General features: G+C 43.3%; 7 protein-coding genes and 1 long non-coding RNA gene across 12 annotated transcripts; 6 read left to right on the top strand and 2 right to left on the bottom strand.

Annotated features, from left to right (window-relative positions):
• Positions 1-4,862: 4,862 nt before the first annotated feature.
• LOC120022826 (keratin, type I cytoskeletal 13-like) lies at positions 4,863-6,460 on the top strand. The gene is made up of 4 exons (XM_038966841.1): positions 4,863-4,871; positions 5,720-5,881; positions 6,025-6,182; positions 6,289-6,460. The coding sequence occupies exons 1-4, from the start codon at positions 4,863-4,865 to the stop codon at positions 6,458-6,460; spliced, it is 501 nt and encodes a 166-aa protein (XP_038822769.1).
• A 2,274-nt stretch (positions 6,461-8,734) lies between these two features.
• Positions 8,735-17,083, top strand: LOC120022820 (keratin, type I cytoskeletal 13-like). The gene is made up of 4 exons (XM_038966827.1): positions 8,735-8,743; positions 9,545-9,700; positions 9,837-9,962; positions 17,051-17,083. Exons 1-4 carry the CDS (start codon positions 8,735-8,737, stop codon positions 17,081-17,083), a joined length of 324 nt encoding a protein of 107 aa, XP_038822755.1.
• Positions 17,084-26,302: 9,219 nt separating this feature from the next.
• LOC120027518 (keratin, type I cytoskeletal 13-like) lies at positions 26,303-29,652 on the top strand. Of its 5 annotated transcripts, none has more exons than XM_038972492.1 (7): positions 26,303-26,899; positions 27,320-27,402; positions 27,721-27,877; positions 28,115-28,276; positions 28,416-28,541; positions 28,866-29,086; positions 29,377-29,652. In XM_038972492.1, the coding sequence occupies exons 1-7, from the start codon at positions 26,303-26,305 to the stop codon at positions 29,471-29,473; spliced, it is 1,443 nt and encodes a 480-aa protein (XP_038828420.1). In that variant the 3' UTR covers positions 29,474-29,652. The 5 variants fall into 5 exon arrangements, with proteins under 5 accessions (XP_038828420.1, XP_038828412.1, XP_038828439.1 ...); XM_038972484.1 differs by having other exon boundaries at positions 29,269-29,652; XM_038972511.1 differs by having other exon boundaries at positions 26,402-26,899; positions 29,332-29,652.
• A 28,886-nt stretch (positions 29,653-58,538) lies between these two features.
• LOC120027508 (keratin, type I cytoskeletal 13-like) lies at positions 58,539-61,729 on the top strand. The gene is made up of 7 exons (XM_038972473.1): positions 58,539-59,135; positions 59,556-59,638; positions 59,957-60,113; positions 60,351-60,512; positions 60,652-60,777; positions 61,103-61,323; positions 61,513-61,729. The coding sequence occupies exons 1-7, from the start codon at positions 58,539-58,541 to the stop codon at positions 61,727-61,729; spliced, it is 1,563 nt and encodes a 520-aa protein (XP_038828401.1).
• Positions 61,730-62,459: 730 nt separating this feature from the next.
• Positions 62,460-76,476, bottom strand: LOC120022811 (keratin, type I cytoskeletal 13-like). Its single transcript, XM_038966815.1, has 7 exons — positions 76,211-76,476; positions 66,771-66,836; positions 65,955-66,111; positions 64,852-65,016; positions 63,574-63,805; positions 63,245-63,302; positions 62,460-62,514 (listed from the first exon to the last, which is right to left on the bottom strand). Exons 1-7 carry the CDS (start codon positions 76,474-76,476, stop codon positions 62,460-62,462), a joined length of 999 nt encoding a protein of 332 aa, XP_038822743.1.
• A 1,754-nt stretch (positions 76,477-78,230) lies between these two features.
• LOC120066206 lies at positions 78,231-91,020 on the top strand. Its single transcript, XR_005478748.1, has 3 exons — positions 78,231-78,287; positions 89,270-90,244; positions 90,704-91,020. It is a non-coding gene; the product is annotated as an uncharacterized LOC120066206 (long non-coding RNA).
• Positions 91,021-91,920: 900 nt separating this feature from the next.
• Positions 91,921-95,870, top strand: LOC120066191 (keratin, type I cytoskeletal 13-like). The gene is made up of 8 exons (XM_039017386.1): positions 91,921-92,530; positions 93,013-93,095; positions 93,256-93,412; positions 93,587-93,748; positions 93,940-94,065; positions 95,035-95,255; positions 95,425-95,438; positions 95,538-95,870. The coding sequence occupies exons 1-8, from the start codon at positions 92,042-92,044 to the stop codon at positions 95,585-95,587; spliced, it is 1,302 nt and encodes a 433-aa protein (XP_038873314.1). The 5' UTR covers positions 91,921-92,041; the 3' UTR covers positions 95,588-95,870.
• A 26,168-nt stretch (positions 95,871-122,038) lies between these two features.
• On the bottom strand, positions 122,039-127,147 carry LOC120066198 (keratin, type I cytoskeletal 13-like). The gene is made up of 8 exons (XM_039017399.1): positions 126,700-127,147; positions 125,742-125,824; positions 125,240-125,396; positions 124,325-124,489; positions 123,925-124,050; positions 123,103-123,323; positions 122,642-122,688; positions 122,039-122,436 (listed from the first exon to the last, which is right to left on the bottom strand). The coding sequence occupies exons 1-8, from the start codon at positions 127,108-127,110 to the stop codon at positions 122,330-122,332; spliced, it is 1,317 nt and encodes a 438-aa protein (XP_038873327.1). The 5' UTR covers positions 127,111-127,147; the 3' UTR covers positions 122,039-122,329.
• Between the last annotated feature and the right edge of the window lie 2,808 nt (positions 127,148-129,955).

Raw genomic sequence — 129,955 nt, 5'->3', positions numbered from 1 at the left:
CTAACAAAATGTGTGTGTGTGTGTGTGTGTGTGTGTGTGTGTGTGTGTGTGTGTGTGTGTGTGTGTGTGTGTGTGTGTGTGTGTGTGTGTGTGTGTGTGTGTGTGTGTGTATGTATGTGTGGACGTGTTTAACTATACTTGTGGGGACCAGAAATCACCACAAGAATAGTAAACAAACAACATTTTGACCAACTGGAGACATTTTGTTGATCCCCACAAGGACAAAGGCTATTTCCAGGGGGGTTGGGGTTAAGGTTAGAATTAGTGTCAGGGTTAGATGTAGGTTTAGGAGCTAGGGTTAGTTTTAGGGTTAGGGTTAGGAGCAATTTTGAATTGGACTGAATTGTATGTCCCCACACGGTTAGCTGTGCAAGACTGTGTGTGTGTGTGTGTGTGTGTGTGTGTGTGTGTGTGTGTGTGTGTGTGTGTGTGTGTGTGTGTGTGTGTGTGTGTGTGTGTGTGTGTGTGTGTGTGTGTGTGTGTGTGTGTGTGTGTGTGTGTGTGTGTTGGAGTATCAATGTGAGTGTGTAGAGTCCTGTGAGTGTGCATAAAGTAAGTGCAAAAATAAAGAAATCCATAAAAAGGGTCAGTACAGATAGACCATGTAGTGATTTGGTTAGCTATTTAGTAATATCTCGTCCACAGATTTTCGTGGACAGATGAAACGGCGAGAATCTGTCAAGGCTCACGTAGAATAATGTCATTACGAGCGGCAGTAGTTCCTGGTTTTCCGTTTTCGTCATTGATTATTTGGATGAATCAGAATTGGGGCGAAGGCGGTGCGTAAACTGGTAGAGTGATTTTTAAGCCTGTGTGCGGATGATAAGCGGTTTCCACTTGATTCCACAGCCACAAAGTCATGATAAATACTGGTGAAATTTGTTAAAGGGAGGACTTTAGCCGAGAGTTTCCATGTGGCGAAGGAGGAAACTTCGCTTCCTTCCTTTGCACAAAGGTAATCATAATTGTTAACGGCATTCCCTCCAAAAGTAAAACAGGAAATGGCAAACTTTACGAGAAGCTTCTGGGTAACTGAGATGAGCTATTTAGCCGGCTGGGAACAGAAGCTGTCCAGGAGCTGTTGGTGTCACGTACTGGTACCACTTGCCGTGAGAACAGTTTATGGCTTGGGTGGCTGGAGTCTTTTCCGGGCCTTCCTTTCACACCGCCTGATATAGAAGTCATGGATGGTAGGGAGCTTGGCCCCAGGGATGTACTGGGCTGTCCACCCCACCCTCTGTGGCACCATGAAATCGAGGGTGGTGCAGTTGCCATACCAAGCAGAGATGCAGCCAGTCATGACGCTCTTAAGGGTGCAGCTGTATAACTTTTTGAGGACTTGAGGGCCAATGCCAAATCTTTTCAACCTCATGAGGAGGAAGATGCGCTGTCACGCCTTCTTCACGACTGTGTGTGTGGGCTATTTTAAGTTCTTAGTGATTTGGACACCGAGGAACTTGAAGCTCTCGACCCACTCCACTACATCCCCGTCGATGTGGATGGGGGAGTGCTCATCCCCCCTCTTTAATGTTGTCCACGATCAGCTCCTTGGTCTTACTGATGTTGAGGGAGAGGTTGCTGTCCTGGCACCACACTGTTAGATCACTGACCTCCTCCCTGTAAGCGGACCTCCTCTCCAAACTTGATGGTGTCGGAGTCGTGCGTGGCCAGGCAGTCGTGGGTGAACAGGGAGATCAAGAAGGGACTAAGCACACACCCTTTTGTGGCCGCCATGTTGATGGTCAGTGTGGCGGAGGTTATGTTGCCTACCCTCACCACCTTTTCAGGATCTAGTTGCAGAGGGAGGTGTCAATGAACAGCATTCTCACATAGGTATTCCTCTTCTCTTGTTGGGTGAGAGCAGTGTGGAGTGCAATTGAGTATGCGTCGATCTGTTGGGGCAGGATGCAAATTGGAGTTGGTCTAGGGTGTCTGGAATGATGGAGTTGATGTGTGCCATAACCAGCCTTTCAAAACAGTTCATGATTACAGATGTGAGTCCTACAGGGCGGTAGTCATTGTGGCAGGTAGTCTTAGAGTTCTTGGGAACAGGAATGATGGGGGCAGCTTGAGACGTGGGGATTAGAGACTGAGACAAGGAGAGGTTGTAAATGGCTGTTCTGCGCAAGCACTGAGAATGTGCCCTGGAATACTGAGTGTTTACCTGATTAGCGAGATCACCCAGGGCTCTGAATCGGCGGGTGCGCTCATGCACGGCTCGGTGTTGTTTTTGTTGAAGCGTGCATTAAATGCATTGAGTTCTTCTAGTAGAGAGACATCATTGGGAAGATCATGGCTGGGCCTTCCTTTGTAATCCGTAATGGACTATAGCCCCTGCCACATGCAGCGGGTGTCGAAGTCTGTGTAATAGGACTCCAGCTTGTTCCTATATTGTCCTTATGCTTGTTTGATGGCTGTCTGGAGATCGTAGCAGGACTTCTTGTACTTGTTTGTGTCCTCAGCCATAGCCCTGGGGTTGGCTGCGATATCCCTGTGTGCGCTAAGCCTGTCCTTTAGCTTAGCGCCAAACTCTGTGTTAAATCAGGGCTTTTGATTGGGGAAGTAGCGTCGCTGATGTATTTCCTAATAAAGCCGTTGGCGGAGGTGGTTAGCTTGTCGATGATATTGGCTGAGTAACGTAAAATATTCCAGTCAGTGCTAGCAAAGCAGTCTTGTAGCTTAGTCTCCGATTCGGGGGACCATTTCTCTATGGAGCGGGTATTTCCTGTTTGACCTTGTAGATAGGAAGTAGGAGTATAGAGTCATGATCTGATTTGCCGAAGTGGGGACGAGGAAGGGCCTTGTATGCTTGCTTGTGGATAGAGTAACAGTGGTCTAGGACTTTATCGCCCCTACTGGAGAAGGAGACGTGTTGATGGAAAGAACCAACCCAGATACAGGTTTCTGTGATTATATTAATTATCAATACCAATCATTAAAAACAACATACAGAGTAGAGAGACATCATTGGGAAGATCATGGCTGGGCCTTCCTTTGTAATCCGTAATGGACTATAGCCCCTGCCACATGCAGCGGGTGTCGAAGTCTGTGTAATAGGACTCCAGCTTGTTCCTATATTGTCCTTATGCTTGTTTGATGGCTGTCTGGAGATCGTAGCAGGACTTCTTGTACTTGTTTGTGTCCTCAGCCATAGCCCTGGGGTTGGCTGCGATATCCCTGTGTGCGCTAAGCCTGTCCTTTAGCTTAGCGCCAAACTCTGTGTTAAATCAGGGCTTTTGATTGGGGAAGTAGCGTCGCTGATGTATTTCCTAATAAAGCCGTTGACGGAGGTGGTTAGCTTGTCGATGATATTGGCTGAGTAACGTAAAATATTCCAGTCAGTGCTAGCAAAGCAGTCTTGTAGCTTAGTCTCCGATTCGGGGGACCATTTCTCTATGGAGCGGGTATTTCCTGTTTGACCTTGTAGATAGGAAGTAGGAGTATAGAGTCATGATCTGATTTGCCGAAGTGGGGACGAGGAAGGGCCTTGTATGCTTGCTTGTGGATAGAGTAACAGTGGTCTAGGACTTTATCGCCCCTACTGGAGAAGGAGACGTGTTGATGGAAAGAACCAACCCAGATACAGGTTTCTGTGATTATATTAATTATCAATACCAATCATTAAAAACAACATACAGACAGAACATTTTATTTTTGAGGTTGCAAAGGCTAATGGTGAAGACAAGGAAGTGTATAAAAGAAAAGGGTTATCATGGACCACATGAACCTCTTCCCCTCCCACCTCCCACAATCCTCGATCCCACGCCAGCACCAAGATGCCCGTTTCTGAGAGTTTGTAAAAGTCTGCAGAGTGCAGGTATAGTCATGAGAGTACATTTCACACTGCCATGTCATAGCACATGTTATTCTATATAGTTGAGAGATACACATATGCATGACACAAACCAGGAGAGTTTAGGAGATGTTATAGAGATAGAAATGTTTGACTAATGCGAACTTAAACTTTTGTGACCAGAGGCAAAAACACTCTTCGCATAATTTTACTCCTCTGGGTTTGAGAGTAATGTGGGTACGAAAGAAAGTGGGGAAGGGAGGGATAAGAGTGGGATATGGCTGTGCAATTTACTCTAGACTACATTTTATCATAATTATTATCATGAAATAGCATACCCAACAATAGATGTCATGCTAAACGAAGTAGAATTGCAGGAACTTAGCTTTAAAACAGAAATGCCAGGGCCACATTTCTGGTTCTAGTCTGCCCTTGCTTGCACCATGTACTTTTAATGCAAACTGCAATTCAGCTCATTTGGTTGTGCTATTAGATGAAGCACAGTGACAACACATTGAGTTGTACAAATACACAACATTTCTGTCATTGTTTTGCCATTTGAACCTTGTGCTAAACGTTTGAAAGTGCAGATATAACACATTTAGGTGACAACTAAACAAAAAATCAGACAATGTTTTTCCATTGTTTTGGATTGTTTAAAGCATAGTGATAACACATTGGGAATTCAACAAACTTTTGTCTGTCTTTTTGAATGGGTGAATATAGGTTATAATCTCATTGATCAACATCTCAACCAAATATCACCCAATTGTCCATGTTCAAATTGTAACGTCTGCTTCCAACTCACACTCTCATTTACGTAGATCCCCTGAACGCAGCTCACTTCCCAGGCCACTTTCCAGCTCACACTCTCAAACACATAGATCCCCTGCACTTTCCCCACATACAGAACATGGGACTCAAATGGCAACATCTGGAGCATGCTCTGGTTATATGGAAATATGCAAACAAGCAATAGCTTGTTCTTGCACGCTGCAGATGCCAAATTCCTTGCCAAGGTGTTAAGGGAAAAGAACAGTACGTTCTATCATTAATCACATGGGGTACGATGCCTAGAGTAAGATCTCATCCCATGGTGCTATAAAGTTGGAAATGGAAGGTAAACTACTTTTGTTGGACCTGCAGACAACTACAGTGGATGGAAAATGCATAAAGTTGAGTGAAACTTAATATAATGATACCTGAGTCTATGCATAAAATCACACACACTATGAAGCAACAATGGACTGTTAGGTTTAAGGAAAAGGACAGGCGGTGATGACTGATTGCATCACCGCCTGGTATGGCAACTGCTCAGCATCTGACCATAAGGCGCTACAGAGGGTAGTGCGTACAGCCCAGTACATCACTGGGGCCAAGCTTCCTGACATACAGGACCTACAGTATATACCAGGCGGTGTCAGAGGAAGGCCCCAAAAATTGTCAAAGACTCCAGAAACCGAAGTCATAGACTGTTCTCTCGGCAAGCAACACCGGAGCGCAAAGTCTTGGACCAAAAGGCTCCTTAACAGCTTCTACCCCCAAGCCATGAGACTGCTGAACAATTAATCAAATGGCAACCCGGACTATTTACATTGACCCCCAACCCCCACTGCCTCTTGCACCTTTGTTTTTATACTGCTGCTACTTGCTGTTTATTATCTATACATAGTCACTTTACAAATTACCTCGACTAACCTGTGGTGGTGGTGGTGGTTAAAGTTTCGGCATGGGAAGGGGTGGCAGCGGCGGTGGCGGTTATGGTTTCGTTATGGGAGGGGGTGGTGGTGGCTTTCAAGCACATGTGTGTTAAGCAATGCTGTTCAAATTCATAATGAAGACAGAGGGCAGGTCAAGTTGTTACCATCAGGCAGTGGTCAGTTACGTCTTAATCCTTTAAACTCACCACTATGTGTTTCTCCACAGGAGCTGCTGGCCATGAGGATGCAGATGACTGGACAGATCAATTTGGAGGTGGACGCAGCACCACAGGAGGACCTGACCAGAGTCATGGCTGAGATTCATGAGCAGTACGAGTCCTTAAGTGCCAAGAACCAGCGTGACCTGGAGTCCTGGTTCCAGACCAAGGTAGAACCTCTAGAAGCCCTAAACTATGTTCATTTTGTAGATGTTCTTTTACTTCTAGTTGGTAACATTGTCACATTCTATCATGAGCTGAAATGTTGGTTTGTTCCTGTGATGATTGACCACTTATTGTGTTTTACAGACAGACGTTGAACAAGGAGGTGGCGTCCAGCACAGAGGTTCTCCAGACCTCCAAGTCAGAGATTTCGGAGATCTGTCACACACTGCAGGGCCTGGAGATTGAACTGCAGTCACAGCTCAGCATGGTGAGCCGTAATTATTTACACGGACCACCATTTAGGGGGCATTACTTACACAACTTTCTACAACTTTCATGGATGCTAACTATGCTAATCATTGGTTTCCCATCCTCACAGCCTCTTTCTCAGCTGCTCGAAATCCGTCCACAGCTCCGGCCTCAGCTCCGGTCTCAGCTCCTCCAGCTCTGGCCTCAGCTCCTCTAGCTCCGGCCTCAGCTCCTCTAGCTCCGGCCTCAGCTCCGGCCCCAGCTCCTCCACCACACGCATGGTGGTGATCGTCACAGAGGAAATGGTGGATGGCAAGGTGCAAGCAATGGGTTAACAACATTGAATTAAATATCGGTTGAGTAACGTAAAATAACCCAGTCAGCGCCAGCAAAGCAGTCTTGTAGCTTAGTCTCCGATTCGGGGTACCATTTCTCTATGGAGTGTGTCACAAGTACTTCCTGTTTGACTTTGTAGACAGGAAGTAGGAGTATAGAGTCATGATCTGATTTGCCGACGTGGGGACGAGGAAGGGCCTTGTATGCTTGCTTGTGGATAGAGTAACAGTGGTCTAGGACTTTATCGCCCCTACTGGAGAAGGAGACGTGTTGATGGAAAGAACCAACCCAGATACAGGTTTCTGTGATTATATTAATTATCAACACCAATCATTAAAAACAACATACAGACAGAACATTTTATTTTTGAGGTTGCAAAGGCTAATGGTGAAGACAAGGAAGTGTATAAAAGAATAGGGTTATTATGGACCACATGAACCTCTTCCCCTCCCACCTCCCACAATCCTCTATCCCACGCCAGCACCAAGATGCCCGTTTCTGAGAGTTTGTAAAAGTCTGCAGAGTGCAGGTATAGTCATGAGAGTACATTTCACACTGCCATGTCATAGCACATGTTATTCTATATAGTTGAGAGATACACATATGCATGACACAAACCAGGAGAGTTTAGGAGATGTTATAGAGATAGAAATGTTTGACTAATGCGAACTTAAACTTTTGTGACCAGAGGCAAAAACACTCTTCGCATAATTTTACTCCTCTGGGTTTGAGAGTAATGTGGGTACGAAAGAAAGTGGGGAAGGGAGGGATAAGAGTGGGATATGGCTGTGCAATTTACTCTAGACTACATTTTATCATAATTATTATCATGAAATAGCATACCCAACAATAGATGTCATGCTAAACGAAGTAGAATTGCAGGAACTTAGCTTTAAAACAGAAATGCCAGGGCCACATTTCTGGTTCTAGTCTGCCCTTGCTTGCACCATGTACTTTTAATGCAAACTGCAATTCAGCTCATTTGGTTGTGCTATTAGATGAAGCACAGTGACAACACATTGAGTTGTACAAATACACAACATTTCTGTCATTGTTTTGCCATTTGAACCTTGTGCTAAACGTTTGAAAGTGCAGATATAACACATTTAGGTGACAACTAAACAAAAAATCAGACAATGTTTTTCCATTGTTTTGGATTGTTTAAAGCATAGTGATAACACATTGGGAATTCAACAAACTTTTGTCTGTCTTTTTGAATGGGTGAATATAGGTTATAATCTCATTGATCAACATCTCAACCAAATATCACCCAATTGTCCATGTTCAAATTGTAACGTCTGCTTCCAACTCACACTCTCATTTACGTAGATCCCCTGAACGCAGCTCACTTCCCAGGCCACTTTCCAGCTCACACTCTCAAACACATAGATCCCCTGGACGCATCTCACTCTCCAGATCCCAATCACCCTAATTCTGATAACCTATTCACACACCTGTATGTCATTATCACACACTATTTAGTTCAGTTCTTTGCACCCAATCATTGTGAAGTATTGTTTGTTTTTGACACACTTTTATTTGGAGCACTGGTTTTCGCGTGATTTAATCCTCCTATGTATGATAGTTTTGCCTGCCTCACTAACGACGCCTTTTCCCTGTACTTTAGCCTATCAGATTTCCTGTTATCTACCTATTTCCTGATCTCTCGGACTACATTACTAGCCTTTTCCCTGCCTGTACTTTTTGGACCCACTGTGTATGACCTGCTGCCTGCCCCTGGACCCAGCTACCTGCCTCCTCCTATGGTCCTTTACATTAAACACCTGCTGTGCCCTGCGCTTGAAACCAGCTCTCTGTCTCCCTCGTGTTCCTTACAGAAATGACATGGTGAGCCCAGTGAGATGTCACTGCAATTTACGTGTTAATAATATGTCAGCTATGGTGACAATTTACCTACATAGGTTAAATGTAACTTTTTTGTTACATATTCTAGTTAGACCGTGTTGACTTAAAGGCAATAGCTGTATATAGTGCAACATCTCCACCAATGTCACAATAATCCATTCTAATGCAAATCATTAATAACATGAGAACATAACTTCTGCAATGCTCATTGGCTTTAACGAAATGCAAATCAACTTTCCCACATACAGAACATGGGACTCAAATGGCAACATCTGGAGCATGCTCTGGTTATATGGAAATATGCAAACAAGCAATAGCTTGTTCTTGCACGCTGCAGATGCCAAATTCCTTGCCAAGGTGTTAAGGGAAAAGAACAGTACGTTCTATCATTAATCACATGGGGTACGATGCCTGGAGTAAGATCTCATCCCATGGTGCTATAAAGTTGGAAAAGGAAGGAAAACTACTTTTGTTGGACCTGCAGACAACTACAGTGGATGGAAAATGCATAAAGTTGAGTGAAACTTAATATAATTGTACCTGAGTCTATGCATAAAATCACAAACACTATGAAGCAACAATGGACTGTTAAGTTTAAGGAAAAGGACAGGCGGTGATGACTGGTTGCATCACCACCTGGTATGGCAACTGCTCAGCATCTGACCGTAAGACGCTACAGAGGGTAGTGCGTACAGCCCAGTACATCACTGGGGCCAAGCTTCCTGACATCCAGGACCTACAGTATATACCAGGCGGTGTCCGAGGAAGGCCCCAAAAATGGTCAAAGTCTCCAGAAACAGAAGTCAGAGACTGTTCTCTCGGCAAGCGACACCGGAGCGCCAATTCTTGGACCAAAAGGCTCCTTAACAGCTATCCCCAAGCCATGAGACTGCTGAACAATAAATCAAATGGCAACCCGGACTATTTACATTGACCACCCAACCCCCACTGCTTCCTGCACCTTTGTTTTTATACTGCTGCTACTTGCTGTTTATTATCTGTGCATAGTCACTTTACAAATTACCTCGACTAACCTGTGGTGGTGGTGGTTATGGTTTCGGCAGTGGAAGAGGTGGTGGTGGCTTTCAAGTACATGTGTATTAAGCAATGGTGTTCAAATTCATAATGAAGACAGAGGGCAGGTCAAGTTGTTACCATCAGGCAGTGGTCAGTCACGTCTTAATCCTTTAAACTCACCACTATGTGTTTCTCCACAGGAGCTGCTGGCCATGAGGATGCAGATGACTGGACAGATCAATTTGGACGCAGCACCACAGGAGGACCTGACCAGAGTCTTGGCTGAGATCCGTGAGCAGTACGAGTCCTTAAGTGCCAAGAACCAGCGTGACCTGGAGTCCTGGTTCCAGACCAAGGTAGAACCTCTAGAACCCCTAAACTATGTTCATGGTGTAGATGTTCCTTTACTTCTAGTTGGTAACGTTTTCACATTCTATCATGAGCTGAAATGTTGGTTTGTTTCTGTGATTGACCACTTTTTTTGATTTACAGACAGAGACGTTGAACCAGGAGGTGGCGTCCAGCACAGAGGTTCTCCAGACCTCAAAGTCAGAGATTTCGGAGATCCGTCACACACTGCAGGGCCTGGAAATTGAACTGCAGTCACAGCTCAGCATGGTGAGCTGTAATTACAAACATCTGACCAAGGACCACAGTTTAGGGCATATTACGTACACAACTTTCTGCAACTTTTATAAAAACTCAACATTTGACTTTTTCATCATTCTCTACCATCCCCAGCTCCTCCACCTCCACCACACGCATGGTGGTGATCGTCACAGAGGAAATGGTGGGTGGCAAGGTGCAAGCAACGGGTTAACAACATTGAAATATAATTCGTAGAATGGGTATAGGAAATGAGAGGCCAGCACATAGAATATTGCTGTTCCCCAGTGCTTTATTCATGCAACCTAAAATACGTTTCAATTTATACAAAGGGAACATTCACCTGAAAAGACTATCTTCATTATCTGTGTTATTTGTTAAAACTTCTTACGGCTGAGATCCCGTTAACGGGATCGACTTGACAACAGCCAGTGAGTGCAGGGCGCCAAATTCAAACAACAGAAATCTCATGATTAAAATTCCTCAAACAAAGAAGTATTTTACACCATTTTAAAGAAACTTGTTAATCCCACCACAGTGTCCGATTTCAAAAAGTCTTTACGACGAAAGCACACCATCTGATTATGTTAGGTCAGTACCTAGTCACAGAAAAACACAGCCATTTTTCCAGCCAAAGAGAGGAGTTACAAAAAGCAGAAATAGAGATAAAATTAATCACTAACCTTTGATGATCTTCATCAGATGACACTCATAGGACTTCATGTTACACAATACATGTATGTTTTGTTCGATAAAGTTCATATTTATATCCAAAAATCTTAGTTTACATTGGCGCATTATGTTCAGTAATGTTTTGCCTCCAAAACATCTGGTGATTTTGCAGAGAGCCACATCAATTTACAGAAATACTCATAATAAACATTGATAAAAGATACAAGTGTTATACATGGAACTTTAAATAAACTTCTCCTTAATGCAACCGCTGTGTCAGATTTCAAAAAAGCTTTACCGAAAAAGCACACCATGCAATCTGAGTACAGCTCGCAGACAACAAAACAAGCCATACAGATACCCGCCATGTTGTGGAGTCAACAGAAGTCAGAAATAGCATTATAAATATTCACTTACCTTTGATGATCTTCATCAGAATGCACTCCCAGGAATCCCAGTTCCACAATAAATGTTTGTTTTGTTCGATAAAGTCCATAATTTGTCCAAATACCTCCTTTTTGTTCGCGTGTTTAGTTCAAAAATCCAAATTCATGATGCGCAGGCCAGACGAAAAGTCAATAAATTCCATTACAGTTCGTAGAAACATGTCAAACGATGTATAGAATCAATCTTTAGGATGTTTTTAACATAAATCTTCAAAAATATTTCAACCGGAGAATTTCTTTGTCTTTAGAAACAAAAAGGAACGCAGCAACCTCTCACGGGGGCGCGCCTGAGTGAGCTCATGGCACTCTACCAGACACCTGGTTGAAACAGCTCTCATTCCCTCATCCTTCACAGTGGAAGCCTGAAACAAGGTTCTAAAGAATGTTGACATCTAGTGGAAGCCTTAGGAAGTGCAATATGACCCCATAGACACTGTATATTGGATAGGAAAACCTACAAACCTCAGATTTCCCACTTCCTGGTTGGATTTTTTCTCAGGTTTTTGCCTACAATATGAGTTCTGTTATACTCACAGACATCATTCAAACAGTTTTAGAAACTTCAGAGTGTTTTCTATCCAAACAGAACTCATTCTGTAGCACTTTTCCTGTCAGGGAGTGAGATTTCAGAAATCGAGGTCCCTGTTCTGAGGCCAGTTTATAAGTCCCCATGTAAGCCATCGGGCTACATGCACTGCATACGTCTTCCTCTAGATGTCAGTAAGCGGGGAGAATTTGAATGGAGTGGATTGCGCAATCTGGGACCTTATATAAGACCGTGGAGCGGAAGTACCATCCTTTTCAACGGTGCGCTTGGCGCAAGAAGACATCACAATGGCGTCCTGCAAACGCTTTCGTTTTAGTAGTTCTATATCTCCGGTCATGTTTTTATTCGTTATAGGTGTTAAAGACATCATAAGGTAGTTAATTTAAACCGACTTATAGCAGTTTATAGCAGTTTATTGCGATTTTCCTGGATTTCTTTGTGACGCGCTGTCACTAGTTGGACTCCTCTCCAGTGGGTGGCTAACGTTAGCGGCTAATTCGACAGGACAAGAGGACATCTTTCAGCCAAAAGACGATTGTTCTGAAGAAAGGACACCTTGCCCAAGATTCTGATGGAAGCTCAGCTAATAGTAAGCAGTCTTTATGCTGATAATTCATTGTTCTGTTGAAAAAAGTCAAATGCATAAGACGCCATTACTTGCAGTGTAGCCTTGCTTTATCGCACCCTGTATTGCGCAGTAACGTTAATTTTAAAAATGTAATTCAGCGATTGCATTAAGAACTAATTTGTCTTTCAATTGCTGTCCAACCTGTATTTTTTTAGTCAAGTTTATGAATAGTTTTCGATAAGAATAGGTGCCTTTCCAAGATGGCGGCGGACAGATTGCTTGACGTTATGGACACTATTCTCATTGTATAAGCACGATTTGTGCCGCTAAATATGCACATTTTCGAACAAACTCTATATGCATTGTGTAATATGATGTTATAGGACTGTCATCTGAAGAATTCTGAGAAGGTTAGTGAAAAAATTAATATATTTTGGTGGTTTATACGTTATTGCTATGTTTGGCTTGAATCAATGCTGTTGTGATGTTTGCTATTGTGCTAAGCTAATATAACGCTATATTGTGTTTTCGCTGTAAAACACTTAGAAAATCTGAAATATTGTCTGGATTCACAAGATCTGTGTCTTTCATTTGCTGTACGCTGTGTATTTTTCAGAAATGTTTTATGATGAGTATTTAGTTATTCCACATTGGTCTCTATAATTGCTCTGGCTGCTTCGGTGCTATTTTTGACGGTAGCTGTGATGGTAGCTGCAATGTAAAACTGATTTATACCTCAAATATGCAAATTTTTCGAACAAAACATAGATTTATTGTGTAACATGTTATAAGACTGTCATCTGATGAAGTTGTTTGTTGGTTAGTTTGGTTGGTTCTTGGTTAGTTAGGTTGGCTTTGTGCATGCTACCTGTGCTGTGAAAAATGTCTGTCCTTCTTTGTATTTGGTGGTGAGCTAACATAAATATACGTGCTGTTTTCGCTGTAAAACATTTTAAAAATCGGACATGTTGACTGGATTCACAAGATGTGTATCTTTCATTTGCTGTATTGGACTTGTTAATGTGTGAAAGTTAAATATTTCTAAAAAATATTTTTTGAATTTCGCTCTCTGCCTTTTCAGTGGAATGTGGGAGGAGTTCCGCTAGCGGAACGCCTGGGCTAGACAGGTTAACAAGTCCAATACAGCAAATGAAAGATACACATCTTGTTCTGGAGGTGTTAACCTGTCTCGCCCAGGTGTTCCGCTAGCGGAACTCCTCCCACATTCCACTGAAAAGGCAGAGCGCGAAATTCAAAAAAAATTTTTTTTTAATATTTAACTTTCACACATTAAACAGAACATCATATAACATTATTACACCACTACATATCGACAATACAAAATGTACGATACAAAATGTAATATACCACCATACAAAATTATTACAATGTATGCGTGTGTGTCTCTTTACAATCCCCGCTATTCCATAAGACGCATTTTTACTTGTTTTTTTTAAATCTGATTTTACTGCTTGCATCAGTTACCTGATGTGGAATAGAGTTCCATGTAGTCATGGCTCTATGTAGTACTGTCCGCCTCCCATAGTCTGTTCTGGATTGGGGATTGTGAAGAGACCTCTGGTGACATGTCTTGGGAGATGTCCGAACTGTGTGCTAGTAGTTTAAACAGACGGCTCGGTACATTCAGCTTGTCAACACTTCATACAAAAACAAGTAATGATGACGTCAACCCGTTTGCTGACTCGCCTCTCTAACCGCTTGGCTACCTGCCACCCTTAGGCACATCCTGCAATCTAAACTGAGAGGTGGGTGTACACCAGTGGTTTATTTAACTCTTAATTCTACCAGGTGAATTGACTGAGAAGAGAACACATTCTTATTTATAGCAACCACCTACAAAAAGTTGCAGTGGAGAGGTGTGGGAATGAAAGATAGTCATCCCGGTAGGAGGGCCAGATTTGGGAATTTAGCTAGGACATAATCATGGCCCACTAGATTGTGCGGTCTGTCATCTTTTTGGAGGGGAGAGGACAGGCAGAGGTCACTTTACATAGTTCATGCTTCATATATTTTCTCCTGGGGGGGTTCTGCATGTTCATTCCTGTCAAACATGTACATTCTTTGCTTGTGTCTGATCATCAGAGTAGCAGCAGCGTATATGATGATTGTTTGTGTGAGTGTGTGTGCATGTGTGTAGAGTCAGCATGAATGTGTGTGTGTGTTCTGTGTGTGTGATAAAATTAAGTGTGTGTGTGTGTGTGTGGGTGTGTGCGTGTGTGTTTGTTGGAGTATTGATGTGAGTGTGTTTGAGTGTGTAGAGTCCGTGCAGAAATTAAAAAAGAATACATACAAAGGGTAATGCAGATTGTCTGTGTAGTGATTGTTAGCTTTTTAGTAAAATCTCATGGACAGATTTTCGTGGACAGATGAAACGGCAAGAATCTGTCAAGGCTCACGTAGAATAATGTGATTACGAGTGGCAGTGGTTCCTGGTTTTCCGTTTTCATCATTGATTATTTGGATGAATCAGAATTGGGGCGAAGGCGGTGTGTAAACTGGTGCAGTGATTTTCAAGCCTGTGTGCAGATGATAAATGGCTTCCACTAGATTCCACAGCCACAAAGTCAAACTTGGCTATATAATTTTTTTCTTCTTTTTAGCCATGATAAACACTTGTGAAATTAGCGATAGGGAGGGCTTTGGCCGAGAGTTTCCATTTGCAAGGGAGGAGACTTCGCTTCCTTCCTTGGCACGGAGGTAATTATAATCTCTCCAAAAGTAAAACAGGAATTGGAAACTTTCACGAGAAACCTCTGGGTAACTGAGATGAGCTATTTAGCAGTTTTATGGCTGGGGATAGAAGCTGTTCAGGAGCCTGTTGGTGTCACGTACTGGTAAGGCTTGCCGCACGGAAGCAGAGAGAACAGTTTATGGCTTGGGTGGCTGGAGTCTTCAACAATTTTCCGGGCCTTCCTTTCACACCGCCTGATATAGAAGTCATGGATGGTAGGGAGCTCGGCTCCAGGGATGTACTGGGCTGTCCGCCCCACCCTCTGTAGCACCATGCGATCGAGGGTGGTGCAGTTGCCATACCAAGCAGTGATGCAGCCAGTCATGATGCTCTCAATGGTGCAGCTATATAACTTTTTGAGGATTTGAGGGCCCATGCCAAATCTTTTCAACCTCCTGAGGAGGAAGACGCGCTTTCATGCCTTCTTCACGGCCGTGGGCCATTTTAAGTCCTTATTGATTTATACACAAAGCAACTTGAAGCTTTTGACCCACTTCACTACATCCCCGTCGATGTGGATGAGGGATTGCTCACCCCCCTGTTTCATGTAGTCCATGATCAGCTCCTTGGTCTTACTGATGTTGAGGGAGAGGTTGTTGTCCTGGCACCACACTGTCAGATCATTAACCTCCACCCTGTAGGCGGTGTTATACTCACCGGTGATCAGGCCTACCACCATTGTGTCGTCAGCAAACTTGATGAGGGTGCCGGAGTCGTGCGTGGCCACACAGTCATGGATGAACAGGGAGGACAAGAGGGGACTAAGCACACCCCCCAGTTGGGCCCCCGTGTTGAGGATCAGTGTGGCTGAGGCTATGTTGCCTACCCTCACCACCTTGGGTCGGCCTATCAGGAAATCCAGGATCCAGTTGCAGAAGGAGGTGTTCAGTCACAGGTTCCTCGTGGGCTTGGAGGGGACTATGGTGTTGAACGCTGAGCTGTAGTCAATGAACAGCATTCTCACATAGGTATTACTCTTATCTAGGTGGGTGAAATCAATGTGGAGTGCAATTGAGATTGCGTCGTCTATGAATCTGTTAGGGCAGAATGCAAATTGGAGTGGGTCTAGGTTCTAGGGTGTCTGGAATAATAGAGTTGATGTGTGCCATAACCAGCCTTTCAAAACACTTCATGATTACAGATGTGAGTCCTACAGGGCGGTGGTCATTGTGGCAGATAGTCTTAGAGTTCGTGGGAACAGGAATGATGGTGGTCAGCTTGAGACATGTTGGGATTAAAGACTGAGACAAGGAGAGGTTGTAAACGGCTGTTCTGCACAAGCTCTGAGAACGTGCCCTGGAATGCTGTCCGGCATCACGGCCTTGTGAGTGTTTACCTGATTAGCGAGATCCGCCAGTCCTCCGGCTCTGCGGTGGCCCTCATTCACGGCTCTGTGCTGTTTTTGTCGAAGCGTGCATTAAATTAATTGAGTTCTTCTGGTAGAGAGGTATCATTGGGCAGATCATGGCTGGGCCTTCCTTTGTAATCCATAATGGACTATAGCCCCTGCCACATGCGGTGGGCGGCGGAGTCTATGTAATAGGATTCCAGCTTGTTCCTATACTGTCCTTTTGCTTGTTTGATGGCTCGGTGGAGATCGTAAAGGGACTTTGTGTCCTCAGCCGTAGCCTCGGTGTTGGCTGCGATAGCCCTTTGTGCGGTAAACCTGTCCTTTAGCTTAGCGCCAACCTCTGTGTTAAACCAGGGCTTTTGATTGGGGAAGCAGTGAACCTTCACTGTGGGGACAACGTCGCTGATGTATTTCCTAATGAAGCCATTGATGGAGGTGGTTAGCTTGTTGATGCTATCAGCGGAGTACCGGAACATATTTCAGTCAGTGCTAGCAAAGCAGTCCTGTAGCATAGCGTGTCACAGATACTTCCTGGTTGACCTTGTAGATAGGAAGCAGGAGTATAGAGTGATGATCTGATTTTCCAAAGGGGGGACGTGGAAGGTCCTTGTATGCTTGCTTGTGGATAGAGTAACAGTCGCCTAGGACTTTATCGCCCCTAGTGGAGAAGGAGACGTGTTGATGGAACGAACCAACCCAGATACAGGTTTCTGGGATTATACTAGTTATTAATTCTCTTCCCCTCCCACCTCCCACAATCCCAGATCCCCAGCCAGCACCCAGATGCCGGTTTCTGAGTGTTTGTAAAAGTCTGCAGAGTGCAGGTATAGTCATGAGAGTACATTGCACACTGCCATGTCATAGCACATGTTATTCGATATAGTTGAGAGATACACATATGCATGACACAAACCAGGAGAGTTTAGGAGATGTTTCAGATATAGAAATGTTTGACTAATGCAAACTTCAACTTTTGTGACCAGAGGTAAAAAAAACACTCCTCGCATAATTTTACACCTCCATGTTTGGGTAGGAAAGAACGTGGGGAATGGAGGGATAACAGTGTAGTATGGCTGTGCAACAGGAAAAGGAGTACCGAGCACTCCCCAATTCTCATCGACCGAGTTGTGGTGGAGCAGGTTGAGAGCTTCAAGATCCTTGGTGTCCACATCACCAACAAACTATCATGGTCCAAACACACTAAGACAATCGTGAAGAGGGAACCACAAAATCTTTTCCCCCTCAGATCCTCAAAAGGTTCAACAGCTGCACCATTGAGAGCATCCTGACTGGTTGTATCACTGCCTGGTATGACAACTGCTCGGTCTCCGACTGCACGGCACTACAGAGAGTAGTGCGTACGGCCCAGTACATCACTGGGGCCAAGCTTCCTGCCATCCAGGACCTCTATGCCAGGTGGTGTCAGAGGAAGGCCCTAAAAATTGTTAAGACTCCAGCCTCCCTAGTCACAGACTGTTCTCTCTGCTAAAGCACGGCAGAGGTGCTGTAGGTCCAGAGGTGCTCTAGGTCCATCTTAGCAGCTTCTACACCAAACCATAAGACTCCTGAACAGCTAATCAAAGGGCTACCCAGACCCCTCTTTTACGCTGCATCTACTCTCTGTTTATTATCTATGCATGGTCACTTTAACTCTACCTACTTGTACATATTGCTATTGTTATTTTACTGCTGCTGTTTAATTATGTGTTACTTTTATTTTTAGATTTGGCCTCCCGAGTGGCGCAGCTGTCTAAGACACTGCATGCAGTGTTGAGGCGTCACTGCAGCCTGGGGTTAGATCCCAGGCTGTGTCACAGCCGGCCGTGACCAGGAGACCCATGGGGCGACGCACAATTAGCCCAGTGTTGTCCGGGTTAGGGGAGGGTTTGGCCGGCCGGGATATCCTTGTCCCATCGTGCTCTAGCAACTCCTTGTGGTGGGCTGGGCGCCTGCAAGCTGATTTCGATTGTCAGTTGGATGGTGTTTCCTCCGACACATTGGTGTGGCTGTCTTCCCGGTTAAGCGAGCAGTGTGTCAAGAAGCAGTGCGGCTTGGCAGGGTTGTGTTTCGGAGGATGCATGGCTCTCGACCTTCGCCTCTCCGGAGTCCGTTTGGGAGTTGCAGCGATGAGACAAGATCGTAGCTACCAATTGGAGATCACGGGGGAAAAATTATTAAAAACTAGATAGATTCACTGTTGCTATCAAAGTCATTCCAAAGGGTAGATTTAACAGAGCAAATAAAACTTAACCATACTTTATTAATGTAATATGTATTCGGCGCACGTGACAAATACACTTTGATTTGATTTCATCAACGTTGCTATTTAGGCCTATAGCATTTGCGAAAAGTCATCAACAGCTATTATTTAAATTTAACTCAGAATAAAAATGTAATTGATAATACATATAGGCCTAGGGTTTCAAGCTTTTAATTCCAGTTTGTCGACAACTTAATAATGAATGTGTTGGATTCACATCTCCATCTCAACCAAAAGAATAAGACTAAGCCATTTGGAACAGCTCTCCTTCAAATGTTGATATTTGGTTGCACTGGCCAAATTTAATTCAGTATCACTTTTGCACTACAGTAAATAGCCTAATAACTTGTCGACAACAAGCATGTTGGATTTACTTCTCCATCTCAACCAAAATCTATAGGATTGAGACAGTGGCACAAATGAAACTAGCTAAGTGTGAAGACCCTCCCACTGGGCGGAGCCTGTAGAGTCGTCAGCAAAATTGGACACACCTGGGCTCGTGTGTGTCCTGGAGATAAATATACCTTTCCCCCCTACATTGAGGAGACTCTCTACACAGACACTGTTGGTTTTTGGTTGTGTCATTTTGTGGCTTGTTGGTTTTGGCACCTCTCAAACCCCTCAATATCACCATCTATGCACGCTACCACTCACTTACATTACTGACCTCACACACCATTGTTACATTTATAGTTTACTTTAGTTAATAAATATGTTTTTGTTATTCCTTGACCTCTGCCTTGGCTCCCTTTTTGTTATGGGTTGCGAGCCGGTTCGTGATAAGTGGGGGCTCTTCCGGGATCATAAGGTTGGTTCCTAGACATTTTGGCGTATAGGATTTTGTTGCATTATGATAGATTAACGCTAATTGGGATGCGATTTGGTCTGTATTCAGTGCCTTGTCTTATAAGTGTTCGGTATAGTTCCTTAGAGACGTGTCAGTGATTTTGGTTGTCCAGTGATGTCGTCAAACGGGAGAAGTATGCCAGTAGGCTTAATACTAGTGTCGCTAAGCTAACTGGTAAGTGTAGTTTGTTTGGGAGAATGTGGAGTTAGTGTTTTGATAAACTCTTTTGTTTGTTTTTTTGAGTTGAGATGTTTGGTAGGCCAAGTGTTGGTTGCCTTTTGTTTGTTTGGTAAACTTGTTGGTTGTGTGCTGCGTTGGAGTGCTGCGCTGGCCCCTGCCCAGGCTGGAAACTCCTGCTCTATTTGCTGTTGGGATATCGGTACGAGGTGAGTACAATCTGCTGTGTACCTCAGTGGGAGATTTGGGTAGGGTAGTGCTATTTGCTACCCGGAGCAATCTCCTTTCTTTTCCCCTTAGCGACGTGCTCCACTTTGGAATACGTTGGGGATGGTTATTTTGTTTGTTATTTTTGTGTGGTGTCCGTGGACGGAGCAGTTGTCCCGGGGGCACATCTGTGGCTTGGGGGGGAATTTTCCAGTGTGCTGGGGGGTTGTTCCATGCCAGAGGGCTACTGTGTGTAATTACCCACTGCGAATCCGCACGAAGACTAGGGTTGAGTTATTGTAGGATTTGGGGAAGCTCCTTATATATCTCATCTCCTGTGGTGCCCAGTGTGATTGGCGTTTCTCTTGTTGTCGGCTGGTGTGCTCAGAAGAGGGGAAGAGCGAGATCATTTTTAGTAGTTACTTTTGACTATGGGGTCTAACGTAGACAAGTCCATTTGTGTTCCATCAGAGGAACTGTTAGACGTATGTACTAAAGAACAGCTGTTGAAGATCGCTGAACTCTACCAAGTTGAAATTAGTGATAAACGTCAAAACAAATTGTTAGGTTGATATTGAAGGCCAATCTGATTGAGAGTGGTATAATTGTAGATACCATTGGGGCAGCCTCTGCCGAGGACTCGCCACCTCCCCAACCGTCTCCGCATGTCATTACAATGGCCGCTCCGTCTGTTAGCCCTAGTAGTCTTTCTTTTGAACAGCAGAAAGAACTGCTTCTGTTACAGCTCGATCATGATCGTGTTGAGCACGATAAGGAAATGGAATTTAAACAGGATTTTGAGCGTGCTAAAATCAAGCTACAACACTTCGAGGTGTATGTCGAGTGCAGTACGGTACCTATTGTGATCTACACCGACCATAACCCTATCACCTTTTTCGAGGTCTATGATGTGTCCTAACCAGAGGATAATGAGATGGTGTTTGTTTTTACAGGCAGTTCATCTCGATGTGCGGCACATCAGGGGGACTGATAACGTCGTTGCTGACGCGCTCTCTCGTGCGCCCTGTTCCTGAACGGGTCTGGTCCTATTGATCGGTGGACACACGTTTTCTCAAACGTGTTGTCCCCTAGTGTATGCATGTCGTCCACGTGACTGACCACTGTTTATTTTGTGTTGTCCTGTTTTCTTTTCCCTGCTGTCCTCGTTTTCTTCTTTCCTCTTAAAGGATGCTTCCTGTGCGCAAAGGTTGCTGAGGTCTGGGGAGGATGAGGTTGGCTGGGGCAGTGGGACAGTGTTATCCAGGGCAGTATTTTGTTGGTGTGGTGTTCCGGGGTACTTGGTGGCCCCAGGTTTTATGTGTCTGCTGAATTCTTTCTCTTTGCTCTTGTATTCCTTAATAGAATGTCGGTGAGTGGAGCCGGTGGAGTCGTCAGCGAAATGGGACACCCCTCGGCTTGGGTGTGGCCCAGGGATAAATGCTGCTTTCCCTGTACATCGAGGAAACTCTCTCCACACAGACACTGTTGGTTTTTGGTTGTGGCATTTTGTCTTGTTTGTGTTGGCACCTTTCAACACCCCTCATTATCACCATCTGTGCATGCAACCACTCACTTACACTACTGATAACACACACCATTGTTACTTGTTTATAGTTTACTTTAGTTAATAAATATATTTTTGATATTCCTTGATCTCTGCGTTGGCTCCCTTTTTGTTACTGGCTATGAGCTGGTTCATGACATAAGCAGTAGATACATCTCCTTCAAACCAAACACAATTCAATATTTTTGTAATACAATAGCCTAAAGTGAAGGCTCTTACAAACGTTTGTAACAGTGCAACCTTAAAATTAGTAAAACATCCATAGCAGTTGTTTTGGGGCTGCCAGAGGTGGAACTGCGTTTGAGCTGTCAAAACCAAAGTAGCTCTTGGCATTATACCTAAAGCGGATATTGACAATGGCTGCAGGGAGTCCCATTAATAGAAATCCCATGCAGCCTTATTTACAAGTTCGAACGCTGGAATATGTGCAGGGCCAGCTCCAGGCATAAGTGACGTAAGCCATCTTTTGGGGCCCCCTGAACCAATTATGAAGATTTGAATTTTTCTTTTCACCTCATGGCTAAATGTGTTGAACTGCATGAATGTTTAATAAAATTGCCAAATTTTCTCTTCGCATGGCAAAATGTGTAGAACTGCAGAAAATGTACTTTAACGTATATGTTTCTCTCCGCTGTCAAGAAGGGGCCACTAAGACTATTTTGCCCGCTTGATGGGGGTGGGGCCCCCAACCAAATCTTGCTTAGAGCCAACCCTGAATGTGAGATGTAATCTACACCTCGATTTGACAGCTCCAATGCAGTTCCACCTCCAACACTGCCAAAACATCTTCTGTGCGGATGTCTGTTATTGCCAGTTAACGCAAGATCTGATTGAATATAGGCCTCAAATTCAATAAACCGATGCATAACAACAATCTATGATATTCAGAGGCTGAGATTTCACAAGTCAGAAACCTTTTTTTGACTTTACTTTAATGGGAAATCTGTCGCCGTCAATTGAGCTATTCACTTACTGAAAACTGCACAAAAACCATAATGATTTTGGCTATTTTGATAGTCCCAGGTGTTCTGAATAAGAGATTATAATTGCTCCTTTTACAATATTACTGTAACGATCGTCGTAATCCTCCTCCTCGGATGAGGAGGAGAGGCGAGAAGGATCAGACCAATATGCGGAGTGGTTTGTGTCCATCATTATTTATTAAATCGAAACTGAACACGAAACAAAAGAACACAATGAAACAACCGACAAACAGTCCCGTGTGGCACGAATGCAGACACGAGATACAACCACCCACAAAACACACGTGAAACCCCGGCTACCTTAGTATGATTCTCAATCAGGGACAAACGATCTACAGCTGCCTCTGATTGAGAATCATACCAGGCCGAACACAAAACCCCAACATAGAAAAACACACATAGACAACCCACCCCAACTCACGCCCTGACCAACTAAATAAATAAAAGAAAAAGGAACAATAGGTCAGGAACGTGACAATTACAACACATTTGGTAGGAAGAATAACATCAAATATGGGTTGGACTAGATTTTTTTCATAATTATTATCATGAAATAGCCCAACAATATATGTCATGTTAAATCAAGTAGAATTGCAGGAACGTAGCTTTAAAACAGGAATGCCAGGGCAAAATTCTGGTCCTAGTCTGTCCCCGCTTGCACAATGTACTTTTAGTGCAATCTCAACTGCAATTCAGCTCATTTGGTTGTGCTATTAATTAGATGAAGCACAGTGATAACACATTCCGTTGTACAGATAAACAAAATATCTGTCATTGTTTTCTCATTTGAACTTTGTGCTAAATGGTTGAAAGTGCAGTTATAACACATTTAAGTGACAACTAAATTCCATTGGAATTTGGTCGTGGTTTTGGATGGTTGAAAGCATAGTGATAACACATTTGGAATTCAACAAACTTTTGGCTGTCTTTTTGAATGGGTGAATGTAGGTTAAATTCTCATTGATCAACATCTCAACCAAATATCCCCCAAATGTCCATGTTGAAATGACTTGGTGTGCCCAGTGGGATGTCACTGCAACTTACATGTTAATAATATGTCAGCTATGGTTTACTTACTTATGCTTTACCTACAAAGGTTACATTTTAACTTTTTTTTCTAGTTAGAACATGTTGACTTAAAGGCAATAGCTACAGTTGAATAGCTACAGTCATTAAAACTCTTTTTTCAACGTCTCCACAAATGTATTGTTAACAAACTATAGTTTTGGCAAGTCGGTTAGGACATATACTTTGTGCATGACACAAGTAATTTTTCCAACAATTGTTTACAGACAGATTGTTTCACTAATAAGTCACTGTATCACAATTCCAGTGGGTCAGAAGTTTACATACACTAAGTTGACTGTGCCTTTAAACAACTTAGACAATTCCAGAAAATTATGTCATGGCTTTAGAAGCTTCTGACAGGCTAATTGACATCATTTGAGTCAATTGGAGGTGTACCTGGGGATGTATTTCAAGGCCTACCTTCAAACCCAGTGCCTCTTTGCTTGACATCATGGGAAAATCAAAAGAAATCAGCCAAGACCTCAGAAAAACAATTGTAGACCTCCACAGGTCTGGTTCATCCTTGGGAGCAATTTCCTAACGCCTGAAGGTTCCACTTTCATCTGTACAAACAATAGTATGCAAGTATAAACACCATGGGACCATGCAGCCATCATACCGCTCAGGAAGGAGATGCGTTCTGTCTCCTAGAGATGAATGTACTTTGGTGCGAAAAGTGCAAATCAATCCCAGAACAACAGCAAAGGACCTTGTGAAGAAGCTGGAGGAAACAGGTACAAAAGTATCTATATCCACAGTAAAACGAGTCCTATCGACATAACCTGAAAGGCTGCTCAGCAAGGAAGAAGCCACTGCTCCAAAACCGCCATAAAAAAGCCAGACTACGGTTTGCAACTGCACATGGAGAAATGTCCTCTGGTCTGATGAAACAAAAATAGAACTGTTTGGCCATAATGACCATCGTTATGTTTGGAGGAAAAAGGGGGAGGCTTGCAAGCCGAAGAACACCATCCCAACCATGAAGCACGGGGGTGGCAGCATCATGTTGTGGGGGTGCTTTACTGCAGGAGGGATTGGTGCACTTCACAAAATAGATGGCATCATGAAGAGGAAAATTATGTGGATATATTGAAGCAACGCCTCAAGACATCAGTCAGGAAGTTAAAGCTTGGTCGCAAATGGGATCTTCCAAATGGACAATGACCCCAAGCATACTTCCAAAGTTGTGGCAAAATGGCTTAAGGACAACAAAGTCAAGGTATTGGAGTGGCCATCACAAAGCCCTGACCTCAATCCTACAGAAAATTTGTGGGCAGAACTGAAAAAGCGTGTGTGAGCAAGGAGGCCTACAAACCTGACTCAGTTACACCAGCTGGAAAATTACCCCAAGCATACTTCCAACGTTGTGGCAAAATGGCTTAATTAAGGACAACAAAGTCAAGGTATTCTGTCAGGAGGAATGGGCCAAAATTCACCCAACTTATTGTGGGAAGCTTGTGGAAGGCTACCCGAAACATTTGACCCAAGTTAAACATTTTAAAGGCAATGCTTCCAAATACTAATTGAGTGTATGTAAACTTCTGATCCACTGGGAATGTGATGAAAGAAATAAAAGCTGAAATAAATCATTCTCTCTACCATTATTCTGACATTTCACATTCTTAAAATAAAGTGGTGATCCTAACTGACTGATTAAATGTCAGGAGTTTTGAAAAACTGAGTTTAAATGTATTTGGCTAAGGTGTATGTAAATTTCCCGACTTCAACTGTACACTGTATATAGTGCAACATCTCCGCCAATGCCACTATAATCCATTCTACTGCAAATCATTAACATGAGGACATAAATGCTGCAATGCTCTTTGGCATTAACCAAATGCAAATCATCTTTTCCACATACTAAATGTCAGACTCAAATGGTAACCTCTGGAGCATGATAAAAATCTGCAAGAAATGCTCTGGTTACATGGAAATATGCAAACAAGCGACAGCTTGCTCTTGCACGCTGCAGACGCCAAGTTCCCTTCCAAGGTGTCAAGGGAAAAGAATGGTACTTTAATCCCATCTGAGGTTTCTTTTCCTGGGGTACGATGCCCGGAGTAATGACTCATCCCATGGGGGCTATATAGTGATACTTTTGTCGGTCCTGCAGACTCCTATTGTTGATGGAAAATGCATGAAGTTGAGTGAAACTTAATACAATGGTAAACTGAGTATGTGCATAAAAGGAACAATGGACTGTTGCGTTTAGGGAAAAGGACACGAGATTTTCTTGCAAGACATCAGTGTGTGAGACAAAGACAGGTCTGTTCGGGGAGAATGTTGTCTGGGTGTCAAGCGATAGATCATATTCTACCGTGAAGTTTCTTTGCAACTTGTTGTCTTAGTAACATAACAGCTACAGGTAAATAGCCATTCTGTGTGTCAATCTATATTACCAGGAAACACGGAGAAGCTCACCTGTCAAAGTTAAACTGTGTGTGTTGACTGATTGATTGACCAACCTGGGGCTAATAGAAGCAGGCTTGTCTATGCTTTCAACCAGACACTATTATGAGAGAGGAATTCCATATGTTTACAGGGTGTGAACTTTTATATGTTTGTGCAGGCAGACACCATATATAGAGCAAGAAGGGGGAGGGTGGAGTTGCACAGCAATAGTATATTTTCAATATCCACACATAAAGCACATATCTATCTATCCTCCTCCATCTCCTTCTGCATCCTAGTGTCTGCCCGCAGGGTGTCAAAGTGGGTGGAGGAGTCCTGCCCTGCCCGACATGAGGTAATGCTTACCTGTATTCCTACCTTCTGCCTCTCCCACCCATGTCCTACTCCCAACCTCCCTCCCTCATTCTGCCCTGTGCAGCATAAAAAGGGAACAGTGGCTGGGCAGTGCACCACATTATCTCTCCTCATCCCAGGCAGGCAGACTACCTCTCAGTAGCCATGTCCTTCTCCAGATCTAGCATGTCCTACAGCAGCAGCGGCGGTGGAGGCGGAGGTGGCACCATGTCCATGAGGTCTGGAGGTGGAGGTGGAATGGGTATGGGCTCCTCCCGCTTCTCCTCGATGGGTGGTGGTGGTGGTGGAGGAGGCCGCGTCACTGCCATGAGGGCCGGCAGTGTGTATGGAGGTGCAGGAGGCTCCGGGGTGCGCATCTCTAGCTCCTCGTTCGGTTCCGGCGGCGGAGGTGGTGGTGGTAGTGGTGGTGGCGGATATGGTTTCAGAATGGGAGGGGGCGGCGGCGGTGGCGGTTTTAGTTTTGGCATGGGAGGGGGCGGCGGCGGTGGCAGTTATGGTTTTGGCATGGGTGGGGGTGGGGGTGGCGGCGGTGGAGCTGACATTAATGTGTCGGTCAATGAGAAGGCCACAATGCAGAACCTGAACGACCGCCTGTCCACCTACTTGGAGAAGGTGCGCATGCTAGAGGCGGCCAACGCCGAGCTGGAGCTGAAGATCCGTCAGTTCCTGGAGAGCAAGACGTCCCCCAGCGCTCGTGACTACTCTGGCTTCCACGCTATTATCGCCGACCTTCAGGACAAGGTACGTGACGTGTCTCCTAGATGGCAAAAGCAGTCAATGATGAATGTTATGACAATGAATATTGGACAATGCAAAATGAATTGATTCAACCAAGATATTGCACCAAAGATAGATGCAACGACAGTATGCATATTTTTCCTTGCATCATTGAAAATAAAGCAGATCATTGAAGCTATTCCTTCCTCTCTCTTAAGAGCCCCTAGGCGATTGCGAAAGGTGCGATTTGTTTCTTTGTGCCATGCTTTACGATCAAAACGACAATAGGTTCCCTGTAATGCTTCTATGAGATATAATTTACAGTGCAGCTGAAACTCAGAACTCAGAGATTACAGTGTGGTATCACTGTTTGTGTGTACTGCATTTGTGGGAAATTTCATGCATACCCCATCCTGAAATGTTTTGCCATCCTCCACCTCTCAGATCCAGGCTGCCACCTGCTTGAACGGAAGCATCTATCTCAGCATCGACAACTCAAAGCTTGCTGCAGACGACTTCAGAAACAAGTAAGTACACCCAACACCATCCACAGATACAGTACACTGCTGGTGCATTACATTAACCACATGGAATAACCCCAAATCTGTAAAAACCCTCATACTGTTTTTTATTACATTTTGTGTTGAATCTACAAAAATAGAAACCAAATGACATTACCCTTCACCTCCACCATAACCACACCCTCCCAACAGACATATCAGAAGTGTTACTTTCTGATATTTTCCTAAAACTTAATGGAATACTAGAATCTATAACCCCCCTGCTATTCTCACAGAGGAACACATTCAGGCAGTTCTTTGACCTAAGCTCTCTCTATCTCTCAGGTATGAGAACGAGCTGGCCATGCGTCAGTCAGTGGAGGCTGACATCGCCGGGCTGAAGAGGATGCTGGACGAGATGACCATGGCCAGATCTGACCTGGAGATGCAGATCGAGGGGCTGAAGGAGGAGCTCATCTATCTCAAGAAGAACCATGAGGAGGTGGGTGTGGGCTGATGGAACATATCCATACAGTCCCTTAATGTATTACATCTATTGACCATGTCAACCTGCTATGGGTCTTCACTAGAACACCATTGCTGGCTTTCAAGCACATCTGTACTACGCAATGGTGTTCAAATCTATAATGAAGACAGAGGGCAGGTCAAGTTGTTACCATCAGGCAGAGGTTAGTCCCTTCTTAATCCTTTAAACTCACCCCTATGTGTTTCTCCACAGGAGCTGCTTGCCATGAGGACGCAGATGACTGGACAAATCAACGTGGAAGTGGACGCAGCACCACAGGAGGACCTGACCAGAGTAATGGCTGAGATTCGTGAGCAGTATGAGGCCGTTAGTGCCAAGAACCAGCGTGACCTGGAGTCCTGGTTCCAGACCAAGGTAGAACCTCTAGAACCCCTAAACTATGTTCATGGTGTAGATGTTCCTTTACTTCTAGTTGGTAACATTGTGACATTCTATCATGAGCTGAAATGTTGGTTTGTTTCTGTGACGATTGACCACATATTGTGTTTTACAGACAGAGACGTTGAACAAGGAGGTGGCGTCCAGCACAGAGGTTCTCCAGACCTCCAAGTCAGAGATCTCGGAGATCCGTCGCACACTGCAGGGCCTGGAAATTGAACTGCAGTCACAGCTCAGCATGGTGAGCTCTAATTACAAACATCTGACCAAGAACCACAGTTTAGGGCACATTACTTACACAACTTTCTGCAACTTTTATCAATAATCAACATTTGACTCTTTCATTATTCTCTACCATCCCTCAAGTATCACACTTTCACTTGGACTCTAACACTATCCCTCAAGTTGTTGTAGCCAGGCACCTCTACATTACTATAGCTAACCTCTACCTGCCTTCACATTCAATCACTAGAGCTAACTTTTCAGTATGACAGTAAACATTCCAAATTCCAAACCTACTCACACAGTTTTTTGACCCATCATCTCTGTCTCTCCCGGCCAATAGAAAGGCTCCCTGGAGAACACGCTGGCGGAGACGGAAGGCCGTTACTCCATGCAGCTGGGACGCCTCCAGAACCAAGTGACCAGTCTGGAAGAGCAGCTAATGTCTCTCCGCAGCGACATGGAACGCCAGGGCCAGGAGTACAAGATGCTGCTGGACATCAAGACACGCCTGGAGATGGAGATCGCTGAGTACAGGAGGCTGCTGGACGGAGAGGCTAGCGGGTAAGGCAAGAAGCGATTGGATGTCTCCCTCAACATTTGATTTTAAAAACAATGTTCATTTGAAGTTGACCTTACCATGAGCCATGGTTACTTTTGACATGAATCTACAGCTATGTGACCTTTAATAGATATTATGATCATAGATGTTAACTATGCTAACCATTGGTTTCCCTTCCTAACAGCCTTGTTCACAGCTCCTCGAAATCTGGACACAGCTCTTCCAGCTCCCACATCAGCTCCTCTAGCTCCGGCGTCAGCTCCGGCCTCAGCTCCTCCAGCTCCGGCCCCAGCTCATCTACCTCCACCACACGCAAGGTGGTGATCGTCACAGAGGAAATGGTGGACGGCAAGGTTGTCTCCTCAAGTGAAACCAAACACACCTCTTAAGGTCCCACACACACAGCGAGCCCTGCAGCAAGCAATGGGTTAACCACATAGAAATATAATTATAAACTAGAATGGTTATAGGAAATGTGAGGCCAGAACGTGGAATATTGCGGTTCCCCAGTGCTTTATTCATGCAACCTAAAATACAACGTTACAACTTATAAAAAGTATTTGTCAGATAAAAAATCCCTACCCTTGTTATCAGTGTTATTTGTTTAGGCCAGCTCTGGTTTACTCTAGTTTAAGATGTGCATAACGTCCTCCTATACTTTCTAGAATGGCTATAGCCCCTCAGACACCCATCATGGAACATTGACTTGAATGGGGATTTATTTTCTGGTAATTCTATTTCTATGGTTAACACCTCCAGAACAACATATTCTACTACATCTGGATGGGACACCAACAACAGACCCCATTGTGAATACAATAAAGATGCTCTGACTTGCTGACACCATCATTCTGTTTTCTGTGTCTTTCAACTTGATGTATCTGATCTGGCATGCTCCTATACGTCTGACTATCATATAGGTTGTCATCTTTTGCACATGAGGCCAATTCTATGGTCTTGAGAAAGCATATGTGTCAGTATGATCTTGAATATATTTATGACATTCACTCGTACTGAGTTTAATACTTGCCAATATTTTTAGAAATGCTGATAGTAGAAATTTGAATGCAAGTTGTCAGCAAAATTACATCATTCTATCTCTATTTATCAAACTCTCAGTTTTTCAAGCATTAGATTCAGAGTTATATACTGTATGAAGAGTGTTTGTGTAGTCAACTCTAGTGCTGGACACCATGTTTTGGTGGAAAGATGTCAAATTGAATTCAAGTCATATGAAATGAGAGCACAACATGTATCTGCTATGACATCCATACTCACAGATTCATATAGTCAGTCTATTATAAAGCATTAATATCTCTGAAACAAGTGAAACCACACAGTGGAGTTTATAGGGTTAGTGTTGACAAATATGACTGTGGGAGACTTGAGAAACTCATACAAGGCTTGAAAAGTAGAGTGCTCTACTCACAGTGGTGCACAGCCATAAATCAAGATGCAGACCACATGTAAGGGAAAGGGAAAGTGGGATACCTAGTCAGTTGCAGAACTGAATGCATTCAACTGAAATGTGTCTTCTGCCTTCATCCAATATAGTAATTCATGCATTCGGATTGATTGCTTTCATCTAAACGGATTGCTTTGCCCTGGCTCCTTCTATGTGTGAACATGTCACTGCGGACTGACAGACTGACTGCACATTTCTGATTTAGCATTGCTTATAAAAGCCATAATATCACTTGATTGTGTTCTAGAGAATATTGCTATAGAATGTCTTCTTCATTACATATTTGTTCAGGCAAAGGGGGTCTGTTTGTTTCTACATTGTATGTCTGGAAGAACCAGTTACGTAATGCCAATGGACAGGGGTTGAGTTACAGGTGAATCTGGTGAGTGACAGCGGACTCTATGTTGCACTGCTGTACTCTGCTCCGTGTGACAGCCACAAACAACCAGATAATAAGTTATGAATTATAAAAGGTTGAGGCTAAAATGAAGCGGTATACCTTAGTTTACACACAAACAAGCTATTGCATGCTCTATTTATATAAAGAAACAAACTAAAATCAAACTAAAACTGAACACTTTATGCCACTAGCTGAATGTCAGTGGAAAGTACATTCTAGTAGGGGGAATAATAATACAAGTATTCCTTTACTTTGCAAAATCTTGTTCATCTGCTTTCAGTTAGAGTTTATATTGTTTTTAAGATTAAGATGAAGAACCTTAATGGTCAATTGCACACAAGGTCCAAACCGAAATGACTTGCTCTTTTTACCCGACCCACACATACATACAGATTTTTTGGAGAGGTGTGGGGTGCTGCCACACTGGATGTCCGGGGAGCTTTTGTTGTGGGGGGTTAAGTGCCTTGCTCAAGGGCACAACAGCAGGCAATGACGTCTAAGATTTGATACCAGTAACCCTCCGGTTGCCAGCTCACTTCCCGACTGATTTTTCCCGTCAGATCCGAGATTCAATCTTGCAACCCGGTTGCTGGCTCCCCTCTCTAACTGCTAGCCTACCTGCCACCCTTTATGGGTGATTGCACAGTAGGCACAAGCTGCAATCCAAACTTAGAAGTGGGTGTACACCATTGCCTTATTTAACCCTTATTCTACCAGGTGAATTGACTGAGAAGATAACTCATTCTTATTTATAGCAACAACCTGGGAATAGCTGCAGGGGAGAGGTGAGGGGGTGAAAAAGTCGCTTAGAAAGCTTGGGATGATTAGATGGTCATCACGGTTGGAGGGCCAGATTTGGGAATTTAGCTAGGACATAATCATGGCCCACTAGATTGTGCGGTCTGTCATCTTTTTGGAGGGGAGAGGACAGGCAGAGGTCACTTTACATAGTTCATGCTTCATATATTTTCTCCTGGGGGGGTTCTGCATGTTCATTCCTGTCAAACATGTACATTCTTTGCTTGTGTCTGATCAACAGAGTAGCAGCAGCGTATATGATGATTGTTTGTGTGAGTGTGTGTGTGTGCATGTGTGTAGAGTCAGCATGAATGTGTGTGTGTGTTCTGTGTGTGTGAGAAAATTAAGTGTGTGTGTGTCAAATCAAATCAAATGTTATTTGTCACACACACTTGGTTAGCATATGTTCCTGCGAGTGTAGCGAAATGCTTGTTCTTCTAGTTCCGACAGTGCAGTAATATCTAACAAGTAATCTAACAAATTCTAACAAAATGTGTGTGTGTGTGTGTGTGTGTGTGTGTGTGTGTGTGTGTGTGTGTGTGTGTGTGTGTGTGTGTGTGTGTGTGTGTGTGTGTGTGTGTGTGTGTGTGTGTGTGTGTGTGTGTATGTATGTGTGGACGTGTTTAACTATACTTGTGGGGACCAGAAATCACCACAAGAATAGTAAACAAACAACATTTTGACCAACTGGAGACATTTTGTTGATCCCCACAAGGACAAAGGCTATTTCCAGGGGGGTTGGGGTTAAGGTTAGAATTAGTGTCAGGGTTAGATGTAGGTTTAGGAGCTAGGGTTAGTTTTAGGGTTAGGGTTAGGAGCAATTTTGAATTGGACTGAATTGTATGTCCCCACACGGTTAGCTGTGCAAGACTGTGTGTGTGTGTGTGTGTGTGTGTGTGTGTGTGTGTGTGTGTGTGTGTGTGTGTGTGTGTGTGTGTGTGTGTGTGTGTGTGTGTGTGTGTGTGTGTGTGTGTGTGTGTGTGTGTGTGTGTGTGTGTTGGAGTATCAATGTGAGTGTGTAGAGTCCTGTGAGTGTGCATAAAGTAAGTGCAAAAATAAAGAAATCCATAAAAAGGGTCAGTACAGATAGACCATGTAGTGATTTGGTTAGCTATTTAGTAATATCTCGTCCACAGATTTTCGTGGACAGATGAAACGGCGAGAATCTGTCAAGGCTCACGTAGAATAATGTCATTACGAGCGGCAGTAGTTCCTGGTTTTCCGTTTTCGTCATTGATTATTTGGATGAATCAGAATTGGGGCGAAGGCGGTGCGTAAACTGGTAGAGTGATTTTTAAGCCTGTGTGCGGATGATAAGCGGTTTCCACTTGATTCCACAGCCACAAAGTCATGATAAATACTGGTGAAATTTGTTAAAGGGAGGACTTTAGCCGAGAGTTTCCATGTGGCGAAGGAGGAAACTTCGCTTCCTTCCTTTGCACAAAGGTAATCATAATTGTTAACGGCATTCCCTCCAAAAGTAAAACAGGAAATGGCAAACTTTACGAGAAGCTTCTGGGTAACTGAGATGAGCTATTTAGCCGGCTGGGAACAGAAGCTGTCCAGGAGCTGTTGGTGTCACGTACTGGTACCACTTGCCGTGAGAACAGTTTATGGCTTGGGTGGCTGGAGTCTTTTCCGGGCCTTCCTTTCACACCGCCTGATATAGAAGTCATGGATGGTAGGGAGCTTGGCCCCAGGGATGTACTGGGCTGTCCACCCCACCCTCTGTGGCACCATGAAATCGAGGGTGGTGCAGTTGCCATACCAAGCAGAGATGCAGCCAGTCATGACGCTCTTAAGGGTGCAGCTGTATAACTTTTTGAGGACTTGAGGGCCAATGCCAAATCTTTTCAACCTCATGAGGAGGAAGATGCGCTGTCACGCCTTCTTCACGACTGTGTGTGTGGGCTATTTTAAGTTCTTAGTGATTTGGACACCGAGGAACTTGAAGCTCTCGACCCACTCCACTACATCCCCGTCGATGTGGATGGGGGAGTGCTCATCCCCCCTCTTTAATGTTGTCCACGATCAGCTCCTTGGTCTTACTGATGTTGAGGGAGAGGTTGCTGTCCTGGCACCACACTGTTAGATCACTGACCTCCTCCCTGTAAGCGGACCTCCTCTCCAAACTTGATGGTGTCGGAGTCGTGCGTGGCCAGGCAGTCGTGGGTGAACAGGGAGATCAAGAAGGGACTAAGCACACACCCTTTTGTGGCCGCCATGTTGATGGTCAGTGTGGCGGAGGTTATGTTGCCTACCCTCACCACCTTTTCAGGATCTAGTTGCAGAGGGAGGTGTCAATGAACAGCATTCTCACATAGGTATTCCTCTTCTCTTGTTGGGTGAGAGCAGTGTGGAGTGCAATTGAGTATGCGTCGATCTGTTGGGGCAGGATGCAAATTGGAGTTGGTCTAGGGTGTCTGGAATGATGGAGTTGATGTGTGCCATAACCAGCCTTTCAAAACAGTTCATGATTACAGATGTGAGTCCTACAGGGCGGTAGTCATTGTGGCAGGTAGTCTTAGAGTTCTTGGGAACAGGAATGATGGGGGCAGCTTGAGACGTGGGGATTAGAGACTGAGACAAGGAGAGGTTGTAAATGGCTGTTCTGCGCAAGCACTGAGAATGTGCCCTGGAATACTGAGTGTTTACCTGATTAGCGAGATCACCCAGGGCTCTGAATCGGCGGGTGCGCTCATGCACGGCTCGGTGTTGTTTTTGTTGAAGCGTGCATTAAATGCATTGAGTTCTTCTAGTAGAGAGACATCATTGGGAAGATCATGGCTGGGCCTTCCTTTGTAATCCGTAATGGACTATAGCCCCTGCCACATGCAGCGGGTGTCGAAGTCTGTGTAATAGGACTCCAGCTTGTTCCTATATTGTCCTTATGCTTGTTTGATGGCTGTCTGGAGATCGTAGCAGGACTTCTTGTACTTGTTTGTGTCCTCAGCCATAGCCCTGGGGTTGGCTGCGATATCCCTGTGTGCGCTAAGCCTGTCCTTTAGCTTAGCGCCAAACTCTGTGTTAAATCAGGGCTTTTGATTGGGGAAGTAGCGTCGCTGATGTATTTCCTAATAAAGCCGTTGGCGGAGGTGGTTAGCTTGTCGATGATATTGGCTGAGTAACGTAAAATATTCCAGTCAGTGCTAGCAAAGCAGTCTTGTAGCTTAGTCTCCGATTCGGGGGACCATTTCTCTATGGAGCGGGTATTTCCTGTTTGACCTTGTAGATAGGAAGTAGGAGTATAGAGTCATGATCTGATTTGCCGAAGTGGGGACGAGGAAGGGCCTTGTATGCTTGCTTGTGGATAGAGTAACAGTGGTCTAGGACTTTATCGCCCCTACTGGAGAAGGAGACGTGTTGATGGAAAGAACCAACCCAGATACAGGTTTCTGTGATTATATTAATTATCAATACCAATCATTAAAAACAACATACAGAGTAGAGAGACATCATTGGGAAGATCATGGCTGGGCCTTCCTTTGTAATCCGTAATGGACTATAGCCCCTGCCACATGCAGCGGGTGTCGAAGTCTGTGTAATAGGACTCCAGCTTGTTCCTATATTGTCCTTATGCTTGTTTGATGGCTGTCTGGAGATCGTAGCAGGACTTCTTGTACTTGTTTGTGTCCTCAGCCATAGCCCTGGGGTTGGCTGCGATATCCCTGTGTGCGCTAAGCCTGTCCTTTAGCTTAGCGCCAAACTCTGTGTTAAATCAGGGCTTTTGATTGGGGAAGTAGCGTCGCTGATGTATTTCCTAATAAAGCCGTTGACGGAGGTGGTTAGCTTGTCGATGATATTGGCTGAGTAACGTAAAATATTCCAGTCAGTGCTAGCAAAGCAGTCTTGTAGCTTAGTCTCCGATTCGGGGGACCATTTCTCTATGGAGCGGGTATTTCCTGTTTGACCTTGTAGATAGGAAGTAGGAGTATAGAGTCATGATCTGATTTGCCGAAGTGGGGACGAGGAAGGGCCTTGTATGCTTGCTTGTGGATAGAGTAACAGTGGTCTAGGACTTTATCGCCCCTACTGGAGAAGGAGACGTGTTGATGGAAAGAACCAACCCAGATACAGGTTTCTGTGATTATATTAATTATCAATACCAATCATTAAAAACAACATACAGACAGAACATTTTATTTTTGAGGTTGCAAAGGCTAATGGTGAAGACAAGGAAGTGTATAAAAGAAAAGGGTTATCATGGACCACATGAACCTCTTCCCCTCCCACCTCCCACAATCCTCGATCCCACGCCAGCACCAAGATGCCCGTTTCTGAGAGTTTGTAAAAGTCTGCAGAGTGCAGGTATAGTCATGAGAGTACATTTCACACTGCCATGTCATAGCACATGTTATTCTATATAGTTGAGAGATACACATATGCATGACACAAACCAGGAGAGTTTAGGAGATGTTATAGAGATAGAAATGTTTGACTAATGCGAACTTAAACTTTTGTGACCAGAGGCAAAAACACTCTTCGCATAATTTTACTCCTCTGGGTTTGAGAGTAATGTGGGTACGAAAGAAAGTGGGGAAGGGAGGGATAAGAGTGGGATATGGCTGTGCAATTTACTCTAGACTACATTTTATCATAATTATTATCATGAAATAGCATACCCAACAATAGATGTCATGCTAAACGAAGTAGAATTGCAGGAACTTAGCTTTAAAACAGAAATGCCAGGGCCACATTTCTGGTTCTAGTCTGCCCTTGCTTGCACCATGTACTTTTAATGCAAACTGCAATTCAGCTCATTTGGTTGTGCTATTAGATGAAGCACAGTGACAACACATTGAGTTGTACAAATACACAACATTTCTGTCATTGTTTTGCCATTTGAACCTTGTGCTAAACGTTTGAAAGTGCAGATATAACACATTTAGGTGACAACTAAACAAAAAATCAGACAATGTTTTTCCATTGTTTTGGATTGTTTAAAGCATAGTGATAACACATTGGGAATTCAACAAACTTTTGTCTGTCTTTTTGAATGGGTGAATATAGGTTATAATCTCATTGATCAACATCTCAACCAAATATCACCCAATTGTCCATGTTCAAATTGTAACGTCTGCTTCCAACTCACACTCTCATTTACGTAGATCCCCTGAACGCAGCTCACTTCCCAGGCCACTTTCCAGCTCACACTCTCAAACACATAGATCCCCTGCACTTTCCCCACATACAGAACATGGGACTCAAATGGCAACATCTGGAGCATGCTCTGGTTATATGGAAATATGCAAACAAGCAATAGCTTGTTCTTGCACGCTGCAGATGCCAAATTCCTTGCCAAGGTGTTAAGGGAAAAGAACAGTACGTTCTATCATTAATCACATGGGGTACGATGCCTAGAGTAAGATCTCATCCCATGGTGCTATAAAGTTGGAAATGGAAGGTAAACTACTTTTGTTGGACCTGCAGACAACTACAGTGGATGGAAAATGCATAAAGTTGAGTGAAACTTAATATAATGATACCTGAGTCTATGCATAAAATCACACACACTATGAAGCAACAATGGACTGTTAGGTTTAAGGAAAAGGACAGGCGGTGATGACTGATTGCATCACCGCCTGGTATGGCAACTGCTCAGCATCTGACCATAAGGCGCTACAGAGGGTAGTGCGTACAGCCCAGTACATCACTGGGGCCAAGCTTCCTGACATACAGGACCTACAGTATATACCAGGCGGTGTCAGAGGAAGGCCCCAAAAATTGTCAAAGACTCCAGAAACCGAAGTCATAGACTGTTCTCTCGGCAAGCAACACCGGAGCGCAAAGTCTTGGACCAAAAGGCTCCTTAACAGCTTCTACCCCCAAGCCATGAGACTGCTGAACAATTAATCAAATGGCAACCCGGACTATTTACATTGACCCCCAACCCCCACTGCCTCTTGCACCTTTGTTTTTATACTGCTGCTACTTGCTGTTTATTATCTATACATAGTCACTTTACAAATTACCTCGACTAACCTGTGGTGGTGGTGGTGGTTAAAGTTTCGGCATGGGAAGGGGTGGCAGCGGCGGTGGCGGTTATGGTTTCGTTATGGGAGGGGGTGGTGGTGGCTTTCAAGCACATGTGTGTTAAGCAATGCTGTTCAAATTCATAATGAAGACAGAGGGCAGGTCAAGTTGTTACCATCAGGCAGTGGTCAGTTACGTCTTAATCCTTTAAACTCACCACTATGTGTTTCTCCACAGGAGCTGCTGGCCATGAGGATGCAGATGACTGGACAGATCAATTTGGAGGTGGACGCAGCACCACAGGAGGACCTGACCAGAGTCATGGCTGAGATTCATGAGCAGTACGAGTCCTTAAGTGCCAAGAACCAGCGTGACCTGGAGTCCTGGTTCCAGACCAAGGTAGAACCTCTAGAAGCCCTAAACTATGTTCATTTTGTAGATGTTCTTTTACTTCTAGTTGGTAACATTGTCACATTCTATCATGAGCTGAAATGTTGGTTTGTTCCTGTGATGATTGACCACTTATTGTGTTTTACAGACAGACGTTGAACAAGGAGGTGGCGTCCAGCACAGAGGTTCTCCAGACCTCCAAGTCAGAGATTTCGGAGATCTGTCACACACTGCAGGGCCTGGAGATTGAACTGCAGTCACAGCTCAGCATGGTGAGCCGTAATTATTTACACGGACCACCATTTAGGGGGCATTACTTACACAACTTTCTACAACTTTCATGGATGCTAACTATGCTAATCATTGGTTTCCCATCCTCACAGCCTCTTTCTCAGCTGCTCGAAATCCGTCCACAGCTCCGGCCTCAGCTCCGGTCTCAGCTCCTCCAGCTCTGGCCTCAGCTCCTCTAGCTCCGGCCTCAGCTCCTCTAGCTCCGGCCTCAGCTCCGGCCCCAGCTCCTCCACCACACGCATGGTGGTGATCGTCACAGAGGAAATGGTGGATGGCAAGGTGCAAGCAATGGGTTAACAACATTGAATTAAATATCGGTTGAGTAACGTAAAATAACCCAGTCAGCGCCAGCAAAGCAGTCTTGTAGCTTAGTCTCCGATTCGGGGTACCATTTCTCTATGGAGTGTGTCACAAGTACTTCCTGTTTGACTTTGTAGACAGGAAGTAGGAGTATAGAGTCATGATCTGATTTGCCGACGTGGGGACGAGGAAGGGCCTTGTATGCTTGCTTGTGGATAGAGTAACAGTGGTCTAGGACTTTATCGCCCCTACTGGAGAAGGAGACGTGTTGATGGAAAGAACCAACCCAGATACAGGTTTCTGTGATTATATTAATTATCAACACCAATCATTAAAAACAACATACAGACAGAACATTTTATTTTTGAGGTTGCAAAGGCTAATGGTGAAGACAAGGAAGTGTATAAAAGAATAGGGTTATTATGGACCACATGAACCTCTTCCCCTCCCACCTCCCACAATCCTCTATCCCACGCCAGCACCAAGATGCCCGTTTCTGAGAGTTTGTAAAAGTCTGCAGAGTGCAGGTATAGTCATGAGAGTACATTTCACACTGCCATGTCATAGCACATGTTATTCTATATAGTTGAGAGATACACATATGCATGACACAAACCAGGAGAGTTTAGGAGATGTTATAGAGATAGAAATGTTTGACTAATGCGAACTTAAACTTTTGTGACCAGAGGCAAAAACACTCTTCGCATAATTTTACTCCTCTGGGTTTGAGAGTAATGTGGGTACGAAAGAAAGTGGGGAAGGGAGGGATAAGAGTGGGATATGGCTGTGCAATTTACTCTAGACTACATTTTATCATAATTATTATCATGAAATAGCATACCCAACAATAGATGTCATGCTAAACGAAGTAGAATTGCAGGAACTTAGCTTTAAAACAGAAATGCCAGGGCCACATTTCTGGTTCTAGTCTGCCCTTGCTTGCACCATGTACTTTTAATGCAAACTGCAATTCAGCTCATTTGGTTGTGCTATTAGATGAAGCACAGTGACAACACATTGAGTTGTACAAATACACAACATTTCTGTCATTGTTTTGCCATTTGAACCTTGTGCTAAACGTTTGAAAGTGCAGATATAACACATTTAGGTGACAACTAAACAAAAAATCAGACAATGTTTTTCCATTGTTTTGGATTGTTTAAAGCATAGTGATAACACATTGGGAATTCAACAAACTTTTGTCTGTCTTTTTGAATGGGTGAATATAGGTTATAATCTCATTGATCAACATCTCAACCAAATATCACCCAATTGTCCATGTTCAAATTGTAACGTCTGCTTCCAACTCACACTCTCATTTACGTAGATCCCCTGAACGCAGCTCACTTCCCAGGCCACTTTCCAGCTCACACTCTCAAACACATAGATCCCCTGGACGCATCTCACTCTCCAGATCCCAATCACCCTAATTCTGATAACCTATTCACACACCTGTATGTCATTATCACACACTATTTAGTTCAGTTCTTTGCACCCAATCATTGTGAAGTATTGTTTGTTTTTGACACACTTTTATTTGGAGCACTGGTTTTCGCGTGATTTAATCCTCCTATGTATGATAGTTTTGCCTGCCTCACTAACGACGCCTTTTCCCTGTACTTTAGCCTATCAGATTTCCTGTTATCTACCTATTTCCTGATCTCTCGGACTACATTACTAGCCTTTTCCCTGCCTGTACTTTTTGGACCCACTGTGTATGACCTGCTGCCTGCCCCTGGACCCAGCTACCTGCCTCCTCCTATGGTCCTTTACATTAAACACCTGCTGTGCCCTGCGCTTGAAACCAGCTCTCTGTCTCCCTCGTGTTCCTTACAGAAATGACATGGTGAGCCCAGTGAGATGTCACTGCAATTTACGTGTTAATAATATGTCAGCTATGGTGACAATTTACCTACATAGGTTAAATGTAACTTTTTTGTTACATATTCTAGTTAGACCGTGTTGACTTAAAGGCAATAGCTGTATATAGTGCAACATCTCCACCAATGTCACAATAATCCATTCTAATGCAAATCATTAATAACATGAGAACATAACTTCTGCAATGCTCATTGGCTTTAACGAAATGCAAATCAACTTTCCCACATACAGAACATGGGACTCAAATGGCAACATCTGGAGCATGCTCTGGTTATATGGAAATATGCAAACAAGCAATAGCTTGTTCTTGCACGCTGCAGATGCCAAATTCCTTGCCAAGGTGTTAAGGGAAAAGAACAGTACGTTCTATCATTAATCACATGGGGTACGATGCCTGGAGTAAGATCTCATCCCATGGTGCTATAAAGTTGGAAAAGGAAGGAAAACTACTTTTGTTGGACCTGCAGACAACTACAGTGGATGGAAAATGCATAAAGTTGAGTGAAACTTAATATAATTGTACCTGAGTCTATGCATAAAATCACAAACACTATGAAGCAACAATGGACTGTTAAGTTTAAGGAAAAGGACAGGCGGTGATGACTGGTTGCATCACCACCTGGTATGGCAACTGCTCAGCATCTGACCGTAAGACGCTACAGAGGGTAGTGCGTACAGCCCAGTACATCACTGGGGCCAAGCTTCCTGACATCCAGGACCTACAGTATATACCAGGCGGTGTCCGAGGAAGGCCCCAAAAATGGTCAAAGTCTCCAGAAACAGAAGTCAGAGACTGTTCTCTCGGCAAGCGACACCGGAGCGCCAATTCTTGGACCAAAAGGCTCCTTAACAGCTATCCCCAAGCCATGAGACTGCTGAACAATAAATCAAATGGCAACCCGGACTATTTACATTGACCACCCAACCCCCACTGCTTCCTGCACCTTTGTTTTTATACTGCTGCTACTTGCTGTTTATTATCTGTGCATAGTCACTTTACAAATTACCTCGACTAACCTGTGGTGGTGGTGGTTATGGTTTCGGCAGTGGAAGAGGTGGTGGTGGCTTTCAAGTACATGTGTATTAAGCAATGGTGTTCAAATTCATAATGAAGACAGAGGGCAGGTCAAGTTGTTACCATCAGGCAGTGGTCAGTCACGTCTTAATCCTTTAAACTCACCACTATGTGTTTCTCCACAGGAGCTGCTGGCCATGAGGATGCAGATGACTGGACAGATCAATTTGGACGCAGCACCACAGGAGGACCTGACCAGAGTCTTGGCTGAGATCCGTGAGCAGTACGAGTCCTTAAGTGCCAAGAACCAGCGTGACCTGGAGTCCTGGTTCCAGACCAAGGTAGAACCTCTAGAACCCCTAAACTATGTTCATGGTGTAGATGTTCCTTTACTTCTAGTTGGTAACGTTTTCACATTCTATCATGAGCTGAAATGTTGGTTTGTTTCTGTGATTGACCACTTTTTTTGATTTACAGACAGAGACGTTGAACCAGGAGGTGGCGTCCAGCACAGAGGTTCTCCAGACCTCAAAGTCAGAGATTTCGGAGATCCGTCACACACTGCAGGGCCTGGAAATTGAACTGCAGTCACAGCTCAGCATGGTGAGCTGTAATTACAAACATCTGACCAAGGACCACAGTTTAGGGCATATTACGTACACAACTTTCTGCAACTTTTATAAAAACTCAACATTTGACTTTTTCATCATTCTCTACCATCCCCAGCTCCTCCACCTCCACCACACGCATGGTGGTGATCGTCACAGAGGAAATGGTGGGTGGCAAGGTGCAAGCAACGGGTTAACAACATTGAAATATAATTCGTAGAATGGGTATAGGAAATGAGAGGCCAGCACATAGAATATTGCTGTTCCCCAGTGCTTTATTCATGCAACCTAAAATACGTTTCAATTTATACAAAGGGAACATTCACCTGAAAAGACTATCTTCATTATCTGTGTTATTTGTTAAAACTTCTTACGGCTGAGATCCCGTTAACGGGATCGACTTGACAACAGCCAGTGAGTGCAGGGCGCCAAATTCAAACAACAGAAATCTCATGATTAAAATTCCTCAAACAAAGAAGTATTTTACACCATTTTAAAGAAACTTGTTAATCCCACCACAGTGTCCGATTTCAAAAAGTCTTTACGACGAAAGCACACCATCTGATTATGTTAGGTCAGTACCTAGTCACAGAAAAACACAGCCATTTTTCCAGCCAAAGAGAGGAGTTACAAAAAGCAGAAATAGAGATAAAATTAATCACTAACCTTTGATGATCTTCATCAGATGACACTCATAGGACTTCATGTTACACAATACATGTATGTTTTGTTCGATAAAGTTCATATTTATATCCAAAAATCTTAGTTTACATTGGCGCATTATGTTCAGTAATGTTTTGCCTCCAAAACATCTGGTGATTTTGCAGAGAGCCACATCAATTTACAGAAATACTCATAATAAACATTGATAAAAGATACAAGTGTTATACATGGAACTTTAAATAAACTTCTCCTTAATGCAACCGCTGTGTCAGATTTCAAAAAAGCTTTACCGAAAAAGCACACCATGCAATCTGAGTACAGCTCGCAGACAACAAAACAAGCCATACAGATACCCGCCATGTTGTGGAGTCAACAGAAGTCAGAAATAGCATTATAAATATTCACTTACCTTTGATGATCTTCATCAGAATGCACTCCCAGGAATCCCAGTTCCACAATAAATGTTTGTTTTGTTCGATAAAGTCCATAATTTGTCCAAATACCTCCTTTTTGTTCGCGTGTTTAGTTCAAAAATCCAAATTCATGATGCGCAGGCCAGACGAAAAGTCAATAAATTCCATTACAGTTCGTAGAAACATGTCAAACGATGTATAGAATCAATCTTTAGGATGTTTTTAACATAAATCTTCAAAAATATTTCAACCGGAGAATTTCTTTGTCTTTAGAAACAAAAAGGAACGCAGCAACCTCTCACGGGGGCGCGCCTGAGTGAGCTCATGGCACTCTACCAGACACCTGGTTGAAACAGCTCTCATTCCCTCATCCTTCACAGTGGAAGCCTGAAACAAGGTTCTAAAGAATGTTGACATCTAGTGGAAGCCTTAGGAAGTGCAATATGACCCCATAGACACTGTATATTGGATAGGAAAACCTACAAACCTCAGATTTCCCACTTCCTGGTTGGATTTTTTCTCAGGTTTTTGCCTACAATATGAGTTCTGTTATACTCACAGACATCATTCAAACAGTTTTAGAAACTTCAGAGTGTTTTCTATCCAAACAGAACTCATTCTGTAGCACTTTTCCTGTCAGGGAGTGAGATTTCAGAAATCGAGGTCCCTGTTCTGAGGCCAGTTTATAAGTCCCCATGTAAGCCATCGGGCTACATGCACTGCATACGTCTTCCTCTAGATGTCAGTAAGCGGGGAGAATTTGAATGGAGTGGATTGCGCAATCTGGGACCTTATATAAGACCGTGGAGCGGAAGTACCATCCTTTTCAACGGTGCGCTTGGCGCAAGAAGACATCACAATGGCGTCCTGCAAACGCTTTCGTTTTAGTAGTTCTATATCTCCGGTCATGTTTTTATTCGTTATAGGTGTTAAAGACATCATAAGGTAGTTAATTTAAACCGACTTATAGCAGTTTATAGCAGTTTATTGCGATTTTCCTGGATTTCTTTGTGACGCGCTGTCACTAGTTGGACTCCTCTCCAGTGGGTGGCTAACGTTAGCGGCTAATTCGACAGGACAAGAGGACATCTTTCAGCCAAAAGACGATTGTTCTGAAGAAAGGACACCTTGCCCAAGATTCTGATGGAAGCTCAGCTAATAGTAAGCAGTCTTTATGCTGATAATTCATTGTTCTGTTGAAAAAAGTCAAATGCATAAGACGCCATTACTTGCAGTGTAGCCTTGCTTTATCGCACCCTGTATTGCGCAGTAACGTTAATTTTAAAAATGTAATTCAGCGATTGCATTAAGAACTAATTTGTCTTTCAATTGCTGTCCAACCTGTATTTTTTTAGTCAAGTTTATGAATAGTTTTCGATAAGAATAGGTGCCTTTCCAAGATGGCGGCGGACAGATTGCTTGACGTTATGGACACTATTCTCATTGTATAAGCACGATTTGTGCCGCTAAATATGCACATTTTCGAACAAACTCTATATGCATTGTGTAATATGATGTTATAGGACTGTCATCTGAAGAATTCTGAGAAGGTTAGTGAAAAAATTAATATATTTTGGTGGTTTATACGTTATTGCTATGTTTGGCTTGAATCAATGCTGTTGTGATGTTTGCTATTGTGCTAAGCTAATATAACGCTATATTGTGTTTTCGCTGTAAAACACTTAGAAAATCTGAAATATTGTCTGGATTCACAAGATCTGTGTCTTTCATTTGCTGTACGCTGTGTATTTTTCAGAAATGTTTTATGATGAGTATTTAGTTATTCCACATTGGTCTCTATAATTGCTCTGGCTGCTTCGGTGCTATTTTTGACGGTAGCTGTGATGGTAGCTGCAATGTAAAACTGATTTATACCTCAAATATGCAAATTTTTCGAACAAAACATAGATTTATTGTGTAACATGTTATAAGACTGTCATCTGATGAAGTTGTTTGTTGGTTAGTTTGGTTGGTTCTTGGTTAGTTAGGTTGGCTTTGTGCATGCTACCTGTGCTGTGAAAAATGTCTGTCCTTCTTTGTATTTGGTGGTGAGCTAACATAAATATACGTGCTGTTTTCGCTGTAAAACATTTTAAAAATCGGACATGTTGACTGGATTCACAAGATGTGTATCTTTCATTTGCTGTATTGGACTTGTTAATGTGTGAAAGTTAAATATTTCTAAAAAATATTTTTTGAATTTCGCTCTCTGCCTTTTCAGTGGAATGTGGGAGGAGTTCCGCTAGCGGAACGCCTGGGCTAGACAGGTTAACAAGTCCAATACAGCAAATGAAAGATACACATCTTGTTCTGGAGGTGTTAACCTGTCTCGCCCAGGTGTTCCGCTAGCGGAACTCCTCCCACATTCCACTGAAAAGGCAGAGCGCGAAATTCAAAAAATTTTTTTTTTTAATATTTAACTTTCACACATTAAACAGAACATCATATAACATTATTACACCACTACATATCGACAATACAAAATGTACGATACAAAATGTAATATACCACCATACAAAATTATTACAATGTATGCGTGTGTGTCTCTTTACAATCCCCGCTATTCCATAAGACGCATTTTTACTTGTTTTTTTTAAATCTGATTTTACTGCTTGCATCAGTTACCTGATGTGGAATAGAGTTCCATGTAGTCATGGCTCTATGTAGTACTGTCCGCCTCCCATAGTCTGTTCTGGATTGGGGATTGTGAAGAGACCTCTGGTGACATGTCTTGGGAGATGTCCGAACTGTGTGCTAGTAGTTTAAACAGACGGCTCGGTACATTCAGCTTGTCAACACTTCATACAAAAACAAGTAATGATGACGTCAACCCGTTTGCTGACTCGCCTCTCTAACCGCTTGGCTACCTGCCACCCTTAGGCACATCCTGCAATCTAAACTGAGAGGTGGGTGTACACCAGTGGTTTATTTAACTCTTAATTCTACCAGGTGAATTGACTGAGAAGAGAACACATTCTTATTTATAGCAACCACCTACAAAAAGTTGCAGTGGAGAGGTGTGGGAATGAAAGATAGTCATCCCGGTAGGAGGGCCAGATTTGGGAATTTAGCTAGGACATAATCATGGCCCACTAGATTGTGCGGTCTGTCATCTTTTTGGAGGGGAGAGGACAGGCAGAGGTCACTTTACATAGTTCATGCTTCATATATTTTCTCCTGGGGGGGTTCTGCATGTTCATTCCTGTCAAACATGTACATTCTTTGCTTGTGTCTGATCATCAGAGTAGCAGCAGCGTATATGATGATTGTTTGTGTGAGTGTGTGTGCATGTGTGTAGAGTCAGCATGAATGTGTGTGTGTGTTCTGTGTGTGTGATAAAATTAAGTGTGTGTGTGTGTGTGTGGGTGTGTGCGTGTGTGTTTGTTGGAGTATTGATGTGAGTGTGTTTGAGTGTGTAGAGTCCGTGCAGAAATTAAAAAAAGAATACATACAAAGGGTAATGCAGATTGTCTGTGTAGTGATTGTTAGCTTTTTAGTAAAATCTCATGGACAGATTTTCGTGGACAGATGAAACGGCAAGAATCTGTCAAGGCTCACGTAGAATAATGTGATTACGAGTGGCAGTGGTTCCTGGTTTTCCGTTTTCATCATTGATTATTTGGATGAATCAGAATTGGGGCGAAGGCGGTGTGTAAACTGGTGCAGTGATTTTCAAGCCTGTGTGCAGATGATAAATGGCTTCCACTAGATTCCACAGCCACAAAGTCAAACTTGGCTATATAATTTTTTTCTTCTTTTTAGCCATGATAAACACTTGTGAAATTAGCGATAGGGAGGGCTTTGGCCGAGAGTTTCCATTTGCAAGGGAGGAGACTTCGCTTCCTTCCTTGGCACGGAGGTAATTATAATCTCTCCAAAAGTAAAACAGGAATTGGAAACTTTCACGAGAAACCTCTGGGTAACTGAGATGAGCTATTTAGCAGTTTTATGGCTGGGGATAGAAGCTGTTCAGGAGCCTGTTGGTGTCACGTACTGGTAAGGCTTGCCGCACGGAAGCAGAGAGAACAGTTTATGGCTTGGGTGGCTGGAGTCTTCAACAATTTTCCGGGCCTTCCTTTCACACCGCCTGATATAGAAGTCATGGATGGTAGGGAGCTCGGCTCCAGGGATGTACTGGGCTGTCCGCCCCACCCTCTGTAGCACCATGCGATCGAGGGTGGTGCAGTTGCCATACCAAGCAGTGATGCAGCCAGTCATGATGCTCTCAATGGTGCAGCTATATAACTTTTTGAGGATTTGAGGGCCCATGCCAAATCTTTTCAACCTCCTGAGGAGGAAGACGCGCTTTCATGCCTTCTTCACGGCCGTGGGCCATTTTAAGTCCTTATTGATTTATACACAAAGCAACTTGAAGCTTTTGACCCACTTCACTACATCCCCGTCGATGTGGATGAGGGATTGCTCACCCCCCTGTTTCATGTAGTCCATGATCAGCTCCTTGGTCTTACTGATGTTGAGGGAGAGGTTGTTGTCCTGGCACCACACTGTCAGATCATTAACCTCCACCCTGTAGGCGGTGTTATACTCACCGGTGATCAGGCCTACCACCATTGTGTCGTCAGCAAACTTGATGAGGGTGCCGGAGTCGTGCGTGGCCACACAGTCATGGATGAACAGGGAGGACAAGAGGGGACTAAGCACACCCCCCAGTTGGGCCCCCGTGTTGAGGATCAGTGTGGCTGAGGCTATGTTGCCTACCCTCACCACCTTGGGTCGGCCTATCAGGAAATCCAGGATCCAGTTGCAGAAGGAGGTGTTCAGTCACAGGTTCCTCGTGGGCTTGGAGGGGACTATGGTGTTGAACGCTGAGCTGTAGTCAATGAACAGCATTCTCACATAGGTATTACTCTTATCTAGGTGGGTGAAATCAATGTGGAGTGCAATTGAGATTGCGTCGTCTATGAATCTGTTAGGGCAGAATGCAAATTGGAGTGGGTCTAGGTTCTAGGGTGTCTGGAATAATAGAGTTGATGTGTGCCATAACCAGCCTTTCAAAACACTTCATGATTACAGATGTGAGTCCTACAGGGCGGTGGTCATTGTGGCAGATAGTCTTAGAGTTCGTGGGAACAGGAATGATGGTGGTCAGCTTGAGACATGTTGGGATTAAAGACTGAGACAAGGAGAGGTTGTAAACGGCTGTTCTGCACAAGCTCTGAGAACGTGCCCTGGAATGCTGTCCGGCATCACGGCCTTGTGAGTGTTTACCTGATTAGCGAGATCCGCCAGTCCTCCGGCTCTGCGGTGGCCCTCATTCACGGCTCTGTGCTGTTTTTGTCGAAGCGTGCATTAAATTAATTGAGTTCTTCTGGTAGAGAGGTATCATTGGGCAGATCATGGCTGGGCCTTCCTTTGTAATCCATAATGGACTATAGCCCCTGCCACATGCGGTGGGCGGCGGAGTCTATGTAATAGGATTCCAGCTTGTTCCTATACTGTCCTTTTGCTTGTTTGATGGCTCGGTGGAGATCGTAAAGGGACTTTGTGTCCTCAGCCGTAGCCTCGGTGTTGGCTGCGATAGCCCTTTGTGCGGTAAACCTGTCCTTTAGCTTAGCGCCAACCTCTGTGTTAAACCAGGGCTTTTGATTGGGGAAGCAGTGAACCTTCACTGTGGGGACAACGTCGCTGATGTATTTCCTAATGAAGCCATTGATGGAGGTGGTTAGCTTGTTGATGCTATCAGCGGAGTACCGGAACATATTTCAGTCAGTGCTAGCAAAGCAGTCCTGTAGCATAGCGTGTCACAGATACTTCCTGGTTGACCTTGTAGATAGGAAGCAGGAGTATAGAGTGATGATCTGATTTTCCAAAGGGGGGACGTGGAAGGTCCTTGTATGCTTGCTTGTGGATAGAGTAACAGTCGCCTAGGACTTTATCGCCCCTAGTGGAGAAGGAGACGTGTTGATGGAACGAACCAACCCAGATACAGGTTTCTGGGATTATACTAGTTATTAATTCTCTTCCCCTCCCACCTCCCACAATCCCAGATCCCCAGCCAGCACCCAGATGCCGGTTTCTGAGTGTTTGTAAAAGTCTGCAGAGTGCAGGTATAGTCATGAGAGTACATTGCACACTGCCATGTCATAGCACATGTTATTCGATATAGTTGAGAGATACACATATGCATGACACAAACCAGGAGAGTTTAGGAGATGTTTCAGATATAGAAATGTTTGACTAATGCAAACTTCAACTTTTGTGACCAGAGGTAAAAAAAACACTCCTCGCATAATTTTACACCTCCATGTTTGGGTAGGAAAGAACGTGGGGAATGGAGGGATAACAGTGTAGTATGGCTGTGCAACAGGAAAAGGAGTACCGAGCACTCCCCAATTCTCATCGACCGAGTTGTGGTGGAGCAGGTTGAGAGCTTCAAGATCCTTGGTGTCCACATCACCAACAAACTATCATGGTCCAAACACACTAAGACAATCGTGAAGAGGGAACCACAAAATCTTTTCCCCCTCAGATCCTCAAAAGGTTCAACAGCTGCACCATTGAGAGCATCCTGACTGGTTGTATCACTGCCTGGTATGACAACTGCTCGGTCTCCGACTGCACGGCACTACAGAGAGTAGTGCGTACGGCCCAGTACATCACTGGGGCCAAGCTTCCTGCCATCCAGGACCTCTATGCCAGGTGGTGTCAGAGGAAGGCCCTAAAAATTGTTAAGACTCCAGCCTCCCTAGTCACAGACTGTTCTCTCTGCTAAAGCACGGCAGAGGTGCTGTAGGTCCAGAGGTGCTCTAGGTCCATCTTAGCAGCTTCTACACCAAACCATAAGACTCCTGAACAGCTAATCAAAGGGCTACCCAGACCCCTCTTTTACGCTGCATCTACTCTCTGTTTATTATCTATGCATGGTCACTTTAACTCTACCTACTTGTACATATTGCTATTGTTATTTTACTGCTGCTGTTTAATTATGTGTTACTTTTATTTTTAGATTTGGCCTCCCGAGTGGCGCAGCTGTCTAAGACACTGCATGCAGTGTTGAGGCGTCACTGCAGCCTGGGGTTAGATCCCAGGCTGTGTCACAGCCGGCCGTGACCAGGAGACCCATGGGGCGACGCACAATTAGCCCAGTGTTGTCCGGGTTAGGGGAGGGTTTGGCCGGCCGGGATATCCTTGTCCCATCGTGCTCTAGCAACTCCTTGTGGTGGGCTGGGCGCCTGCAAGCTGATTTCGATTGTCAGTTGGATGGTGTTTCCTCCGACACATTGGTGTGGCTGTCTTCCCGGTTAAGCGAGCAGTGTGTCAAGAAGCAGTGCGGCTTGGCAGGGTTGTGTTTCGGAGGATGCATGGCTCTCGACCTTCGCCTCTCCGGAGTCCGTTTGGGAGTTGCAGCGATGAGACAAGATCGTAGCTACCAATTGGAGATCACGGGGGAAAAATTATTAAAAACTAGATAGATTCACTGTTGCTATCAAAGTCATTCCAAAGGGTAGATTTAACAGAGCAAATAAAACTTAACCATACTTTATTAATGTAATATGTATTCGGCGCACGTGACAAATACACTTTGATTTGATTTCATCAACGTTGCTATTTAGGCCTATAGCATTTGCGAAAAGTCATCAACAGCTATTATTTAAATTTAACTCAGAATAAAAATGTAATTGATAATACATATAGGCCTAGGGTTTCAAGCTTTTAATTCCAGTTTGTCGACAACTTAATAATGAATGTGTTGGATTCACATCTCCATCTCAACCAAAAGAATAAGACTAAGCCATTTGGAACAGCTCTCCTTCAAATGTTGATATTTGGTTGCACTGGCCAAATTTAATTCAGTATCACTTTTGCACTACAGTAAATAGCCTAATAACTTGTCGACAACAAGCATGTTGGATTTACTTCTCCATCTCAACCAAAATCTATAGGATTGAGACAGTGGCACAAATGAAACTAGCTAAGTGTGAAGACCCTCCCACTGGGCGGAGCCTGTAGAGTCGTCAGCAAAATTGGACACACCTGGGCTCGTGTGTGTCCTGGAGATAAATATACCTTTCCCCCCTACATTGAGGAGACTCTCTACACAGACACTGTTGGTTTTTGGTTGTGTCATTTTGTGGCTTGTTGGTTTTGGCACCTCTCAAACCCCTCAATATCACCATCTATGCACGCTACCACTCACTTACATTACTGACCTCACACACCATTGTTACATTTATAGTTTACTTTAGTTAATAAATATGTTTTTGTTATTCCTTGACCTCTGCCTTGGCTCCCTTTTTGTTATGGGTTGCGAGCCGGTTCGTGATAAGTGGGGGCTCTTCCGGGATCATAAGGTTGGTTCCTAGACATTTTGGCGTATAGGATTTTGTTGCATTATGATAGATTAACGCTAATTGGGATGCGATTTGGTCTGTATTCAGTGCCTTGTCTTATAAGTGTTCGGTATAGTTCCTTAGAGACGTGTCAGTGATTTTGGTTGTCCAGTGATGTCGTCAAACGGGAGAAGTATGCCAGTAGGCTTAATACTAGTGTCGCTAAGCTAACTGGTAAGTGTAGTTTGTTTGGGAGAATGTGGAGTTAGTGTTTTGATAAACTCTTTTGTTTGTTTTTTTGAGTTGAGATGTTTGGTAGGCCAAGTGTTGGTTGCCTTTTGTTTGTTTGGTAAACTTGTTGGTTGTGTGCTGCGTTGGAGTGCTGCGCTGGCCCCTGCCCAGGCTGGAAACTCCTGCTCTATTTGCTGTTGGGATATCGGTACGAGGTGAGTACAATCTGCTGTGTACCTCAGTGGGAGATTTGGGTAGGGTAGTGCTATTTGCTACCCGGAGCAATCTCCTTTCTTTTCCCCTTAGCGACGTGCTCCACTTTGGAATACGTTGGGGATGGTTATTTTGTTTGTTATTTTTGTGTGGTGTCCGTGGACGGAGCAGTTGTCCCGGGGGCACATCTGTGGCTTGGGGGGGAATTTTCCAGTGTGCTGGGGGGTTGTTCCATGCCAGAGGGCTACTGTGTGTAATTACCCACTGCGAATCCGCACGAAGACTAGGGTTGAGTTATTGTAGGATTTGGGGAAGCTCCTTATATATCTCATCTCCTGTGGTGCCCAGTGTGATTGGCGTTTCTCTTGTTGTCGGCTGGTGTGCTCAGAAGAGGGGAAGAGCGAGATCATTTTTAGTAGTTACTTGTGACTATGGGGTCTAACGTAGACAAGTCCATTTGTGTTCCATCAGAGGAACTGTTAGACGTATGTACTAAAGAACAGCTGTTGAAGATCGCTGAACTCTACCAAGTTGAAATTAGTGATAAACGTCAAAACAAATTGTTAGGTTGATATTGAAGGCCAATCTGATTGAGAGTGGTATAATTGTAGATACCATTGGGGCAGCCTCTGCCGAGGACTCGCCACCTCCCCAACCGTCTCCGCATGTCATTACAATGGCCGCTCCGTCTGTTAGCCCTAGTAGTCTTTCTTTTGAACAGCAGAAAGAACTGCTTCTGTTACAGCTCGATCATGATCGTGTTGAGCACGATAAGGAAATGGAATTTAAACAGGATTTTGAGCGTGCTAAAATCAAGCTACAACACTTCGAGGTGTATGTCGAGTGCAGTACGGTACCTATTGTGATCTACACCGACCATAACCCTATCACCTTTTTCGAGGTCTATGATGTGTCCTAACCAGAGGATAATGAGATGGTGTTTGTTTTTACAGGCAGTTCATCTCGATGTGCGGCACATCAGGGGGACTGATAACGTCGTTGCTGACGCGCTCTCTCGTGCGCCCTGTTCCTGAACGGGTCTGGTCCTATTGATCGGTGGACACACGTTTTCTCAAACGTGTTGTCCCCTAGTGTATGCATGTCGTCCACGTGACTGACCACTGTTTATTTTGTGTTGTCCTGTTTTCTTTTCCCTGCTGTCCTCGTTTTCTTCTTTCCTCTTAAAGGATGCTTCCTGTGCGCAAAGGTTGCTGAGGTCTGGGGAGGATGAGGTTGGCTGAGGCAGTGGGACAGTGTTATCCAGGGCAGTATTTTGTTGGTGTGGTGTTCCGGGGTACTTGGTGGCCCCAGGTTTTATGTGTCTGCTGAATTCTTTCTCTTTGCTCTTGTATTCCTTAATAGAATGTCGGTGAGTGGAGCCGGTGGAGTCGTCAGCGAAATGGGACACCCCTCGGCTTGGGTGTGGCCCAGGGATAAATGCTGCTTTCCCTGTACATCGAGGAAACTCTCTCCACACAGACACTGTTGGTTTTTGGTTGTGGCATTTTGTCTTGTTTGTGTTGGCACCTTTCAACACCCCTCATTATCACCATCTGTGCATGCAACCACTCACTTACACTACTGATAACACACACCATTGTTACTTGTTTATAGTTTACTTTAGTTAATAAATATATTTTTGATATTCCTTGATCTCTGCGTTGGCTCCCTTTTTGTTACTGGCTATGAGCTGGTTCATGACATAAGCAGTAGATACATCTCCTTCAAACCAAACACAATTCAATATTTTTGTAATACAATAGCCTAAAGTGAAGGCTCTTACAAACGTTTGTAACAGTGCAACCTTAAAATTAGTAAAACATCCATAGCAGTTGTTTTGGGGCTGCCAGAGGTGGAACTGCGTTTGAGCTGTCAAAACCAAAGTAGCTCTTGGCATTATACCTAAAGCGGATATTGACAATGGCTGCAGGGAGTCCCATTAATAGAAATCCCATGCAGCCTTATTTACAAGTTCGAACGCTGGAATATGTGCAGGGCCAGCTCCAGGCATAAGTGACGTAAGCCATCTTTTGGGGCCCCCTGAACCAATTATGAAGATTTGAATTTTTCTTTTCACCTCATGGCTAAATGTGTTGAACTGCATGAATGTTTAATAAAATTGCCAAATTTTCTCTTCGCATGGCAAAATGTGTAGAACTGCAGAAAATGTACTTTAACGTATATGTTTCTCTCCGCTGTCAAGAAGGGGCCACTAAGACTATTTTGCCCGCTTGATGGGGGTGGGGCCCCCAACCAAATCTTGCTTAGAGCCAACCCTGAATGTGAGATGTAATCTACACCTCGATTTGACAGCTCCAATGCAGTTCCACCTCCAACACTGCCAAAACATCTTCTGTGCGGATGTCTGTTATTGCCAGTTAACGCAAGATCTGATTGAATATAGGCCTCAAATTCAATAAACCGATGCATAACAACAATCTATGATATTCAGAGGCTGAGATTTCACAAGTCAGAAACCTTTTTTTGACTTTACTTTAATGGGAAATCTGTCGCCGTCAATTGAGCTATTCACTTACTGAAAACTGCACAAAAACCATAATGATTTTGGCTATTTTGATAGTCCCAGGTGTTCTGAATAAGAGATTATAATTGCTCCTTTTACAATATTACTGTAACGATCGTCGTAATCCTCCTCCTCGGACGAGGAGGAGAGGCGAGAAGGATCAGACCAATATGCGGAGTGGTTTGTGTCCATCATTATTTATTAAATCGAAACTGAACACGAAACAAAAGAACACAATGAAACAACCGACAAACAGTCCCGTGTGGCACGAATGCAGACACGAGATACAACCACCCACAAAACACACGTGAAACCCCGGCTACCTTAGTATGATTCTCAATCAGGGACAAACGATCTACAGCTGCCTCTGATTGAGAATCATACCAGGCCGAACACAAAACCCCAACATAGAAAAACACACATAGACAACCCACCCCAACTCACGCCCTGACCAACTAAATAAATAAAAGAAAAAGGAACAATAGGTCAGGAACGTGACAATTACAACACATTTGGTAGGAAGAATAACATCAAATCTGGGTTGGACTAGATTTTTTTCATAATTATTATCATGAAATAGCCCAACAATATATGTCATGTTAAATCAAGTAGAATTGCAGGAACGTAGCTTTAAAACAGGAATGCCAGGGCCAAATTCTGGTCCTAGTCTGTCCCCGCTTGCACAATGTACTTTTAGTGCAATCTCAACTGCAATTCAGCTCATTTGGTTGTGCTATTAATTAGATGAAGCACAGTGATAACACATTCCGTTGTACAGATAAACAAAATATCTGTCATTGTTTTCTCATTTGAACTTTGTGCTAAATGGTTGAAAGTGCAGTTATAACACATTTAAGTGACAACTAAATTCCATTGGAATTTGGTCGTGGTTTTGGATGGTTGAAAGCATAGTGATAACACATTTGGAATTCAACAAACTTTTGTTTATCTTTTTGAATGGGTGAATGTAGGTTAAATTCTCATTGATCAACATCTCAACCAAATATCCCCCAAATGTCCATGTTGAAATGACTTGGTGTGCCCAGTGGGATGTCACTGCAACTTACATGTTAATAATATGTCAGCTATGGTTTACTTACTTATGCTTTACCTACAAAGGTTACATTTTAACTTTTTTCTAGTTAGACCATGTTGACTTAAAGGCAATGGCTACAGTTGAAAAGCTACAGTCATTAAAACTCTTTTTTCAACGTCTCCACAAATGTATTGTTAACAAACTATAGTTTTGGCAAGTCGGTTAGGACATATACTTTGTGCATGACACAAGTCATTTTTCCAACAATTGTTTACAGACAGATTGTTTCACTAATAAGTCACTGTATCACAATTCCAGTGGGTCAGAAGTTTACATACACTAAGTTGACTGTGCCTTTAAACAACTTAGACAATTCCAGAAAATTATGTCATGGCTTTAGAAGCTTCTGACAGGCTAATTGACATCATTTGAGTCAATTGGAGGTGTACCTGGGGATGTATTTCAAGGCCTACCTTCAAACCCAGTGCCTCTTTGCTTGACATCATGGGAAAATCAAAAGAAATCAGCCAAGACCTCAGAAAAACAATTGTAGACCTCCACAGGTCTGGTTCATCCTTGGGAGCAATTTCCTAACGCCTGAAGGTTCCACGTTCATCTGTACAAATAATAGTATGCAAGTATAAACACCATGGGACCATGCAGCCATCATACCGCTCAGGAAGGAGATGCGTTCTGTCTCCTAGAGATGAATGTACTTTGGTGCGAAAAGTGCAAATCAATCCCAGAACAACAGCAAAGGACCTTGTGAAGAAGCTGGAGGAAACAGGTACAAAAGTATCTATATCCACAGTAAAACGAGTCCTATCGACATAACCTGAAAGGCTGCTCAGCAAGGAAGAAGCCACTGCTCTAAAACCGCCATAAAAAAGCCAGACTACGGTTTGCAACTGCACATGGAGAAATGTCCTCTGGTCTGATGAAACAAAAATAGAACTGTTTGGCCATAATGACCATCGTTATGTTTGGAGGAAAAAGGGGGAGGCTTGCAAGCCGAAGAACACCATCCCAACCATGAAGCACGGGGGTGGCAGCATCATGTTGTGGGGGTGCTTTACTGCAGGAGGGACTGGTGCACTTCACAAAATAGATGGCATCATGAAGAGGAAAATTATGTGGATATATTGAAGCAACATCCCAAGACATCAGTCAGGAAGTTAAAGCTTGGTCGCAAATGGGATCTTCCAAATGGACAATGACCCCAAGCATACTTCCAAAGTTGTGGCAAAATGGCTTAAGGACAACAAAGTCAAGATATTGGAGTGGCCATCACAAAGCCCTGACCTCAATCCTACAGAAAATTTGTGGGCAGAACTGAAAAAGCGTGTGTGAGCAAGGAGATCTACAAACCTGACTCAGTTACACCAGCTGGAAAATTACCCCAAGCATACTTCCAACGTTGTGGCAAAATGGCTTAATTAAGGACAACAAAGTCAAGGTATTCTGTCAGGAGGAATGGGCCAAAATTCACCCAACTTATTGTGGGAAGCTTGTGGAAGGCTACCCGAAACATTTGACCCAAGTTAAACATTTTAAAGGCAATGCTTCCAAATACTAATTGAGTGTATGTAAACTTCTGATCCACTGGGAATGTGATGAAAGAAATAAAAGCTGAAATAAATCATTCTCTCTACCATTATTCTGACATTTCACATTCTTAAAATAAAGTGGTGATCCTAACTGACTGATTAAATGTCAGGAGTTTTGAAAAACTGAGTTTAAATGTATTTGGCTAAGGTGTATGTAAATTTCCCGACTTCAACTGTACACTGTATATAGTGCAACATCTCCGCCAATGCCACTATAATCCATTCTACTGCAAATCATTAACATGAGGACATAAATGCTGCAATGCTCTTTGGCATTAACCAAATGCAAATCATCTTTTCCACATACTAAATGTCAGACTCAAATGGTAACCTCTGGAGCATGATAAAAATCTGCAAGAAATGCTCTGGTTACATGGAAATATGCAAACAAGCGACAGCTTGCTCTTGCACGCTGCAGACGCCAAGTTCCCTTCAAGGTGTTAAGGGAAAAGAATGGTACTTTAATCCCATCTGAGGTTTCTTTTCCTGGGGTACGATGCCCGGAGTAATGGCTCATCCCATGGGGGCTATATAGTGATACTTTTGTCGGTCCTGCAGACTCCTATTGTTGATGGAAAATGCATGAAGTTGAGTGAAACTTAATACAATGGTAAACTGAGTATGTGCATAAAAGGAACAATGGACTGTTGCGTTTAGGGAAAAGGACACGAGATTTTCTTGCAAGACATCAGTGTGTGAGACAAAGACAGGTCTGTTCGGGGAGAATGTTGTCTGGGTGTCAAGCGATAGATCATATTCTACCGTGAAGTTTCTTTGCAACGTGTTGTCTTAGTAACATAACAGCTACAGGTAAATAGCCATTCTGTGTGTCAATCTATATTACCAGGAAACACGGAGAAGCTCACCTGTCAAAGTTAAACTGTGTGTGTTGACTGATTGATTGACCAACCTGGGGCTAATAGAAGCAGGCTTGTCTATGCTTTCAACCAGACACTATTATGAGAGAGGAATTCCATCTGTTTACAGGGTGTGAACTTTTATATGTTTGTGCAGGCAGACACCATATATAGAGCAAGAAGGTGAAGGGTGGAGTTGCACAGCAATAGTATATTTTCAATATCCACACATAAAGCACATATCTATCTATCCTCCTCCATCTCCTTCTGCATCCTAGTGTCTGCCCGCAGGGTGTCAAAGTGGGTGGAGGAGTCCTGCCCTGCCCGACATGAGATAATGCTTACCTGTATTCCTACCTTCTGCCTCTTCCACCCATGTCCTACTCCCACCCTCCCTCCCTCATTCTGCCCTGTGCAGCATAAAAAGGGAACAGTGGCTGGGCAGTGCACCACATTATCTCTCCTCATCCCAGGCAGGCAGACTCCCTCTCAGCAGCCATGTCCTTCTCCAGATCTAGCATGTCCTACAGCAGCAGCGGCGGTGGAGGCGGAGGTGGCACCATGTCCATGAGGTCTGTAGGTGGAGGTGGAATGGGTATGGGCTCCTCCCGCTTCTCCTCGATGGGTGGTGGTGGAGGTGGAGGAGGCCGCGTCACTGCCATGAGGGCCGGCAGTGTGTATGGAGGTGCAGGAGGCTCCGGGGTGCGCATCTCTAGCTCCTCGTTTGGTTCCGGCGGCGGAGGTGGTGGTGGTAGTGGTGGTGGCGGATATGGTTTCAGAATGGGAGGGGGCGGCGGCGGTGGCGGTTTTAGTTTTGGCATGGGAGGGGGCGGCGGCGGTGGCAGTTATGGTTTTGGCATGGGTGGGGGTGGGGGTGGCGGCGGTGGAGCTGACATTAATGTGTCGGTCAATGAGAAGGCCACAATGCAGAACCTGAACGACCGCCTGTCCACCTACTTGGAGAAGGTGTGCTCTCTGGAGGCGGCCAACGGCGAGCTGGAGCTGAAGATCCGTCAGTTCCTGGAGCGCAAGACATACCCCAGCGCTCGCGACTACTCTGGCTTCCACACTACTATCGCCGACCTGCAGGACAAGGTACGTGACATGTCTCCTAGATGGCAAAAGCACTCAATGATGAACGTTATGACAATGAATATTGGACAATGCAAAATGAATTGATTCAACCAAGATATTGCACCAAAGATAGATGCAACGACAGTATGCATATTTTTCCTTGCATCATTGAAAATAAAGCAGATCATTGAAGCTATTCCTTCCTCTCTCTTAAGAGCCCCTAGGCGATTGCGAAAGGTGCGATTTGTTTCTTTGTGCCATGCTTTACGATCAAAACGACAATAGGTTCCCTGTAATGCTTCTATGAGCTATAATTTACAGTGCAGCTGAAACTCAGAACTCAGAGATTACAGTGTGGTATCACTGTTTGTGTGTACTGCATTTGTGGGAAATTTCATGCATACCCCATCCTGAAATGTTTTGCCATCCTCCACCTCTCAGATCCAGGCTGCCACCTGCTTGAACGGAAGCATCTATCTCAGCATCGACAACTCAAAGCTCGCTGCAGACGACTTCAGAAACAAGTAAGTACACCCAACACCATCCACAGATACAGTACACTGCTGGTGCATTACATTAACCACATGGAATAACCCCAAATCTGTAAAAACCCTCATACTGTTTTTTATTACATTTTGTGTTGAATCTACAAAAATAGAAACCAAATGACATTACCCTTCACCTCCACCATAACCACACCCTCCCAACAGACATATCAGAAGTGTTACTTTCTGATATATTCCTAAAACTTAATGGAATACTAGAATCTATAACCCCCCTGCTATTCTCACAGAGGAACACATTCAGGCAGTTCTTTGACCTAAGCTCTCTCTATCTCTCAGGTATGAGAACGAGCTGGCCATGCGTCAGTCAGTGGAGGCTGACATCGCCGGGCTGAAGAGGATGCTGGACGAGATGACCATGGCCAGATCTGACCTGGAGATGCAGATCGAGGGGCTGAAGGAGGAGCTCATCTATCTCAAGAAGAACCATGAGGAGGTGGGTGTGGGCTGATGGAACATATCCATACAGTCCCTTAATGTATTACATCTATTGACCATGTCAACCTGCTATGGGTCTTCACTAGAACACCATTGCTGGCTTTCAAGCACATCTGTATCAAGCAATGGTGTTCAAATCTATAATGAAGACAGAGGGCAGGTCAAGTTGTTACCATCAGGCAGAGGTTAGTCCCTTCTTAATCCTTTAAACTCACCCCTATGTGTTTCTCCACAGGAGCTGCTTGCCATGAGGACGCAGATGACTGGACAAATCAACGTGGAAGTGGACGCAGCACCACAGGAGGACCTGACCAGAGTCATGGCTGAGATTCGTGAGCAGTATGAGGCCGTTAGTGCCAAGAACCAGCGTGACCTGGAGTCCTGGTTCCAGACCAAGGTAGAACCTCTAGAACCCCTAAACTATGTTCATGGTGTAGATGTTCCTTTACTTCTAGTTGGTAACATTGTGACATTCTATCATGAGCTGAAATGTTGGTTTGTTTCTGTGACGATTGACCACATATTGTGTTTTACAGACAGAGACGTTGAACAAGGAGGTGGCGTCCAGCACAGAGGTTCTCCAGACCTCCAAGTCAGAGATCTCGGAGATCCGTCGCACACTGCAGGGCCTGGAAATTGAACTGCAGTCACAGCTCAGCATGGTGAGCTCTAATTACAAACATCTGACCAAGAACCACAGTTTAGGGCACATTACTTAAACAACTTTCTGCAACTTTTATCAATAATCAACATTTGACTCTTTCATTATTCTCTACCATCCCTCAAGTATCACACTTTCACTTGGACTCTAACACTATCCCTCAAGTTGTTGTAGCCAGGCACCTCTACATTACTATAGCTAACCTCTACCTGCCTTCACATTCAATCACTAGAGCTAACTTTTTCAGTATAATAGTAAACATTCCAAATTCCAAACCTACTCCCACAGTTTTTTGACCCTTCATCTCTGTCTCTCCCGGCCAATAGAACGGCTCCCTGGAGAACACGCTGGCGGAGACGGAAGGCCGTTACTCCATGCAGCTGGGACGCCTCCAGAACCAAGTGACCAGTCTGGAAGAGCAGCTAATGTCTCTCCGCAGCGACATGGAACGCCAGGGCCAGGAGTACAAGATGCTGCTGGACATCAAGACACGCCTGGAGATGGAGATCGCTGAGTACAGGAGGCTGCTGGACGGAGAGGCTAGCGGGTAAGGCAAGAAGCGATTGGATGTCTCCCTCAACATTTGATTTTAAAAACAATGTTCATTTGAAGTTGACCTTCGTTTGAGCCATGGTTACTTTTGACATGAATCTACAGCTATGTGACCTTTAATAGATATTATGATTATAGATCATAGATGCTAACTATGCTAACCATTGGTTTCCCTTCCTAACAGCCTTGTTCACAGCTCCTCAAAATCTGGCCACAGCTCCTCCAGCTCCCACATCAGCTCCTCTAGCTCCGGCGTCAGCTCCGGCCTAAGCTCCGGCCTCAGCTCATCCAGCTCTGGCCCCAGCTCCTCCACCTCCACCACACGCAAGGTGGTGATCGTCACAGATGAATTGGTGGACGGCCAGATTGTCTCCTCAAGTGAAACCAAACACACCTCTTAAGGTCCCACACACACTGCAAGCACTGCATTAAGCAACAGGTTAACCACATAGAAATATAATTGCTAGACTGGGTATAGGAAATGAGAGGCCATCACATGGAATATTGCTGCTCCCCAGTGCTTTATTCATGCAACCTAAAATTCAATGTTTCAACTTATACAGTGTCTTCATAAGATGAAAAATCCCTATTTTCCTTATCTGTATTATTTGTTTAGGCCAGCTTCGGTTAACTGTAGTTAAAGATGTGCATACCATTCTCCTATTCTTTCTAGAATGGCTAAAGCCCCTCAGACACCCATCATGGTACATTGATTTATTTTCTGGTAATTCTATTTCTATGGTAAACACCTCCAGAACAACATATTCTACTACATCTGGATGGGACACCAACAACAGACCCCATTGTGAATACAATAAAGATGCTCTGACTTGCTGACACCATCATTCTGTTTTCTGTGTCTTTTAACTTGATGTATCTGATCTGGCATGCTCCTATACATCTGACTATCATATAGGTTGTCATCTTTTGCACATGAGGCCAGTTCTATGGTCTTGAGAAAGCATATGTGTCAGAACGATCTTGAATAGTGTAATTTATGACATTCACTTCTGCTGAATTGAGTTTAATACTTGGCAATATAGAAATGTGAATAGAAGAAGTCTGATTGCTAGTGTCACGAACCGGCTCGTAGCCAGTTACAAAGAGGGTGGAAACATGGATCGGTGATGGCTAGTAGGCCGGTGACGCCGACAACCGAGCACCCCCGAACAGGGAGAGGAACCACCTTCGGTGGAAGTCGTGACAGAGGGAGACAACGGGGAGATAAGGAATAACAAAAATATATTTATTAACTAAATATGTATTAACTAAAACTATATACAAGTAACAATGGTGTGTGTAGTCAGTATTCAGTAGTGTAAGTGAGTGGTTGCATGCATAGATGGGGAAAATGAGGGATGTTGAGAGGTGACAAAACAAACAAACCACAAAATGCCACAACCAAAAATAACAGTGCGTCTGCGTGGAGAGAGTCTCCTCAATGAATGGGGAAAAGGTGTACTTATCCCCGGGACACACCCGAGCCCAGGTGCGTCCCACCTCGCTGACGACCCTCCCGGCTCCGCCCCCCGACATCCCACCAAGGAAAACAAGAGCAAAGAGAAAGAATTCGGCAGACAGAGTGGGAGGGCCGTCACACTGGCTGTCGGCAAAATTACATCATTCTATCTCTATTAATCAACTCTCAGTTATTCAAGCATTAGATTCAGAGTTATATACTGTATGGAGAGTGTTTGTGTAGTCAACTCTAGTGCTGGACACCATGTTTTGGTGGAAAGATGTCAAATTGAAATCAAGTCATATGAAATGAGAACACAAAATGTATGTGCTATGACATCCATACTCACAGATTCATATAGTCAGTCTATTATAAAGCATTAATATCTCTGAAACAAGTGAAACCAAACAGCCCATTCTCACTCAACCACATAATCTTTATTGATGGTTCTGTTAACAGAACCATCACCTTTCCATCCACAATGGTCTGGGTCACGGTGATCGTCTTGGTAACCACTGTGGAGTCAAAAATGGTCATGGAGTAATTATCATTGCAACATTCATACTGAGCACTTTAAAGCATACTTTTATAATCATTTTTGTTTATTCATATCTTCTTCATTAGTCCACTTTTGATAGTCTAAAATAATTGTCAACTTTCAAGTTTTGAAAATACAGTATTTTGCTTTCAGCTTAAAATCAAGCAAGACTCAGTCTCATGATGATGCATTTGGCAAGAAGACTACAAAGGCCTATGTATCAAAGGCCGCTGTATACAATGGCTTACCTTGGGTGGAGCTGTCGTCCTCTCCGTGCAGCAGCCTCCTGTACTCTGCAATCTCCAGCTCCAGGCGGGTCTTGAGGTTCAGCAACATGTCGTACTCCTGCTTGTTGTGTGCGATGTTGGCGTGGAGCTGGGAGAGCTGGAGCTCCAGGCTAGTCACCATGCTCTGGAGCCCTGCCAGCTGAGCAGAGTAGCGCTTCTGGGTGTCTGCCAGGGTGCCCTCCAGGGACGATTTCTATCTGGGGAGGAGGGAGTGGAGGGGATGAGTGGGTGAAGAGTGAAGTAGCACCAAGACACATATCTTGGGTTATTTTTGCATTTCTCTCCACTAATGGTTAAGTTTAGGATTGGGGGAGGGGAAGCTGATCCTAGATCTTTACTTAGGGAAAACTTCTCCCTGGAACGGACTAGTTAGTATACTGGTGCCTTGTCCAATGATATGCTACCACAGTATGTGACACTGTTGCACAAGTTTTGCTTCTGTTCCCGGGGGATAGAGTGGGTGCCCTCTCCAATGCACGACACACATGGATAATATGCGATTATTGTATAACTCTGTTGCACACAAGTGTGTGAGAGGTTGTGAATCTGGTGCTCCAATAGACTACACACTCAGAAAAATGTTTGGTCAAGTCCAGACATGAGGTGGGCATGTTGCCAAGTTCAAAATGTCAGTAAGGTATTTATGGCTGTCAGAATAACGACATGCAGAGAGAGACCTGGCATACATGCTATCATCCATGCCTGGGTTTTCACTTCCAATTCCAGTATGGCGCAAGCGTGCGCGCGCGCGCGTGTGTGTGTGTGTGTGTGTGTGTGTGTGTGTGTGTGTGTGTGTGTGTGTGTGTGTGTGTGTGTGTGTGTGTGTGTGTGTGTGTGTGTGTGTGTGTGTGTGTCCTTCGGACTCTGTGAGGCAGCTCACCAGCTGCTCATTGTTTGTCACGACTTCAATCTCCACTATGACCAGCTATACAGGTAAAAAAAAACAGCATTAGTCAACACAGTTTACCTCAGAGCCAACTCATTCAGTCTCTAAATTGATTCCCATGCTTCAATAGAGCATTAACCTCATCCTATACAGAGAATATACTTTCTTCATGCTTTAAACATGTTTTTTAATTGACACTTCAAATGTAACATTTTTTATTTTTATGCACGTTTTTTTTAGGGCAGCTGACAGGCTAAAGCTGAATTGCATTATTCTTATGAAGAAAAACAACCTTTAGAGAATAACTCTTTTAGATAAATGACTACATATAGTAAAGATATATTGGTCATTCAGCTCACCTTGCTCTGGTAGCAGGCTTCCAGCTCTTTGCGGTTATTGATGACCACAGACTCGTAGTGCTTCCTAATCTCGGTCATCGCTGCGTTCAGGTCCTGGGATGGGGCAGCATCCACTGATACATTCACCTGGCTGCCCACGTGGGTCTTCACCAGGGCAATCTCCCGTAGGTCAAAGGTCAGAGGGCGTAACCTCAGGTAGTAACCATAACAACCAACAGTAGCTTGACTGCGATTTAACAGGTCTCAATGTTTTTGATCTGAGTATTTCCTATTACAGTGCTGCACCACGTGTGATTACATGTTTTTCAACCAACAGACTTTTAACCTAAGAGACTAAGTTATTGTCAACTGATCTAATGTCTCCTATTGGTCAATATAGTACCCATTATGCACCATACATGAACTGTCATGTGTGAGTTTGTGCATGTAAGAGTCACACGAAGGGTAATAGTGAGTTAATGGAAGAAAGTAAGAATACTAGGAAGTGTGAGGAGGGGGAGAGGAACTGTGCTGTAAAAAAAACACCCATCCATCTGTGTAAAGGAAATCCTGGTGTGATATCAGCAGTGGTTAGGTAGATGTCGTATTTGTGTACTAAACATTAACTGCTCCAATAACACCCCATACAAAACCGGGCTAAGTACTCCTTAGTGGCCAATGATATCCTTCCGCCTAGCAACTGTCATGTGGATGCCGACTGAAGTGAGTTTTTTGCTGCTGTAAGTGGGATGAAATACATGTAGGGCCCATTGTATATCGTCACTGAACACTAAGCAAATAATCAATATATTTTTCTAGTACTGTTTGCACTATTAGGTCAGTATTAACAAGTAAACATATGCATGTCATTCCTATTCAGATTCACTAGCACAAACATATCTGTTATACTGTAGGCGTGGCTGTGAGGAGGGAGGGAAAAACGTGTAGGCGTTGGTGGACATCGTGACTTGAGTGAAAGATATGAAGGTATGACATTTTGTTAGATTTGTGTTGCTAACGCTTTGTGGTTTTGAATGGGTGTACTGTGAAAAACAGCTCCCCTGTGCTATACAGTGTGGTTGTACTGTGAATAACTGTTGCCCGGAACAATCTGTTACCTCCTGGTGGTTCCTCTTGAGCATGATGAGCTCGTCCTTCAGACCCTCGTAATGCATCTCCAGGTCAGAGCGGCCCAGGTTCATGTCACCCAGGACCCTCCTCAGACCACTGATGTCTGCCTCCACTGCCATCCTCATGGCCTGCTCTTTCGCATACCTGAGCAGGGCAAAGGTCAAAGGTCATGCTAAGGTCACACAGGCTACCAATATGTTTTAAGATTGTAGTCTTTTGCTTTGTCTATGGAGTAGGGATGGCTAGACACGGGCAGTGTCTGGACACCCATGCTAGCGTACTAAATAGTGTGCGAAAAATAAATTAAATTTGAAAATAGTCATCCAAATGCTTCATCTAATGTGCGAATGCATCGACTCCCACCACTCGTTCATTTTGGTACAGCGTGTCAATTAATCTGTTGTCAAACACGTGAGTCGGAAAAGACAAGTGAATTCTACTACAGGTAGATCAAACGCCAAAATTAGTATGCAGTTTAAGTATGTAATACGCTAGTATGGGTATTCGGACACAGCCATTGATCAGTTTAAGTATGTGATACGCTAGTATGGGTATTCGGACACGACCATTGATCAGTTTAAGTATGTAATACGCTAGTATGGGTATTCGGACACGACCATTGATCAGTTTAGCCTTTTCCTCACTAATAGTTATGGATAAGATCTAGCTTGGGTAGGCTGATTATGGTTCTGTATCTAAAAGGGTAACTTCTACTCAGAGTGTGTTGTATAGAGCCTTGAGTGAAAGACAAATGTTTTATATGAATAGTGTGTCATGATTCATAGTCGTTAGTAGCCCCTTACTTCATCTTGAAGTCCTCAGCAGCAAGCTTGGCATTGTCGATGTCCAGCACAGTCTTGGTATTGGACCTGGATGCCAAATGGATCTGTGTAACTCACATCATTATACACACATTCTCAAGTGACTGTGACCTGCAGCAGGAATTCCAAAAAGGAGACTTGGGCTGTGTCCCTATTCCCTATATAGTGCATTACTTATGACCAGGACCCATAGGGCTCTGGTCAAAATTAGGGCACATTTTAGGTAATATCATGTCATTTGGGACTCAGGTTTGGTTGCATGAAGTTGTAGTTAATGACATTATTTTAGTACGTAACCTGATTTGGCCTTCAAGGAACAGAACAAAAACATCTTCTGCCAGAATTCCTTTTGGCTGAAACACCCCCATCCCATCTCACACACATTTCCCTCGTCACCCCCATAGAGAGGAACAGATGCAATAACTAACTGCCTGTACACAGAGGAGCCAGCAAATAAATCAACAGTGATGATGGAGTTAGTGCTAATGGGATAAAGTTAACATTGTCAGGTGTCAAACACCCCTAATTCTAACACACATGGAGTCACAAATGTAATCCGTGGAGTCACACATGTAACCCGTGGAGTCACAAATGTAATCCGTGGAGTCACAAATGTAATCAGTGGAGTCACAAATGTAATCCGTGGAGTCAAACATGTAATCCATGGAGTCACAAGTGTTGTCACATTCAGAAAAACATATTTGACCACTGTTGTGTTTGCAAAGCAAGAAATATTTTGTAATATGTTCTGTGTTAACCAGAAAAAACCTGTCTTGCAGGTGGTGCAATTTTAAATTAATCATAAAACAACCAAATAGTTGTTGCTGTTTGTAATGATATAATGATGTAATGATGTAATTATGTTATGTAATTATCAGGAAGCCTAATTAGCCTTTTATTCAACCACCACTTCAATCTAGATGTAATACTTATTTCCGTAGCCTAATTACTATTACAATATCCTATTTCTAAACAGGTTGAACTACACTTAAGCAATAAGGCCAGAGGGGTTTTGGTATATGGCCAATACGCCACGGCTAAGGGCTGTTCTTATGCACAACGCAAACCGGAGTGCCTGGATACAGCCCTTAGCCGTGGTACAGTATGCTGGTCATACAGTTGAAGTCGGAAGTTTACATACACCTTAGCCAAATACATTTTTAAACTCAGTTTTTCACAATTCCTGACGTTTAATCCTAGTAAAAATTCCCTGTCTTGGGCCAGTTAAGATCACCTCTTTATTTTAAGAAAGTGAAATGTCAGAATAATAGTAGAGAGAATGATTTATTTCAGCTTTTATTTCTTTCATCACATTCCCAGTCGGTCAGAAGTTTACATACACTCAATTAGTATTTGGTATCATTGCCTTTAAATTGTTAAACTTGGGTCAAATGTTTTGGGTAGCCTTCAACAAGCTTCCCACAATACATTGGGTGAATTTTGGCCCATTCCTCCTGACAGAGCTGGTGTAACTGAGTCAGGTTTGTAGGCCTCCTTGCTCGCACATGCTTTTTCAGTTCTGCCCACAAATCTTCTATGGGATTGAGGTCAGGGCTTTGTGATGGCCACTCCAATACCTTGACTTTGTTGTCCTTAAGCCATTTTGCCACAACTTTGGAAGTATGCTTGGGGTCATTGTCCATTTGGAAGACCTCATTTGGGACCAAGCTTTAACTTCCTGACTGATGTCTTGAGATGTTGCTTCAATATATCCACATCATTTTCCTCCTCATGATGCCATCTATTTTGTGAAGTGCACCAGTCCCTCCTGCAGCAAAGCACCCCCACAACATGATGTTTCCACCCCCGTGCTTGGTTTCTGATGGTGGAATGGTGGTTGGGATGGTGTTCTTCAGCTTGCAAACCTCCCATGGTGTTTATACTTGCGTACTATTGTTTGTACAGATGAATGTGGAACCTTCAGGCATTTGGAAATTGCTCCCAAGGATGAACCAGACTTGTGGAGGTCAACAAATTTTTTTCTGAGGTCTTGGCTGATTTCTTTAGATTTTCCCATGATGTCAAGCAAAGAGGCACTGAGTTTGAAGGTAGGCCTTGAAATACATCCACAGGTACACCTCCAATTGACTAATAATGTCAATTAGCCTGTCAGAAGCTTCTAAAGCCATAACATCATTTTCTGGAATTGTCTAAGCTGTTTAAAGGCACAGTCAAGTTAGTGTATGTAAACTTCTGACCCACTGGAATTGTGATACAGTGACTTATAAGTGAAACAATCTGTCTGTAAACAATTGTTGGAAAAATTACTTGTGTCATGCACAAAGTATATGTCCTAACCGACTTGCCAAAACTATAGTTTGTTAACAAGACATTTGTGGAGTGGTTGAAAAACGAGTTTTAATGACTCCAACCAAAGTGTATGTAAATTTCCGACTTCAACTGTATACCACCAGTGGCGATTTCAGCATGTAAACCTTGGTGGGAAACTCAAAACAAATGTTTTAGATGCATGCCAGCAAATCCACTACACTACACTACACAACACTAAACAATACATTAATTGCACTATAACGGTGCCCACAAACCTACATAAAGCTGTCCCAACAGCAGAGCTTTCTTTTCAGCACCATGGAGTGAATCCTGACCACTGCTACACCTGGCTATCAGCAGAGCCTTGTCTGCCAGCAAAACAGTTCATTCAGCCTCATATACTGCCTTTTTTTAAAACATAGTTGATATGGCTGAGTTGCTTAAACAAATGTGGTTTCTCCTGACAATTGATATGTACAAGCTATGGCATACGGGGACGACGAGCGGATAAGAGGCGATCTGTAATTTTCAATAAGACACTAATGAGCGAGCTAGGACGGACGTAGTCAATATAACTATTTGCACTTTTGAAATGTACAGCGACAGAATTCAGAACATGGGCCATTCTTACAGTATTCTCCCTGTACACCAAGTCATTACCGTAGGATAAATAAAGGGAGCATATAAGCAGACAATGAAAGCTCTTACAATATTCAATGTTTACATTTCTCTAAAAGCTATAGGCTACATGTGCACCACCAAGTCAGAACAGTAGGCTAAATTATGAGGGAAAGGGGACCAACTTATTAGGGTAGTAACAGCTTACAACACAACATACACTTAGTATTACTTTCTTAACTACAGTATACATATCTCCCTGGCATAATACATCATTTATGCAGCAGCATACAATACATTTTTTGACTCTGTGCTCACTGTGCTCTGTACTCAAGTGCTGTGATCACTTGAACAGGAAGGTAGTGCGGAAGGTCCTTCTTGTGGGGATATTTTGTCATCAAACTTTGTCATCAAATTCTGGCATTCTCTGGATTTATGGTGCTTTCAAGACAACTGGGAACTCGGAAAAAAAGAAGGTTGAATCATGATGTCAGTGATCTTCAGGTCGGAGCTCTAGAAAGAGGCCAGAGTTCCCGACTTGGAATTCCGAGTTGGATGACCATTCAAAACATATTTTTCCAGTCTGAGCTCGTTTTTTTCCCCAGTTCCGAGTTATCCCGTTGTTTTGAACGCGGCAGAAGCCATGCTGGTTTGACAGCATGGCCAATGTATTCAACCTTTTCTGACCCATGGCATGTGAATATTTATCCCTTTAAGCTTGGGAAAGAGACCCTTAAACCCAGACATGGACCACACACCCACTCCACTGATTAGCAGGCTAGTGGTTCCTTTGCAATGCTTGCAGTTAGCCACTGATTCTTTCCAAACCACTCATTGTTGAATTTGCAAATTCCAACTTGTTGTGTAATGTTGATGTCAAATAACCGATGAGCACTGATACGTTTTATCTATAATTTCTATTCATATGACAAGGATTGAAAAGAAAAGGATTTGCTGGTAGATTGTCGACGTGATTCATGATAATGACTAGCTTAATAGCTAAGATTTATTTTGAAAGTATGATGTTGACACGACCAGTCCAATCAAAGCTACGGTAGATATTTAATTATTATTTTATTTAACCTTTATTTAACTAGGCAAGTCAGTTAAGAAGAACTTCTTATTTACAATGACGGCCCACCGGGGATCAGTAGGTTAACGACAGATTTTTACCTTGTCAGCTCGGAGATTCGATCCCACAACCTTTTGGTAACTGGCTCAACTCTCTAACCACTAGGCTACCTGCAGCCCCAATATACACTGCTCAAAAAAATAAAGGGAACACTAAAATAACACATCCTAGATCTGAATGAATGAAATATTCTTATTAAATACTTTTTTCTTTACATAGTTGAATGTGCTGACAACAAAATCACACAAAAATGATCAATGGAAATCAAATTTATCAACCCATGGAGGTCTGGATTTGGAGTCACACTCAAAATTAAAGTGGAAAACCACATTACAGGCTGATCCAACTTCGATGTAATGTCCTTAAAACAAGTCAAAATGAGGCTCAGTAGTGTGTGTGGCCTCCACGTGCCTGTATGACCTCCCTATAACGCCTGGGCATGCTCCTGATGAGGTGGCGGATGGTCTCCTGAGGGATCTCCTCCCAGACCTGGACTAAAGCATCCGCCAACTCCTGGACAGTCTGTGGTGCAACGTGGCGTTGGTGGATGGAGCGAGACATGATGTCCCAGATGTGCTCAATTGGATTCAGGTCTGGGGAACGGGCGGGCCAGTCCATAGCATCCATGCCTTCCTCTTGCAGGAACTGCTGACACACTCCAGCCACATGAGGTCTAGCATTGTCTTGCATTAGGAGGAACCCAGGGCCAACCGCACCAGCATATGGTCTCACAAGGGGTCTGAGGATCTCATCTCGGTACCTAATGGCAGTCAGGCTACCTCTGGCGAGCACATGGAGGGCTGTGCGGCCCCTCAAAGAAATGCCACCCCACACCATGACTGACCCACCGCCAAACCGGTCATGCTGGAGGATGTTGCAGGCAGCAGAACTTTCTCCACGGCATCTCCAGACTCTGTCACGTCTGTCACATGTGGTCATGTGCTCAGTGTGAACCTGCTTTAATCTGTGAAGAGCACAGGGCGCCAGTGGCGAATTTGCCAATCTTGGTGTTCTCTGGCAAATGCCAAACATCCTGCACGGTGTTGGGCTGTAAGCACAACCCCCACCTGTGGACGTCGGGCCCTCATACCACCCTCATGGAGTCTGTTTCTGACTGTTTGAGCAGACACATGCACATTTGTGGCCTGCTGGAGGTCATTTTGCAGGGCTCTGGCAGTGCTCCACCTGCTCCTCCTTGCACAAAGGCGGCGGTAGCGGTCCTGCTGCTGGGTTGTTGCCCTCCTACGGCCTCCTCCACGTCTCCTGATGTACTGGCCTGTCTCCTGGTAGCGCCTCCATGCTCTGGACACTACGCTGACAGACACAGCAAACCTTCTTGCCACAGCTCGCATTGATGTGCCATCCTGGATGAGCTGCACTACCTGAGCCACTTGTGTGGGTTGTAGACTCCGTCTCATGCTACCACTAGAGTGAAAGCACCGCCAGCATTCAAAAGTGACCAAAACATCAGCCAGGAAGCATAGGAACTGAGAAGTGGTCTGTGGTCACCACCTGCAGAACCACTCCTTTATTGGGGGTGTCTTGCTAATTGCCTATCATTTCCACCTTTTGTCTATTCCATTTGCACAACAGCATGTGAAATGTATTGTCAATCAGTGTTGCTTCCTAAGTGGACAGTTTGATTTCACAGAAGTGTGAAGTGTGATTGACTTGGAGTTACATTGTGTTGTTTAAGTGTTCCCTTTATTTTTTTGAGCAGTGTATATATATAAGATATAAGATCATCAAGGACAACAACCAACCGAGCCACTGCCTGTTCACCCCGCTATCATCCAGAAGGTAAGGTCAGTACAGGTGCATCAAAGCTGGGACCGAGAGACTGAAAAACAGCTTCTATCTCAAGGCCATCAGACTGTTAAATAGCCATCACTAGTATATTAGAGGCTGCTGCCCTATATACATAGACTTGAAATCACTGGCCACTTTAATAATCGGAACACTAGTCACATTAATATTGCTTACATATTTTGCATTACTCATCTCATATGTATATACTGTATTCTGTCCTATTCTACTGTATCTTAGTCTATGCCGCTCTGACATTGCTCGTCCAAATATTTATATATTCTTAATTCCATTCCTTTACTTTACTTTATTGTATTGTTAGATATTACTGCACTGTTGGAGCTAGAAACACAAGCATTTCGCTACACCCGCAATAACATCTGCTAAACACGTGTATGTGACAAATACAATTTGATTTGATTTGATTTGTAACGTGATTTCACGTCATTTTATCTGTGGCCAATGACCTTGAGCCTTTTTAGATGGGCACTTCTCATGTAACTCTATGGCAGCACACAAGGCAGCGGCGGATTTAGGTATGGGTGACATGGGCAACCGCCCAGGTCGGCTTCTCGGCGGGGGCGGCACGGGGCGCCCACACCAAAAAATTCGTAATGGTGACATTTGCGCGACCGGTTTTCTGTCACTCATTTGCACGTCATGTCAATGATATCATGTCACCATGTGTGACTGTGGGTCAATTAACCTTGTCGGAGTAGGTGCCCTGATTCTAGTTTGTGAGCTAGTCAGGCTATTGCCTGGGAAGATCTCCCACTCAGAAGTACATGATGGAGAGGGGGGCGGGGGTAGTTTGACCTCAGGTCTCCCCACTGGAAACCCGAGGTAGGGGGAGCGGGGGAATCTATCAAATAGGGCACCTCTAACTTTGTACAATACTAATGCATTTAGTCAAATCAGTCACACTACGAAATGCTACCAAACAAACCACAAATCATTCATAATACTGTGAATATATAGTATCACAAACAAATTGTTGCATTTTTTCTGGTTTGTGCGAAATCGTTAAGAATAGTATAAAACCAGTCTGCACAGCACCAAGGTGAATTGGTTTAGTCTTGACTCTTGGTTGACAGTGTTGGGGGATGGGTAATGTATTGATGCCAAATCAACACACATGGATAAGAAAAGGTCTACGCCATCACGTTCCCAGTTTAGGAAAAAGAGGAAAGAAGAAGAGGAGAAACAAGCAAAAGATAAAGGTATGCAACTATGTCATGTCTTGGAATATAATATTATGCATGTAATGAAATAGGCTAGTATAACCCTTATGTTTGTAAGCCTATGTTACTATGTTGCTTGCTATGCTATTAGACATAGGGCGACAATATTCCATTTTCTGTCCAACTAGCTTACATAACATTGGATATCATTTCACACAGTTTCATCATGATAATGTGTGTAGCCTGCAGCAAAACGATTACAGCCTAACTAGCACATTATTGATTTGGTTAACTTTCATTGACGTGACATTATAAAGGTTTTCTGTGATTGTATTGACTAGGTCCTGAGCTCAGTAAGGTGAAGTTCATTTGGTTCCTATTCTGAAAGTTTGATAAATTGTGCATAATGACATGTATATTTAATTGTGCAACAAATGTATTTAGGGTGTTAGACTCATATACTGTATTTCAATGCTATGCATGTGTACGTGCCAATGTTTGTGTTGCTTCACAGTCCCCGCTGTTCCATAAGGTGTTTTTTAATCTGTTTTTTCAAATCTAATTTTACTGCTTGTGTCAGTTACTTGATGTGGAATAGAGTTCCATGTAGTCATGGCTCTATGTACTACTGTGTGCCTCCCATAGTCTGTTCTGGACTTGGGGACTGTGAAGAGACCTCTTGTGGCATCATCAGTCCAAGGGGATTTAACAGTTTTTACAGTCATTTTCTTAATGGGTGCGTGCTTATTAATAACCGGAATAAGTCGTATCATAAATGCGTCAAGTGGTTGCTCCTCATTACACACCACAGACCAGCAAATATTCTTTACATCATCAACATATGAATCACTACAAAATGTATTTTACACTATATTAGGCCCAGCCTTTGGAACTTTGGTTTTCCTAGATATGGTTATTATTTTGTGATCACTACATCCTATGGATATTTTTACTGCTTTAAAGCAAATATCTGCAGCGTTAGTAAAAATGTGATCAATACATGTTGATTATTTAATTCCTCTGCTGTTTGTAACTACCCTGGTAGGTTGACTGACAACCTGATCCAGGTTGCAGGCACTGGTTACAGTTTGAAGTTGTTTCCTGAGTGGGCAGCTTGATGATAGCCAGTCAATATTTAAATCACCCAGAAAATATATTTCTCTGTTGATATCGCAACCATTATCAAGCATTTCACACATATTATCCAGATAATGACTGTTAGCGCTTGGTGGTCTATAGCAGCTTTCCACAAGAATGGGCTTTAGGTGAGGCAGATGAACCTGTAGCCATATTACTTCAACAGTATTTAACATTAGATTGTCTCTAAGCTTTACAGGAATGTGGTTCTAAATATAGACCGCAACACCGCCTCCGTTGGCATTTCTGTCTTTTCGGTAGATGTTATAACCATGTATCGCTACAACTGTATTATCAAATGTATTATCTAAGTGAGTTCCAGAGACAGTCAGAATATGAATGTCATCTGTTACAAGCAAGTTATTGCCTACAAGTTATTGCCTACATTCTTAGTCTACATATGTTAATATGGGCTATTTTTAGCACTTTTCTGGGTTGCTTGATTGTTTTTAATGCTTTACTGGGAAGCTTATCAGAGGTAGACAGTACATCTGTTTATCCTACAACTATTGTAAGCAGTAATCATGAGCCTATAAATCAGAGTTACACTGTTAGCACTGAGGCGATGTGCAATAGTAGGAGGACTACTTTATGCAGCTCACCCTGCACCATCAGCTCCAATGTAAATAACATGGTGCAATTAGGGGTAGATAAATTAAATTACTTACATTGTGTTTGCCAATGCCCCTAAGATCATGTACATTTGATGCAGGTTTATGATGACTCATTGTCACAATGGTAGGGATTAACTGAGCTGGTCTTGGATCATTTACCAGTCATTGTTTCAATGCAGCCTTGAAACGCATGGACAGAGTCCAGGAGCCAAGATGATTTGGATGGACTCCATCATTCCTGTAGAGTATCTTCTGTTTCCAGAAGGTGTCAAAGTTATCAATAAAAGTGACTCCAGCAGAGCTACAGTAATATTTTAGCCAGATGTGTAATGCCAGCAATCTGCTGAATCTTTCACACCTGCGGCCCAACGATGGTACTGGACCTGAAATTATTGGCTGTTTTTTTGAGTCTTTTAATGCTAAAATCAGTTCTTTAAAATCCATTTTCAAATGTTAGCCCTCCTGATGTCGCTTGACCCCACATGGACAACGACAGTGTCAGCTCCTGGCATCTGTGATAGAACAGTCGGAAGCAGCCTTATTATGTTCTATATGCGTGCTCCTCGGTAGCACAGGGTTTTTGCCTTGGGGACCAAGATGTTTCTCACCATGGAGCTGCCTATGATGATAGCTGGTCATGTTGAATGGGCCGGTCTCTCTGGCAGCCTCATGGTCTGGTGAGGCTGGGAGCTCCGAGGATCTGAACCCGAGGTAGAAGCCACCGGAGAGGGAGACAGAGCCGTGGACGAAGACGCAGGTACCTCCGGATCCAATCTTGATTGGGAAGCCACCACGGACGAAGGCGCCGGAACCTCTGGATCCAGGGCGGCAAAGCTGTTTCTGGTCTGTGTCAGTTCCGGGCTGAACATCTCCATGGAGACCCCCGTTGCCAGAGGACGCCTTTTTTCGACTTCCACGGTGAGTGACATAGCTCCATGGCTGATTGGTTGGGTTGAGATCAGCTCCATTCTCCAGTAAAGGGAAGGAACCCTGCCTAGCACCGGCCAGTCGGCTGTGGAGAGCCGACACGGCGGCGAAACTTCCACCAGATCAGAGCGGCGTCCGGCTACTGGGGTGGAAGAAAAAGAAAAGTAGGTGGGTGTGAGTTTCCCAGTAGCTTATGTAGGTTTGCTACTTGCTTGCTAAGAGTAGCTACTTGGCTCCTGTAGTTGCAAGCAGTTGCTACATTGAAAGTCAATGCGGTCCACATTGACTGATCTTCATGTTTTAAAGTAATGATGGACCTTTGTTTCTCTTTGCTTATTTGAGCTGTTCTTGCACTCACTCACGTCCAGAATATGGACTTGGTCTTTTACGAAATAGGGCTGTCTTCTGTATACCAACCCTACCTTGTCACAACACAATTGATTGGCTCAAACGCATTAAGAAGGAAAGAAATTCCACAAATTAACTTTTAACAAGGCACAGCTGTTAATTAAAATGCATTCCAGGTGTCTACCTCATGAAGCTGGTTGAGAGAATGCCAAGAGTGTGCAAAGCTGTCATCAAGGCAAAAGGTGGCTACTTTGAAGAATCTCAAATGTAAAATATATTTTGATTTGTTCAACACTTTTTTGGTTACTACATGATTCCATATGTGTTATTCCATAGTTTTGATGTCTTCATTATTATTCTACAATGTAGAAAATAGTAAAAATAAAGAAAAACCCTTGAATGAGTAGTTGTGTCCAAACTTGTGACTGGTGCTGTATATATAAGTATATATTTTTTTGCTAAACAGGTGGGGCTCAAAACAAGTGGGTCTCTGAATGAAGGATCGCCACTGTATACCACAAACACCCGAGGTGACTTTTTGCTATTATAAACAGGTTCCCAGCATAATTAGACCAGTAAAAAATAAGTTTTGCCTTATACCCATAGTATATTGTCTCATATACCACAGCTTTCAGACAATCAGCATCCAGGAGCCAAACTACCTGGTTTATACCCTATTGTTATTGTATTGTTGATCCAGGTACCAAAGCAATCATGATCAAGGATCATGTCCTACTTGGCAAAATAAAAAAAGGATGTGCCTTGGATTATAGACTTGACTTCTGTCAATGATTATGCAACAGTTGTGATATGATCTGGAAGGTTCAGTGGTTTTGATGTCTCTCTCTGCTACCACTAGAGTGTGCACTATAACCACAGGTATTATGTGCACCAATCAGGTTGACTTGCAGTAGGGTGTGGCCATAGAGATTTATTGTATGGGTGTGTATAGGTGACGAAGGATGGCCAGACAACACAGGCACTCTGTCTCTGTTGATACAGTGCAATGAAAAGAACAGATCCCATTTTAATTAAACAACTCTTTATGCTTTCTGGCAGTGTACTGTATGTACTGTCTGTAGCCCTGGGATAACATTTTAGACGTAGATAAGTACACCCACATGATCATATTATTCTACCATTATCACAGAGTAGCATATGTTCTGCAGTGAAAAACATTGGCTGTTTCACCCAGCACTATATTTTGTCTGCTTGCTCATAATCATACAAAAATAGTTTATCATCATGTCTAATTGACGTTAAAAAAATTCCAAACTTGAGTTTGATAAAGATGAGGACTAGCCTTTTCAACATCATGTTGAATGCATTTTTACATCCAAAACTACAATGATAGTGTGGGTCTATATACCAGTGAAATCGGCTTACAATAACCTTGTTTATATTGCAGGGTTTTACTCACAGGAGGCACAACACAATGGCGGATGTTGGGTATCTAAAGATGATGGTATGTGACTTAAAATTAAGCTCATAAAAGACACAATATAATTAATGAATGCACATTGAATTCATGCTTAGCATTCATGACTATTAATGACAAGCACCTCAAGTAATTCAAATATTTAAATTATACACTCATACAGTGCACTGAGTCTCACATAAAGTATACTGTATACTGTATTTCTGCTAGTTCCCAACACATATGATTGCCATACTCACACCATTGTACTCTTCAACCTTTGTTGTTTACCATATTCACAGGTGATAATCAGCTGCAACTTCTTAGGGCTGCAATCCCGTTAATGGGATCGATATGACAACAGCCAGTGAAAGTGCAGGGCGCCAAATTCAAACAACAGAAATCTCATAATTAAAATTCCTCAAGCATACAAGGACTTCACACCATTTTAAAGATACACTTCCTGTTAATCCCACCACAGTGTCCGATTTCAAAAAGGCTTTACAGCGAAAGCACCACAAACGATTATGTTAGGTCACCGCAAAATCACAGAAAAACACAGCCATTTTTCCAGCCAAAGAGAGGAGTCACAAAAAGCAGAAATAGAGATAAAATTAATCACTAACCTTTGATGATCTTCATCAGATGACAATCATAGGACTTCATGTTACACAATACATATATGTTTTGTTCGACAAAGTTCATATTTATATCCAAAAACCTCAGTTTACATTGGCGCCATGTTCAGAAATGCAGAGAGCCACATCAAATAACAGAAATACTCATCATAAACTTTGATGAAAGATACATGTTTTACATAGAATTAAAGATACACTTGTTCTTAATGCAACCGCTGTGTCAGATTTCGAAAAAGCTTTACGGCAAAAGCACAATATTCAATAATCTGAGAACAGCGTTCAGCCACAAAAGGAAGCCATACAGTTACCCGCCAAATTGTGGAGTCAACAAAAGTTATAAATAGCATTATAAATCTTCACTTTGCTGATCTTCGTCGGAATGCACTCCCAAGACTCCCACTTCCACAAGAAATGTTCATTTTGTTCGGTAATGTCCATCATTTATGTCCAAATAACTATTTTTGTTAGCGTGTTTGGTAAACAAATCCAAAGTCAGGAAGCGCGTTCACTAAAAGCAGACGAAATGTCAAAAAGTTCCGTAACAGTCAGTAGAAACATGTCAAACGATGTATTGAATCAATCTTTAGGATGTTTTTAACATAAATCTTCAATAAAGTTCAAACCGGAGAATTCCATTGTCTTCAGAAGTGCGATGGAACAGAGCTCCCTCTCATGTGAACGCGCATGGTCAGAGCATGGTCAGGTCATGGTAGACCTTACTCATTCCCGTCTCCTTCGGCCCCACTTCACAGTAGAAGCATCAGACAAGGTTCTACAGACTGTTGAAATCTAGTCGAAGCCGTAGGAAGTGCAAACGGACCCATATCCCACTGTGTATTTGATAGGCGATGAGTTGAAAACCTACAAACCTCAGATTTCCCACTTCCTGGTTGGATTTTTTTCTCAGGTTTTTGCCTGCCATATGAGTTCTGTTATACTGACAGACATCATTCAAACAATTTTAGAAACTTCAGAGTGTTTTCTATCCAATACTAATAATAATATGCATATATTAGCAACTGGGACTGAGGAGCAGGCAGTTTACTCTGGGCACCTCTGGGCACCTTTTCATCCAAGCTACTCAATACTGCCCCTGCAGCCACAAGAAGTTAAAGACATAAACAACTACTTTATTATCGTTAGTTTTTTTATGCATCGCAGTTGTTTTTATGTTTTATGTTACAGTCCAATCACAAGCTACGTGAACGTTTATGTATGTGACAATAGACGCACCATTGGGTTTCAATGCTGCAGCCCAAACATATTTCACAACTTCACCTGTCACTCAGAGATTAAGGAACAGGCAATTACAGGCTTGTGACAGGCATGGGAACGGTGTACCGGCCATCAGCTTTCACTGTGTCATTGGCTATTGTGGTTGATGACAACAACACTGTGACACTGCATCCGTCTGTACTCATGATAGGAATCCAGACGATCCAGACTTTAACAATAGACAAGGAGACATTCAAGAATGAGTAAGGAAAACACTCACACCCTATGATGATATATTCACCTTCTGGTACTATGTGATCAGGTGCAATCGCCATGGCAGCCAGGTTGTAAATAAATAGTAACCAGGGCCCATATTCACAAAGCGTCTCATATAATCATATAATCCTATCCCTTATGATCTAAAAGGAAATAACTGGTCCTAGATCAGTGTTCCTAATCCTACTACTCCTACTCCTAGTCTACGTTTTTTGAATACAGGCCCCTGGTTTGGGCCATGCCATAGAGAGATACAGTACATACTAGAGATAGATGGTTAGAAGTGATATACAGAACAGTAAACTGTTTTATTTCCAGAAAAACAGTGGGTACCCTTCCCAAAAAATATTTGTTGTGGCAAACTTCTTGCAAATTTGTGGTAAATTTGCTGCAAACTAAAGTGTGCAAAGAAAAATGCTGCCAGAAAGCCTTTTCAAATATTTGCCACCAGTGGTGAATCTGCGGCAAACCTTTGGCAACAATAATATTTTTTTGCCACTAGTGGCAAACAGTTCACCAGAGGATTTTTTCTAGAAAATAATTATCTCAAGATTCCACATATTTGAATCTGTTGCAAACACGTGGCAAGAGTATTTATTGCCACTAGTGGCAAACAGTTTACTAGAAGCCGTTTCTGGTGAAGACATTTGTTCCAAGATCAGTAACTGTTGACGACCAGTCAGTGGGAGAAGAAAATCCAGTTGGAAAATGGAAACCAAGCTATAGCACAGGTAGAACAATGAGACAGATATTTCACTGGATATATAAATGTGAAGCATCCGGTTGGCGTTTCCACACACTACCAAATGGTGATGAGAGGAAGCCCAGTGGCTGGCAGTGGGAGAAGATGGAGAGAGGTGGATTTTGGCCGACATTCTGCTAATCTTCTCATTGATGAAACATTTTACCTCCATACAGTTTTCTGTTTCCAAAACTAGAATCTGTAACAAAGAATGGACTGCTTTTTGTAGACTTTATTTACCCTTTGCCAAAGTTTCAAAAAAATTGCATTGTTTAGAAGAAATGCAAGGGCAAAATTAGTTATTGCACATGCACACTTCACAGAGTAGGCATTCCCTAACGGAAATATGCAAATAAATGCATATTTGCCCATCATGATTAATTTGCTCCCATTGGAAACAACAGGCTCTGGTCTATCTTGGGTTAGTTATAAAAGTATTTGGCTATAATCCCAGTCGGTATTAAATGGAAAGACGCAGCCCTGTGGAAAAAACAACCTGTGGTTACCCACATTACCCCATGGGCTCACAGAAAAAAATTCACCTTTTTCAAACACAATTTTCTTGTTGTCTGTTTGTTTTAGTGAATTACAAAATGACATTTAAGAAAAGTACAGCATGTCTTAAGATTACTTTTCTACATTGCCTTCTCCTGGGCATTCTCACTACTTAGAAAAACGTAATATTGTAGGGCTTCCGTCATGCCCCTTTTCATGACGTTGCTACTAGCCACGTGAGTGCTAGCTAGCTACCGACCAGAACATTAAGCTAGACCAAAAAACATAAAGTCAGAATCGGCCGTCTGGGCCACCTTAGGCAGTATTACTTATGGCTAGGATGCAGGGATTGAGCTCGGGCCGATTCCGGTTTGAGTTATCTGTCCCAAATGTATTACTTGGGGCTCGGGCCAATTCCAGTGTGAGTTATCTGGCCCAAATGTATTACTTGGGTCTCGGGCCGATTAGGGCTACTCTCTGGCAGATGATTACACGGGCTGCTTTATATAATTAACATTTCATTATTTATTTATTTTTTACATATTTTCTCATTGTTTCTGTGATTAAAAAATACATTTAACATTTAAATGAAATTCTTTAAGAGTCCTGTTTAAGTTGCATTGTTGTATTTTGATACTTTGTGCAAGGCAATTGATAAGCATTAACTTCTACTTGCACACAATCCCGGATCCGGGAGCACCCCCATCAGTAAAAAAGCTGACTAGCATAGCCTAGCATAGCGTCACAAGTAAATACTAGCATCTAAATATCATTAAATCACAAGTCCAAGACACCAGATGAAAGATACACATCTTGTGAATCCAGCCATCATTTCTGATTTTTAAAATGTTTTACAGGGAAGACACAATATGTATTTCTATTAGCTAACCACGATAGCAAAAGACACAACTTTTTTTCCCCACCATTTTTTTCCTGCATAGGTAGCTATCACAATTTCGACCAGATAAAGATATAAATAGTCACTAACCAAGAAACAACTTCATCAGATGACAGTCTGATAACATATTTATTGTATAGCATATGTTTTGTTAGAAAAATGTGCATATTTCAGGTATAAATCATAGTTTTACATTGCAGCCACCATCACAACTCTCACCAAAGCAACTAGAATAACTACAGAGACCAACGTGAATTACCTAAATACTCATCATAAAACATTTATGAAAAATACACAGCGTACAGCAAATGAAAGACAAAGATCTTGTGAATCCAGCCAATATTTCAGATTTTTTAAGTGTTTCACAGCGAAAACACAATATAGCATTATATTAGCTTACTACAATAGCCAACCACACAACAGCATTGATTCAAGCCAACAATAGCGATAACGAATAAACCAGCAAAAGATATTAATTTTTTCACTAACCTTCTCAAACTTCTTCAGATGACAGTCCTATAACATCATATTACACAATACATATAGAGTTTGTTCGAAAATGTGCATATTTAGCGGCACAAATCGTGGTTATACAATGAGAATAGTAGCCAAGCTGCAAAGAAAATGTCGGGAGAAATCTTGGGAGAGGCACCTAATCTAATCAATAACTAATCATAAACTTGACTAAAAAATACAGGTTGGACAGCAAATGAAAGATACATTAGTTCTTAATGCAACCGCTGTGTTAGATTTTGAAAATTAACGTTACTACGACATACAGCGTGCGTTAAAGCGAGACCGCACCGAAATTAATGGCGGAATAGGAGTTTTACATTTTTCAACAGAACAACGAATTAACATCATAAATAGTTCTTACTTTTTGATGAGCTTTCATCAGAATCTTGGGCAAGTTGTCCTTTGTCCAGAAGAATCGTTGCTCGGTTGTAGATTGTCGCCTTCAACTTTGGAATTAGCAGTAAACATTAGCCATGTGGCGAAGACGTGCCCAACTCACTATAACGCAGCACAAAGATAATTCCGAAAATCGCAATATACTGATATAAAATGATATAACTCGGTTTAAAATAACTACATTATGACGTTCTTAACACCTATATCGAATAAAATCAGAGCCGGATATATCTAAGGCCTATAACGGGAGCTTTCCAGAACGCCATCCTGAGGTCTGTCTTGCGTCATGGCGAATGTTGAAAAGAGTGCACCCCCGGTTCCAAGAGCCCTTATATGGCCTCAGATCTGCCTAGCAACTCCATTCCAATTCTCATTGCTTGCTGACATCCAGGGGAAGGCGTATGCAGTGCATGTCGACCAATAGAATACATGCAAATTAATAAACCGACCCTGGAACAGATTGCCTGATTTCAGATTTCTCACTTGCTGACAGGAAGATTGCTCCAACTTGAGTTCTGTTTTACTCACAGATATAATTCAAACGGTTTTAGAAACTAGAGAGTGTTTTCTATCCAATAGTAATAATAATATGCATATTGTACGAGCAAGAATTGAGTACGAGGCAGTTTAATTTGGGAACGAATTTTTTACAAAGTGAAAACAGCACCCCCTATTGAGAAAAGGTTAAAAACTTTGTGGCTGGGGCCTCCCGAGTGGCGCAGCGGTTGCTACAGATGCTAGTTCGATACACGTGCCGCTGCGACCGGGAGACCCAAGAGGCCATGCACAATTGGCCCAGCGTCGTCCGAGTTAGGGGAGGGTTTGGCCACCTGCGATGGTCTTGTCCCATCACGCTGTAGAGACTCCTGAGGTGGGCCAGGTGCATGCACACTGACACAATCACCAGGTGTATGGTGTTTCCTCCGACATAATTTTTTTGGGGGTGGATGGGTTTAATTTGTATACATAAAATGTATAATAGTAATATTTAAAATAACTAAATCGGGTAATTTTGTATACATTTATTTAAATTTGCATCGGGCCACTTCTTAGGGGATTCTGGTAAGAGGCCGGCAAAGTCGGCTGAATTCCGGTAGACGGAAACGGCCCGATGTACTTAGGCCAATTCTGGGCAGTCATTCATTTAGATTCCGGGCCGAGTCAGACACCGGATTCCAGCCAGATTCAATCAGGTCTGGTCCCCCGGAAGAGGGCCGCTTCTGGGACGATTCCTCATTGCTAGCTGGGAAGTAGTGAGTGGAGTTACAAACAAACTATACTAAACAAGTTAAATGTCTAATCTGTGATTCAATGTTTTCCACACACATAGCTATGTGTAGCCTACTTGGACACCGGGTCCCCACATTTCCCAATCTCTGACATCAAATAGCATGAAGCCACAGGGCTCTTCTCGCAGGCTCTATTTCCATACGTGGGAGCATTGCGAACCATAGGTTGGGATTTTTGACCTGGTTACATTTTTGACCTGGTTACTTTTTCGGGCATGTTTTGTTATTTCTGCATAACAAAAAAATCAATGACGAAGTTGGCTCTTTTACACTGGGGGTCATTGGGAAGGAATGTTTGTTTCCCCCAATTTGTGGGCTTGGTCGAGGGGAATTCCTTATTATTACGTGAATATCAACCCGAAGTTGTCCGATTAGTGCCTAACTCATTAAATAAACTTCCTACTAAACTTGTGTTAGCTAATTGATGCCTGGTTAGAAATGTAATGCTTTATAGGATCGGGTGAAACACATGTTGTTGCAATATCAGTTTCAATCTGTCAGCACCACTGACTGGCTAGCTAGCTACATTAGTAGTGGCTAGCACTTAGCTAGCTAGTTAGCACTTAGCTAGTTAGCTAACATTAGCTATCATATTTTGCACAATTGATGTGATAGCCCTGTATATAGCCTCGCTACTGTTAATTTATGTATTTTTTATATATATATTCTTTTTACTTCAGTTTATTTTAGTAAATACTTTCTTAACTTTTTTTGTTGTTGTTTAAGGGCTTGTAAGTAAGCATTTCACCTGTTTTATCCGGCGCATGTGACAAATACAGATAGCTATCAAATCAAATATTATTTGTATGCGCCGAATACAACTCGAGTAGACTTTACCGTGAAATGCTTGCTTACGAGCCCTTCCCAACAATGCAGAGTTTAAAAATAAAATAGTAACACGAGGAATAAAATAAAATGCACAGGGAGTACCTATTTGAGGTAGGGAAAGGGGGATACCTAGTCTGAAATGTGTCTTCCACATTTAACCCAACCCCTTTGAATTAAAGAGGTGCGGAGGGCTGCCATAATCAACATCCACGGCGCCCGGGGAACAGTGGGTTAACTGCCTTCCTCAGGGACAGAACAACAGATGTTTTACCTTGTCAGCTCGGGGATTCAATCCAGCAACCTTTCGGTTACTGGCCCAACGCTCCAACCACTAGGCTACCTGCCGTAGATATGTACATGAAGGCAGGGTAAAGTGACTAGGCATCAGGATAGATAACAATGAGAGTAAAATAAAGAACAGAGTAGGAGCATAAAATGATGAGTGTAAAAGTGTGAGTGTGTGTGTGTTATGTGTGTGTGGGCATATGTAGGGTATGTGAATGTGTGTGGGATTTGTAGTGTGTATGAGTATATATGGTTTGCATATATAATCTAGTGAGTGTGCGTAGGGTCAGTGCAAGATAGTTCGGGTACCATTAATTGACTATTTAACAGTCTGGCTATTTAGCAGTCTAATGGCTTGGGGATAGAAGCTGTCTCAGAGCCTGTTGGTCAGAGAGCCGATGCTCTGGTACCATTTGCTGGACGGTAGCAGAGTGAACAGTCTATTGTTTTGGGAGGCTGGAGTCTTTTGCAATTTTTTGGGCCTTCCTCTGACACAGCCTGATATAGAGGTCCTGGATGGCAGGGAGCTCGGCCCCAGTGATGTGCTGGGCTGTCTGCACCAACCTCTGTTGCGCTTTGCGGTCAATTTGCGGTGCAATTACCATACCAAGAGGTGATGCAGCCAGTGAAGATGCTCTCGATGTTGCAGCTGTAGAACCTTTTGAGGATCTGAGGGCCCATGCCAAAACTTTTCAGCCAACTGAGGGGGAAGAGACGCTGCTGTGCCCTCTTCACGACTGTGCGGGTGCGTGGACCATGTTAAGTCCTTAGTGATGTGGACGCCACGGAACCTGAAGCTCTCGACACACTCCACAACAACCCCATCGATGTGGATGGGAGCGTGCTCTTCCCTCTTTCTCCTACAGTCCACGATTAGCTCCTTGGTCTTACTGACGTTGAGGGAGAGGTTGTTGTCCTGGCACCACACTGCCAGGTCTCTGACTTACTCCGTGTAGGCTGACTCATCGCCGTCGGTGATCAGACCTACCACTGTCGTGTCTTCAGCAAACTTGATGAGGGTGTTGGAGTTGTCGGTGAACAGAGAGTACAGGAGGGGACTAGGTACACACCACTGAGGGGCCGTCGTGTTGAGGGTCAGCATGGCAGATGTGTTGTTGCCTACCTTCACCAGCTGGGGCCGGCCTGTCTGGATGTCTGATGAGTTCAAGTTGTGTCCGGATGTATTTTTATCTGTTATTGAATACACGTTGTTTAGTACAGTATATTTAGTACATTTAATAGGGTTAGTTTAGTTTTCTCTGTGAGAAGCAAGTTCATTTAAAGTTATATGTGATTTGGTTTATGTAGATACGACATTTCAATGTTGTTATTAATCCTTGCATATTCATAGTGAGTTTGCAGCAAATTTGCAGCAAATTTGTGACAAACAGTAGAATTTCCCATAATTATTTGCCAGAAGTTCAGAAGTCACCACAAATTTGCTGCAACAGTTTGCCACAAAGCTAATTTGCATGTGAAAATATGACAGATGACAAAATATGACAGAATATGGCAGATGTGCGGCAAATTGGCCAAAATATTTGCCACAACTGTTTCCCAGAAGCCTGTTTTTTTCAGTAAAGGTAATTATGGGCAGTTCCGGAGTGGAACTAACTTAGACCACCTTTTTTTGTTCAAACTAGCAAAGGCAAAATGTCACATCATAGATGAGGTATTCAACAGTAACCACATCCCTACTTACAAATAAGGAATGAGAGCTGGTGGAGGACATGCAGCCACCTGTTCTTGTTCAATTTCTGTATAGACCAAAGCCAATTCCCCTTCCATCTCTCCATAATTTTTCAACCATTCCCTCTTCTATAATCTGATTTAGGATATTTATAACAGTGAGGTATCCTTGATAATGGCTATTGAAGTACAAGGAAAGTGTCTCATACCAACATTTACATTTTCATTCACTATAAATGCATGATTCAGATTCCATGGACCCACTAAATTGAGGTAATTTGAATCCGTTGTTAAATGTTTTTTTTTACCAAGTAGTAAAACCTATTGATCTTTAGACCGTAACACTACTAACAAGTGTAAACCATGAAAAAAGCACAAGACAATCTGCCTTGTATTTGTTGTCATGCCAACAGTGAGTTTCTTGCCCCAAATTCACTCTCTTCATAGTTCATAACACTGACAGTCAGTAAGGCTCATACATGGTCCTTAAGCACTCCCTCAGTCCAAGGCGAAAACACCCATTCCAAGGTAGTCCATTTCTCAAGAGTTTTTATCTTCCCTTTCTATCCCCGTGTTTAACTAAACTGTAGGGCTGGGGAGAAAAAGGGGGATGGGGAAAGAAAGAGAGTGCATGATTGGAGTAGTGTTTCTACAGTGACTCATTCTTAGCTACGCTTAATTTATTGATTTAAACCCCTTTCAGACAGCCAGACTTGAGCGCACCTTAAACAAACGTCAAGAGCTTAGTTCTAGCCCAGGCTAGATTCAGTCTAGATTGAGGGCTCTATTCAATCTGCATGCAGATATTCAACTTTACAGCGTGAATCAAATTTAAAGGAAATGTTCATGCTTTTTAGCCGAGACTGCATTCACGGTAAACACTTCTATTACATTTCTATTGCTCAATCTGTAAAGCTTCAGCAATACAGATTGAATAGAGCCCTGAGTCTTTTGCATAAAGCATCATAAACATACACTCTTAGAAAAAAGGTTTCAAAAAGGGTTCTCAGGCTTTCCCCATAGGATAACCCTTTTTTGTTCCAGGTAGAACCTTTTTTGGTTCCAGGTAGAAATCTTTTGGGTTCTACATGGAACTCAAAAGGCTTCTACCTAAAAAAAAAAAAAAAATCAAGAGTATAGTGATAGCTGAGTTATACACAGTTACAGGCTTCAGTTAGTTATAGATGTTACAGCTTTTATCTTCTTGTGGAAGTGAAGATATAAGAGTTGGATTGGGGTCATTCTTTGAAAACTACAGTGAAATTATTGCTCACCCTACAGCTTGTTATCAATACGTGCAAGGATAGGATATTTCCAGTTGTTAGCTGCACTGAAACACAGAAACGGTACAGGGTTTCAATGCATTGTGAAATAAATGTACCCTCATTCAGTTTTATGCCCGACACCTAAGGATTTCTTTGGGGTTGTTATTCCATTCGTAGTAGCACCATAGCTACAGTAGCTGCCATATACATCGAAGAGAGAGTTAAATTGTAGAGTTCAGATAGGTCAGCCACACCTTTTGCAACTGTTATATCACCTGCTTTTCATCAGCAAATATCACCTTATTGTCTTGTCAATTTAGGATTGAGACTCGATATATATTCATAACATTATCTACAGTATCTTTGCAGCAGGCAAACAGACAATCTACACAGTAGAGAAAGTTTTCCGTTCACCTCTGTAAAGGTGAATTATGAATTCAGTGCAAGTGAAAACAGGCACCCAGACGTGAGCCTAAGACATTTTATTGATTCTTACAGGTTGCAAGCTCCGACGTGACACGGTACAATGGGTTGGTTGTTTAAGTGTCTGTGTGAGTCAGTGACCGCATCCTTCTGCTGCTCCAGACGATTCACGTGCCCGGTATCTGCCTGCTATGCCCACTTCTCACCACCTGTGCCAAGGCCAGGTACTGGCACCCGCCGGGTTGAACAAGAGTAGACAACTTCCATGAACCGGAGAGACTTCTAGAACCAGGGTTCTATATTCTGTATTTGTTTTTAATCCAAGGAATACAGAAGATTTACTGCAATTCAATGAATGAATTAATACACAATTACATTGGAGATGTTTCAATTTCTACTGTAGATTAAAACGAATCTTACACTTCACAGCCTGCACAAAGTCAGCGACTTTGGGATGGGTATACTGCTGTATGGATTGTTGGATTATTCTGCAACAAAGTTGTGCGTGCAATTCTTCTTCGTTTGCATTCAGGTAGTGGTTTCCCCTCGAACTTACTAACATCTCTCACATGTATGAAGAAAAAGTGAATGCATTCCCCTCCCCCTCCAACTCAGGCACAACCCTATTAGAGATTATATGAGGTATGATGCCCCATTCCCCTCCCCCTACAACCCTATTAGAGATTATATGAGGTATGATGCCCCATTCCCCTCCCCCCACAACCCTATTAGAGATTATATGAGGTATGATGCCCCATTCCCCTCCCCCTACAACCCTATTAGAGATTATATGAGGTATGATGCCCCATTCCCCTCCCCCTACAACCCTATTAGAGATTGTATGAGGTATGATGCCCCATTCCCCTCCCCCTACAACCCTATTAGAGATTGTATGAGGTATGATGCCCCATTCCCCTCCCCCCACAACCCTATTAGAGATTATATGAGGTATGATGCCCCATTCCCCTCCCCCTACAACCCTATTAGAGATTATATGAGGTATGATGCCCCATTCCCCTCCCCCTACAACCCTATTAGAGATTGTATGAGGTATGATGCCCCATTCCCCTCCCCCCACAACCCTATTAGAGATTATATGAGGTATGATGCCCCATTCCCCTCCCCCCACAACCCTATTAGAGATTATATGAGGTATGATGCCCCATTCCCCTCCCCCTACAACCATATTAGAGATTATATGAGGTATGATGCCCCATTCCCCTCCCCCCACAACCCTATTAGAGATTATATGAGGTATGATGCCCCATTCCCCTCCCCCTACAACCCTATTAGAGATTATATGAGGTATGATGCCCCATTCCCCTCCCCCTACAACCCTATTAGAGATTATATGAGGTATGATGCCCCATTCCCCTCCCCCTACAACCCTATTAGAGATTATATGAGGTATGATGCCCCATTCCCCTCCCCCTACAACCCTATTAGAGATTATATGAGGTATGATGCCCCATTCCCCTCCCCCTACAACCCTATTAGAGATTGTATGAGGTATGAGGCCACATTCCCCTCCTTGCTCTCCCTGTTTCTCAGCAGCTGATACCAGATGTGGGGTGGGAGCGGGCCAGTGTCCAAGACTGATCTCACACACAGTCACAACCCCCCCTGAGGCTCTCTCTCCCTCATCATCATTCATCCCTCATACACTCTACCTCAACCCGACCAAAAACAACATACTTCATCCGCACTGGGAGTCTCAGTTCACTAACACAGAAGACACACACACAAACACACACACACACACGCACACACACGCACACACACAATACACAATACACAAACACACACTACACTCTAACACACACACATAAACACTAACACACTACACTCTAACACACACACATAAACACTAACACACTACAGTCTAACACACACACTAGCACAATACACACTAACACACAAAGACACAGGACAAGGCCCATGGGGCTGAAGGGGATGTTTGGAGTAGAAGGAGAACAATGGACTGTGCACATGGGCCCCTAAAAGGACCAGGCTGAGAGTATGGAAAACAACAGTGGTCTGGGGGTCTTTATACAGTCATGTTTTCTACTATATAAATTGTTTCAATCAATAAAGTGCTCAATAGTAATTGACTGCATGCCAACACTTTCTGGGTAGATTCATTGCTTCTTTATAAAATCCACATTTTTGATATACAGTATGTTCACATGTCTGAGATGCATTTCATCACTCGTTGACGAATAAACAAAATGGTCATTGATTTGCTGTCTTCAGCTGAATACGCTGAAGTATCTGAGCAGTTAAGTACCAATATAGGTAACTTGGAATAACAATTTAACGGTTTCACGACATTTCATTTCTTTAATGAAAGAGACCTACAGTTTTAATGATACAGTATGCTGTATACTTATCCTGTAGTAAGATGTTTACTTTAGGTGTGGCAGGTAACACTTTACTTTAGCTTGGAAAAAAGGCATACTTCAACAATGTATACCTAACGACTGGCAAATAACACACACTCACCCCCTCTCGCACACACACACACCACACACACACTCCCTCTCCCACACACACACACAGGCATTCCATTACAGTTTCCTCACAGGGGTGGAAACTGAACGCTGGTCCTTAAAGGCAAACAGACTGTGGCGGTGCCAAGGCTGTTGGAGAGTGTTGTAAAGTCACCCTCTCCTCCCCCTGACCGTTCCCTGTTTTGTCCTCCTCTCACACCTCCACGAGGCCCGCCCCAGGGCTCAGACTATATCAGGAGCCAGCCTCCCTCTGTCCAACTCCACACTCCTGGAGGCTCCAGCTCTGCAACGGTCCTCTCTCCTCTCTTCTCCACTCCAGTGACCTACAGCAGCCAGCATGTCTTACTACTCATACAAGAGCTCCAGCGGCGGCGGCCCCATGAACTTCTCCGGGGGCTCCAACATCATGTCAAGCCGGGTCGGCTACGTGTCCAGCGCCCCCAAGGCCTTCAGCGTGTACGGAGGTGGTTCCGGCGGGGGCACCAGAATCTCCTCTTCCTCCGTCCGCTCAGTTTCCTCCGGGTACGGCGGCGGGGCCGGCTTCGGTGGCGGCTATGGATCCGGCGGTGGCGGCTATGGATCCGGCGGGGGTGGTGGCTTCAACCTGTCCAGCGCCCTGGACGGCGGCGCCATCCACCTGAACGAGAAGGCCACCATGCAGAACCTGAATGACCGCCTGTCCACCTACCTGGATAAGGTGCGCTCGCTGGAGGAGGCCAACTCCAAGTTGGAGATTCAGATCAGAGAGTATTATGAGAAGAAAGGGCCTGCCGCCGAGAGGGACTACAGCAAATACTGGGCCATCATCAACGACCTGAAGGACAAGGTAGTGTGCTGACCTCGTCTGCTATGGGCTGTTCAAATCCATCATTTCGTATCTTGCAGTGTTAAATATGCAGTGCTGACAGGCTATCATGGAAAGTAAAATCAGCTTACAGTATGTAGGAATAAGGAACACAACATTCATAAAGTATACTTCAGGATTGACTTATAGTTTTTAATCAGAGTTCAGAGGGTTATACAAACAATGAGCTGTCACTGACATTTATAGATGATGTCTATTAATTAAACAAATTAAGCAAATTAATTACATCTCAAACGTGAAGGTGACAAGGTCATTCCAGGAGCTGATACAGATGGCTTTTTCTGGTAGATTCATGTTTAGGTTTCATGCTTTAACTCCTGGAATGTGTATTCAACAAGCTTTGGGACAGATGGAACAGTGTATCAAAATACTATCAGCTTCCAAGTTGACTAACTGCCACTCAACCATGGGGTACAATGAAAGTCTTTCCTGTTTTCTTTTAGATCAACGGTGCCACATGCAACAACGCCAACATCCTGCTGCAGATTGACAACTCTAAGCTGGCTGCTGATGACTTCCAGACCAAGTAAGGGTATTTCCTCAATCAGCTCCATCGTATCAGCTTCTACAACACTAGGTTATTAGAGGCAAACAAGCAAATAATCACTCAAAAGGTACATGTCTTATCTACAAGTTTGGATTCAAATGTCTCATGATAACTTCCTCACTTTCTCCCGACCAATCAGGTTCGAGCATGAGCTGATGATGCGCCAGTCGGTGGAGGCTGACATCGCCAACCTGCGTCGCCTGCTGGACCAGACCACTCTGACCAAGGCCGACCTGGAGATGCAGATCGAGGGTCTGCAGGATGAGCTGGCCTACCTCAAGAAGAACCACATAGAGGTGTGGGGGCAATTCACTTTTTTCCCTTTTTTCCATTGCAGTAATGAGATGTTATTCAATATAAACACACCCCAGTGACAATAGAGAGGAGAAAGTTAGTGGGAGGGATTGTTTTTAAAAGATGGATAGAAAGTATGAGGGATGAGAGTGACTCCATTTCCCATGATTCCACAGGAGCTGGCAGCCATGCGTGCTCAACTCACCGGCACAGTGAACGTGGAGGTGGACGCAGCGCCCCAGCAGGACATGTCCAGGATGATGGAGGAGATCCGCAACCAGTACGAGGGCATCATCGACAAACACCGTCGCGACCAGGAGGCATGGTTCACTGACAAGGTAACTGTTGCCATGGCACACCTCACTGAAATTCCCCAACTGTCTCCCACACTAATCTTTTAAAAGGAAATCTTCAAAACCAAAATATGTAACTGACTGTCATTATCATTTTGAAGATGGTGGTTTAAATTCTTCAGGAGAGTGAGCTACAGTGGGATTAAAATGGCGGCCCTGGTTTGTTTGTATTTCAGTCAGCCAACCTGTCCAAGGAGGTGGCCACCAGCACAGAGATCATCCAGACCACCAAGACGGAGATCAACGACTTGAGACGCACCATGCAGGGCCTGGAGATCGAGCTGCAGTCACAGCTCAGCATGGTGAGCCAGAATCACTAACGTCTGACAACGAACCACAGTATAGGGGCCATAACTTACACAACTTTATGCCACTTTTGGCAACAGTCAACATTTGACTCTCTTTCACCATTTTCTTTATCAATCCTCCGGAGTCTAGTTTCACTCTTTCAACAGAGGGAAAGAGCGAGATAGACATGGTTGAAAGGGATTGACGAGATAAAAGGGAGGGAAGAAGGGGGAGGACTTGGAGAGAGATGGGGAAATGGGAAAGCAGTGGGAAAAGGCTAAAAGTGGGGGATTAGTGGACATGAGGGAGGTTAGGGTTATGAAGAGGTTTTTCGCTTTTTATGGGCATCTGCACCCTCTCTGGAAGACAGCAAGAGTTTGAGTGTGTCCAAAAGAATGCAGAGGTGACAGAGCCAGAGCCTAACTCCCATGGAAACTTGGCTGGGGCTTATCAAACTCAGTAAATCTATCTCAATCCATCCCGCTGCAGTAACAAGGCAAATGTCCATGTTGGTCTAAAGCACAGGAGGTTGGTGGCACCTTAATTGGGGAGGATGGGCTCATGGTAAATGGCTGGAGCGGAATCAGTGGAATGGTATCAAACACATGGTTTCTATGTGTTTGAAGCCATTCCATTAGCGCCGTTCCAGCCGTTATTATGAGCCGTCATCCCCAAAACAGCCTCCACTAAAGGCCATTTAAAGAAAATAAACATCTGCTGCGATTCCTTTTTTGGGAATACACAGAATTCAGTATCTCATTTAAAATAAGCATCTCAAGAAGTGACCTTGCTGTGCTTGGTGGAGCCAGCATATTTGTGTTACTCAATATAGTCTTGGTATGGTGTATTTGAAGACGTTTGTTGACATTTGCTTATCAAAGTTGAATAAGTGCAATAACTATGGCTGGTTTGAGTTGTATTTTCATTATTACTATAAATGCGTTTTCTGTTACTGACCCTGTATCACCTCTATCGCCACACAGAAAGCAGCTCTTGAGAACACACTGAGAGAGACAGATGGCCGCTACAGCGCCATGCTCTCGGGCTACCAGAACCAGATCGACATGCTGGAACAGGAGCTAAACAGGGTGCGCCAGAGCATCGAGACGCAGGGCCACGATTACAAGATGCTGCTGGACATCAAGTCCCGTCTGGAGCAGGAGATCGCCACCTACAGGGGCCTCCTGGAAGGGGAGGAGTCCAGGTAAACCCTGCAAATCTATTGGAAATGCCCATAAACGTCCATACACTTAACACGGCCCAAGTAATCATATTACTCATAGTTATTATTATTAGTCATTCAGACAGATACAAAATGGCTACCGACTCCTACTAAAAAAAAATCATTTTTTTTTCACCATCTGTCTTTTCAGAACTGTTGGCTCAGGTAAATATCATCTATTTTATATAATGGCTTTATAATGACAATATATGATGGTTGTAATAGTAGGTTATCAGCATGTTGTAACTCATTTTCTTTCTGCAGGGGGATCGAAAACCACAGTTACAACCACAACAGTGCGCTCTTCCAGCTAGATGTCCATCTCTACTGGCAGTGCATAATATTATCAGAAACACACCACACATTGTTACAACTAAAGAGGAGAGCTGTCAAATAAAATACCTGAGGAGTACCGTTAACACTTCAATGCCTCTCATCCTGATAGGTCAATAATATACCTGTCTTTAAGATATCTGCCAATCATAGGAAGCCTTACTGGAGTTCCAGGATGAGAAAGTAGGAATAATGAACAATTTTTGCTATCAAAGTGTGTGCGACCATCCTGTTTCTGAAAATAAATGTTCTGGTGAATATGAATCGCTATTGTGTGGCTGAAATTATTCCAATAAGGTAGACAGCTTTTGGAAAAGTTGACTATCATAAGCCTGTATTGTCCTCCACCCCACCCCATCTGTTGCCTGTATTTATTCAAAAGCATGACAACCAAATAATACTCTCGGGGCTCTGTGTTAGATATAACAGCGGGGTTGTCAGGAGGTTGTCAGGATGTTGTGGACAATGGCTGAAAACTCAACTGTGGAAAACAGAACATGTGAGAGACAATTGAAGGTTACTGAAGGTATTGTGTGCCTTGCAGCTTATGTACTCAAACACCACTGAATGGAGAAAGGAGCAGGGAGCAGGATCCGTGACCACGGAACGGAGTATATGACCCTGGGTGTGGTAAAATGACTCCTCAAAAGTGAGTCGGGACACACCCAACTGGACGACTAATCTATGCCCTCAGACATACTTTAGCATTTCGACACAGTGTCACAACATGTCGAGGTTCCCACTCACCGAGCGGCATTGTTGCCTAGAGACAAGTGGAAAAACATTGACTGAGGAGGCAAATACTGACCGGCTGAACAAAGAAAGTCTTTGTTGACAGGGTTGGTATCTGTGTTGCACTTTGCTCTCGGTGGAACTCTGATTGAGTAGAGTGGAACTAACCAGAGGTGTCGGGTACAGAAGTGTGGGGGAGGGGACACAAGGGGTGTGTACTTGTCTGTTTCTGTGTGAACACACTTTTTTATGTTTATGTTTGACAGGTGTATCTGTCTATGCTATGCATAAATGAGAATTGCGAAAGTTCTCTAGTGGAATACTGAGATGACTAATGTTGATATTGGAGCAGAATCAAAAGGACATGTAGAAACTGCAGTTCCTGCAAGGGGACCATGTTTGAAATACGCAATCACTCACAGACACACGCATACACACATCCTTGCGCAAAACACACCAAATATGCGCACACACACACACACACACACACACACACATACACAATACATTAATAATAAAAAAAATGCATAGTCAGACCGGGTTCTAAATAATGTCCTTTAAAATGGCTGTTCTTATTATTGCTATTGCTGTTATATTGGTGAGTCTGCTGTCGTCGTCTCCCCGACACACACACACACACACACACACACACACACACACACACACACACACACACACACACACACACACACACACACACACACACACACACACACACACACACACACACACACAGCTCTTGCTTGTAGATAGGGGTGAGTTCATAGAAGGGATGGATAACCACCTAGCTTACATTGTGGTCAAAATAAATGTTAAACTGCTGTCATCATGTGTGATCTTTTCCTGTTGTATACACAGGTTGTTAAAACACTGTAATTGCTGCCTTGGTTACAGAAACCAAGGCTTGAGTCTTGTGGGGGAGTGACATCAGCTTTAGGTGACATTGTTTACAGCTGTGAAACTGCAACCACAATTTGTTTCTTTTGACCATCTGGCAGATGCCTGGAACTGATGTGGTTGGTATTTTCTATTGACGATTGAATGTTTATCAGTTCCGGACCATTTCCTTGTCAATCCACACAATACAATTGAAGTCAGAAGTTTACATACACCTTAGCCAAATACATTTAAACTCAGTTTTTCACAATTCCTGACATTTAATCCTAGTGAAAATTCCCTGTCTTAGGTCAGTTAGGATCACCACTTTATTTTAAGAACGTGGAATATCAGAATAAAAATAGAGAGAATGATTTATGTCCGATTTTATTTATTTCATCACATTCCCAGTGGATCAGAAGTTTACATACACTCAATTAGTATTTGGTAGAATTGCCTTTAAATTGTTTAACTTGGGTTAAAAAAAAATGGGTAGCCTTCCACAAGCTTCCCACAATAAGTTGGGTGAATTTTGGCCCATTCCTCCTGACAGAGCTGGTGTAACTGAGTCAGGTTTGTAGGCCTCCTTGCTCGCACATGCTTTTTCAGTTCTGCCCACACATTTTCTATGGGATTGAGGTCAGGGCTTTGTGATGGCCACTCCAATACCTTGACTTTGTTGTCCTTAAGCCATTTTGCCACAACTTTGGAAGTATTGTCCATTTGGAAGACCCATTTGTGACCAAGCTTTAACTTCCTGACTGATGGCTTGAGATGTTGCTTCAATATATCCACATAATTTTCCTCCTCATAATGCCATCTATTTTGTGAAGAGCACCAGCCCCTCCTGCAGCAAAGCACCCCCACAATACAATGCTGCCACCCCCGTGCTACATGGTTGGGATGGTGTTCTTCGGCTTGCAAGCCTCCCCCTTTCTCCTCCAAACATAACAATGGTCATTATGGCCAAACAGTTCTATTTTTGTTTCATCAGACCAGAGGACATTTCTCCAAAAAGTACAATCTTTGTCCCCATGTGCAGTTGCAAACCGTAGTCTGGCTTTTTTATAGCGGTTTTGGAGCATTGGCTTCTTCCTGTCTGAGTTCCTCAGTTATCTTCACAAGGTCCTTTGCTGTTGTTCTGGGATTGATTTGGACTTTTCGCACCAAAGTACGTTCATCTCTAGGAGACAGAACGCGTCTCTTTCCTGAGTGGTATGACGGCTGCGTGGTCCCATGGTGTTTATACTTGCATACTATTGTTTGTACAGATGAACGTAGTACCTTCAGGCATTTGGAAATTGCTCCCAAGGATGAACCAGACTTGTGGAGGCCTACAATTGTTATTCTGAGGTCGTGGCTGATATCTTTTGATTTTCCCATGATGTCAAGCAAAGAGGCACTGAATTTGAAGGTAGGCCTTGAAATACATCCACAGGTACACCTCCAATTGACTCAAATTATGTCATTAGCCTATCAGAAGCTTCTAAAGCCATAACATCATTTTCTGGAATTTTCCAAGCTGTTTAAAGGCACAGTCAACTTAGTGTATGTAAACTTCTGTCCCACTGGAATTGCAATACAGTGAATTATAAGTTAAATAATCTGTCTGTAAACAATTGTTGGAAAAATTACTTGTGTCATGCACAAAGTATATGTCCTAACCGACATATTTGTGGAGAAAGAAATTTGTGGAGTGGTTGAAAAACGAGTTTTAATGACTCCAACCTAAGTGTATGTAAACTTCCGACTTCAACTGTACATATTATACATGGCTTGGACTGTAATAACATCTCATTTAATTTACTTTTGAAGGAATAATTACCAGCTCCCTTACATCACATCCCACTGTGCACAGACTTCAGTTCAAAATCCAATTTTGATTAACATTTGGTTGTCAACATACATGAATTCAACTTGATTTGGATTTAGGTAAACAAAAGTGCTCAGTTCCTTTACGTTGATGACCTTTTACAAATCCAATCAGTTCCACGTTGATTCAACGTCATCACATGTAGTTTGTTGGTTGACATGACGTGGGAACAGCGTTGATTCAACCAGTTTTTGCGCAGTGGAATTTCTGCTCCTGATACTTTGATCATAAATATGAGAGTGATCATGAAACACACTTGTTTGTAACATCCCTAGAAGAAATGGTGCTTTTTGTTACAGTACAGTCGTGAGACAAAGTTCAGATTAGTATCAAAAGTGAGTTGAACACATTCTCCTCCTCATCCCAAAAAGTCTGTACAAAAGTATCTGGCTTGGGACTTGTGCGAGGTGAGAGAAGGAACACTTCTCAGAGGTGACGAATTCTACTGACAGCCCTCATGTTAGTGTATTCTAACTGTGCTGAACAGACAAGGAGAGGAGAAAACCCTTGACCTCTGCCCAGAGTCTCAGACACAGCATGGCATGATTGGCATCAATAACTATCTGTGAAAGTCAAAACAACGACTGGAATGCAGGTCTCAGTGGAACTGGGGCACCTCCAAGGGCAATGCAAGATAGCCAAGCACTAGCTGGATGTGAATTTCCACAGCGTGGCTCTGACTTGGGTCTGCACACAGTGCCATGGGATCGAACACTATCATAAATCTGTCAGTGCTAGCATCCCTGTTGTGTCATTAAGATAGACGGCCACTGATATCACACCACGTCTCTCGCCTCGGTTATCATAGCGTGATTCATCATACGACCATAAAAGAATGTGCCGCAATAACTGTCATGACAAGGGAGCAGTTTGTTTCACAACTATTATGAAGGGATGTTGTTGCAGTGGAGAAAGTTGACAACACATCAGGAATGGAGGCTGGTAAGGGGCCAGCCAGTTGACTTAGGCAACAGTCAGACTGGTTCTCAGTGTCAACCACACCCTGTTCTTATCAGCTATATGCTACAGACAGTAGTTACTACACTGCTGTGAGATATACGTGGGGTCAAGAAAGACATAACAATCACAGCTTACCATCATTTAGGTAACCGCTGTGATTATACACAGCTGCTGTACAAATAGTGGAAAGAAGACACATTATGACATCCTTAATCAAATAAGATCATGTATCTCTTTTGGTGGCGAGATAATCAAAAAGCAAAGCCATCCAGGATATTTAGTCATCATTCTGTTTTTGCATTAACATGTAATGTTCCCTTGACCAAGGAACTTAACCCCGTAAACTGCTCATTGGGCATTGCACTGTGGATGCCCTCTGCTCCAGGCTCTCCAACCTAATGTGTGTGTGTGTGTGTGTGTGTGTGTGTGTGTGTGTGTGTGTGTGTGTGTGTGTGTGTGTGTGTGTGTGTGTGTGTGTGTGTGTGTGTGTGTGTGTGTGTGTGTGTGTGTGTGTGTGTGTGTGTGTGTGTGTGTGTCTCGGGGGGGATGGGGGAAAAAAGCAGAAGACAAATGTCCATCTCATCTGGACTAATACTGAAAGAAAACGGTAAAAATTAAAAATAAATTTAAAAAATACAGTAAATCGTAAACAGGTGTGACATACAGATAAGCATGTAACAAAATGGAAGATGATAAGTATACAGTAGTCGTGATTTGTTCTTCATTAACATGTCTGTTATAGTTAGTGGAATGTAATTTGCCTTCATATGCCCATAAACAGGCATTCTCCACAGGGAACCGCACAGTGTACACAATGCAACATACTTGTCACAAGATAAACATATGATATTTGTTTGGTTCAACCAAATGTGGTACAAATAATTGTAGGCCTATATAGCTAGTTACCTAACAATGATGTAGCTACAGTATTGCATAACACTGCTACAGTAACTGTCAGAAAGGAATGTGAGCCGTGAGGCACATTTTCCAACCAAGTTGGCACTGCAAGTGAACGTATGACTCAGTTTTTCCAAACTTTGAATGCTTTTGTAAAAGTCCAGTGCACTTACCTGACCAGTGGGACTAGACAAACTAGCTACTTTTCTATAGTGTGCTTTCATTCTGGCATGTTTACAATACCATAAATCACTGGTGTTGGTCTTAGTGACTAAAATATTCACTGATTCAGATAAGGATTTTAGTGTACCACGGTGGTACCACACTGACATCCAGTGTTTGATTCTCTCCATTACAATGGGTGTGAGACATAGAGAGCGAAAGAGAGCACATACCCTATCTTTGTGGAAAGTGCGCTATCCATCTCTATGCCTCACACCAATCATATTGAGTTCAAGGTGGTTTACCAAAGTGGATGGTGTCCTCTAGTGGAAGAACACTAGAAGAAAGGCTCTCCGAGTTGAAACGACCATACGCCAATATGTTTGCACCTCTGTGAACTTCGTACTCCAATCCAGGGATGGAAGGTATCGCTGTACTCCTAATTATCCCACAACAATTTACGGCAAATCCAGAGGCTATAAATACTACTACTTTTTTATTTTGGTTCTCATGCTTGGTAGCTGATAGATCATTCTTGAATTGGGGTGACATTTGGGCATGGCATTTTAGGCAAGGTTCCCATTCCACCATGCTGAATTCTCTGAATCTGCAGAGAGAAAAAAAACATACTATATCTCACAATTTCTAAACACAACTTAGCTCAAATTTGAATGAATACGATTGTAGACTGAATGAATGACTGAATCATGTAGATTGTGGCCGAAAGGCTGCTGTCTAACTTTACGGCATACTGGGGGGTCCATAGTAAAAGCACTGATGGGAGTCTGACCACTACCAGCAAATAGGGTGTCAAAATGATGGGAGCTTTCCTTAGCTCAACAGCCTATCAAGCATGTAGAAGAATAGCAAGAACAACTTATAACCAATACTGACCGTCAGGTGGGACTTCCATTGGTGCCATCAGAGCATACATATCTGTCACGAACAGCTGTGGTCCGGGTTTGCCACTCTGGCTGAGGGCCTCAGTTATGTTCCCATCCGGGTTCAACTGGGGGTTAGGGTCACCCCACAGACCTGCTGTAAGTAGGGGGAAAACTTAGACACCAGACATCTACCATTGATTGGCTGAAACAGTATGAGAAGTTAAGTCTCATGTAGGCACCTGCTGGAATATTTATACCCTTGGGAAGACTGCCAGAGTCCCCCAGATAGCCTGTGTTCCCCATTGGTGGAGGGAGGTACATCCCAATTGGTGAGGGATGTGGTAGAGGCTTGCTCTGTAAAAAGATATATCAATACAATTGAAAAACAATTAGTAAAAGCAATTTAAGAACACACAGTTCATACAATTTCTTTGCTCTGATTTAAAATGTCAGTTGAAAGTTCATACCTCCTCCTGTGGTACGCTCATATCCACCCACCTGTTGAGCATAGGATTCCAGACAATCTGACAGAAAATTATAGGAATGAGAATCAATCTTTAGCCATCTACCATTCTCTCGATAAACCATCAACTATCCCTCGATAAACATTTTCCATCTACAAACTCAGTGTGCAAAATATACAAAGATTCTGTGTTTTAGTCCACTAATGTTTCAGAACAGGATATGAAGAGCAGGTTTCTTACAGATTTTGGGGAATCCTCTGGCAGGAGTGCCTCCTTCTTACGACAAAAGCCAAGCCAGCCCTCTCCGCTGGTCTTGGCCCTCACAATGAGAGGCTCAGCAGCAGGTACACTCTGGACCACGGGTCGTTGAGCAGGGCAGTTGGGGATCGCAGGACATTTAGTCACGGGGCTGTTTTTCCAATCCTGGTCCAGGACATCCACGTATCTGCTCCGTGGGTCTGTGACAAGTAGGACAGACGGACATAACCTCAACCCTCTGTAGGCAGTACAGGGCACCAGCATGATTAAAGGCAGGTTGACATTTATTGGGATGATTCATGTACTGAAGGCAGTTCTTCAGAGTGGTCACTAGCTGGCACAACCACAAAGTCATAAAATCACATTAAACATACCCCTTACCTTAACCACACTGCTAACCTTATGCCTAACCCCAACCTTAAATTAAGACCAAAATGCACATTTTGTTTCCATACATTTCTTACGATATAGCCAATTTTGACATTGCTGCTGGCCAATCTAGCAGAAACCACTCAGCGCTGCCTCCAGGACAAGATTCATCCCAATAAACGTTGAAGCCTCAGTCTACATAAATGACACTATTCCTGTTAGTTACTTGCACGCTTACTCAAAGTCATACATGCCAGGCCTCTTGGTTCACTGCTGTTAAAAAAAGACTGTCTTTACTCACCTCTTCCATGTGCGCAGGTTGTTGGAACCTCATGGAGGGTGGTGGTGGAGGAGGATAGGTCTGTAATAAACATCAACCAAACAACCAAAATATGACACTGCTTATCATTAACATGACACTGCATATCAATGATATGACACCTCACTGTTTCAATAAGAGTGAGGTGAGTGACTTGAATATACATCTTGAAGTATAAGCTACATATTGCCTGCCTCATGGGAAATAAATATCTGTCATTTTCTGGAGTCTCCGTAGAGAGCTTGGGTTCTGCCTGGGCCCTCGCTGCTGGGAGGCACACCAAGCCACCGCTCCCCTGATGACTCAGCTGCTCCCTCTGTTTCAAGGAGACCTCTACCTTGGGTGGCTCCAGGCTCAACTCCAGGCCCATCACCTCATTGCATTGAGGGATATCAGCCACAACTGGGTGGACTGCCTGATGCTGATTTTCCCTCAGTAAAGCTTCTTGGCACAGCTGTGTTGGAGGACCAACTGGATCCTCTGGACATCCTGGGCTCATGGTGGGAGGTGGGGGTGGAGGTAGAGGATAGGTCTGTAATAGGTCTGTGCTTCTACACCTGCATTGCTTGCTGTTTGGGGTTTTAGGCTGGGTTTCTGTACAGCACTTTGAGATATCAGCTGATATAAGAAGGGCTATATAAATAAATTTGATTTGATTAATAAACATCAACAAAGCATCCAAAATATGACTCTGAGTATCAATAATATGATTCTGTGAATCAATGATATGACACTGACACGGCCGGCCCGCTCATTAGGCAGGATTAGGTGGCCGCCTGCGGTGGCAGATTGACGAGGGCAGGATTTTCTATGCTAAACTGACCAAGATACACCTCCAACAAGAACACATAGAACCTCACATAATTCTGCCCAAAAACAATGACAATTTCTCTCAACCAGTGGCAAATGGGCTTTTTAGGTGAGCGCTGATTCCGCCCTTTGATAAGCAGTGCCCACTTTGTCAAAGGCAAGGGCGCAAAATATTTTGCTTGTCCATTCCCCAGGGTGCTGTTGGAGAGATGCATCTCTGAAGCGCTCCACCAACGTTTCATCAACAACAACAAAAACAAAAAAGAGTATGTGGCCTTTTCTGTAGCCTACAGGCTGGAGATAAAATGTATGACAATGTAATGAGACGGACACTTTTTACATTTTCTCCGATTTCTCCGATTAAATAGCCTAACCTAAATGGCATTCATTAACAAACAACATATCCTAAAAATAGGACAGGTCAAAGTAAAATGGACAATATGGAATGGACAATCACAACTGTTGTCCAGAAGTTTCACCACATTGTCATGATCAGTGGTTTCAAGTTTGTATCCTGATCATAGAGAAAAATAAAATACTTCTGCATTTTCCGCATTGTAAACACATTGCAAATAGGCTCAAGATAACGCTTGATAAAGTTGGGTAGCAAATATTCAGAGCTTAAATAGACAAATTGATTAGTCACAGGAATCAGGACTATTAAAGCCAATGCAATGGCCTGTTTTATAAACGGTAGGCTTACCACATAGATGGGCGTTCATAAAATTCAAATTCAGGCAACACTGTAGGCTACACGTCAGTAAGCACGGATCGACGCTGATGCCGGTCCGGACCAAATCTGAACCAATCATAGACGTCTATGTTTGGTTCAGATTTGAACCAAACATGTTTGGTTCAGATTTGGTGCGGTCCAGACCAGCCTTGATTTGGCCCAAACATAGACATCTATAAATTACTTATTTTCAACTTTTATTCCGAACCAGAAATTTGCCTGATTTCAACATCCGGAATATACATATTTTCAACATCAGGAAAATAGGTATTTTCACCTTTCATTCAGAACCTAAATTGAACCTAACTTCACCGTCTGGAAAATACGTATTTTAGACGTCTTTTCAACGTCATTTTGCTTACTGTGACTATTATAGTTTTACGGAGGTCAGCATTTTTTGGTCCCGCTTATGGCGGCAGAACCGCAAGGACCGGCCCTGGACACTGATATTGGGCATTTGATCATTTTCCATAGTCCATTGGCCCCTAAGACCCTCACAAACTTTTACAGATGCAAAATTGAGAGCATCCTGTCGGGCTGTATCACCGCCTGGTACGGCAACTGCACCGCCCGCAACTGCAGGGTTCTCCAGAGGGTGGTGCAGTCTGTCCAACGCATAACCGGGGACACATTGCCTGCCCTCCAGGGCACCTACAGCACCCGATGTCACAGGAAGGCCAAAAAGATCATCAAGGACATCGACCACCCAAGCCACGGCCTGTTCATCCAGCTACCATCCAGAAGGCAAGATCAGTACAGGTGCATCAACGCTGGGACCGAGACACTGAAAAACAGCTTCTATCTCAAGGCCATCAGACTGTTAAACAGCCATCACTAGAAGGTCAACCACCAGGTTACTCAACCCTGCACCTTAGAGGCTGCTGCCCTATAGACATGGAATCACTGGTCACTTTAATAATGGAACACTAGTCAACCACATTCTGTTCGAAGGAGATTGGAAACCCAAATTGGTCTACACGGACAAGTTCTGGCCTGGTTTAGATATTTCTCTGTCAGAAAGATAAGTTTGTCTCTGTGGATGGTTTGTCCTCTGACAAATCAACTGTAAATTTCGATGTGTTCCTCAAGGTTCCGTTTTAGGACCACTATTGTTTTCAGTATATATTTTACCTCTTGGTGATGTCGTTCGGAAACATTATGTTAACTTTCACTGCTATGCGGATGACACACAGCTGTACATTTCGATGAAACATGGTGAAGCCCCAAAATTGTCCTCGCTGGAAGCCTGTGTTTCAGACATATGGCTGCAAATGTTCTACTTTTAAACTCGGACCAAACAGAGATGCTTGTTCTAGGTCCCAAGAAACAAAGAGATCTTCTGTTGAATCTGACAATTCATCTTGATGGTTGTACAGTCGTCTCAAATTAAACTGTGAAGGACCTCGGTGTTACTCTGGACCCTGATCTCTATTTTGACGTACTGTCACGAATCCCGCTTCCTGAGTCTGTTTTTGCCTGTGTTCTGTCCTGGAGTGTTTTTTCCGGTGTCCTGGAACGCACCCTGTCTGGTTGCCGGGCGACGTAGCTAGTTGGAAGATCTCTGAGTACCCGCACCTGTATCCCATCAGCTATCTGCACACCTGGTCCTGATCATCACCCCTCCACTTCATAAGCGCTGACCTGACATCCATTCACTGCCGGATCGTTAGCCATGAACAGTATGTTGTGCCAGCGAATCAGCCTCCAGTTTGATAGAGATGTTTTGTTGTTTTGTACGTCTTGCTTGCCTTGAACTTACCTCCGTTTGTTCTGTCTACAGTCATTCATCCGGAACACTCACCCCATCCCTGCCTGGTCGTCGGTGGCTTCTGTTACTCCCTTGGATCTGCCTATTCACTCCCATCAACTCACCTCCACTGCCCGCTCCGCCACCTGGATCTTTCTACCGCTACGTTTAAACTTGTAAATAAATACTCACCTTCGTCCTACTCTCCTTGTCCTAGTCTGCTTCTGGGTTCAATTGTAGAAGAAGCGTGACACATACATATCAAGACTGTTTCAAGGACAGCTTTTTTCCATCTACGTAACATTGCAAAAATCAGAAACTTTCTGTCCAAAAATGATGCAGAAAAATTAATCCATGCTTTTGTTACTTCTAGGTTAGACTACTGCAATGCTCTACTTTCCGGCTACCCGGATAAAGCACTAAATAAACTTCAGTTAGTGCTAAACACAGCTGCTAGAATCTTGACTAGAACCAATTATCATATTACTCCAGTGCTAGCCTCTCTACACTGGCTTCCTGTTAAGGCAAGGGCTGATTTCAAGGTTTTACTGCTAACCTACAAAGCATTACATGGGCTTGCTCCTACCTATCTTTCCGATTTGGTCCTGCCGTACATACCTACACGTATGCTATTGTCACAAGAAGCAGGCCTCCTAATTGTCCCTAGAATTTCTAAGCAAACAGCTGGAGGCAGGGCTTTCTCCTATAGATCTCAATTTTTATAGAATGGTCTGCCTACCCATGTGAGAGACGCAGACTCAGTCTCAACATTTAAGTCTTTATTGAAGACTCATCTCTTCAGTAGGTCCTATAATTGAGTGTAGTCTGGCCCAGGAGTGTGAAGGTGAATGGAAAGGCACTGGAGCAACGAACCGCCCTTGCTGTCTCTGCCTGGCCGGTTCCCCTCTCTCCACTGTGATTCTCTGCCTCTAACCCTATTACAGGGGCTGAGTCACTGGCTTACTGGTGCTCTTCCATGCTGTCCCTAAGAGGGGTGCGTCACTTGAGTGGGTTGAGTCACTGACGTGATCTTCCTGTCTGGGTTGCCCCCCCCTTCGGTTGTGCCGTGGCGGAGATCTTTGTGGGCTATACTCGGCCTTGTCTCAGGATGGTAAGTTGGTGGTTGAAGATATGCCTCTAGTGGTGTGGGGGCTGTGCTTTGGCAAAGTGGGTGAGGTTATATCCTGCCTGTTTGGCCCTGTCCGGGGGTATCGTCGGATGGGGCCATAGTGTCTCCAGACCCCTCCTGTCTCAGCCTCCAGTATTTATGCTGCAGTAGTTTATGTGTCGGGGGGGCTAGGGTCAGTCTGTTATATCTGGAGTATTTCTCCTGTCTTATCCGGTGTCCTGTGTGAATTTAAGTATGCTCTCTCTAATTCTCTCTCTTTCTTTCTCTCTCTCGGAGGACCATGCCTCAGGACTACCTGGCTTGATGACTCCTTTCTGTACCCAGTCCACCTGGCTGTTCTGCTGCTCCAGTTTCAACTGTTCTGCCTGCGGCTATGGAACCCTGACCTGTACACCGGACGTGCTACCTGTCCCAACCACTATGATTATTATTATTTGACCCTGCTGGTCATCTATGAACATTTGAACATCTTGGCCATGTTCTGTTTTAATCTCTACCCAGCACAGCCAGAAGAGGACTGGTCACCCCTCATAGCCTGGTTCCTCTCTAGGTTTTTTCCTAGGGTCTGGCCTTTCTAGGGAGTTTTTCTTTGCCTTCGTGCTTCTACACCTGCATTGCTTGCTGTTTGCGGTTTTAGGCTGGGTTTCTGTACAGTACTTTGAGATATCAACTGATGTAAGAAGGGCTTTATAAATAAAAAATGATTTGATTTAGGCACTTTAATAGTGTTAATGTTTACATACTGCTTTACTCATTTCATATGTATACACTGTATTCTATTCTACTCTATTTTAGTCAATGCCACTCCGATATTGCTCGTCCTGAAATGTATATATTTCTTAATTCCATTCTTTTACTTTTAAATTTGTGTGTATTGTTGTGATTTGTTAGATACTGCTGCACTGTTGGAGCTAGGAACACAAGCATTTCGCTACACCCACAATAACATCTGCTAAATATGTGTGTGACCAATACAATTTGATTTGATGAAATAATATAGTCAACAGTTTGTTAGAGGTTTACAAAATAATAAATGTTCTGAAAGCCTAGTATCAGGGGCGCCGTATGGGGGAGAAAGTTAGGACGATTCTAAGGGTCTGTGACTGACTGTAAGGGGTGCGTAACTGGTGGCAGGGAAGTCAGACACAGGAGAGCAGAACTAGGTAATAGCCGGAGCAGTTTAATTCCAAAACCAACGGCATCAAGAAAATAACCACTTGGGTACAAAACCCGACGCACACCAGTCAACATGTGCACTTACAAACAAACAATACCACACAAAGACATGGGGGGGAACAGAGGGTTAAATACACAACACGTAATGAGGGAATGAAAACCAGGTGCGTGGGAAAACAAGTCAAAACAAATGGAAAATGAAAAATGGGTCGGAGTTGGCTAGAAGACCGGTGACGTCGACCGCCGAACACCGCCCAAACAAGGAGAGGAACCGACTTCGGCAGAAGTCGTGACACTGACAGGGGCCCTAAAAAAAATGTTATATTAGGTACATTGTTTTCAATATTAAATTAAATTATTAACCATCATCATTAATATAATATTTTATTTCAAATGTACTAATAAAACTAACGGTTTCGTTTTCTTTCCTTGTTTTTGGCAAAAAGTAAACATCCAAAGAGCCTCTGTATTGCCCAACCACGGCGAGAACGGTACATGCTGTTAGGGAATTGCGAGTTAGGAGTGCCGGTGGAGCATCATGTCTCAGCTTCCTAAAGAAAAATCTGGCTTCCAAAAACAAAAAGAAAGAAAAGAAAGACAGGAATGAGAAAAGAAAGGGCGACAGTATGTCACCCAATTTTTCACAAAGGAAGGTGGGTGTAGTCCGTGAGTGGAGGAAATTAACCTGTTAGCTTACTATGTGCCCTGTCCCTCTGGCCAGGGTAAACGAAGCAGTAACTTTGTGTATTTAGCTTATAGCCCATTTGTTTGTCTGAAAATGTGAATGGGATCAATTTAATTAATCAATAAGCACAACAGCTGACATTGACTGTGAGTTAAATTTTTATTAGGCCTACAGTTGCATAGGGCATGACTACACGATACAAACCTGTCACACCCTGATCTGTTTCACCTGTTCCTGTGATTGTCACCACCCCCTCCAGGTGTCGCTTATTTTCCCCAGTGTATTTATCCCTGTGTTTCCTGTCTCTCTGTGCCAGTTCCTCTTGTATGTTTAGTCAAGTCAACCAGCGTGTTTTTCCCGTACTCCTTTTGCTATTATCCTTTTTCTAGTCCTCCCGGTTTTGACCCTTGCCTGTTTCTGGACTCTGTACCTGCCTGCCTGACCATTCTGCCTGCCTTGACCACGAGCCTGTCTGCCACTCTGTACCTCCTGGACTCTGATCTGGTTTTGACATTTTTGCCTGTCCACGACCATTCTCTTGCCTACCCCTTTGGATTATTAAACATTGTAAGACTCCAACCATCTGTCTCCTGTGTCTGCATCTGGGTCTCGCCTTGTGCCTTGATAAAACCTGCATAAAGCAAGCTCAGCTTTGAGTTTTATTGTCCAATGATATTGCTTTCTCTGTGTATGTGAAACCTCCGTAGTCCTTCTTTAAAATATAATGAATATGAAGTCCAAGGTTGCTGCAGTTTGACAGGGTTTTCATCCTCCCCAAGGCCAGGAGTTTTTCCATTTGTTTTTTTTTTTAAACCAAGTGACCTTATAAGAACAACTCTGGTCCAATCATAGCCCATATTAAATATGTTTCCAACCCAAGGCGCAAAATAAATCAGGGAGACGGACCTGGAGGAGCGAAGGGTGCGTGTGGAGCAGGAGGGTAGAATGAGGTCAAACAGGTACTTGGGTCCAGAGTTGTGGATAGCTTGGTAGGTGTGAAGCAGGATATTGTAGTCGATGCATGAGCATATGGAGAGCCAGTGGTTGAACAGCACTGGGAGGATGTGCTCCCAGGGGAAGGTGTGGGTGAGGGCACATGCAGCACAGTTCTGGACATTTTGTAGCCTGTTCAGGCAGATGACGCAACAAAAAAGGTGTTACAATAGTCTAGACGGATGAAATAAAGGCGTGGATGAGTCGCTCAGCTGCAAGTTGTGGCAGCATAAGTCGTAACCTGGAAATGTTCCGTAGATTAAAACATTTTACTTTGGTCATACTCTTGATGTGGGCTTCAAACAAGAGCTTACTGTCAAATATCTCACGCAGGTTGCGAACCTCAAAGGAGGGGAGGACCTTGACACCATCAATATTGAGGCTGTAGCTGCTGATGTGGTTTATGATGGTTCGAGTGCAAATCAGGACGACCTCTGTCTTTTTGCAGTTTACAGTGCATTCGGAAAGTATTCCGACTTTTTCACTTTTTCCACATTTTGTTACGTTACAGCCTTATTCTAAAATGGATGAACAGGTTTTTTCCCTCAACCTACACACAATACCCCATAACGACAAAGCAAAAACAGGAATTTAGACATGAAAATGTATTAAATATAAAAACTGAAATATGACATTTACATAAGTATTCAGACCCTTTACGCAGTACTTTGTTGAAGCACCTTTGGCAGCGATTACAGCCTCGAGTCTTCTTGGGTATGACGCTACAGTACAGTACAACCTTGACACACCGGTATTTTGGGGAGTTTCTCCCATTCTTCTCTGCAGATCCTCTCAAGCTCTGTCAGGTTGGATGGGGTGCGTCGCTGCTTGAGATTTTTCTACAACTTGATTGGAGTCCACCTGTGGTAAATGTAATTGATTGGACATTAATTAGAAAGGCACACACATGACTATATAAGGTCCTACAGTTGACGGTGCATGTCAGAGCAAAAACCAAGCCATGAGGTTAAAGAAATTGTCCATAGAGCTCCGAGACAGAGTTGTGTCGAGCCACAGATCTGAGGAAGGGTACCAAACATTTCTGCAGCATTGAAGGTCCCCAAGAACACTGTGGCCTCTATCATTATTAAATGGAAGAAGTTTGGAACGAACAAGATTCTTCCTAGAGCTGGCCGCCCGGCCAAACTGAGCAATCGGGTTAGAAGGGCCTTGGCCAAGAACCCGATGGTCACTCTGACAGAGGTCCAGAGTTCTTCTGTGGAGATGGGAGAACCTTCCAGAAGGACAACCATCTCCGCACGACTCCACCAATCAGGCCTTTATGGTAGATTGGCCAGACGAAAGCCACTCTTAAGTAAAAGGCACATGACAGCCCACTTGGAGTTTGCCAAAAGGCACCTAAAGGACTCTCAGACCATAAGAAACAAGATTCTCCGGTCTGATGAAAGCAAGATTGAACTCTTTGGCCTGAATGACAAGCGTCACGTCTGGAGGAAACCAGGAACCGCTCATCATCTGGCCAAAACCATCTCTACAGCATCATGCTGTGGGGATGTTTTTCAGCAGCAGGGACTGGGAAACTAGTCAGGATCGAGGAAAAGATGAATGAAGCAAAGTACGGAGAGATCCTTGATGAAAACATGATCCAGAGCGCTCAGGACCTCAGACTGGGGCGAAGTTTCACCTTCCAACAGGACAATGACCCTAAGCACACAGCCAAGACAACACAGGAGTGGCTTCAGAACAAGTCTCTCAATGTCCTTGAGTGGCCCAGCCAGAACCCGGACCCAGATCGAACATCTCTGGAGAGACCTGAAAATAGCTGTGCAGCGACGCTCCCCATTCAACCTGACAGAGCTTGAGAGGAAATACAGGTGTGCCAAACTTGTAGCATCATACCCAAGAAGACTCGTGGCTGTAATCGCTGCCAAAGGTGCTTCAACAAAGTACTGAGTAAAGGGTCTGAATACTTATGTAAATGTGATATTTCCGTTTTTCTTTCTCAAAACATGTTTTTGCTTTGTCATTATGGGGTATTGTGTTTAGATTGATGTTATAGAATATATAGAATAAGGCTGTAACGTAACAAAATGTGGAAAAAGTTAAATGTCTGAATACTTTACAAATGCACTGTATAGCCTATCAGCTATACCAATATAATGTTATACCCCTGAAAGGGGGGAAATATGATAAATTATTCATACTGACATGTAGCAACAGTTCAATCAGTTGTAATGATGAATTGCATAAAATAATCAACTCTTTACATAGATATCTCTTTTTTCAAACTACGTAGCGTTCACATTTGTATTCCTAGGCATTACTAATCAAACTCTGCACAAAACAGACATAAATGGAGCACACATGATTGGATTATCACATTCACATGAATTACTATAATATTACTTACGATTCTGTATTAATATAATAAACTATAAAGTCCAGTCGGCAAATCGAGATATGATGAACAATCATATAAACAAAAACATATGACGTTTTAGAACTGTATTGTTTGCATTCTGATTGCAATTTAATGGAGCCCGAAAATAAATATACGCCATGTGGAGATGTTCATATTGAAACACATCTTTGTTTTTTTAGGTTCCTAACTTGTTTGATAAGATTAGTACAGATTTTCTTAGTGGACCCTGCATGGGGACCAGACCCCAAGTTTGTGAACCACTGTACTAACCTCTCTCTGATTGCTTCCTCTCTCTCTCTGTCTCCTCTGTTTCCTTCTGCATGCATTGCAGCCTGCAGAGTTATTATGTTATTATGAGAACTTAGAAGCCTATTTTTGCTCCTGCTAAGGTAGGCTCAGTTTAAAGTTAGCTTATTAGTTCATCCTTCTAGCTGGCTAAGTAGTAAGAGCCCTTCAACGTTACTGCAATAGATGTAAAAAAAACAAAACAAAAAAACATTTCACAGCCATGCCTGTGCACGTGACTTTCCCCATAGTCTCTTTGGGATGATTTCTCCTCTTCTCAGCTGTCTATCACAGCCTCCTGGTTTCCACCAATCAGAGCGCCCGAATGCACATTTGGACTCTGACCCCTCCCACTCAAGGTCAGAGTTGCTATCATTGTCTACAGACAATGATGCAAATTTGGCTGCCGACCAAGTTATCGGTGTGTTTATTTTAGGAAGAAGTGAGTTGTCGGGTGGGTTAATGCTACTTCATGGTGATTGACTGGAAGCAAGGCCTGATTATCTTGTTACATCTGTAGCTGAATAGTACTACTGCAGATTATGTATACTGAACAAAAAATATATCTATATTTCTGTCTGTAATAAAGCCCTTTTGTGGGGAAAAACTCATTCTGATTAGCTGGGCCTTGCTCTCAAGTGGGTGGGCCCATTGCTGCGCCCCTGACCAGTTATGTCAAATCCATAAATTAGGGCCTAATGAGTTTGTTTCAATTGACTGATTTCTTTCTTTGAACTGTAACTCAGTAAAATGTTTGAAATTGTTGCATGTTGCATTTATATTTTTGTTCAGTATATATTTCATGTGAATGTTGTTTATAATTGCATGTATTGCATTGAATACATGAGCGTTTTGCAGTATATTGTTATTGTTTAGAGATGGTTAAATCCTATATAGCCTGTAGTAGACTGTCCTCGTGCTCCTGCATGGAGAGTAAGATTTATGACTCTGTGGAACTAGACACAGATCAGATAAGATCTCCACCAGTCCTGAGAGAGAGGGCCATAAATCTCACCTGTCTAAGTAATTAGTTCTCTCTCTCTCCAGCGAGATGTTTATATACGGTACAGATGTAAATGTGTATGCTGTTATGTGAATATCCCTGCGTAGATGCTTTGCCGTTATTTCCTGTGTAGATATTCCTTTTGCATTGCTTACAACATTGTATATTTAAGCAATAGGGCACGAGGGGTGTGGTATATGGCCAATATACCACGGCTAAGGGCTGATCTTAAGCAAGACGCATCGCGGAGTGCCTGGATACAGCCCTTAGCCGTTGTGTATTGGCCTTATACCACAAACCCCCGAGGTGTCTTATTGCTATTATAAACTAGTTACCAACGTAATTAGAGCAGTAAAAATAAATGTTTTGTCATACTCGTGGTATACGGTCTGATATACCACGGCTGTCAGCCAATCAGCATTCAGGGCTCAAACCACCCAGTTTATAATTGTTCTTACCTATCAGAACCACAAGTCCATCCTATGTAAACTGATGATTTCTGTCTTTGAGTGTGAATACTGTAGTGTGTGGTGGTGATGAAGATAATAAGATAATTGGTCTAAGAAGCATCCGTACTGTTCTTGCCGGACAGTCTTTAGCGAGTCAGAACCAATTATATCAGCATTAAGTACTAGCGGGTGAGGGCATTCACAGGCAACCGCTCAGATGAGCTCCAGCTAGTCGTTTTTACAATAGAAGTTTCCTAACTGACTGATATAAAATATCTACAAGCGACTATTTACCGGTTTTGCACTCATTCTCTGAGAGTCGTTTTTTTTTATTCGAGCTCAGTCAGATCAAGAATAGCTTATAATTTTTCTGAGCTTTGATATTTACATTTTGACCTATCATTTATTTTCTTTATTGTGTACAAAATATACAGTACCAGTCAAAAGTTTGGACACACCTACTCATTGCAGGATTTTTCTTTATTTTTACTATTTTCTACATTGTAGAATAAAAGTGAAGACATCAAAACTATGAAATAACACATATAGAATCATGTAGTAACCCAAAAAGTGTTAAACAAATGAAAACAGATTTGAGATGTGAGATTCTTCAAATTAGCCACCCTTTGCCTTGATGACAGCTTTGCACACTTTCCGATTTCAAAAAGGCTTTACGACGAAAGCATAGCATGCGATTATGTTAGGTCAGCACCTAGTTACAGAAAAACACAGCCATTTTTCCAGCCAAAGAGAGGAGTCACAAAGAGCAGAAATAGAGACAAAATTAATCACTAACCTTTGATGATCTTCATCAGATGACACTCATAGGACTTCATGTTACACAATACATGTATGTTTTGTTCGATAAAGTTCATATTTATATCCAAAAATCTCAGTTTACATTGGCGCGTTATGTTCATTAATGTTTTGCTTCCAAAACATCCGGTGATTTTGCAGACAGCCTCATCAATTTACAGACATACTCATAATTGTCACGATCGTTGTAGGAAGGTGACAGCATGGTAAGCGTACATTTTCTTTTATTAGTAAAATGTCGCCAACAAAACAAGAAATAACAAAAACGACCGTGAAGCTACAAGGGCTATAGACAACTTCCCACAATGACAAAAGAGGAAAAGGCTGCCTAAGTATGATTCCCAATCAGAGACAACGATAGACAGCTGCACCCCAAGGTGCGGACTCTGGCCGCAAAACTGAACCTATAGGGAAGGGTCTGGTTCGGCATCTATCCACGGTGGCGGCTCTGGTGCGGGAAGTAGACCCCGCTCCACCTCTGGCTCACCCCACTTTGGTGCCACCTCTGGTGCGGGGACCCACGTCGCCGCCCCCGGATTGGGGACCCTCGTTGCGGGCCCCGGACTGGGGACCCTCGCTGCGGGCCCCGGACTGGGGACCCTCGCTGCGGGCCCCGGACTGGGGACCGTCGTTGGAGGCTCCGGACTGGAGGCCGTCGCTGGAAGCTCCGGACTGGAGGCCGTCGCTGGAAGCTCCGGACTGGAGACCGGTCGCTGGAGCCTCCGGACTGGAGGCCGGTCGCTGGAGGCTCCGGACTGGAGGCCGGTCGCTGGAGGCTCCGGACTGGAGGCCGGTCGCTGGAGGCTCCGGACTGGAGACCGGTCGCTGGAGGCTCCGGACTGGAGACCGTCGTTGGAGGCGTCGTGCCATGGATCATCACTGGAGGCTTCGTGCCATGGATCATCACTGGAGGCTTCGTGCCATGGATCATCACTGGAGGCTTCGTGCCATGGATCATCACTGGAGGCTTCGTGCCATGGATCATCACTGGAGGCTTCGTGCCATGGATCATCACTGGATGCTTCGTGCCATGGATCATCACTGGAGGCTTCGTGCCATGGATCATCACTGGAGGCTTCGTGCCATGGATCATCACTGGAGGCTTCGTGCCCTGGATCATCACTGGAGGCTTCCTCCGTGGAGCCGAAACAGGTCTCAACGGACTGAGGAGACGTACTGGCAGCCTGGTGCGTGGAGCTGCCACTGGGCTTACCAGGCTGGGGAGACATACAGGAGGCCTGGGTCTGGGGGCAGGCACAGGACTCACCAGGCTGGGGAGACATACAGGAGGCCTGGTTTTGGGGGCAGGCACAGGATACACTGGGCCGTAGAGGCGCACTGGAGGTCTCGAGCATAGAGCCTGCACAACCCGTCCTGGCTGGATGGTTATTTTCGCCCTGCAGATGCGGGGCGCTGGCACAGGACACACTGGGCTGTGCAGACGCACCGGAGACACAGTGCCCAGAGCCGGCACAGGATATCCTGGGCCGTGGAGACGCACTGGAGGCCAGATGTGCTGAGCCGGCACCTTCCGTCCTGGCTGGATGCTCACTCTAGCCCGTCCAATGCGGGGAGCTGGAATGTAGTGCACCGGGCTATGAACGCTCACTGGAGACACCGTGCGCTCCACCGCATAACACGGTGCCTTCTGGGCTTCTGGGCCTGAGAAGCAGGCAGTTTACTCTGGGCCCCTTATTCATCCAAGCTACTCAATACTGCCCCCCAGCCATAAGAAGTTAACAGGTGTGCCTAGTTACAAGTTGATTTGTGGAATTTATTTCCGTCTTAAAGAGTTTGAGGCAATCAGTTGTGTTGTGACAAGGTAGGGGGGTATACAGAAGATAGCCCTATTTGGTAAAAGACCAAGTCCGTATTATGTCAAGAACAACTAAAATAACCAAAGAGAACTTACAGTCCATCATTACTTTAAGAAATGAAGGTCAGTCAATGTGGAAAATGTCAAGACCTTTGAAAGTTCTTCAAGTGCAGTCACAAAAACTATCAAGCACTATGATGAAACTGGCTCTCATGAGGACCGCCACAGGAATGGAGGACCCAGAGTAACCTCTGCTGCAGAGGATAAGTTCATTAGAGTTACTAGCCCCAGAAATTGCAGCCCAAATAAATGCTTCACAGAGTTCAAGTAACAGACAGATCCCAACATCAACTGTTCAGAGGGGACTGTGTGAATCAGGCCTTCATGGTCGAATTTCTGCAGAGAAACCACTATTAAAGTACATCAATAAGAAGAAGAGACTTGCTTGGGTCAAGAAATACGAGCAATGGACATTAGACCGGTGGAAATGTTTGCTTTGGTCTGATGAGTCCAAATTTGAGATTTTTGTTTCCAACTGCCGTGTCTTTTTGAGACACACAGTAGGATGATCTCCGCATGTGTGGTTTCCACCATGAAGTATGGAGGAGGAGGTGTGATGGTTTGTGAGTACTTTGCTGGTGACACTGTCTGTGATTTATTTAGAATTCAAGGCACACTTAACCAGCATGGCTACCACAGCATTCTGCAGCGACTTTCATGTTGGGTTGAGTTTGAGTTTATTTTATTTTTACAGGGACAGTGCACATTAATCAACGTTTCAGTAAAAGTGCTCGGCTTTAGCCAGCCGGGCTAATTTTCAACCGCAGTCCCTGGGCAGGTTATTAAAAACAATTACAATATAGACAACCATTGAGCAGTGAGCACACGCAGAGCAACAAAGGACAAGCAAGACGTAACATACAGACAGAGCAACATAGGACAAGCAAGACGTAGCATACAGACAGAGCAACATAGAACAAAAAGCAGCAAGACAAAATTCATAAAAACAACAAATTGTTTCCACACCTCACAAGCTACAGACAACAGACAACATGGAAAGCGGCAATACACAGCTAGGGATTATGTTCACAAATCTGATTGACCTTTAGCCATGTCTTCATGCATTTTGTGAAAGTGTGATATGTGGTGCAGTTATGTGTGTCTGATGGCAGTGTCTGTCCCATTCCAGACATGGGAAGCTCTCACAGGGAAAGCGGATTTACTAAAGGTGCTTTTCCTTAAGGGAACTATACAGTCACCTCTCATGGCAGACCTTGTGGATCTGCTGCCATATGTTTGGGTTTTCTGTTTAACAAAAATACTGAGTGGAGGGGGAGCCAGGCCATTTAGTATCTTGAATACAAGACATGCGTCGGTGTATTGCACAAGATTTTCCCAACTCAGGAACTCATGCTTTCTGAGGATGTAACAGTGATGATGGCTATTGGGCTTCCTATCAAGCACTTTGAGAGCCTGTTTGTAGACAGACTGAATAGGTTTTAATGTTGTACAGCAAGCTTGGGCCCAACTAGTCAAGCAGTATGTTAAGTGGGGGAGTATCATAGATTTGAAGTACAGTTTTGCTACCTCTGTAGTCAAACAATTTTGTATAAATCGGAAATTAGCTAGGTTGAATTTGGTTATTTGAATGACCTTTTTCACATGCTTTTTAAAAGAGAGGTTGGAATCAAGTATGATGCCAAGGTACTTAAAATCAGATACCACCTGGAGCTTCTCCCCTGACACATAGACATCTGGCTCAGTAGCATCTGTTGCCCTCTTTGTGAAGAACATGCAAACAGTTTTTCACATTGAGATGCAAACACGAGTCACTGAGCCACTTTGTAACCTGGACCATTACAGTAGTGAGTTCTTATGCAGCTTGTTATTTGTTCTTTGCATGCACATATATCACTGTATCATCTGCACACATTTGAACTTCAGACCCAGTACAGACAGAAGGCAGATCATTAATGTACAGGCTGAACAGGAGGGGCCCCAGTATTGACCCTTGGGGCATGCCCACATCATAGCTAAGAGTGGGCGACAGCTCATTGCTCACTCTGACACACTGAGTTCTGCCTTCAAAGTATGATTTCATCCATCTCAAGGCATCGGAGGAAAAGTTGAACTTGGACAATTTTGTGATGAGAATCTCATGGTTAACAGTATCAAAAGCCTTCCTTAGGTCCAGAAACACAGCCCCAACAACGCCCCCTTTGTCCATCTTGGACTTCACATTTTCCAGAAGAAAGCAGTTGGCCGTTTCTGTGGAGTGTTTCGCTCTGAAGCCAAACTGCATGGAGTGTAATGTGAAAGGGCTGTTATTGAGGTGGGCAATCAGTTGCTCTGCTACACACTTTTCAACAACCTTTGACACCACAGGTAGTATACTAATGGGCCTGTAGTTACTCACGTCAGCAGGGTCGCCTGATTTAAAGATGGCCCGAGACCAATAGATGTGTTGGTGACCTTAGTAATGGGGCCAATGAGTGACTCTTGTAGTTTTTAAGAAAGGTAGAGTCCAGCCCAAACACATTTTTGGCTTTAGAGTTCTTTAGTGAGCTAATCACCTTGTTCACCTTCGACTCAGAAACCTCCCTTATGATGAAGACAGGTTGAGCGCCATTCACTAGCACTGAGCCCAAGAAACCAGTGGAGGGGTTCTGTGTCAGTACCCTGACAGAGTCAATAAAGTAAGAATTGAAGGCTATTGCTATTTCGACTGCATCCTGTGTTAAATTTTATTCACCATGATTTCTTTTTGCAGTGTTACTATGGTCTTTCCCTGTTAACTTTTTTAGATTCTCCCAGATCAATTTAGAATTTCCCTTTGCTTTACCAATTATTGTAATAAAAAAGTTTGCCCTGGCCTGTCTGATTTCTTTCATCACCTTATTTCTCAACATGATAAACCTACGTCTGTCATGCTCTAATTTGGATCTTAGGGCTAAAACACGTTTTCGCCTAAAAAGAAGGAGACCACATTTTGTTAAAAGGAAAACACTTCTTTTAGTGCAGGTCCCATAAATATTTGCTGTGATGATGACAGAGTTCTCTAAAGCCCTCTCAGAATGCCACCATTTCATATTGTACTTGGCACCATTGAAAATCAAAACCAAGACCAAGTTGAACTATCATACAGTAGGAAGTGCTTGCTGCCATCTGGTGGAACACAGCTGAATGAGAGGAAAAACTATTGAGAGATCCTGTTCAAAACAAATACAATATTATCAAATACGGTAGATACTGAAACACATCTTTAATTGTGTATTTTGGGACAATTCAACCAAACATCATACATTATCATTTGATCAACACTGAAATATGGTAAAGCATGTTTGTTTTGTCAACTTAAATACGGTACATTTATCAATCACTACTTTCACATCTCTATCTCACACTCACTTGGTTTTCTCATCCAATATATATATATATTTTAGGCATTTAGCAGACTCTCTTATCCAGAGCAACTTACAGGAGCAATTAGGGTTAAGTGCCTTGCTCAAGGGCACATCAACATATCTTTCACCTAGTTGGCTCAGGGATTCAAAAGAGCGACCTTTCAGTTACTGGCCCAACGCTCTTAACCACTCGACTACCTGTCGCCCCGTTCTTCACTGTCTCCAATCTCACTCCTAACTCAATAACAGGCCTGCTCAAGCATGAACCTTTACATAGAGTACTGTTTATACTGTAGCTCTGAGTCTTACTCAACTGTCCTCAGTCACACTGTTTATATTGGTCTTGTCCCAATAAGACTTCACCATTACAACGCTTTTATTACGTCAGTTCCTTCCCACCCTTGGGAACAACTTGAAACCTTTCAATTGAGTTATTCACCTCCCTGTTTATTGACTCCAGTATCTTTGTAATCATCTGTAATTAAAGTGATTTGTTTGGGGAATTCAGACTGTGACCTCAAATCACATATTTTACTGGAGATATCTGACTGCTTCAGTGTCGTCTGCCGAGATCAAACTTTATAGATTATCTCAACTTTATAGATGCCAAAGGTGCTACATGTACAGGGCTGTGATCCACACCCATTAGACTAACCCTCTTTTGACAATGCCTCAGGATTATGCTTCTTTGAAGGAATCGCATAAAGAGTTCGCTGCCTATTTATTTGTCCGTGTTGATTTGTTAATGACATCATACGGAATCATACTATCATCTAATATGCATTTGGTGAAAGAGCATGTTAAATGGTTGGAGGGAATTGAATGGTATCAAATGTATAGAAAATGTTGTGATGAAGATAACATTATAACACTACAGAATGTGTCAAACTCATTCCACGGAGGGCCGAGGGTCTGCGGGATTTCGCTCCTCCCTTCTACTTGATTGATGAATTTAAGGTCACTAATTAGTAAAGACCTCCCTTCACCTGGTTGTCTAGGTCTTCATTGAAAGGGAAAAAACAAAAACCCGCAGACACTAGGCCCTCCATGGAATGATTTTGCCACCCCGGACCTATAGTATAACATATACTGATATAAGATCATCTCTTTAAATGTTCTGAACAATGTTATTTTCCAATGATAAGACAGTGGACTGCGAGGGGAAATGATTTGAGAGATCATGCTCAAAACGAATAGACAATGATCAAATACGGTAGATACTGAAACATCTTTTATTACGTCTTTAGGGACAATTCAACCAAACGTCATACATTATCATTTGATCAACAACGATATTCAAATGCATGTTTGTTTTGTCAATTTAAATATCAAATATGGTCAATTTATCAAAGATTGCACAGGGCTGTACATTCACCGAGCATACAGCCAAAGTGATGCCATCCAGAGGAGATTAAAACATGTTAACATTCCTGGTATTCCTTTTAGCTGTAGGCGGGAACTAGGCTTTTAATGACAGGTGGGTTTGGGTGGGCAAGGGATCTATTTTTTCGGGACCTCCATCTCCACATCCTCTGTACGGGAGACCACCTTTCCATCAACCATCTCCTCAATCACCGTCCTCACTCTCTTTGTCACCACTGGCTCAGCTACAAAGTAGGGACAAATAACCATTAGTACACTTAGTGTTGGGCATAGCTAAAGAGGAGAAGCACAGAGCCATGGGAACACATAGCACCTTAACACATTCAAATCAACCAAATCCTTTGTGTTCTAGAGTGTTTCACAATTACTACCGCTGGGTTCACTCAATATGGAATTTGATATGATAGAAAATGGTCTCGCTCCACTTACGTTTTTTGACCTCAACAATCTCAACCTTCTTGGTGATGACAGCTCTCCTGGAGGGCAGAAGATAGTTTAAGTGTTAAGTACCTTCCTATTGAACAACTCTACATTCATCTCTCTACTCTGTAACACAGTCTCTATTGCCCAGTTCCAAATTGACCCCTGGCCCCTTCCCCTGTGCACTTCTTGTAGATCTGTAATGATCAGATAGGCTGCTGTAGGTCATTAGCGTAATGATTGCTCCATCTTGCCCTCTAGTAATATTCACACAATAGTTCTTGCATGTATCCAATCCTTTTAGATTCAAAGTTCCTACAGCAGGTGGTGTGTCAAAGGGGTAGGGGAGGGGTTGATTTGTAATTGGGTATGTAAATGCACATTTATAATTTACATTGTGGATGTGAAGCCCATGTAAATCCCATTGGGTATGTAACTTAGGGATCTGCAGCCTTCTCCTCTCTCCTTACCCGACATCCTCTCCGTCCAGCAGCCTCCTGTACTCTGCGATCTCCATCTCCAGCCGGGTCTTGATGTCCAGGAGCATGCGGTATTCGCTGGCCTGCCTCTCGATGTCCGTCTTCATGCGACCCAACTCCTGCTCCAGGCTGTTGACCATGCCCTGGAGCTGGTTCAGCTGCATGCTGTAGCGGGACTCGGTCTCATTCAGCTGGCCCTCCAAGGCTGATTTCTATAGGGAGAGAGGGAGGAAGAGGAAGGGTTAAAGACTTCAGACGATTCAACAAGTGGTGTTGATTTAGGCTACCCACACTGACATCAGTGAATGATTGAGGGGAAGTTCCTGGTGAGCACGTGTTTTTAGAATTCAGTTTTGAGGATCACAGCAGTGGTATAACAAAAACTGTTATCCTCAACTTCACTTCATATATCCATCAATCAAAGAGCTTGTCAAAAATGAAATGTATTATTATTATAGTTTGTGATAATTACAAAGCTCTGAGTTGACTGATTGCTTCTCTCTTCTCTCTCTGTAACTAATCCATAATCTTCAGTTTCTAAAAGGTAAACCTGAGGACTCATATGTAACCCGTAGGGTAGGAATGTATTTGTGAGGTCTAAATGATAATGGTTTTACTGTGAGGTGTCAGTTGTATTGTACTGTTCAACTGAAGGTGGAATCTTGTAAATGTCATGTATTTCCGAATTCCGAGTAATCTTCTACAGCAATTACACCTAGTCTAGCTCTAACTCAAACTCATACGCCTAGCATCAACTAGGAGGCAGAGAGGGTTGTGACGTTAGGGGGGTTGAGGGGGCATTTGTTTCCTCACCAGGCTGAGTTGGGACTGCAGCTCGATCTGCAGGGCCTGAAAGGTCCTCTTGAGCTCGTTGATCTCACTGCGGGACGTTTGGAGGGTCTCTGTGCTGCTGGTCACCACCTTGTTCAGCTCATCAAACTGGGACGTACAGAAGGAACACGGTAAGGGTTGTGTAACTCCACTTGTACTGGTAATAAGCACAAAAGTCATTCTCCATGGTCTGTTATCTCTATATTGACATGATCAATGTATGTGATCACAGTAATTGGTTGTTTATAAGCACTTTAAATACTGCCCTCATAGGACATAGTGTTCCTTTTAAGATGTACTAAACCATTTTCATATGATCTAAAACAGAACAGATGGATCAAGAGGTAATCCCTAGACAAGGTTGGGCTCTTCTTCTCCTCACCTTGCCCTTGTACCAGGTCTCCATGTCGCGGCGATTCTTCTCGGCGATGCCCTCGTACTGAGTACGGATCTCCTCCATCATCCTGGCCATGTCCTGCTGGGGTGCTGCATCCACCTCCACGTTCACTGAGCTGACGTTCATGTGAGCCCGCATGGCAGCAATCTCCTATAAGGGGCACAGAGTGATGACAGAGGTCAACCAGGGTCAACACCAGATGAGAGGCCAATGGAGGTTGCCACTGGGTAGGCTGTCACCGGGTAAGATAAGATACAACTTGACTGTCCCAGACAGGGAAATTGTCTAGCACAGGAGAGGAGTCAAATTGGGTCACAGACAGGTGGTGTCTCAGGTTCAACCACATGAGAAATCAATTAGGTAGTTGGGTGTCACAAACTGTCCCCATCTTTCATAACCTAGTTACAGTGTTCATGGTGTATTTCCGTCAGCTTCTCTGACATCCTGTACAACCATCCTAAAGTAAGTATATGATAACTGTGAAAACACTCAAGGTAATCCAACATGAAATAATACTTGTGACCTCAAGTGTGGTTTTAGCATCTATGCCATACTGCTGCAGGGCTTGCGACAAATTTGCTGACAGCTTTAAAGCTACCCGAACAGAGATAGCGCAGACACTCCAAATAAGGTCTGTTTGATCTGTTGTTTGCATTGTCATTGACACAGCCAAAGACAACACTGCTTGGCATGCGATGAGAATGAATTATGCCTCTGACAACTCCATTCGACTCTCACAACCACATTGTTTTCATCTAGGTAAAATGTATAAGAATTTTGAACTGTGGGGAGGTCTTGCTATTGACAGGGTTGTGCCATGACTCTTGGGGATATGGTATGATAAAAGAGGGGCTTCGTAGGGGCTTCCAAGGCCCCTACAGTGCCCTGAAGAACACCCACCTCCTCATGGTTCTTCTTGAGGTAGACCAGCTCCTCCTTCAGCCCCTCGATCTGCATTTCCAGGTCTGACCGGGACATGGTCAACTCGTCCAGAACCTTCCTCAGTCCAGCAATGTCTGCCTCCACCGACTGACGCATAACCATTTCATTCTCAAACCTTTCCAGAGGGAAATGGAGTTAACCAGCATTATTAACAGTTGCCGCCAACAGTAAACATACCAAATGGCACAAAACCAGTCAGACCAGTTTTATGTGCAGTTGACCGCTGATGATGTATCTAAGCTGTACAGTAATGTGACATTTAACATCACGTCATGGGCACATTGACCTTGAGTAATGTTATAGTAGGTGTGGCTTCATACTGTAATAATGGTATAAAAGTTGCATGACTAAAGTCTACATATGACGTCTAGTTCCCATTCTAATCCTGACTTAAAGTATTATTCTAAGGTGAATTCAACAGTTGTTTGCTGCTTCCATCTTATAGACCCTTTGTACTCACTTGACTTTGAAGTCCTCTGCTGCCAGTTTGGCATTGTCTATCTGCAGGAGGATACTGGCGTTGCTCAGAGTGGCAGCACTGATCTGAGAACAGGACAAAAAAACTGGTTGGTACATGGTACATAAAAAAGGAAGACAATTACACCCTGTCAGGCTTATCACAATGATTACATAATTAGCTTGCGTGATAAGGAGAAGCCTATCAGAGCTATAATAGGGTGTTAGTAACTTATTGATTAGCCTCCTACGCACGCATATATACTGTAGCCTATCTATGACAACGGCCACACAGTTATGTATGGGAAATGAAAATGATAAGCATGACTTGGATCACATCAGATGAAATAATGCAAAATGCTATTTGAACAGTGGCATGATTCAATCCGCGTCATCATCACGCTCACGGCTCTCCCCTTCGAAAGAAGTCGTGTAGGCGGCAGGAGTGTGAATGTAAATGTTGACAGGGTGATAAGTTGAACGGAAGTGAAGGTTTCACATGCCAAGCCCTTTTTTTTGGTAATTGCTTTCTTTCAATAGGGACAAACAAACTAAACAACACTCATGACATGTAACTCCTATAATCCATCACTACTGTAAACTTGGTATGATCACTCTATTAAAGTCAAGGGTTTACAAATTCACATCCCGAGGGCACACTTATATTGCAGCCTGACAGCTTCATAGATGCAGTCAGTCAATGAACTTCAGGGTATGACTTGTGTCTTGTAAGCCAGCACTGAATTGTATATGTGAATATATGTTGTTTCCTGCCTGAGTAGAAATGTTTAGACATTTTACTTTTGTAAATTATACATTCTATTATAATTTTTTCTCATCATAGAAAACTTCATCTAAACTCAATAGTAAATAGGAGTGAGGTTGATGACAGAAAATGTAATAATATCAATCTCGCTCAATATAGCAATATACTGTATTTATGATGCCCCAAAAATACTCACCTTTCTGCGCAGGTCGACCAGAGTAGCTTCGTATTTACTGTAATCTCTAATGACCGGTGTCTTCTTTTCGTACCACTCGCGGATTTGACGCTCGAGATGAGTATTCGCTGTCTCCAAGGAGCGCACCTTCTCCAGGTAGGTGGCCAAACGGTCGTTGAGGTTCTGCATGGTGGCCTTCTCGTTGACCGACACTGCATTACTACCATAGCTGCCATTGTCACCTCCAAGCGCACTGGACAGATCAAAACCGCTCCTGGTGCCTGAAGCGTAAGATACGCGGACACTCTGTCCCCCTGCCCCTCCATAGACGCTTGGTGCCCGTGATGCGATGCGACTCTGGTACCCTCCTCCGAGAGACATGGAGGATGAGCCTCGGCTGCCTCCATAACTGCGAAGTGATAAAGCACTCATGGCGACGTTGTGATGATGGGTATGTAGAGCTGACAAAACCCGGAGTGGTACTTCGAAGAGTTGGTGGTGAACCAGTTCAAGCCTGATAGCAGAATATATACCCCCTTGGAGGCGGGAGCGGCTATATGTCGCATTGAGATAATTATGTAAGTGAATAGATATTCATTAGGCATCCTACAGGTGTGTCCTTAGTCAGCTCATTAAAAAAGGGAACTAAGGTGTGGTGCGCGTGAGAGTTAGCTGGCATTCTGCCTCCATAATTGTTTTCACTTTCCTGTACAACCTGACAACTGTCACGGCATGATAAACCTCAGATAAGCAAGTTATGAACATGATAAGATAGTAGCTTACGTTTTAAGAGATGACAGAAGACTGGAACCCTCAGCAGAAAGTCTACTTTCCCCTCTGTAGTCACCGAAAAATGTAGGATACAGTAAAATAGGCTCCTCTACCTAAACTTAGTAGAACAGTTGGCTAGCTCACATGACATGCTCATGTTGGTAGGCTATATTTTGGAGAGATGGAAGCATCATAAATATTTTTTAAATACAAATTATACATTTCATCAATATTATGTTTATTTTTCAAATGTTTTTGGGCAAATAAATTAGGTTCAAGGGTAATGGTAACAGGTATAGAAGTCTCCCAAATGTGGAGGCTAATCCAAATCTGACGTCCTTCGGTCTAATAAAAATAGGTACCGTTATTTCCTCATAGTTAGTGAACAAATTTACGTTTTCCATTTAGAAAATGTTGTAAATACATTGATCATCATGCCATAAAAGTAGTCGGTGACATGGCATGGGGCGTTGATAAAGAGGAATTTATGAAATGGTTACCCTGATGTTTACTATGTTAAAGATTCAAATATGAAGTTACAAATTGTTATAGAGATGTCACTTGAATCAAGAGGGCATTCAGGAGAGAGACTTCAGGAATACAATAACAATTACCTTCAAAAGGTTCTCTAAACTTCACATCAAAGTTATAGTTGGTTGCCCATTATTGCACAAATACAGGTATGTGTGGAATGGCCAAAACAATACACAGAAACACATTAATATACACTGAGTATACCAAACATTAGAAACACCTTCCTAATATTGAGTTAATTTAGCACAGATAGCATGCGGAAAGATTGACATGCCATTTATTAAAAATATTGATGTGCCATTTATTAAAAAGGTTGATATGCCATTGATATTAACTGAATTACACAGAAAACTGGTTTCATGTTTGGCTTCTGCCGTAGGCCAGTGTTGGTATACGGGCCACTAGACGTCTTCTCCCGTCAAACTCAAGTCTATTTTGTCAACAGGTGCAAAGTGTGAATCACGAGCTAGGTGTTTCCCAGATGTTGAGTGTAAACTCAACCTTTCCAGCACAGGTGGTGTCTTCGCCATCCCTCTCTGGAGTTGCTTTCACAGACATGTCCTCTAGTATAAGACATTTGCAATGATATGATTAGCATGTAAAATAGAAAGCAACCACAAACTGGTGTTGTTCTTATTACTTGCCCCTGACGGTTACTGATACTGATGTACTTTTCACCTCTGAATTCAATCTATCAGTCTTTTGGGAAATCAAACTCTTTTATATGTTCAATAGCATGTTGTATGTGTAACGGATGTGAAATGGCTAGCTAGGGGCGAGGGGACGGACGTAAAGTTATACTGTTACATATGATTATATCTGACGGAATGCTGCAAGTCATGCTTAGTTATCATTTTCCTTACTCATTACTGTATAGCCTTTGCCATACTGTGGTTATGGTATATCTGTGTGGGTAGGCTAATTAATCACTTACTAACACACCTTCATAGTTCTATGTACTGTATGTTCACATTATTATGCCTTCCTAGCTGTTTAAGGAAAATGAAACATTCAAACACAATACACTCCATCCCTTATTTTTCAATCCTTGTTCTGATATACGTATATTCTATCGTCATAACCTCAGAATAACACGATTGTTTAAACTTTGAGAAAGTGTTATTGTGTTTGTGACTGCGTGTGACACATAACAATAGTAAAAAAAACTTTACTGGCTCAAATAGCCGACCAATCAGCCTGTTACCAACCCTTAGTAAACTTCTGGGGAAAATAGTGTTTGACCAGATACAATGTTATTTCACAGTAAGCAAATTGACAACAGACTTTCAGCACTCATATAGGGAAGGACACTCAACAAGCACGCACTTACACAAGTGACTGATGATTGGCTGAGAGAAATTGATGATGAAATGATTGCAGGGGCTGTCTTGTTAAACTTCAGTGCAGCTTTTGACATTATCGATCATAGTCTGCTGCTCGAAAAACGTATGTTCTATGGCTTTACACCCCCTTCTATAATGTGGATGAAGCTGTTTAGGCCCCTTGCTTTTTTCAATCTTTACTAACGACATGCCACTGGCTTTGAGTAAGGCCAGTGTGTCTATGTATGCGGATGACTCAACACTATACACATTAGCTACTACAGTGACTGAAATGACTGCAACACTTAACAAAGAGCTGCAGTTAGTTTCGGAATGGGTAGCAAAGAATAAGTTAGTCCTAAATATTTCCAAAACTAAAAGCATTGTATTTAGGACAAAACATTCACTAAACCCTAAACCTCAACTACATCTCATAATGAATAATGTGGAAATTGAGCAAGTTGAGGTGACTAAACTGCTTGGAGTAACCCTGGATTGTAAACTGTCACGGTCACAACATATTGATACAACATTAGCTAAGATGAGGAGAAGTCTGTCCATAATAAAGCACTGCTCTGCCTCTCCAAACAGGTCATGGACAAAGTTGTGGAGAAGTACAGATCAGGGTTGTGTTATAAAAAAATATCAGA

This window comes from Salvelinus namaycush, chromosome 2, assembly GCF_016432855.1.
Source record: "Salvelinus namaycush isolate Seneca chromosome 2, SaNama_1.0, whole genome shotgun sequence".
In the NCBI taxonomy this organism is placed as follows: Eukaryota; Metazoa; Chordata; class Actinopteri; order Salmoniformes; family Salmonidae; genus Salvelinus; species Salvelinus namaycush.
This window is presented reverse-complemented; position numbering and strand designations above follow the sequence as displayed.

Excerpts from the sequence above, each read along its gene's own strand:
- LOC120022826 (XM_038966841.1), top strand. Across the intron at positions 5,882-6,024 it reads AGTCCTGGTTCCAGACCAAG|ACGTTGAACAAGGAGGTGGC; the intron begins GTAGAACCTCTA and ends TTTTACAGACAG. Across the intron at positions 6,183-6,288 it reads CACGGACCACCATTTAGGGG|CTCCGGCCTCAGCTCCGGTC; the intron begins GCATTACTTACA and ends ATCCGTCCACAG.
- LOC120022820 (XM_038966827.1), top strand. Across the intron at positions 9,701-9,836 it reads AGTCCTGGTTCCAGACCAAG|ACAGAGACGTTGAACCAGGA; the intron begins GTAGAACCTCTA and ends TTTGATTTACAG. Across the intron at positions 9,963-17,050 it reads TGCAGTCACAGCTCAGCATG|ATCCCCAGCCAGCACCCAGA; the intron begins GTGAGCTGTAAT and ends CCACAATCCCAG.
- LOC120027518 (XM_038972484.1), top strand. The coding sequence starts at position 26,303 with ATGTCCTTCTCCAGATCTAGCATGTCCTACAGCAGCAGCGGCGGTGGA. Across the intron at positions 26,900-27,319 it reads TCGCCGACCTTCAGGACAAG|ATCCAGGCTGCCACCTGCTT; the intron begins GTACGTGACGTG and ends TCCACCTCTCAG. Across the intron at positions 28,277-28,415 it reads AGTCCTGGTTCCAGACCAAG|ACAGAGACGTTGAACAAGGA; the intron begins GTAGAACCTCTA and ends TGTGTTTTACAG.
- LOC120027508 (XM_038972473.1), top strand. The coding sequence starts at position 58,539 with ATGTCCTTCTCCAGATCTAGCATGTCCTACAGCAGCAGCGGCGGTGGA. Across the intron at positions 59,136-59,555 it reads TCGCCGACCTGCAGGACAAG|ATCCAGGCTGCCACCTGCTT; the intron begins GTACGTGACATG and ends TCCACCTCTCAG. Across the intron at positions 60,513-60,651 it reads AGTCCTGGTTCCAGACCAAG|ACAGAGACGTTGAACAAGGA; the intron begins GTAGAACCTCTA and ends TGTGTTTTACAG.
- LOC120022811 (XM_038966815.1), bottom strand. The coding sequence starts at position 76,476 with ATGTCACTCACCGTGGAAGTCGAAAAAAGGCGTCCTCTGGCAACGGGG. Across the intron at positions 63,806-64,851 it reads GCTACCAGAGCAAGGTGAGC|AAATCGTCCCTGGAGGGCAC; the intron begins TGAATGACCAAT and ends CTCCCCAGATAG. Across the intron at positions 63,303-63,573 it reads GGACGACAGCTCCACCCAAG|TGGTTACCAAGACGATCACC; the intron begins GTAAGCCATTGT and ends TTGACTCCACAG.
- LOC120066191 (XM_039017386.1), top strand. The coding sequence starts at position 92,042 with ATGTCTTACTACTCATACAAGAGCTCCAGCGGCGGCGGCCCCATGAAC. Across the intron at positions 93,749-93,939 it reads AGGCATGGTTCACTGACAAG|TCAGCCAACCTGTCCAAGGA; the intron begins GTAACTGTTGCC and ends TTTGTATTTCAG. Across the intron at positions 94,066-95,034 it reads TGCAGTCACAGCTCAGCATG|AAAGCAGCTCTTGAGAACAC; the intron begins GTGAGCCAGAAT and ends ATCGCCACACAG.
- LOC120066198 (XM_039017399.1), bottom strand. The coding sequence starts at position 127,110 with ATGAGTGCTTTATCACTTCGCAGTTATGGAGGCAGCCGAGGCTCATCC. Across the intron at positions 125,397-125,741 it reads GCAGAGGACTTCAAAGTCAA|GTTTGAGAATGAAATGGTTA; the intron begins GTGAGTACAAAG and ends CCCTCTGGAAAG. Across the intron at positions 122,437-122,641 it reads GATTGTTGAGGTCAAAAAAC|CTGAGCCAGTGGTGACAAAG; the intron begins GTAAGTGGAGCG and ends CCTACTTTGTAG.